Raw genomic sequence first — 110,733 nt, 5'->3', positions numbered from 1 at the left:
TAAAATCGCCCTTTACTTTATATACTAATAACTCTATATATACGTAATATATATAGCTAGAAATTTAATTAATTAGTCTATTAATTAAGGGCTATTTAATAATATAATTTTTATTTATATATATTGCGTACGTATAGAGTTATTAGTATATAAAGCTTAGGGCGATTTAGTAGTTTTTTAGAAAAAAAGCCCCTTTTTTTGCCTTTTTCAGGCTAAAAACTGTAGGGTAGACGCTGTTAATGCAATAGAGTATAAGCTGCAGCTAATAGCTCTTCACGCCTCACGTAATTTAACTTGTTAGAACTTCTACTAAGACTGCAATAAACTTCTCCTTTTAAGCCTCTTCTAACATTAAGCTTATTAGAGAGGATTTTTTCGTTTTATATAAGCTAATAAAGGTGTTATCTTTCTGTAATCATAGGATTTACGTATTAATAGCATATTTCCAGTCTTTATAAATATAGCTATATATTACAACCTGTTAGGTATAATATATTAGAATAACCCTACTTAGGATCTTAGCAGCTAACGTAAGATATATATAAGTAGTAATATAAGTATAACTAGGAACTATTAGAGAAAGAAGAACTATAGTATAAGTTATATAACCTTAAGAGTAATATAGATATAGGATAAGAATAGATATATTAAATATATCTACTATTTTAGCTATTTATAGGATATATTAGATAGTATAAATATCTTATATAGTTACTATAGAAGATATTATATAGAACTTATATATAGTATAACCTTAAGCTTAGCTTATAGTTAGATTTCTATAGCTCTTTAGTAATTAATTTAGTATTTATCTTTAGGATACTTTTAGTTTATTTTTATTATAAATTACTTATTAAACTTAAAACTAATTACTTTAGTCTCTCAAAACTTAATCTACTATAGCTTATAACTTTTAATTTAAATTATAACTTAGTATACTATTATAATATATTAATCCTTAGTTTCTATTAATAAACTTTACTATTAAAAAGCTAACTATAATATTTTAATTACTTTTATTTAGTAAATTAACTATTAATTCCTATTAATAGTAATAAATAATAATATCTTTTTATACTTTTATTAAGTTATTTATTTTTAAACTTTTATTTATTTCTAGAGGATAAACTACTTAGAACTTAGTTTAAGAACTAAGAGATTAGAAAATAAAGGATAATTTAAATAGTAAGGATAATACTAAAAAACTTAAATATTAGTTTAATAAAACTAATAATAACTTTAAAGTAATATATAAAATATTTAATTAGAATATTATAGTTTTTAATAAATTTTAGGAATAAGCTTATAAGAACTAAAACTTAGAAAAAGAAATTACTACTCTCTAAGCTATTATTAATATTATTTTAGTTTTAGTTAAAAAATAAGAATAACTTAAACTTAACTCCCTTACTACTTTTAATAAGATTTTAAAATAATTTAAAGGATATTTAGTTTAGATATAAACTTATTAAGTTTTTTATATAAATACTTTTTAAAATAAAACTAAATAAGTAGTATATATAGCTACTTTCTTTAGAAAATAAGCTTTAGTTTAGTTTAAACCTCTTTAATAAGAATAGTTTAATAACTTTATTAAGAAATATAACTAAGAAATTAAAAATATCTTCTTTAGTTTTATAAGATATATTAAAACCTTTTAATTACTTTTCTTAGAACTAAATAAAAAAAGATAAACTAAGTATAATTTAGCTTATTTTAAATAAATTAAGTTTATTTCTCTTTATATAGCTAAATTCTAAAGAATTACTTCTTAACTTAATATAACTAATAAAAATAAAGTTTTTACTTTCTATTAAGGACTTAAGGATAATATTAAAAATAAAATAGCTAAAGTTAATAAACTTCTTAGTTTTAGGGATTATATTAAATATATTATTAAGATTAATAACTAACTTTTTAAATACTATAAAGAAAAAAGAGAAAGAAAATTAAACCTTAATATAGGATATAAGTATTAATAGTAATTTTAATATAAGTTTAATAACTAATAGAATAATAATAAACTATATAATAACTAGAATAATACTTACTAAAATATTATTTATAGATAATATAGTAAATTTATAGACTTTAATATAATAATTAAACTTAATAATAAGAAACTTTAGAACCTTAAGTATTATAATTATAATAAATAAAGATATATTACTAAAGATTATAAATAACTTAAGAAGCTCTTCTAGAGATTAATAGTAAAATAACTTTAATAAGTTAATATAATTATAAAAGCTTTATATATATCTTAATTATAAACTAAATACTATAATAATAAATATTAAATTTACTTTAAAAATAAAGATATATTAAAATACTATTTAAAAGATAATAACCTTAAATAATTTAAATATAATATAACTATCCTTAATACTTACTTTAAAATTTTAGCTATAATATATTCTAATAATAATAGAATTATTAAAAAACTAACTAAACTATTTAATAAAAAGCTATAAATCTAATAATTAGAGCTAATTACTTTATATATAACTTCTTAATAATTCTATTATAAAGAATAATAAATCTAAAAAGAAATAGAAATAATTTAATAAGAAGATACTAAATAAGTATAATTATATTAATAAGAAGAGTTAGAAGAAGAATTAGAATATTAATATAACTTATTAATAAAATAATAACTTTTTAGTATAACTAATAATTAGATTTTTAGAGAAAGTAAAAGTTCACTTTATAACTTAAATAAACTTTATAATATTACTTAATAATATATTTAAATAGAGATTACTTATAATTTTACTTTTAATATAGATAACTTTAGTTTTAGAGAAGAATCTAATAACTAAGAAGATAAAATTAAGTAATTCTTAAAGTATTAAGAGATTAATATATTTTAAGATAAATAATAATACTATTTTTATAATATCTTAGTAAACTAATAAAACTAAGATTATACTTTTTAGCTATATATAAAAAATTATCTTATTTTATAAAATAATTATTAATAATATTAAACCTTCTTTTAGCTTTAATATTTCTATAATAAGTATAAAGAATATATAAGAAATAAATATAACTATTAATTCTACTCTAGAAAACTTAATAATAAACCTATTAAGAATATTTATATTATATATATTATAATTAAATAAACTATAATAGTTTTTAATAGAAGGATTACTACTTTTTAACTAAGTTTATAGTTCCTTATAAAATATTAATATAATAATAATATAAAATAGGATAAATATTAGTATAATAAATATTAAATCTACTACTAAAATAAAATTTATATATAGAGAATTATAAAAAATAAACTAAAACTTTTATAAGTTAGAATCTATAAGAATAGCTTTATTAAGATAGTATAAAAAGGAAAATAAATTACTTATTTAAAATAATTAGAGTAGTTAAAAAATTAAACTTACTTATTAATAATAAATTATAATAAATAATAAAGAAAAGATCTATTTATTAGATATTATAAAGATATAAAAAGAACTTAGAACTTAAAGTTACTATTAATAAATAAATAATACTTATACTAATTAATAATAGAGCTAAAGTAAATTTTATTACCTCTTAAGTTATTAATAAACTAAAAGTATAATAAAGAGGAAAAAAATAACTATATTTCTTATATATAGTAGAGAGAGAAGAATTTAAGTATAAAAGAGGTACTATTTATAATAAGATTATACCCCTTAAAATAAATTACTTAAATTAAAAAGAAAAAATCTAATTTAATATTATTAATATAAAGATATATAATATAATACTAAGATTACTCTAGCTATAAATAAATAACTTATAAATAGATTAAAATAAAAACTAACTTTAGTAAGATTATAATAGTTTAGTTACTAAGTAGCTTTATAGAAAGTAAGCTTTAAATAAACTAATATAATAAGAAATAGTAAAATAGTATATTTACTACTTTAAAGTAAAAGAAGTTATATTATAATAATTAATAATAGAGGATCTTAAGAATAATTTATTTCTATTTATTTTAAAAAAATATAGAATTTATAAAACACTTTTTATAGTTAAATTAGAAACTAAACTACTTAAATATATAAACTTTAATTATAAAATCCCTCTTAAAAAAGGAAAAAAATTATAATTTAATAAAATCTATAGTTTTAATTTAATAGAAATAGAAATTTTAAATAAATACTTTAAAGAAAATCTTAAAAAAAGATATATTAAACTTTTAATATTATTAATAAAAAGCTTAATCTTATTTATACTAAAGAAAAATAGAAAATTATAACTATATATTAATTATTATATACTTAATAAAATAATAATTAAGAATTACTACTTATTATTACTTATTAATAAAATAAAGAAACTTCTCTATAAAACTAATTAGTTTATAGTTTTTAACTTTAAAAAAGCTTATAATTTAATTAGAATAAAATAAAAAGAAGAATAAAAAATAGTTTTTAAGATTTAAAAAAGATATTTTAAATACTTTATTATACTTTTTAATCTTATTAACACTCTTATAATATTCTAAAATATAATTAATTTAGTTTTATATAAATATATTAATATTTATATAGTTATCTATTTAGATAATATTTTTATATTCTTATTAATACTAAAGAAATATAAAGAGGATATTTATTATATTTTATAAACTTTTTAGGAAACTAAGCTTTTAGTAGAATTTAAAAAAAGTAAATTCTATATTTAGAAAGTAGAATATCTTAGATTTACTATTACTCTTAGAGAAGTTTAAATATTAAAGAATAAGATTAAAGCTATTAAAGAATAGCTAGAACTTAAAAACTTTAAAGAAGTTTAAAGATTCCTAAGTTTTATTAACTTTTACTAAAAATTTATTAAAAGTTATAATAAGATTAATATAGTTTTTACTAACTTTAGCTATAAAAATACCCCTTTTATATAAGAAAAACTTTAATAAATAGTTTTTTAGAAAATTAAAAATCTTATTAGTAGTAAACTAATTTTAATAATATTAAACTTTATTAAATAGTTTAAAATAGAATTAAACTTCTTAAACTATACTTTTAAAGTATAGTTATTATAATAAGATTTAAAAAAAAAACTATATTTATATACTTTTTTCTCTTAAAAACTCTATAAATTTAAGCTTAACTATTAAATCTATAATAAAGAACTTATAATAATAATTAAAGCTTTTAAGGAATAAAGACTTAAACTCTTAAGAATAGTTTATAAAGTATTTATATACTTAAACTATAAGAACTTCTTATATTTTATTATTTTTAAAGTATTAAATAAATAATAAGTTAAATAATTAGAATTCCTTTCTAAGTTTAACTTTTAAATTATTTATTAAAAAGGATTAAATAATAATAGAACTAATACTTTTAGCTAATAACTAAACTATAACGTTTTAATACTTAAAGAAACTTAAGTAATTCTTAAAAGAAATAATAATAGAGACTTAATACTAATAACTAAATTCTTAATAATAGCTAAATAATTTAAGATTAGTTTATTTAGTAAATTAAATAATAAAATAATTATAGAGTTTTATATTTAACTTATATATAGTTATTAAAGAATTATAAAAACCTAGAAATAACTATAATAATAATATAGAGAAAAAGTTATTAGAGAATATATAGTAAAAGTAATTAAGAACTATAAAGTTTACTTTAAAAGTAAACCTATTTAATATTAACTTTATAGTATACTAAAACTTTTATTTATACTATAAATTACTTAGTAATCTATATTACTTAACTTTATTATTAAGTTATTAAAGTCTTAAGAACCTCTTATAAGAGTATACTTTAATAGTATTTTTATTATTATAAACTAATTTATAAAGTATACCTACTTTATCTTATATAAAGAATTAAGTAATACTAAAGAATATACTTATTTATTTCTTAAATATATTATTACTAATTATAAAATACTTAAAGAAATTATATTAAATAGAGATAAAATATTTATTTTTAAATTTTAAAAATTAATTATATTATAACTTAGTATTAAATAAGTAATATTTACTATATTTTACTTATAAACTAATAAATAAATAAAATAAATTAATTAAATCTTTAAAATATATCTTTATATTTATATTAATTATAACTAAAATAATTAGGTTATATTACTATTAATAGCTTAGTTTACTTATAATAATATAATTAGAGAAAGTATTAAAGAATCCCCTTTTTATCTTAACTATAAATTTAAATTTATTATTTATAGAGAATTATAACTAAATTTAGTAATAATTAAAGCTATTACTTCTATATAATAAATTAAGGATATCTAAGAAAATATATATAAATAACTTAAATTTATATAATAAAGGATAATAAAATTTAGTAATAAATAAAAGATTAAAGGACTAATTTTAAAAGAGGGAGATAGTACTTACTTTATATAGCGAAATATTAAAATAAAATAACTAAATAATAAACTTAACTATAAGAAACTTAAACTTTTTAAAATTTTATAAGTAATTTTACTAATTAACTATAAATTTAGATTCTTAGAAATTATAAAGTATTACTTAGTATTCTATATCTTACTTTTTAAACTAATATTATATAGATTATAGATTAATAATATTATTATTATAGAAAATAATATATTAGAATATAAAGTTAAATAAATTATTAATTATTTTAAGAAATTAAAAGGATATTAATATTTTATTAAATAGAAAGAATATAGATATAAAGATAATATATAGGAACTAGCTAAAAATATCACTAATATAATAAAAGAACTTATAATTTATTAGTAATAATATTAAGAATAAAAAGCTATATTAATATTTATTATATTAGCTTAAAAGAATATTAAGTATAAGTAAATTAGATATTTATATTACTTTATTAAACTACTTATTAAAGTAGATTAACTATAATAAAAGAAACTATTTATTTATTTAAAGATATTAGAAGCTAATTAAAAACTACTTCTTAAGGATATTTTTAGAGAACTTTATTTCTTAATAATTAGAATAAAGTTAAGTAACTTAAATTTAGCTAATAAAGAAAGAGATAGAACTATATTAAAATAAACTATATCTTAATTTTTAATAAAATCTATAAGAAGATAGTTAGAACTAATAGAAAAAGGATATACTTTTTCTTATTAATATTACTTTATTTCTACCTCCTCTTATTCTATTTACTCTAGCTCCTCTATACTATTAATATTATAATATACTATATATATTATTTTCTTAAACTATATTTTTTTCTATTTATAAAGATACTTAATTTTAGTATTTAAAATATAATACTCCTTTTTAGTTTATTCTAAAGTATTCTTAAGTTTTAAGTATTAATCCTTAATATACTAGAGTTATTATATAGAAAGATCTTAGAAGTTATAGTAGGATTTATTATTATAGATATATTTAGTATAATAAGAAGAATTTAAAAGAGAAACCTTATATAATAAAAAACTATAATATTTATAAAATAAGTAAATAGATATAATAATAGAATACTAAAGAATAATAGAAAATAAAGAATTCTTTTTAATTATTTTTTTAGTAAGATAATATAACGATTTATCTTATAATATATCTTCTGCTTTATATAGCTCCCTTAGTAAGCCTTATTAAAAAAGCAAGTTATATAACTAGTATAAGCTTTATAAGCTTATAATTTAAAAAAACTTAAGAGGATAACTTCCTCTTAAATAATATATACCTTTTTATAAACTTTTTAGTCTCCTCTAACTACTAACTCTTAATAGTTATAAGCTTAACTTATTAGAACTTTAATTTTACTTCTTTATTACTATTAAAATATCTTATAGAGTAAGTAAAACTCTCTCTTCTTTTTCTATACTTCTACTTATATATAACTACTTATTATACTTTATAAAATATCTTATTTATCTAGAAAAGTTTCTAAAATAAACTTTTATTTTAAAAGTAATTAAGTTAAGTTAAAGATTTATAAAAACTAACTAGTTTAGTTTAACTATTTTAAAGTTATATATATTATATATAATATTTAGGATTTAGTTAATCCTAATAAGCTTAATATATTTATTTTTAGAAATATTAATAGAATAAATATCTCTTTTTTTAAAGATTATATTACTTAGTTTAATAAAGAGAAATAAAATATTTATAATAAAGATCTTAAGAAATAGGAAGTAGATAAAACTTAAAAAAAAAAATAAGTAAAAGTAGCTAATTCTTAATAATAATAAGAAGTTAGTAAAAAAGAAGTTTTATAAGTTTTTATTACTTTTATATTTATATAAGCTTTTATACTTCTATATTCTCTTATACTTCTATATTCTTTTATATTTATATATTCTTAACTTCTTCTTAAGTTAATTAAGCTATTACTTATTATAATTAAAGATCCCCTCTTTTAAGTTAGATATAAAATATTTATTAAGTAATAATTTATTTTAAAAGCTAATATTTAAAATAACTAGAAAATTAAAAATTAGCTCTTAAGATATATTTAGAACTAACTTTTTATAAGTATTAATAAAAAACTTATAAGTATTATTAAGCTTTAGATCTTAAATAAATTTAATAAGAATTATATTTTATTTAAACTTATTCTAAGATATAAAGTACTACTTTTACTTAAGTTATATACTTTAAATACTTCTAAGTTAAGTAATAGTATAAATCTTATTTTAGTATTTATATACTTATAAAAACCTATAAGCTAAACTACTTTAGATAATAAGAGTAATAAATTATTTTCTCTTTAAATAGTAGTTAAATTACTTAAGGGTAAGCTTATAAAGAGTAACTTAACTACTTAAACTATAATAAAGAAGAATTACTTTAATATCCTTTATAAAGCTACTTATTTAAATATTAGTTTAAAAGACTTCTATAACTAATAGATTAATTATTACTACTAAATATTAATTTATAGGATTTTAGATATCTAAGAAGCCCTTATAGTTAAGCACTTCTTATAAGTTATTAAGGTTTAAATTACTCCTAATTAAGTATAATAAATAATCTAAGATTTTATTACTTATAAGGAATTATCTTAACTTTTTCTTAAACTAAAAGATTATAATAAAATCCTTATAAGAATTATCTAATTAAACTTTTATTAGAAGAAACTTAAAATTAATAAGGTATTTATAATAATTAGTAGTAGATCTAATAACTTATAAGTATTAAACTTAACTTTAAGAGGATCTAAATCTAAAAAATTAAAGTTTAAAGATAAGAAGTTTTAGGAGTTTAAAGATACTTTTAAAAAAGTTAAGGAATACTTATATTAGGAATTTATTAGTAAAAAATAATCTTTATAATATACTTAGTCTCTTAAAGATTATATAAGAATTAAATTTATATTAATTAGTAAAATATCTTACTAGCTAGCTCTAAAAGTTATTATAGAAATTTAGAATAATATTAAGATTAAGGTATTCTTAAAGAAATAGAAACTAATCTATAATAATTTTATAAATAAAAGATAGCTTAAGCTAAAAAATATTATAAGAGTAAAAAGATATACTACTAAAAATATATTATATTTTAATAACTTAGTTACTATTATAGTTATACTACTATATATAGACTTATTTATTCCTAAGATACTTAGAGAGGGATTTAGATCTATTTTTAATATAAATAGAGAAAATAATAGCTTTTTATAGCTCTCTATAGTTTATAATACTATAGCTTTAAACTATATTATTAATAATATAAACTATTTATAAGATTATAAACTACTTAAAAAACCTAAAAAAGTTACTATAAGAAATTAAGTTTTAATAGTTTATAGAATAAGTATAAAGGTTTTTTATAAAGCTCTTTATAAACTTAGTAGAAAATAAATAGAAGATCTTACTCTTAAGAATATTTTCTATATTAAGGGTTTTAAAACTAATATTATCTTAAAATCCTCTCTTAAAAGTACTAATATTTAATTAAATAGATATACTAATAAGATCTACTATAGAGAAGCTAAAACTTTACTTTAAACGCTTATATATATTAATAATATCTTATTTTTTAAATATAAACTTATTTTTAATTACTTTACTTTATTTTTATTATAAATCTATTTTAATATAAACTACTTAAGAGTTATAAATATTATTTAACTAATAGCTATAACTTCTTAAGAGTAACCTTTTTATAATTTTAAACTTATAAAGAAAGATAATATTTATTTTTAGTACTTATAAACTAAATATTTTAAATAGAAAGTTCTTAAATATTTAGTTTAAAATACTTAGAAAGTAAGGATTAAGAAACTAATTTATCTAAAATATAAAGATTATTCTATAGCTTATTTATAATAAGTTATTTTATAAAGATTATCTAAATCTAAAAGTAAATATCCTTATTAATATATCTCTTAAGATCTATTTAACTACTTAGAAGCTTATTTAGGAGCTTTATAACTTCTTATAATTAAGAATAAATATATAAGAAAGCTTTTTAAGTTTTACCTTAGAAATAAAACTTACTATAAAGTCTTCTAAATACTATAAACCTTTAAGAATTAAGTTTTTAAATAGAAAGAACTCTTTATATATAAAATAAAATAAGATATTAATAGATCTATTATTATAATCTAAAAAATAACTAAATACTAATAATAAACTTAAGAAAATAATATTAATATTAAGCTTCCCCCTTTTTATATAAAAAAACTAATTAATAGGGGAGAGAAAATAAGAAAAGAAGTAATTATATAAAGTATATAAATACTAAACTTAATAGGACTTCTACTTAAGCTATAAAATAAATTAATACTTATAGGTATCTTCCTATATAATATAAGTCCTTATATATTAATAAACTAAAAGTCTTTTAATAAAGTTAAAGAGGAATAGTTTAAGAGATATCTTAATATATAAATACTAGTTTATAATATATTATAAAACTTTAAAATTTAATTTTACTAAAAAGAGATATATACTTATAGTTATAAAGTATATATTTTTAAAAAAGAAAGAGAAAGAGAGATAGAGAGAAGAGAGTTTAAAATAGTTTTATATAGCTATATTAAATATTTTATAAAGTATATACTTAATATATATAATCTCTATAGAATTTAAATTTTAATACTTAAGAGAGTAATTATTTTATAAAATATTACTTTTAATAAAAATAAGTTCTTTTTAAAGAAAGATACTAAAGAAAGATTAAAACTAATAGTTATAAAAACTATAGTTAAAAAGATAGAGGAATTACTTTTAACCTCTAATATATTTATAAACTTTAATATTCTAAATAAGAATAATCTTATAATTAATAAAGGAATTATAATATAATAATTACTATAAAATATAGAAAATAAGAAGATTATACCTAAAATAGCTTAATATAGCTTTTTTACTCCTAAGTAGTCCTTAAAACTTATTAGTTAGATATTTAAGAATAACCTTCCTAAATAAACTTTAAAACTTTTAAATAATAGAGGTTTTAAGAGTAATATTACTATTAATATTTTAAAATCTTAAGAAAATCTAAAATTAACTAATAGAATAAAGTTCTTATTAAAAAATATAAGAAACTTTAAACTAATAGATATAAATAGTTTTTATAAGAATTTACTTCTTTTTAAAGATTAGTTTAACTTTAGAGATATATAAAAAGAAACCTCTAAGCTAAAGAAAAAGCGTTTATATATAAAGAAAACTTATACTTAGACTTATTTTTATAAAGAGAGTAGTTTTTAAAGTAAACTTAAAAGTATTTTTATAACTTATATTAATAATATTATTAATATAGAAAATAAAAACTTAATATCTAATAAATAAGAATAAAATAACTTCTTTATATCCTTTATACTAAAAAAATAGAAAGTTATTAAGGAAAATAAAAAATTTTACTATATATTTTATAAGATAATAAAAACTAAATTAACTAAACCTTTAAGAGATAATATTTATAAAGAATTAGTTTTAAAACCTCTTCTTAATCCTTTATTATAATCTAATAAGATATATTATATTTAGTTATTATTATTTCTAAGGATTTAAAAAAAGATTAAAAAACTTTTTAAGTAGATCTAAAAGTTATTTATTACTATATACTATAAAGAGCTTAAGAAAATTATTAACTTTAAGATATAGAGGATTTTAAACTACTTAAGAGTATATTTAAAATTTCTCTTTTTAAAATAGGTTTTTACTTATAAACTAAATATAAATAGATATCTTATAAATATAAAAACTTAGATTATTATAAGAGAGGATTTTTAACTAAAAGATCTTAAGAGTATTTATATTATAATACTTATTTTTTAAACTTTTTAAGTTATAATAGTAATTACTATATAATTTAACTATAAAGTATATTAATATAATATTATTAATATGTTTTTAAATATAAAAATACTAAAAAGAGGAGATTTAGTTATTTATAAGATACTTTAAAGTATTAAGGAACTTATAAAACACTTAGATTCTCTTATTAGATATATTATTAAGCTAAATAAAGCTTTATATAAGTTTTAAGATATATTACTCTTATAGTATAAAGAATTTAGCTCTACTTTTAAGAGATTTAGTTTATAAAGTTTAAAAAAGGATTTCTATTTCTTTTAAAACTTTAACTAAAAGGTTATAGTTATATTTTATATTAATAATTTTCTTATTTTATTTTATAAAGATAATAAGGATAAAACTTATAAAGTTATTAATAAAATTAAAAAAGAATATAAGATTAAAGAATAAAGAGATATTAAATAATACTTAAGAGTAAAAGTTATAAAGAATTAAAAAGCTTAAAAAATCTTTTTAGTTTATAATTTATATATTAAGAAAGTTACTTAGAAGTTTAATTTATAAAATATTACTTACTTATTAACCTCTCTATTTTAAATAGAACTTAAGAAAAATAAAGGATAAATAATACTATAAGAAGTTAAGACTTTTTAAGAAATAGTTAGATTAATACTCTATATAGCTATATTTATAAAAGTAGATATTATATTTATAGTAATACTTTTATCTTAATTCCTTATAAATCTATTTTAAAAATATTTAGCTACTATAAAATATATTATATAATACCTATATAGGACTTAATATTTTATAATTTACTTTAATATTTTAAGGGGTAAGTTTATAAGTACTTAGATCTTACTTATAGCTATAGATATTTTATTTATAGATAATAAAGTAATATATTAATCTTTATAAAAATACTTTATAATACTATTTAAAGGATTAATCTAATAAAAAGTAACTAAATAAATAATAGTTATAATATTAACTACTAAAGTAAAACTCTTAAACTTAATAAAAATAGTAAAAAAGATAGTAGCTTTCTAAAAGTTATTTAAAGATATTAAACTTAAGCTTAGTAATATATAGAATATTTACTATAATAATTAGTAAATAATTAGACTTATTATAAGTAATAGAGAGAGAATAAGTACTTACTTAAGGTATATTAATATCTATAATATATAGTTAAAATAGAAGTATTAAAAAAGAAACTTTTAAATAACTTATATATTAATAAATAAGATATCTATAAATAGATTTATAAAAAATCTCTTATAAGTAAAGTTTAAATATTTTTACTTACTTTTAAATCTTATAGATATAATATATATAATTATAATATATTTATAAGAATTATAAAGTAAAATAAGGTTTCTCTTATTATATATAAAACTTAAAAGAAAACTACTTATAAAACCTAAAGAATCTCTTATAAAATTAAAAACTTTATAAAACTTTAAGTAAAATAAGTTATCTACTAAATATTAAAACTATTATAAAAACTAATATATTTAAGAGCTTAATATAAGTTATTAAACTTATAAATAGTATAGAAAAGATCTATATTAGAGAACTATTTAATATTAAAGAAATTCTCTAAGTTTTTAACTATAGTAGCTTATTTATAAGTAGAAATCTTACTATTTCTTAATAATACTTTAATCTTATTATAAATATCTAAAAAGTCTCTCTTAGAATAATTATAATAATTAAAAATAGATTATAATATATAAGTAAACTAATAATAAACTACTTCTTTTAAATAAATATAAGCTAAAGTAATACTTTAAATAGAAGTAATAGAATTTTTATTTTAAGAAATAAATAAGATAGTTTTAGTTTATAAAGTAATTAAAGTTAAAAGGTATAATTTAAAAAGAAAATTATTAATAATAATAGAGATTAAAGTATAAATAAGTTTATAAAAAGTATAGATCTTCTAAAGAGTAGTAAAGAAAGTTATATTAAATAAACTAATATAAAGCTTTTTAATAATAAGTTTATAAGAAATAAGCTATTCTTAAGGATATTTAATAGAAATAACTTATTAAGTTAAAATAATAGCTAGAGAAATATTTATAAGATAATTATTACTTTTTAAAATATATTTATTTTTATAAGTTTATTAATAGATTTAAGATAATAACTTAAGAGTAATATTATTATTTTTAGAAGAATTAATCTAATAGATTTAACTTAGCTAAAAATTATAATATTTATAAGACTAAATAGTATAAAAAATAGCTATAAAAAGAGGAGTAATATAATAAAGAACTAAAAAAGTAAGTAATTTAAAAAACACTTTACTTAGAAGCTTTTATTTAATTTTAAATAGAGTAGAACTTTAAAGTTTTTAAGAATAAATACTCTTATAAGAAGTAAATCTCTTTTAAGTTTTCTTTATTTAAGGAGTTTTCTTTTTCTCCTCTTTAATAACTTTATAATACTTCTAAGTAGTAGCTATTTCTTAAGTAATAAACTAATTATAAACCTTAGAAGTTTTATAGTACTAAGAAGTAAGATAGCTATTTTTATATTTATTCTATATAGATCTCTAAGTATTATAAGCTTTAAAAAAACGCTATATATTTATAAGTAAAATAAAAAACTTATAAAATAAAAACTTATACTTTAAGCTTTTTTAACTTTAATAGTAATATAAGTAACCTTTATTTTATAAATAGTAGTATTTAGTTTATTAACTTCTATAGTAATTTTAAGAAGGATAATTATATATTTACTATAATAGCTCTTAAAATATAAGTTATAATAACTAAAATTTAAAGAATAATAATAATATATATAATTATTATTATAACTATTACTTATAATATACCTAAAGTATTTTACTTTATTTAGTTTATTAATTTTATAGTTATAGCTATTTTTTCCCTCTTAAGTAAATATAATACTTAAGAATAATTAATTTATAAGTATATAAAAAAGGAAAGTTAAACTTACTTTTTTATTTCTAAAATAAAAGAAATATATTATTATTATTATTTTAGTAATTTTAAAGCTTAGAAGGAGTATATAAAGCTAGTTCTAGAGATAAATTAATAAATAATCTTATAAAAAGAAAAAAAGAAGTATACTTTTTATAAACTTAAGCTTTTTTTAATAATATTATTTTTATAAAGAATAACTACTTTATCTTTATTAAAAAAGAAGTACTTTAGAATATATTTATACTTATAAAAAAGAGGGAAGTTAATACTTAAACCCTTATAACACTAAAGATCTAAGATAGTTTATAAGTTTTTATAAGAGATCTAATTAAAATTAAACTTACTATTAATAATAAGAATAGCTTTAAGAATAAGATCTTTAGTTAAAAACTTTTTAAAAGTAGAACTCTTAAGAATAAACTTCTTAAGAATTAGATCTTTAAAAATAGGATTCTTATTAGTAAGTTCTTAATAAATAAGCTTATTAGTAATATAAGTATAACTATTAATAAGATTATTAAAAATAGTTTTAAGAGGGTATTTATAAAGATAGTTATAAATATAAACCTCTTAAAGTAAATCTCTATAAGTTTTATTATAAGTATTAAGAGCTATAAAGAAGCTTATTAGTAATAATAATAAAAAGGAAAAATAAAATACTTATTAAGCTTATTAAGTAATTTATAAATATTATTAGTAACTTAAATAGCTTATTCTCTTATTATTATAGCTTACTTAGCTTATATCTAAAGATAATATATATATATAGTATTATAAAATAATATAATAGTAATAGCTTATAAAATAGAAAATAACTCTTAAGTAGATTTAGAAAAGATATATAATCCTTAAGAAAAGTTATTATAATATTATAAATAGAAAATAAGATTTTATAAAAATATAAAAAGTTATATAAAAGAAAGAAAAGTTTTATATATACCTTAAGAAAAATCTTCTATTTTATTTACTTTTTAGTTAGTTAACTACTTTTATTTATAAATATAAAGTATATAAGTTAGTATATTTTATATATTTATAAAGCTAACTAAATATATTATAAATTAAGGATATTTATTAAGGTTTTTTTAATAATACTATAAAGAGTAAGCTTTTAAGCTATTCTTTCTTAAGAGGGGGCTTCTAATTTTATATATATAATTAATCTTTATATAATATTTTTAGTTTATAAATATTTTTATATATATATAAAGTACTTTTAGCTATTCTTATAGCTAAGGGGGTATATAATAATTTATCTCATAATATATTTTCTACTTTATATAGTCCCCTTAGTAAGTTTTACTAAAAGAGTAGGTTATATAACTAGTATAAACCTCATAAGTTTATAATTTAAGGACGCTTAAGAGGATAACTTCCTCCTAAGTAATATACACCTTTTTATAAACTCTTTAGTCTCCTCTAACTACTAGCTCTTAGTAGATAACTATTAAGTAATAATATAGCTTTTTATTTTTAGATATAACTTAATATAGTATTAATATTATAAGTAAAATAGGAAGTATAATTAATAGATCCCTAACTTAAGACTAATAACTTACTTATATTAAGTTTTAAGAATAAAACTTTTAAAGAGGGGACTTAATATTATAACTTATTAAGTATAATATATTAGAATAACCTTACTTAAGATCTTAATAGCTAATATAAAATATATATAAATAGTAATATAGATATAACTAAGAACTATTAGAGAAAGAAGAACTATAGTATAAGTTATATAACTTTAGAGGTAATATAGATATAAAATAAAAATAGATATATTAAATATATCTATTATCTTAACTATTTATAGGATATATTAAATAGTATAGATATCTTATATAGTTACTATAGAAGATACTATATAAAACTTATATATAGTATAACCTTAAACTTAGTTTATAGTTAAACTTCTATAGTTTTTTAGTAATTAACTTAGTATTTATCTTTAGAATACTCTTAGCTTACTTTTATTATAAATTACTTATTAAACTTAAGACTAATTACTTTAGTTTCTAAAGACTTAATTTACTATAGCTTACGACCTTTAACTTAGACTATAACCTAGTGTACTGTTAGAACGTATTAATCCCTAGCTTTTATTAGTAGACCCTACTGTTAGAAAGCTAACTATAACACTATGGTCATTAATTCACTCTAGGTAGCGTCTTCTTCACTCTCACATAAGATATTGCGCGGAATTGGGAAAGAAATTGTAGGCTTTCGGTGCATGTGCGTCTTAGCGAAGTTGTCCAAAGCTGCAGTTATCGTTTCAGATCCCAAGAGAGGAGTTCAATGAGGAAAAAGCAGCAGGATGTATCCGTAATTTCCAGGGACTGGCCTGTTAATGTATCCGGCTCGCTTAGTGTAAACTTTCTCTTTGCCTATTAGGCGATGGAAGGTAAGGGCAACCAATTGGAACAGACAAAAATCTCAGGGATGCCCTTGACCTCGTATGCCCGGGCTGTTCCGCACTCAATACTGCGGAACAGCCCGGGCAGGGAGGAGCTGAGGCAGTTGTAAGACGAATGTGAACTCCATGCCTAATTTCAAAATGTTGCTCATTGACATGCAAGACGGTTACTCGCCTCGCGCAACAATAGTGCAGCTGAGCTTCGGACTGAACCCAGCCCTATCTATAGGGGGGAGTTGGCTTGTTACAGAAATAATAAGGAGAATGAACGGATCATTGATGACTACTACGTAGCGAACGAAGTCGATCTTGATGGGGAAAACCCCTCTTGTACGTGAATCCGTTAGGCGGGGGGCAAAAAGCTGGACGCTTTAGGATCCGTAAGACATGATCATAGAACAATATCCGAGGGTCCTTGCAACGTGCTTCTAAGCGCATCGAGCAGATATCCTTTTGCGACCTGTGTTACTGCACACAATCGTCCATCCAGGTGTGACTGATCGAATGTTACTTCCATTACTAGTACTTTCTGAGGACTTTGAGTTAGGCTCCAGGCTGGGGAGCATACTCGACAGTGACGGATAGGCAGCTCTTAGAACTATTCTTTCAGGCCTCTTTGCAAATAAGGAGACAGAGGGGGCAGCTCATACAGGTGACACACACTAAGCTACACCTCGGAAGCTACTTGAGTGTCTACAAAAATGTGCAGTGAGTGACAGAACATCCATTTTCCTTCAATTAGATCAGTCTTACACGTCCGCTAAACTTTCGCAGCGCAAGGCTTAGCTCTCATATACTAAGCTGAACAAGCCCTGTATTTCAATGCGTGATACACTTGGAATAGTCCTTATTTGCCGGGCAAGATTTGACATGGTGGCCTCCTCCCGTGCCCGGCGTGCCTGGCTGCACAGGCTGTCCCTTTTGCCTGGTAACTGGGTAATGGCCCCAAGTGTAGTTCCACTTCTCAACGCGAGATGCGTGGAAGGCCTTCCGGTCGTTGATTGCCTCCACGTTAGCGGCGTGTTGTTTCGGGTCTCTTCGTGGAGCTAGGGGTAGGACTCGTCGACGTCTCAGGGGCGGTGGATTGACTTCGTTGTTTGGGCCAGGATAGCTCGCGACATCGGGGTAGTTGGCGGTGTCAGGATAGCTCACGGCATCGGGATGATTCGCGGCGTCGGGGTAGTTCGCACCGTTGGGATAGTTCGCACCGTTGGGATAGTTCGCGACTTCGGGGGTAGGGTTGTGATATGGCAGAGGATCGATGGTATAAGGAGCATCGAAGTTATCAGGAGCTTCGGGGGCCTCGGGAATATTGGGCTCCTGCTCCTGCTGCGGCTTTGTCGTTACAGCTACGGCCGGGACCTTTCCGGTCATCCCTTTTGAGGGTGCTGGAGGTGCTCCTGCTGTGACCAGCCTTGCCTCGTCCCGCAAGCGGGCTACTGGCGCCGCTATAGTCGGACCAACGATGATCAGGAAGAAGATATTCGAGACAAGCATCTTGATGAAGGGGTTCTTGTGTTATCTCTTGAGGCTCTTCGTACCAGTTTCAAAGAACGTGGAAGGCTGATGATCACCCCAGTTATTCTGCAAGCTGCTTAGAAGATGCTTAAAATATTCAACACAGATGCTGTCGGTCTGTTAGCCCTTCGGCGCTCTGCGGCGGTCACTCAACTGCTATTTACCTCTTTGCAATCAGCCCGCATAGCCAGCCAAAGGCTAGAAGGTCAAGCACAAAGCCCACGACCCATGCTCTTTGGGTTTCTCTTCAATGCTATTTTGTTTTTGTGCTATTCCCACCTACATACCATGTGATTGGCTTTGTCTTCAGCAAAGACATAAGGATCATTCCCCGAAATGGATCGATGTCGAGAGTTATGTCTACGCATGCCAAATTCGCCAGAAATGGAGAAGAAGATGCCATCCGAATTTCTATCCACGCAGACGAAGCTTTACGCGTATCCCGCCTGAACACAAGCTAGCGATGCCTGGCTCATGATTTCCATTGCCGGCAGTTCATCTCAGGCGCGCCCGTGATCACTCACTACATTAGACGTTGGAGTTGCCTGCCCTGGCAGTGCGCGCGGCCGTCTCCGTGAGATAGTGTGCCCCGACAAACTGTTAGATCAAAACTACCATCTTTTAACCCCTCATAGGGCGAGTAAGGCGGAACGGAATGCAAGGTAAGAAGACTTGGCTAGCTTACTGATGATTGATAATATCTCGAAAGGCAAAATTGGAGTGCGGATTTAGAGTTGCGGACAAAGGGACCAAGAAATCCTCGAGAACCACGATATTTAAGCTTTGGTCTCAGTAAGCACCGTTCAGGGCCAAACTCTGTATACCCAAGGCCTTCAGCCGTTGACTTTGGAAATCGATGCTTTCTGCTATAGGATGTATTATAGTAGCGAGCAGAATGGATTGCATGTTGTTTATCAACCAAGGAAGTATACGTCAACAGTACGAATTGACTTCCAATGTGCTCTGCGGGCACCAATAGTCAGTTGCGTCCATGGTTCACCAAAACCTCTCAAATCTCGGAATTATTGCCCTGACCTCGCTCTCGGACTACTCTTCCATGATCAGCTGCACGAACAAGAGGAGGAGCGGTCGTATTACTCGGATGTCGGCAGATATATTCGTCGTCATCGCGGGATTCAAAATCACCCGATTGACGAAGCCCGCGGGGTTGTGCTTCTTTAGCAGCTCATCAATGGAGGCAATTATGCCTGAATGTGGAAGTCGTTTCCACTTCAACACCATTCTGATGAGTACACGGAGTAATCCGTGTACTCTCGCTGAAAGGCAAAAGGAGTAGGTTGCGAAAGGGCATATGCAAAGTTCTTTAGAAGCGAGGGAGGCTTTTTTTGATGGAAGTTCCGCTCGTACGGAAATCATGCTTGGTACACCTCGTGGCCAAGAAGTTCACGTTCAATTCTGGCAGATGAACGGAATCGCCGTGAGACACCCCCCGACGTCCCGACCTCTTGAGCGAACGATATGCAGCAGTTTTCGGAGCCCCCACATCCTTTTACGGCGCCTGATACACAGGCTTAGAGATAGCCCTCACATTTTCTCGAGAGCTTGGCTACTTCTTGTTTTCGGCCTATTCTATTCTCTCGGGCGCCCTCGAGCCCTCTCGCCAGTGCTCATTCCTCACTGAATACCTTAGGAGTTCTGTACTATAGATACCCAGAGCGGACCCCTCCTTGCTGTACCTGACGGTTTTCAAAGCTCCTGTGCCTAGGTCGCTTACAAAGAATATTTAGGCTTCAAGCTTAGAGCATAATTTGAGCCGGACTTTCACGTTGTCATGGATTCTTCTGTGTTCATCGCGACACGATGGTGGTGATGCACGAGTTGATGTGAACGATGGACAATGGAGTTTTGAAAAACCCCGCCTCCTTCGGCGCGAACAACAGTTCCGTCACCGAAGATTGCCCGGGTCCGGAGCGGAGCGATCCAGGGTGTCCAGTCGCGTCAACACAGGGGTTGAGCGCGATGCGAACCGCGCCCTTCTTCTACTCGTATGCAGCCCAGCTCCCCCAGAGCAGAGTATAGAAAGGTTCATGAGAAGAAGTTTATGAAGAAGTTTCCCTCGCGCAAGGAGGGACTCAAGAGGCATCACTGTTTGTGCAGCACATTAAAACAGCGCATAGCCTGAGAGAAGCGAAGAAGCTGCTGAGGCGTCCGTGGTGGACGCCGAGGTGGACGCAGGAACATAGGCGTTCTGGGTCGTAAGGTTGACTGCATGTGCGGGTCTAAGTCGCTACATCATGCTCTTCAAAGTTCTTCAGGTCTGTCCTGCACTAGGGCAAGTCAAATGTTTGGCATGGCCCCTGCCTCGACGCGTCCATGGCGCTGCGGCTGGGCCCAATGTATTGGCCTTTTGCAGAGCCACGATGGAGACGAGGGGCATCGTCACCTTCCTGTGGTCGGTGATCGCATCTTGGGATAGGTTATCCTCTAATTCAAAGCTGAAGATCATTGGTGTATCAGATCCTGTTGACGGGACCTCAGACGCTGTGCCTGAATACCGCTACAGTACAGAGAAGATCCACCAGACTCGCTTTCTTCAATATGCTTGTATTGACGGAGACCCTCGGAACCGTGGAGCAAGATGAGACGGTACTGGCAATCATTGGAATCGAGTCCGACAATATACAGGTTACGGGGTGAAGGCTCCTTTCTGAGAGTCTCTCGAACGGGGCTAACCAAAGTAGGGGACGAGGACGAGGTTTGCAAGCAGGTGATGCGAGGGAGGCCGGCCATCATGACCATTTTCAGGCCCAACGGTATTCTCTTTCATATTCTCGTTCATTAGGTCAAGACTCCGATCACTTCATCGCTCGAAAGCGTGGGTTGAGTGTCCAGACATGCCGCAAATTACTGTATTGTGGAGCTCGGGCCGATAGATAGCATAGATAGCACTCCCTCAGTGGCAGTGGGTGTGAACCGGTCCAGGCTCTCAAAGTAGTAAACATTCCATCAATGGGTCAACACAACTGGAAGAAAACCATGACAAATTCTTTCGTGTTGGATGAGATGTACGGCTGTCTTGGGGGCAGGCGAACGCGAGGTTGGCCACACTCTCGCGTAAAACAGCATATGTTTCGACAAACGTCCAGCGTAGCGCTTAGCTTCCACGGGCGGCCGCCACTAACACGGGTCTATGGACGGCAGGATGCTGTAGTTGATACAAATGAGGGGAAAGCCCATCTCAAACAACGCGTGATGTGGGCGCGACTCCGGGCATCTTATAGTCTTCAGTTGTCTGGAAAGATCTTTGGTATTCGCGTGCCACCTTGCGCGAGAAGAGGTGTCGTTAAAAGATGCTCTTTCTGCGGATGGGTCCGCAAATGCTCCGCGCGTTGGCCTGGGCAGCCTACAGGACGCATTGTCTGTTGTCAGATTATTTCCAGCGTGGTAAGCTAGGTTGGAGGCCCCCACGACACCCTTGATGGTGGGCCGATGTCGGTGGAGGTAGTCTTGTATGCAGTCGTTTCCTGTTGGGGCAAGAATTTCCTGGGGCGAGGTTGACACGGGAAATGGGACAGTCTTGGGTTGTTTGGCATTCAAAACCACTTGAAGGATTGGTGCTGTGACTCCTTTCATTTGAATAGTCGCATCGGTCTTGTTGGTGGACCGTCTCCGTTGCTCGGTGGCCATCATCTCCGGCGATGGGTACGGGTTGGCCTCAAAGCTGAAGGCTGCATGTTATGTAGCCTGAAGCAAAGTCGCAAAAGGCCTTGCGATGGGATCCGGGGCACCGTGGCGCCACTTTGAAAGACTGCTTTGACTTCGGGTTGGCAAGCTGCCAACCTCTTGGCATCGCCAGCTTGGATCATTGTGGGTTGACGATCCGCGCATCGTCGCGTGGCACTGCCGTGGTCTGGCTCCCAATACGGTCCGCGCTGGAACCTGCAATCAAGCTGTCGGGAATTGGGTCCCGAGACACTGTCAAGTCCCCGGGTAGCGCTCCTGCTGGATCGGCAATCGCGCTTCATGGAAAGGCCTTTTCCATCGTAGGTCCAGCGGCAACTTGATTGACTTCGAAAGCCCGCTTGCGCTTGGCCCAGTGATCTGGATTAGTGCTCTCTCGCCGGTGGGAGGAGGCGTCTAGATCGACAAGGGACGCTGACGTGACGGCTAAACGGCATGACTCCCTTCTTCTGGTTCCAGTACGCATGACTTCCGAGACATCGCCACGATCTAAGGTGAAGACAGGGCATGAGAATATCCTCAAAAGGCTGAGAGACGCTTTCTGTAAGGCACCGACGCCGGTGCATGAACCTTGCTCCGACTGCCGCCCGACTAGAATGGTATGCAGGGCTCACGAGACATCCGTGGATGGTCTTGCGGCACAGCACAGCAAGCGCGTATGAAGGGCTGAAATCGGGTGAGGTTTCGATCAAGCCCGGTTTTCGGCCTTATTGGCATGTTGGCGCCGTGGCATGCGGAACTATTCGGAGTCAGTACGGCTGTCGAATGGGTTTTCCATTATCAATGCCAAAAGCTGCGACGTTGTCCTTGAGTCCATGATGTCCACGATTCTCTGGTAGCAGTGACTTCGTATGCAGATATGTACTTGGCGCCAGTGTAACGCTGCTCGGCACGCGGAAGACACTCGTAGAAAAGCGGTCTTCGTGGGGGCCTTTCCTGGGTCTGGGGATCGGGATGGATGAACGATTGAGATTCGAGATGGAATCACAGAGAGGCGAGGTGGAAGTGGCGGATGGTGTCGGCCAGTCAGCGAGCCTGATGATCTGATAAGATTGCTAAAAGCGGGGCCGAATCAGATAAAAATTTTGCATCAGCGCCATTGGAACGGCCCCACCGCCTAAAGTGACACTAAAGGCGATGGACCAACCAATGGCCGCCGTTGGGGGACCTCCTTCCCTGCAAGAGTGGGTGGGGTGCGTTCACCACTGATCGCTCCTTCCAGTTTTCCAGTTCGATCCTTCCTTCCCGATGTTCTGCTTGTTCTGGGAAGGCAGCTTCCATTTTCCAAATGGCAAGCACGACCTGCCCCCCCCTCACCTGCCAATTGGCAGTCGCCATGAACTGTGGCCTCTCGTGCCCGGCCAAGTTCACGTCGCATTTCCCTCCTCCACTAAACCCTGGTCAACCTTCAAGTCAAGCTTTTTTCTGTCTTTATTTGGTGCCTCGGCTGGGGTACTTTCGGACTCCGGATCCTCGCAAAGACCCGCAACTCGAAAGAACTTCTGTCCAGCAAGCTCCGCCGTTGAGGGCGATGGCTCCGTCCGGTCGGCCGCCTCTGCTAGGGACATCTTGAGCGAGGCTTGACGATTTCGAGACTACTCGAATGGCTTCGGCTGCGTCAGGAATGCAAACATCTTGCGACCAGAGGGCGTCAACACCTGGTCATCCTCCGTCTCTCGCCACAGAATCATCGTCCATAGCTTAAGGCTGGGAAAGGGTAGCCAAGGCCACATGAACCGGCGATCCCCTGAGCTCGAATCAGGCCAGCTTCTTACAGCAATCCACTCGCCAACGCCCGAGACAAGTGGCAGCGAGCTCTTTTCTGACCAATCTGACATGTGAGGCCACGGATCGATGCCACCAACGAGTGACCCGACACTGGTAACCGAGCTGCAGCTAGGGCTTCTTTCGGCGCATCGGCTCCTAACGGCAGGCTTCCACCCTTCACGCATCTGCACGCACGATTCACCATTGCAACGCCAAGCAACTAGAACCTCTTTCCACTCTTCAGCTGTCCATCCGAAGCATCCTCCAAGAATCTCATGCTCTCGGAGGGCTTCCTTGTACATCGACTGCCGCCTGCGACATGTCTCTCCACTCCGTCGGAACGCGCCCAACGACCTGGACCGGTCAAGTCCATCTCCCTTGACTTGATTTCGTAATGCTGCGGCCGTCCGTACCAGAAGACAATGAATGGCACCACTGCAGCCCGAGTCGTCAGAGTGGAACACCGGCGTGGTCTGGCTTGCTTACCACAACCCAGAACCGTCCGTCTGCCACCGCTGATCCTAGCCATCCCGTGGACCCTTCCCCACCACCCAAAACCGCCAGACGGTTCTTTTGCGCGGGCGAGAGCTGGACATCCAGGCACACGAGCCTGTTGGTGCTAGTCCTGGGCGTGGTGGAGGTGTGGGTGGCTCTCGCCTCTGCCTTAGCGTTGACATCCGTCAAGATCAACCTTCAACATCGCATCGCCGAGCCGATGTCCTTGCATGGGCTTGCCGGAGGGTCCCGTACCATGCTGTATATAAACAGCTTGCCGCGCTGCCCTCCATCGGGCAGCCTGTGTCTCTCTCAGCTGCATCCCTTCCCACGACAGCAAGAAACGGGGCTCCTTGTTGCTCTACTGCGCCGCTGAGCCTGGTCCTCGCACATTTTACCATCAAACGAAGCCGGCTTCCGATTAGACAACCAATCGATTAGACAACACAGCGATAATGGGCTTGTTCTCCAAGAAGGCTCCCGCCGAGGAGCAGGTGGCCGTTGAGCCAGCCGAGCCCCTGCCGGCCGGCGATGAAAAGTCGCTGAGAAACACAGCCGAGAAGTCCAGCGAGGAGGACCTCGTGGGCAAAGATGTTCAAGCTGGTGTTGCCAAGGTTGAGGGTATGACGGCCGTCTGGACGAAGCGTGACCTGATCATTGCCTACGTCTTGTGAGTAGCTCGAGTGGAGGCTCTTGGTAACCTATTACTAACAATCCATTCAGCATCTGGCTCTTCTACGTCGTCACCGCCATCCAGGAAGTTTCCATCCGTGTGTTGACGCCTTTCGTCACCAGCAGCTTCTCGCTGCACTCTCTGACAGCAGCAACGAGCATCATGTCAACTCTGATCGCTGGCCTCATCAAGCTGCCCTTGGCCAAGATTCTCGACACCTGGGGCCGTCCTCAAGGTCTCTCCTTGATGCTTGTATGCTGGATGCTCGGTTTCATCATGATGGCGGCATGCAACAATGTCCAGACTTATGCCGCCGCACAGGTCTTCTACTCCACAGGGTAAGATACCATCTTTCCATCAGCCGAATCAGCGGCTAACTTGCACATCACAGAGCCCAGGGCCTCAGCTACTGCATCACCATTTTCATCGCCGATACCTCAACGCTGAAGAGCAGAGCCCTTATGCTGTCATTTGCCACGTCGCCTTACATCTTCCTGACTTGGGCCGCTGGGCCGATTACCGAGAGTCTTCTCAAGGAGGGCGGTATTGGCTGGCGCTGGGGTCTGGGCATCTGGTCCATCGTTGCACCCGTCGTGATTTGCCCTCTGGTCGGTCTCTTTCTCTGGAACCAACGCAAGGCTATCAAGCAGGGCGTCATTCAGGACCGCGGCGCCATCAAAAACATCTCTCTTGCCAAAGTCAAGGCGTTCCTCATTGAGGTGGATGCTTTGGGCATCCTCATTCTTGCTACCGGCATGGCTCTTTTCCTCCTGCCATTCAGCTTGTACTCCTACCAGGCCGACGGCTGGCGCTCCCCCATGATCATCTCTTTCATCATCATCGGTTTCCTCCTGATCATTCTCTTTGCTGTCTATGAGAAGTTCTGGGCCCCAGTCACCTTCATTCCTTTCTCCCTGCTGATGGACCGAACCGTCTTCTTCGGCGGATTGATGTTTGTCTTCCTGTTCTTCAACTCGGCTGTTTGGGGTTCTTACTTCACCTCCATGCTTATGGTCGTCTGGAACACCTCTGTCTCACAGTCTACCTACATCGGCAACATCTACCGCACCGGATCCTGCGGTTTCTCCCTGATCATTTCTGGCTTGATCTACAAGACCGGTCGTTTCAAGCCATTCGCTCTCTTCTTCTGCATCCCTCTTATGATGCTTGGTGTTGGCCTCATGATCTATTTCCGTCAGCCGGACAAGGACATTGGATACGTTATCATGACCCAGATCTGTAAGTTGCCCGTTGCGTCGCAAGCATCTTATCTTACTAACTTATTCAGTTGTTGCTTTTGCGGGTGGCCCTTCCGTCATTTGCGGAGAGATGGCCATGCTTTCTCCCTCCGACCATCAGCATGTGGCAGTCATCTTCGCCGTTCTCGATCTGTTTGGCAGCATTGGCTCCACGGTTGGATACACCGTCGCATCAGCCATTTGGACCGGAACCTTCAAGAAGAATATTGCGAAGTACACGCCCGCAGGAACTCCTGTTGACCAGATCTACGGAGATATCTACTCGCAGCTCGGCTATCCTGTCGGATCTCCTGAGCGCATCGGAATCCAGCGTGCTTACGGCGACTCGCAGCGCATCATGCTCATCACCAGTGTGTGCCTGTTGGTTGGTGCACTTGGCTCCGTCGCCATGTGGAGAGACATCAACGTCAAGAAGGTGAAGCAGGTGCGCGGAAACGTTGTTTAAGTGGAATGGTGCGGCATATGATACCCCTTTTGTATGGCGGAAGCCGTTCGCATCACGAAGAAAACAAGTCCCTAAGTTGAGACTACATATCTCAACGGACTTCCATACTATATATCTTATTTAATTGATGGGATGTGGATGACAGTTTACCGAACATTACTCTAGTGCTCGCTTGTCCCGTTGTCTTCGCCTATGATGTCTCCCTGACAGAAATCTTCCACAATGAGGGCAGTCGACGATTCCTTTGGAAGATCGGCCGCGTGGGCTGCATTCATCCAGCGAGCCGGTGCTACCGGGGTATCACTTCCGGCCACGCGGCGACTGGCTTGGCGAACAAGGGGCTGGCACATGGCGACAGCGTGAGGATCCAAGTTGATCAAAGGCGTTCTGCCTGTCCTTCACGTCTACGTCGTTACCTCAACGGATGATATAGAATTCTCGCATGGCGCAAAGACACTTTTCCAATGCCGTCACTTTTCGAGCGAGAGGGACAATTTCGGCACGAACGTCGACCATCTTTACCCCAAACAGGACCAATGCTACCCAGGCCCTATTTCACCGTCTTGGCACGCGCTCAATCCCCCGCGATTACCAGCATCCAGCGCATGCAATTCTGCAAGAGAAAGAATTTCCTCCATTGACATGGCGAATTGGGAGTGGATCGATTACGCCTTCATTATTGATATGTAGTTGCACACAAGAACAGCACGGCTTTGGAGTAGGCTATGCCATTCCAGCCCATGAACCCGGCCGAATGGCGGCTCACCGAGGGCAAGATAACGAGGGTATTGCCACGGTATTAATATGAGACTTCCATTCTCCTTCTCCACCGTCTTTGGCTTGATTATCAGCGGCGGCTTGTCTACTCTCTCCCGTTAACCCATTCCCGGAGTTGGTCCTCACCTCTCACACGATGCGTACTTCCCTCTCCATCCTCGCTCTCACGAGCAGCCTCGCCCTCACCAACGCAGCCCGCGCCTACTCGGAATGGCTCGCCTCCTCCTTCATCGACCGCCAAACCCCCATCGACGCAGGCTACGGCCCCGCCGTCCTCTGGGAAGGCATCGCCCGCGCGGGCGCCCACATCTCCCCGACCTCGCCCCTTCTCAAAGCCGCCGAGGCCAAGGTCTCGTCGCTCGTCAGCGCGGACGGTACGCTCGACGGCTGGGACCCGGAGTGGTACTCCCTCGACGACATCCGGATTGGCAACAACCTGCTGTACTTCTACCAGCGCTCCGGCGACGCGAAGCTCAAGACCGCGGCGGACGGGCTGCGGCAGCAGTTGAACCGCTGGCCGCGCACTCCGAGCGGCGGGTTCTGGCACCGCGCGCCCATCTACGAGGACCAGATGTGGCTGGACGGGATATACATGGCGGACACGTTCTACGCGACGTACGTCAGCCTGTTTGAGAGGGAGAATGTCACCGCGTGGGAGGAGATTGCGCTGCAGTTCGACCTGATTGAGGAGCACTGCCGCAACCACACGAGCAACCTCCTCGTGCACGGGTACGACGAGGCGAAGGATGCCGTGTGGGCGGATCCCGTCACCGGCGCGAGCCCGCTGGTGTGGAACCGCGCGGTGGGATGGTACTTCATGGCGCTCATCGACACGCTGCAGGTGTACCCGACCAGTCTACCCGGGTATGCGCGGCTGCTGGGGTACTTGGTGACGTTAGCGGACGGGCTGGAACGCAGCCAGGACGCCGGGGGCGGGTGGTGGTTGATCATGAACGAGGGGTACGAGACACGTAAGGGGAATTACATTGAGGCGAGCGCGACGGCCATGTTTGCGTATGGGCTGTTGCGCGGCGTGAGGGACGGGTTGCTGGAGGAGAGGTATAAAGCGGTCGGGCTGAAGGCGTATGAGTTGTTGGTGGATGAGTTCGTGAGGGAGGACGGGAACGGGACGATTAGTTTCTTGGGGACGGTGCAGGTTGGGAGTCTGAACTCGAATGCGAGCTTTGAGGTAAGTTATTCGCTTTTCGCTTCTGTGCCTGACTTGGCTGTTGGGAATGTTGCTAATGAGTGTTCGCGCAGTACTACACGAGTATCCCGCTCGTCGAGAATGATGCTAGAGGGTCTGGGGCGTTTTTGTTTGCTGCTATCGAGGAGGAGCTTCTCTAGGCCAGACGCGAGGTCCGACTGCTGAATGACGCCAGTGTGTCTTCGAATAAGGCGTAGCTAGAGAACCTGCTCTGAGTAATGGACAGCATGTGAGCTTGTATTATATTCTGTAGATATCTAGAAGAATTACAGAATCACTTTGGACCATATTGGCTTCATGCAGCAGCTTCAGAGACAACAACATAATAATGCAAGTCTTTAGTGAGGCCCACAACTCACCAACGTGCAAAATAATTCATCCGCAACTGAGTTCATCCCAAATCTTATCCTTCGGACTCCGCATCATCTTTTAAACGATCTTAGTCATTCCCGTTGATCCTTTTTCGAACGTTCTCGGTCGCGAGTTATCGACATTGTTTCGTGGGTCAAACCACCCCGCTACGGGATCAGAGGGGGGCGGCGGATGATGTCATCCCGACATGATCCTCACTTGCTCCTTTTCGTCCCGAAAGGGAGCAAGACACGGTTCTCCACGCGGCGGCTAGGACATCAGCATGATTCACATCGCTACGTCATTCAGGCACGTTCTAGAACTTTGAATTGAGGCGTTTTATTTCTGTTTAGTGGGCGCGCGTGGAAAAACGCACAAGTCCCTGCAGCATTGGATCTGAAGCATTTCTGTCCTTATCGATACCCATTCCAACGTCAACAACCTAATAATTATCGTGTCGCACCTAACAAGAGACACTGCCTTGTTTAACGTCGCACGATCTACCACGCATACGGTTTAGCAAAACTTTAAACATACACCTAATGGCGTCGCACGCGGAAGAGCGCGCAACGCAACCAACGGCGCCGCCGGCAGCGAACCCCGCAATGACGGCGCAGGAGCCCGGGCCCTCGAAGAACCCCGCTGCACCCACCGAGAGCTCTGCCTCCGAGACGGAAAGCAGCTCCCAAGACTTGAGGAACCAGGTCGCGGCGCAGCAGCAACAGCAGGGAGTTCGTCGTCGGGAGGGGCGGCAGCGGCAGGTGTACGAGTACCAGCAGGGAGAAGACGGGTCCACCGCGCAGCAGGTTGCGCCGCAGAACGGGCAGCAGGTGCAGGGCAAAGGCAAGGGGGCGCCTTCGGTGCGGCTTGATATGGATCTTGATGTCGATATTGAGCTGAAGGCTAAGATCCAGGGCGATTTGACATTATCGATACTGTGAGTGCTGGATCCGTTGAGATGAGGTGAGTTGACACTGACGACGTCGTAGGGGAGGAAACCAGGAGAAGAAGAAATGAGTGGATGGATGAGAATGGGTTACGATGGTATGAGATTAATGTAATCATGTATTTGTATGAGTTGCATGTGCAAGTGTCATTGTGGTAAGGCGACGCTTAGCAAAGGGCACTGTATATAATGAGAAGGGCAGGTTGAAAGTCACCAAATTGAACACACAACATCGGTCGCTGCGTTGCACATGATTCTTCATATAAAAATGAGATTGACTCTCATTACACCAACGCAACTGCCCTCATTCCTGATGCAGATCCTTCCTCATAACCCCCTTCAAACTGTCCTCCGAAATCGTAATATACTTCTCCGGCGCCACGCTATCCTCAAACGGCACCCTCAACCACTCGTCCGCCTGCACGATCTTGCCCTCCCGCAGCTTCAGATCGATCACGCCCGAGTACTGAAACGGCAGCCCCGTCGCCTTGCGCCGCCCGAGGTCGTTGACGAAGACGCCCTTGTTGACCGTCCGGAAGCTGCAGTACCCGTTGCCCCGGTCGTCGAGCTGCGCCCAGTAGACGGGGTACTGCGGGTCGAGCCACACCGCGAAGTCGTCGTGCGCGCCGTTCCAGTGCTTATGGTGCCGCTCGAGGAAGGCGAAGGGCACGTGGATCTGCGCGCCGTGGTCGGTCATGACGGAGTCGGGCGCGAAGAGGGCGAGGAGCGGGGCTGGGTCGCGCGAGGCCCAGGCGCGGCAGTATATCTCGGGGAGGTTTTTGAGGTCGGTCATTTTGAGATGGGGGAGGTTTGGCACGTGAGATTGGTGGTTTGGCGTCGAGTTTGTGGTGTCTTGGGCAGTAGGTTTTTGACTTGAAGGCTGCAGAGCTGAGAACCGCAGTCACCAGGAGTCGTTCATCTTGCAGCTGCATCCATCCTTTAAGTTCACGTTGATGATTGTGTAATAGCTCGGATGGGTGTTTGGGGAAGATCCGGCATCCAGTGGTGAGTGAAACCGGAGATGTGGATCAGATGAAGGTGCGGTTGCGGTGTTGCGACTATGCACTGTCCCGGGTTAACGAAACGGGTCTTCCGGGGTGTCTCGGGGGCCGGAATGGTGGCTGGGGGATCTCGGCCGGAGGACGGGGATTTGAAGAGCGAGTGTGGCACCGAGTCGCGGCATGTTGGGTGTAGGTCATTGATCCCCGACGCGCACGATGCGAGCTGGGACCGAGAATCCTGTATCAAACCGGTTTGTAAGCGGATTCACGCCCGAAACTCCGAGATTCGTTGTGTAGATATGAGAACGTGCCAGGGGCACGGCTTATCTTGCCGTGCTACAAGCACAAGTTCCCTGTTCGCAAGGTTGCGTACATCGGACGACACGAGGCACTTACCTCATCACTAACGACAACTTCAATCGTATTTCCATAGAGTGAATGGCCTCTTGAGCGAACCGGATCTTTGGGTCGTATATGAGAGTAAACGCTACCAGACACTAAAAACGATTGATATAGATACTTCCCGTTGCGTTGCTGGTGCCTTGCTATTCATCAAAATCTACTATTGCATCATTCTAAACTTCGGAAATGCCGGCAGTGAGGGAAGCTACAAGGCGCAGCTACGAGGTATTTACCCCAGAATTCCCAGCCCAACACTAGTAGGCGTAGAAAGACTGACTGTTTGAAGGATGCCATCAATCTGTTGAACTCGACGCAGTCAGGTCACAAGGCCCTGGAAGAAAGGCGGCGTCATGGTCAGAAGCTAGATGGAGGCGCATTGAAGCAGATGAAGTACTGGCTTGGATGCCTTGGCTATACTGTGATCATCCCAGAGCCCCGTCAATGAATCCTGACTGACTATCGAGCCTCGCGATCTGAACCGCATGAACATCGTCCACGTCGCAGGGACCAAAGGTAAAGGGACTACGTGCGCATACACGAATTCCATACTTCAAAGCTTCCACAACGAGTCAAGCGTACCACGAAAGATTGGTCTATACACATCTCCGCATCTCGTATCAGTACGAGAGCGAATAAGACTCGACTCAAAGCCTATCTCAGAGGAGCTCTTCACTCAATACTTTTTCGAAGTATGGGATGCTCTATCTGCAAAACAGGAACTGGGTTATGAAGAAAAGCCGACTTACTTCCGATTCTTGACTCTTATGTCATTCCACGTCTTCATGCAGGAGAAAGTTGACGCAGCCATCTACGAGGTCGGGGTTGGCGGTGAGCTTGACTCGACAAATATCATCGATCAGCCGGTTGCAGTTGCCATCACGACGCTGGGTATAGACCACGTCCAGACTCTCGGTACCGCGATTGAGCAAATCGCATGGCACAAGGCGGGGATAATGAAAAGGGGGTGCCCTGCTTTCACCGTAGGTCAAGACGCTGCAGCGATGAAGGTTTTGAGTGACAGAGCAACCGAGAAAGGGGCAAACCTGATGAAGATCAACCCGGTACCGGCCCTTGGAGAGATCAGCATTTACCCAGACGAATCTTTCCAAAAGAGGAACGCCTCCCTTGCTATTCACCTGGCAGGGGCCATTCTTCAGAGATGGGGAGCACCTATTTCATGGGGCCTTGATTATCTCCCAAGCCAGGTTAAACGTGGATTGGAGACCATGGTATGGAGAGGCAGATGCGAAAGAAAGATTACGGGAAATATTCGCTGGCATCTAGATGGGGCTCATAATGAGCAAAGCCTCCAAGTCGCTTGTCGGTGGTTTGACACGGCCACCCGGAACTCGTGAGTTGCACTGTTCCTCTTTCCATCTGCTGCCAATTTTAATCATTTGCTGTAGGAATCTTCCGTGTGCACTGATTTTCAACCAACAGTCCACGAGAGACGCCCATGCTTTGCTGAAAGTGGTGCACGAGAGCCTGTATAAGGCCAACAAGTCTAAGTTTCGATATGTTGTGTTTTGCACCAACGTCACTTTCAAAACCCGACAGTCCAAATCTGGTACGTGACCCCGTTTAATACTTCTTTGGTCTTTGCCGCCGACACTGATGATGAAGATCTCACCAACTTCAACGTCAACCCCGCAGAGCTCAAAACTCTCCAGGCGCAGAAGGAGATGGCAGAAACATGGAGACGCCTCGATCCTGTTGCTAGGGTGCTTGTGGTTCCTACCGTTGAGGATTCTACCGACTTCATACAGAACATTGGCGGCGGGGGTCCAGAGACTAACGTCTTGGTTACTGGGAGCTTTTACCTTGTCGGAGGTTTACTGTCATTGCTTGAGGACACTGTCTCTTGAGACGACATTCTGAAACCCATACTCCCAAGATATTCGAAGAAACATATGTGCTTGATTGGACAATATACAGAGCAGTCGCCCAAGTATGTACAGCTAGAAGAACCCTGACCCAAGAAACCCAGTCTACATCCAGCGAGCCAGTGCCCTCCCTATATACCATGTACCCAATACATAACCGAACCTAGCAGATGCGTTCTGCTACCTCATGAAGCGAGCTGATTAACAGCCAGAAGTCTTGACATTGGTCTCGGAGCAGACATTGGGGTCGTTAGGCGCATCCCCAGGCTCGCCGCCGCCAGTCACACCCTTGGAGTTCTTGCACACGGTCGCACCGCCCAGAATGCAGGCTCCGTTGACAGTCGCCTTGTCGCCCAGGTTTCCGTTGACGTGGACGATGGTCTTGGCCCCGTCGACGTAGATGTTGGTGAAGGTCGACGTGCGCGCCGTCTGCTCCTTGCAGTTGCCGCAGGAGCGGTACAGCTGGCCGATGTTCTGCGCGTAGAAGTCGATGACCTCGACCTCGCCGCCGCCGTTGTGCTGGAAGACCTTGTCCGAGCCGCCGCGCGCGCCGCCGCCGCGGACCGTCGACTTGCCGCCCGTCTGTCGGAAGGTGGCTGCGTCTTCGCAGACCTTGTCCCACCAGCTGCAGGATCATGTCAGTCTAACAGGTCAGGAGGATGGGGGTGTATATCGTGGGTTACTTACACGTTCTCGAGCGTGCAGCTGCCAACACACTGGACACCTTCACCGGCACCGCCTCCGATGATGGCATTGCTCAAGGTCGCGCCGTCCTCGAGGATGAAAGCGGCGTCGTTGCGGTTTCCTTCGCCGCCGGTGCAGGTACTCGGGACGCGGTCGTACAGCTTCATGCCTCCGTCAAAAGCGCCGGTGATCTTCTTGACTGCGGAGAGGTTCTCGGTGCCGGCGGGTGTGGGGAAGGTCTTTTGGAGTCCGCCGCCACCGCCGCTGCTGCCGCCACCACCTCCCGGAGTTGTGCCGTTGTTCGCCGAAGATCCGCCTCCCCCAAGGTAGGCGCCGCCGCCTCCGGAGCTCGAACCGCCGCCGCCGCTGCTGCCGCCTGACTTGCTGCCACCAGAACCAGACCCAGATCCAGATCCAGATCCAGAGCCAGAGCCGGAGCCGCTGCCTTTGTCCTTGTTCTTATCCTTGCTCTTGTCTTTGCTCTTATCTTTGCTCTTGTCCTTGCTCTTGTCCTTCGTCTTGTCCTTGGACTTATCCTTGGACTTATCCGTGGAGGGGTCGGCTTTGGAGCCGACGTCGCTGCCGTCGTCCTCGCAAGAGCCGTTGTTGCCCGGGCCGCCGCCGCCGGGCCCGGCGAAGCGGACCTCGACCTTGGCCTGCTGGGGCGCCATCACGGCACGGGCAAGGTGTCCGACGCCGCCGATGTGTCTGCGGGCCGGCCGCTCGGCGTCACGACCACCAGGGTTGATGGGGTTCGCAGCACCCAGTGCGGCAAGGGTGAAAAGGACCAGCCTGGAAGCCATTGTGAAGTTTGTGTTGAATGGCGGTAACGTGTGGTTATTGGAACTGGTAACTTGAGGTTGGTGAAAGAAAGGGGGGGGAAGTTGTGAAAAGGAGAAAGGAAAAAGGTGTTGAAGGTTGAATGAAAGAAACTGTTTGGCGATGAGGCCTGCCGAAAAGAAACATGATGAGATGGAGGGTGATGAAGCAGGCTTATATATAACCATGATTTCTTGTAGTCTACTGAGATTAGAGTAGTGCTATCCGTTCATCGCATCTGAGAGTCCCCTGCAAGAGGTGAACTTCGGACTTCCCATCTACGAAACCCCCAGCGGCATCCCACCGAACGCGGGTTAGTATATCGATGACTGCCCAGCCTCTCCACTATCTGGTGTATATGATGGATCAACGGCCTGCGAAATTGGCCTCGCTACAATCTGTGGGATATCCACCGCCGACATGTGTTCCAGCGTCAGATTCATTGGCCCACGGGGAAACAAGACTTCTCCGTGGGCATGGTAGCAACTACTCTAAACCCAATTGCGAGTGTCACGCTGGGCTAATCCGCGTTCGACGGTGGGACTGCCCCAAAGAAGCACCTCCAGTCGCTCATATGGGGCAGTCTGGTATATGTTGGTCCTCCCCAGGATGACAGCTCGAGCGGGAGCGCCATCCGACGACATGGACCAAAAGGCCCACGCAGTTCATCCCACCTGCCGGAGGGGCATAAGATGATTTTCATATAAGGGATGCCGTGCGGCTTCTGCACATCATAAGTCAAACCAGCTAATGGCCTGGGCACGACATACTTTTCGAGTCGTACGCTCTTGGCAGTCCCTCAATCTCTATCGGTGCAATGACCGTACTGGCGGGTTTTCTGGAAGGGGGAAAAGAAAAAAGCTTGGAGCAGCCCGTTCATCTACTCGGGAATTCGGGACAGGGTTGTTGTTGGTTCTCGGATCCCGGAGTTCTCGGGTCGCACGGGGTTGGGGGCTGACCGTGCGGCGCTCTCGCCGTTCTTTTCGCTACAGACGAGGCGGGCGGCGTGGAGATGATGGATCTTGATGGATCCGGGGCTCCGGACTGGAGACTTCTACAGGCGGCCTTCGTCCTGTCTCCGTCCGACTAAAAGACACCTTATTTTAAGCTAAAAGTGAACAAGAAATAAGTCTGGTTCAACGACAGGTGGGAGGATTGTTGATATCTCTGTCGAAAGTTGCGGTTAACTCCCGTGAACTCTGAGCAAGGAGATTTTGAGTCCTGTTTGTTTGGCCCCTATTAGAGTTTTCGGGCAGCCAAAAGTCTGACTCTCAAACCATCAGTTGACCGATGCTCATCATCTCAGGGGGTGCGCACCGCAACGCTGACTGATCTTCATAAAGTTCAGTGCCAAGAATTGCTGTGCACGCCAAGAATCGTCTGTCTTCATGCAGCCGCCTCAGGATTGACTCGCGAAGGCGTTCAATTACTACGAGACGCTCCTCGCACCAAGAGCGCACATGTCTTGACAACGATTCAGACCCCAAGGTTTGGCGCCAAAGATGCTGTCAAATCTCTTCATACGAACGTCGCTTGGCCTTTCGTGACAGCTGCCACAGACTTCAGACTAGAACGGCAACTTGACGTGCTGGGTCTGTTGTTTCGACGTTTCCTGGGCGAAAGCCATGCGGGCAGCATGTTTGAGATAAAGCTATAGTTATTTTTTAACTTTCATAATGGACTTTTCACACACAAGGCAGTGCTGGATGTGGAGCACAGAGACCCATCGGGCATCAGACCGAAAGTCGACGATGAGGCAACTCTTCGCTTCGGAAGCCGAAGGCACCGTATTCCATAGTATCCCACGCATATGATAGCAGTACATTCTATGAGCGTGCGCCGAAAGCCTATGTCTGTACCTGAAGCTTAGGTCTCGAGCCAAGAGAAACTCATCAGAGTTTGACGATCAGGACTCGAGACTGCCGGCGGTCAACGCTTTGAATAAAACATATTTCGAATAACATTAATTGAGCAAGTATTAAGTAAGATTGAGACGAGTCCCGAGCTCTTTCGTTTTCGTTCGCGACATGTGGTATCCAATGAAAACATGCTGTAACTTCGTACGGGTATCGCAGCTGTGTCGACCAAAACTCCATACTTCGGACCCATTATACCATCTCACCGGCTGAAGAACGACGATTTGCCCTATCATGATGCGATGTCACCGCCTTACGGGGAACACCAACTCCACGGCCGTCCCTGCTAGTGCTGTACCGGGTCCTAACCGTCTTGTCGGTACCGTAGGGCTTTCCTTCCCGTCCTTTGCCCCAGCCTGCCTTACGGGTGGCGACCAGACCGTCGCCGAAAGAGTCGAGATCGTATTCGAGGGGCATCTTGCGGTGGAGAGGAATATGGTTGAAACGCCAGTCCCAGATCGAGGCATACACCATTCGGTATGACGAGAAACCGAACATCGTACCGATCAAGCCGCCGGCCAAGATGTCGTACCAGTTGTGGGACTGGTCGACGGTCAAGGAGCCTCCCACAAGTGTGGCGCCGAGGATGGGGGCGTAGGTAAGGATCAGCTTCCACATGGATGGGTGGTAGTTGGACCACACCTTGAGCTTGGCGTTGAGGTAGAGGTACAGATAGACCATGCCGGCAAACATGGATGTTGTGTGGCCCGATGGAAATGATTCCAATGCGTTGGAAAGGGAACCTCCCATCTCGGCGGTGCAAATGTCGTAGGTATACATGATACCGCCATAGCCTGTGCCGTCGAGACCAGTCGCATTGCCACCTGGTTGGGAGGCTTTGCTGATGTCGGGTTTGCAAACCTCGAGGAAATTGGGGCGGAGACCACCAATCAACCATTTAATCATGACCTGGAACACGGCCGATCCCAGTTGAGCATAGAGCACACCGATGATACCGTTGTTGATGTCCCAGAACGAGCGAATGCGAATCTGGCAGAGGAGTATGACCAGTATTGGGACGCCGACGCCAAGCGCAGTTGCAGCATGGCTGGGGATATATTGCGGAATGGCAGGGTAGGCGAACTGAGGATACACCACTTCGCCGTCTTCGAAAGTGACAGGGAACAGCCGGTGCGCAGGCGGATGGGCTCGAAATACCTGCATTTCACATGTTAGCCGTCATTGGAGATGTTGGGGTCGCGTGCGGTACTGACACCTAAAGCGATGGCGCCCATAGCTATCATCGTCAAGATATCGAGCCACGTCACTTTGAGCCATAGCATGAAAGGAGGTCGGTGAGCCATAGAATACGGCTCACCGCGGTGCCAGCGCTCGTTGATCTTGGTCTCGTCACTGCTTCGGCGGCGATGGGTGGGAAGAGGGGTCTCAGGGTCGTGTCGCCGACGACCAAACAAGTTGAAGCCCGCCATCTTGTTGGATATGGAGATCCTCGGGCAGTCAATCAGAATCGCTGACGCACCTGGCGACGTTCGGGGGAGAGTGCTGCAGGCAGCTACTAGGAAGTGAGAATGCGCAGGTCGACAGAGTGGTTTGGGATACCGATAGGAGCATACAGCGAGAAGGCAGACACAGATGATAAAGGCCGAAGCCTTTGATCATGTCCTCATTCCCAGGCCGTCGCCCAAGTCTTGGCAATCACAGTCATCCTGCTCATTCTGCCTAGGTAAGGTCGTACCTGACGACAAGAGACAGTCGCGACAGCACGCGCTGTGCCAAGTGTTGGTGCTGTGACGTCAGTCACGATCGGCCGGTGCAACTGTCGACAGGCACGCAACGCTTGTCTCTGCTCGCTTACGGGATGCCAAGAAATGCCCTTGACGAGGTGAAGCCACTGGAGGCCAGCAAAAAAAGCTTGGCTGATGCGATTCGGTTCAGCCACATCATTCAATGGCGCATGCTCTGCCTTGAATTTGTGTTTATTGCTATACGGAATGGAACTGTAGCCGTTCATAATTACTTAGTGGGTGACCTTGGGATTGGTGAGTATGTTGCGCTGTTACTCTACTGAGCGGACCTTGCTTGTTCGAGGTCAAACTTAGAGCGTGGCCATCGCTGGACATTGCCACGGTTCCAAAGTCCTTATGCCCGGCCATATAGTCCTTTCCTGCATCGGTTATTTGATGATGGCGGGCGTGCAGGTGCACCTACCCGATGCCCCGTCATCCTCCCGGTGCCGGCTCCGGAATAAGTGGATCATCTCCGATCAACCAGGCGCACTGCCGGTGACTCCAACTCGACCACTTATGCCTACATCCAACGCCTGATTTGTTCTGCAATCAACACAGCTCTCTCTTCCCAAACCAATCCAGCCTGCACAGCTTTCGTGCCTGGGTAATCGATGGTCATAGTCACAGTTTTTACGGACGAGAGACTCTCCATGAAAGCAAGTTGAGTATATACGGTTGAATATGTACACTGAAGTATTGAATTGAATATCCATGAAGCTTGAACTTCTTTCCCTTATCTCTTGCATCACTGAGACTACCGTATTGGCCAGAGCCTCACCAAAACCCGCCCCTATCGCCAACCGCTCAAGGAGCGTACGTCTTGAGCAAGCTGTTGTAGTACTTGTATCCCGTGCCGCTGGGAGGCTCGAAGGAATAGATGTAGTCGCCCCACCAAGGGCCGGCAGACCACCAAAGGGCGCCTGCTTCGTCAGTCTCGTATTCATGAGGGTTCGAAAGAAGCCAGACTCACCAGTCCACACGTCGCTGTTAGCCTTGAGGTAATCCAGCATGCCCTTCACAGCAGTCTGGCACTGCGTGTTCGCGCCACCAGCAAACTCTCCCAGGATACCAATCTTTCCGTTCTGTCTCAGCCAGGTCGTCGCCGCAGTGACCCTTTCAACCCCAATCGTAGTCGACACACAAGCATCCGACGTCCCAGAGCTATCCGAATCAAGGTACTGATGCATCTCGTACACGATCTTATTCTGCGGATCCGTCAACGCCTTCATGTTATCGTTGACAGTCGTCCACGACCACGCCCCGGACCACTGGTTCCCCTCGACAAAGATGTACTGCGTCGCCCCCGCGGCGCGGATGCCGTTGATCGCCGCCTGGTTGAGGTTGAGCACCAGCGTCTGGTCCATCGTGTTGTACTCGTTGTTCGTGTCAAAGATCACGTGGTCGTTGCCCTTGAACTGCGTCGCGAAGTTCTTCCACCACGTCTGGAAGCCCGCCGTGTCGGTGATGATGGCGTCGTTGAAGCGCCCGTAGTTGTGCGGGTCCAGCACCGCCCAGCCCCCGCTGGAGGTGATGTGGTTGATCACGGCGGTGAAGTTCGCGAGGTAGGCGGTGTTGAAGGCGCCGGTCAGGCCGGATGGGGTCAGGCGCTCCATCTTGAACTGCACGCGGAAGGTGTTGTAGCCCTGCCCGCGGAGGGTCTACTCGCTTTGTCAGTATATGGAAGTGGCTGGTCTGAAAGTTGGGGACTGCTTACGGTAATGGTGGCAGGGTCAGGGAAGATGAACTCCTTGCCCCATGTGCCGGGCAGCGTCTTCTCGCCAAACTCGCCGCCGGCCTCGTTGGTGCCGAACCACCTCCAACTGCCGGCACCGGGGGCCGCAGTGGAAGTGGGCTTGACGGAGGTAGCCAGGGTCGTCGAGGCCGGCGGGTTGCTAGAGCCGGAGCCGGGAAGGCACTGGCTGTACCACTGGTTGGAGACGGTGCAGGTGTACCCGGAGACGCAGGTGGTTGCGCCGGTCCAGCCAGAGCCGCCGCACTGGGCGTAGGCGCCGGCTTGCGCGGCTGCTCCGCTGACAAGAGCGCCAAGGGCGATGATGGACCTCATATTGGGCTTGGTTTCGTGGTTGGAACTTGAGGGATGCAGAGAGGGCAATGTCTCGGCAGCTAGCCTTGGCTATGGTTGTTTATATATATCTGGGGTACGTCGCCAAGATCCCCCTTCCCCTCTGGCCGCGCAGTCTCATGGAACCCTCCATTCCGTGGCGCCATTCCTATTCTACCATCATCCTCTCTGAAGCCCCGTGGGGTCGCAGATGCCTTCCGGTTGGCCGCCGGTTCGGCAAGAACCGTCCCAATATGAACGTCCCAGGGGTATGTACTCCATCCTGTCGGCTGTTGAAGCCGTTGAACCACGGTCACGATCAGGGATCACCCCCCGGTAGAATTTCTCTTTCGAGTCCCGGGATATCTGGAGCCGCACTTGTCGTTGCTGGCGTGGATGAGCGAGCAGGCAACATCGGACCGGTTCGCTGGGATTAGCCCATGTGCCGGGGCCGGCAAGCAGGTGACCGCTGGCGAATGCGACCAATGGGCGGGGAGGTCATTTCCGAGAGCGGTCGAACGGGGCAGCTTTTGGGGTGAAGAACTTTAACAGGGCGTTTTTAAGGATGTTGGTGCGTGCCGGAGTGTGAGCCTCCGAGGTTGCATCGGGCCATCGGACGGCACGTCGGGGGACACATGACTACGACTCGAGCATCACTCGGTACCGAAGATTTTTTGATTGGGCTTTGTTGGCGTTTCCACCAGTTACGTGTATGGGCGAAATGAAATCGCAGTGTTGTCAAGAAGGGCAATTTTCGGCATCAAGGGCCTTTGGTTCCTGGCGCGATTCTGGTCGGATGGAGCATGAGTGAGCAGAGGCGAGGTGAATGTCACGAGACTCACTCAAAGACCACAGTCTGAACCGCTTGGACTGAGATGATTTGGCTTCACGGTGACTCGACGTTGAAAATGCAAGCCATCGGAGACTTCATTTCTTGGCGCCTGGGGCTGCAGTTGATGGGCGCGTCTGGTGCTACCACCCTGAAAGCAGATGCCGGAAACAGTCTCCCCGAGGTGCAGCAAAGCAGAATTTGAGGCTGTGAGCGTTGGACCTGGTTAACGTCTTCAAAGCGTGGCGACCTGGATCATGTAGGCTGCTGTGGCGGGGTGTCTGGGTAGTCGCTCGTAGTCACGCCTTTCAACGTTTGGCAATAGGTCAATCGACAAGTTGCGGATATTTGAAGACCATAATAAAGATGTCGTATGGTTCTGCCAGTGACTCACTGTCTACCATGTAGTCGAACGAGTCCGACATGAAGGCTCCACTCGACGAATGACTTTAAGTTCAAAAGGCCCGCACAGTTGTCGAGCCAAAAGAATGCAGGTGATATTCCCCGTAACTGGAGATATGAGCCTCATGCCACACAATCAGTCGCATTCTTGTCCTGATGCCTGCCAGCTGTCGCCAGTAATAGTTCAAATACACACCGTAATCAAGTCCCGTGGGCCTGTATTCTACAAGTCGTCTCTATCCAGCCCGCGCTTGTAAGCTGATAACGCCCGCTCGCGACACCCCTTGTGCTCTACCATCTGCTCAGGGTAACCGGCCTTCTTCGCCTGCGCTCCAGCGCCGCGACCGTACGGATCGTGGATAGCCTTTCCTTTGACCCCCTTGAGCTCAGGCACCCACTTCCGGATATAGTCGCCGTTAGGGTCAAACTTCTCGCTCTGTAGTAGTGGGTTGAAGATGCGGAAGTACGGCTGCGGGTCGACGCCCACGCTCGCGGAGAAGCCCCAGCCGCCGTTGTTCGAGGCAAAGTCGCCGTCAATCAGGTTCTCCATGAAGTGGCGCTCGCCCATGCGCCAGTCGATGAGGAGGTCTTTCGCGAGGAAGCAGGCGACGATCATGCGACATCGGTTATGCATCCAGCCCATCTCGTGCATCTGGCGCATCGCGGCGTCGACGATGGGGAAGCCCGTCTTGCCATCGCACCATGCCTTGAAGTCATCCATGTCGTAAGACCACTCGATGTTTGCGTACTCGGGCTTGAAGGGCTTGTTCATGCTGGAGGCAGCCGGTCAGCGATCATGACGTCTCTGTTCAAAGGGAGGATACTCAACGTACCACACGAAGGGCCAGTTCACCAGGACGTGCTTGTAAAAGTCTCGCCACGCCACTTCGCTGATCCACACTCGAATGCCCTCGTTGCCGGCGTCCAGCTTCTTGGTCTTGTTCCGGTCTCGCGCGTAGCGCACACACGTCCTCGAGCTGATGGTTCCACTGGCCAGGTGCACTGAGAGAGTCGAGGTCCCGGCGTCATAGGGGATGTTGCGCTTGTTGTGATACTGGCCAACCTTTTCCTCACAGAACTTCTCCAGACGGCTCCGTGCCTCGTGCTCCCCGGGCGGGAAGAAGGCTCTAAACCGTTTCTTGTCATCGTCTTTCAAGGTCCTGCCCTCCACCTCTTCCGGGATCTCCGTGTCGAACAGCTCCCCAAACTTCTTTCGCGCGCTAGCTGGGTTCTTCGCGGGGGGGTCGTAGAGCTCTAAAAGGTCCAAGTTCTCGTGGACGTGGCGCACCCAGGCGCGGAACCAGGGAGAGTAAACGGCGTACTGTTTGCCGGATCCGCTCGTCAACTGCCCTGGCGGGACTACGCACGTATCGTGCAAGACCTCGTATGAGAGGCCCTTGTCCGCAAACATGCGGACCATCTTTGCCTCCCGTCTGAGCTCGTCCACTTCGTACTCCATGTTGGCAAACAAGTGGCTGGCTCCCCATTGGCCCATAAGCTCGGCGATTCTGTCGGGGATTCTCTTTCTCTTTTCAACGGTCTCGACGTAGAGTGGGATGTCGAGTTTGGCAAGGTCCTCCCTCAGGACATGCAGGGTCCTCAGCATGAAGTCGACGCGGATAGGGGCTGTGAGGTGAGCCTCGAAGTCTTGCGGGCTGATGATGTACATAGCGATCAGCGGGACCCCGGTCTCCTTCGCTTTCTCGCTGGCAAGAGACAGTGATCGGTTGTCCGTCGTGCGGAGATCCATCTTGAACCAATGTACCACGGCATCTTTTGGCTTGACGGCTTTGCGCGCCTTGGACGTCTCCTCGAGGGCGGCGGTCAGCTCCTCGATAGGCCGTGGGATCTCGTCGTTGATGTAGGCGCGGGCCCGGTCGTTGCTCATCTCGTGAGGATAGAACTTTCGAAGAACGATTCCATGCTTCTCGGCGTCCTTGTGGAAAGGATGCGGCTGGCGTAACGGGTCGGAAGATGCGCTGCCGTTCTGCTCCGTCTTTGTCCTCTTGCGACCCGAGTCGCTGGGCTCGGCCGTAGCCGCGGACTTGCGCTTCTGTTTGGGCGGCATTGTCGTGAACAAATGCCTGTATCTGGTAGTAACACAGGTAGCCAATGGTGTAGAGTAAAGGCGAGAAGTAATAGAAGCAGAAAATGCAGTGGTTGTCAGACGCGTGTTGCTGGGCAGCAAGACGCGACAGAGGAGCATGGAGGTGGAATGACGAGAGACAACCAGTGGGTGAAACGCGATCAATTCTACCTAAGGTCAGGCAAGTGTGTTCGTTACATTGCAATAAACTTCCCTGAGCTCGCTGGGAGCTCCACGAGAGGGCGATGCCATTAAGCTGGGGAAGAGCTTGCGATCGGCCGATGTCTTGTGCGTCATCATGTTCCTGAAATCGGCACATCTGGACGTGCATCTGCGCTCCCGTCGAGCTTTAGCGTCCCGAGACCCTGGACTAGTGGGGCTTTGGGACCAGATTCCGATCTTTTAGCGGGGCATCGTCGGAAACAGCGCTGTGACTGGTTCGGCAGAGGGCGTCTGGGGGGCTGCTCGGTGAGGGATCTCAGATTCTCGGTAAGGTCCGGTCTGGGTGACAAGAAGCCAGTGGGTCCCGGTCAACCTCGGTGAACATCACGTGCTGATAAGCCGCGCTGACGTCTGTGAGCACCCCCGATAAGCTTCTTTCGCGGCGAAGCAGGCGCCGACGATGTGTTGCTGCTTCCATTCATCTCATCTTTGCCCATTTTCAACTTTAACGACAACGAACATCCTCCTTACTTGACAACTCACCTCAACGCCTCAACCTTACGATCGACGCAAACATGGACCCGGGCCGCAGAGCTATGATTAACTCTGGGCGCAGATCCCCCAGTCGCAGAGACCGCGAACGCGAAAGAAGCATCACCTCCCCCCGGCGCGACTCCAACAACCGCATCTCAAAGCCCTCCAACCCTCCCCCGTCTTCGAGGTCACGTCAAAACAACAACAACAACAACAACAACAACAACCACACGAGCTCGAGCTACATGACCCAGGACGAGCAGTCCCGCCAGTTTGTAGCCGACGAAGACAAGTTCGTCTTGAAACAGGCCAAGAAGAAGGCAGACATTCGGGTTCGGGAAGGCCGTGCCAAGCCCATTGATCTCCTCGCATTCAATCTGCGCTTTATCGATACCGATCGCGACGTATTCGACGACGACGATGCCGACCTGCATCTCAGCGTCCCCTCCCCAGAGAACGTCTTGCAGGGCCTCGACGAATCACAGCTGAAAGAGCTGGATTCTGACATCACGTCCTACCACACCCTCGAGACCAACGGCCGTAACCGCGAATATTGGAAGTCGTTGCAAACAATCTGTGCAGACAGGCGGCAGAAACTGAAACCCCAGGGCCCAGACGCTCGGGTCGTCAGCACAGTGTCAGACGACGTCGACAAGATCCTGCGCCCCAAGACCTACGAGCAGCTTGAGGCCCTCGAGGCCCAGATCAAGGCCAAGCTTCGCTCCAACGACGACATCGATGTCGACTACTGGGAGCAGCTTCTGCGCAGCCTGCTTGTCTGGAAGGCCAAGGCGAAGCTCAGGAAGGTGTGCGAAGCAATCAGCGAGAGCAAGGCCGACATGCTCAAGCTGCAGGATCCTGACAAGGCAAAGGCTCTGGGGCAGCAGGCCCTGCAAGCCGAGTCTATTTCCGGACCTGCAGCAGTCAGGAACATGTCATCTGAGCCTGTTAGGGCCGAAACAAAGGCAGTGTCTGTTTCATCAGGACTCCAGGGTGGCGCGCCACCAGGAACGGCTCGCTTTGCGCAGACCGGCAACGAAGACTTCTCCCAGGCTACCAAGGCTCTCTATGACCGCGAGGTCGCCCGTGGCATCGGCGAAGACGAAGAGATTTTCACGGCCGAGGAGACTGTGCCGAGTGGCTCGAAGCCCCAGTGGGCAGACAAGCACCGGCCGAGAAAGCCCAAGTACTTCAACCGTGTTCAGATGGGCTACGAATGGAACAAGTACAACCAGACTCACTACGACCACGACAACCCGCCGCCCAAGGTCGTTCAGGGCTACAAGTTCAACATCTTCTACCCTGAGCTGATCGACAAGACCAAGGCACCCACCTTCAAGATTATTCGAGAACACGGCCGGAAAAGGGGAGAGTCCTTTGCAGCTGCAGGGGAGGAGGACACGTGCCTCATCCGTTTCATTGCGGGACCTCCGTACGAAGACATTGCATTCCGAATCGTGGACAGAGAGTGGGATTACAGTGCAAAGAAGGATCGCGGCTTCAAGAGCTCTTTCGACAAGGTGAGTGTTGTGGCGTTCCCTACACTGTCTACACGTGGTGTCCCAGGCGCCCTTTCACTCGTGGCGGAGTCGTCTTGCATATGCGAGAGAGCCACAAGGGGGGATGAGAAAGGGGAGAAGGGGGAGGGGATGCTGCCAAAGAGCGCCCGCAGGACGGCGTTTCTTTTTCCAACTCCTCTTCTTTCCCTTCTGGCCCCCAACCTCCATGCAGTTGGAGGAACCGACCCTCCTTGAGCGTCCTCCTCCAATGTCGGGAGGCGCGAGGAGCGACAGTTTTCCGCCAGACCGCCATCTCCGCCCAGTGTCAACACCACCACAACAACACCATACCAGCCGCGACTATCTGACGCGCGCCTCTTTGCGCCCCTGTCACCATTCCATTATTTCATCACATTGCAACCCCATCCACCCCATTCTTGGCCTGAGCTAATCTTATCCTCCCTACAGGGCATCTTGCAGCTTCACTTTCAATTCAAGAAGGTAAGGGACAGGTCCCACTCCATTTGCGATTGTCATGTACTAACAGGCTTCGCGCAGATCTTCTATCGGAAGTAGACGCCCTCAAACGCGGGCTTCTGCTCCTGCCATCAGGCCGCATATCAGATATCATCAGAATCATCCGGGCTGGTGCTCTGGAAAAGCGTTTGGACCGGGGCTCTTGGCCGGCCGGAAGGAAAGAGATCTATCTGGCATCAGGAGAAAACATCCGCCTCACCTTTCACGTATCCGTTGGCGCTCCCACTCTCGCTGGTACCATGTACTCCCGCCGCACGCGCTGCCTTACATACTCACGCCGACGACCGCGACTGACCGCTGCGGGCCGACCTCTGGAAAACACACAATGACGCACAAACGTCCAGGCGACCATAGCTCTCGCCTTCAACTAATCAATTATCTGCTTCTCACCTCCTCGTGTTACCTCCGGAACTGGGGCATCATGCTGCCCCGGTCAAGCTTGCTGTGCCCGTCTCCTGGCCTGACTGCTGGGCCTCCCCAAGATACTAAGTGCTGACATCCTGGACGACCTGATAGAATCTGAAGCACGCTGATATGGGGCATACCCGGTCTGAAGTCGGAGTACAATGGCTGCAGCAGTTGCTGATCTCCACACCATCGCAGATGAATCCACCGTCACCCTGCCACGCCTGCCCCCTCATCAGAGTTAGTGGCTCAACCCCTTCACCGACTAGTGGAAGGGCTGAGGTTGGGGTATCATGAAGAACAGCATGGCCAACATGGCGTTGGCTACACGTCCGTAAGTGCCTGCAACGATCGGTCAACCCTGTGATGCACAATGTGAAGGCAAGAAAACTCGAAACAAATCTCACAGCACGAGCGGCGGCATCTCGGCCCACGCGGGATTGGCGTCCACGGCTTCATATCGTCTGTTCTAAATCTGTTTCGATTCCGCTCTCCCCGCGGACTTCTAGAATGTGTGAATGATCTACAGGATGCGGGTCAGTGTCAGAGGAGCGATCTTGCGGTCGCCTTGCAACCCCTTCTGGGCTGGCACGCTCACCATTGTGAGGCATCGCCCATGGCACAATGGCAGTGATTGGCCGTCTCGCCAAAGACCATGCACGCTTCCGAAGGGGAAATGCTGCCTTCCGGCCTACTGCCCTTCTCCTGGATGCTCACATTTGGCTGGCTAGTTGGCTGGCCTCACTCCAGTTTTGGCAATGACATGCATCGTCTGGTCAAACTGTACCGGTGTACAATGCTCTTGTCATCTTCTGGTAGCTACTCACATCGGCCTAGGGTGGATGTGTGCAACAATCTCTCTGACGGCCCTCGCCTGGTGTTAGCCAGAGCCAGAGCCCGCGGCATGTCAGTAACTTGCCGTTGGTCTTTCGCGGCATTCTCCACTCGCATCCAAGTTGCGTGCGAAGGCCAAATGCTCTGCCCGCCGTGTGCATCATTGTGGTCACTGGAGTAGACCTCCGCTCCTGCTATCAAATTTGGCGTTGCACGCAGACACCCTGGATCATGGGTCGATAAGCTAACGAATGGGCTTACACTTGGTGGCGTTGTTAGCCCCAACGGCCGGAGGAGACCCTCGCGGGAGAGTATATGGAGAGAGGAGAAAAGACAAAGAAGGAATGAAGTGCCCAGAAGAGCTCTGCCAGGCATGTCTCTGCTAGCCAGGAGATACCTAACCTTGACATGGCTGCCATGGCAGGCAGGGCAGGCGGCGAGACTCGCCCAGCTCCCCAGACGTAGCCGAGCCTCTCCAACCGGCACCAGGCTCCAGCAGCCAAAGAATAATGAAGTTCGACCATCCCTGCTCGATGTCACTAACAACAAGAAGTCGCAGAAGCGGCAGCGACAGCAGCAGCCACAACCAAGCCCCGATTCTCCGTTTGTATCAGTCACAGAGACGCAGATTGGCTGCGGCGGATCAGTGCAGCTCGCAGACCTTGATGGGGCCTCTCGTCTAGTTGACACACATACAGCCATACGCACACTACACGCAGGCAAAAGGGAGCAAGCAGACATGAGCAGCAAGAAGAGCACACACTACATCAACATCGACGCACACAAGCATACAGGCACCACACACATAGACACACACACATGGCCGCGGCAACGGGAAGGGACGCTAATCCAGACCAAGCCATGAGCTGGCAGGCGGGCTGCTATCCCCCCGATATCCACATGGCTGTTGGATGCTGGCACCCCTGTCCAACCCCTGTTCTTATTCCTCCACGCCCCCCTCTACTTCGGTACCTCTATCGTGTACCTAGCTTTGTCCTTGTACCTGGTCGACATTGCCAAAAGAGCGACCTACATTCGTCTGCACAACACGACCGTGGGCATTTGGACGAACATCTCCCTCTAGGCTCAGTTTTATCAAGAAGGGTCAGCGACCCATGTCGAGGCCCTCTCTCATCAACTGTCAATGCCTACACCTCCAAGACCAACATCACTAGTCTCATAGCATTAATACCTCTCGTCGTCTCCCTCTACATCGGCACCGCAACCTCGACAGCATTCTTTATCTGATATCATACCTCAGCACATCGTTGCGTGCCCTCGTCATTGTTATTAGACACCTCGACCTCGCTCCTTCACCAGTACAACAACGACCTGTTTCTGCAACGTCTTCTACCCTTCCGTCCACTCCTTGAAACTTCATCGCGGCAAACAACCCTTCTCGTTTCAGTTCATCGCTCTCACCGTCTCTGCAATGACGGCGACGAACGCTCCCACCGCGCAGATGGAAGCCATGTCCGTTCATGAGGGCCTCAACCACCCCGGCCAGTCTCCAGAGCCTCTGTCTATCAGGACAGACATCGCTGGGAATTATTACCCCATGATTCCCAAGCCCACAATCAACGGTCCTCCACAATCATACTACCCCCAACCGCAGCTCTCAGCCCTCAACCAGCACTTTCACTCACCAGCCATGAGCCAACCTACGATGTGGGCTTCTCCTCGTTCCTCCGTGGACGACTTTGACAACTACTCCTACCGCGCTCCGGCTCCTACATCCAACTACCAGGCCGCCTCTCTCTCGCCGCGCACCTGGCCCGACTCCGTGCAGACGCCTCCTCCTCAGTACGAGGTTCCCTTCCACCACCAGGAGCAATATGACGGCCTCCCCAACGGCCACATGGGCATGTCCCCTGAGGCACTTCGCGACTCCTCCCTCAACATTGCCGTTGACTACGGGAACAACAGCTGCTTCCAACAGACCCTCACAGGACCCCACGACATCACACCGATGAAGTACGGCTCACCTCCCCCGATGACCACGACCTGCGCTCCCTTTGTTGCGTCCCCGGCTTCCCTCCAGGACCAGTTCAAGACAGAAAACCACCCAAGCATGAGTCCGAGCCCAACGCCTTCGGTCTCGGGTCAAAGAACCCAAGCTGCGAGAACCCCTCCCAACAGCGGCTGCGGCGATGTTGACAGCGACGCAAAGTTGAACGAAAAGCGCGAGACCAACGAGCCCTATGCCCAGCTTATCTGGAAGGCTCTCAAGTCCCAGCCCGATCGCTGCATGACTCTTCAACAGCTCTACCAGTGGTTCCTCAAGAACACCGACAAGCCAGAGAAGGCCGGCGGCGACGGCTGGCACAACAGCATTCGGCACAACCTCAGCATGAACTTTGTAAGTTCTCTCCTTCTCTCTCATCTGCATGCAGGGGTGTTCTCCAAGTAGCGCTGCATCAAGGCCCACCTTATCGATCCTTTGCAAAAAAGGACCACTGCATAGACTAACACGTCATCCAGGCCTTTGAGAGAATGGAAGAGCTGCCCACGCACGAACTCACCGGCTCCTCAAGCGAACGCATCCCTTCAAAGTGGCATCTCAAGCCCGACTTTGAAAACGGCGTCAGGCCAACCACGCACTACCGCGAGCACCCCCGCAACCCCAACGGCGGTGCTAGGCGCCGCAACACCGACCCCAATCGCCGCCGCGTCGCCAGGACCGCCACCTACCACTCCTCCCCGGAATTCCCAGACCGCACGATGCCCGGCCGCGCCCTCTCAGGACGCCGCGGTGGCCGCGCGACGACCAGCGCCCGCGCCGCCGCCAGGGACCTCCGCATCAACACCAGGCTCGCAGAGCACGCTCAGGGCCCCTGGGTTCCCGGTCACAGCTTCGCCGCCGCGCAGATTGAGATTGTGAACCAACAGGCGGAAGAGAAGAGACGGCGCAACCGCGACGCCTCGGCCCGGTTCCACATGCACGCCGCTGAGCGCGAGGCCGAGCTGGCAGCGCAGCAGCAACACCAACACCACCAGCACCAGTACCAGCAACACCAGCCGCCTTACAACTTCGCAGCCGCGCACTACGCCATGAACAACATCGCCGGCGTCTACCAGCACCCCCAACACGCCGCCGCCCCGCAGCACTCTTCCCAGCCCCAGCAGCAGTCCCAGCCGGGGCAGAGCGACAGCGTCCTCTACGGCTGGGGAGGCAGCAACGCCAACCAGGGGATGTGAGCGAGCACTTACCTCCCCTCGTTGCTTCTTCCAACATGCATGAGCTCGCCGCGCGATGTGAAGCAGGGTCCTTTGGCCCGTCACTGCTTCTACTGCTGCGTTCGTCTCCCTCATTCATGGTTTCTTTTTCCTTCTTGATGTCACCGCGGCGGTTGGGACCCTGCGGACTGCTACCACTTCCTCTTTGGGCGGCGTTTGGGGGACAACAGGGGTGTTTGGGTTGGGTGGGTGTTGCTTTTTTTTTTCATGTATGGGTGTGTGTGTGTGTTTCCCTCTTCTCTCTCCATGGGGGGCGGGCATGGGTATCTTTCTGGACAAATCACAATCACAAATCTCGTCTTCACATTTTCTCCTCCTGCGGCACGGACGAGGACAGACGTTGAGAGAGATGGCGGTCTGGGATGAGTGTGTGTGTGTGGGAAGATGCGGACGGCGCAGCCGATCCCGGATCGGCCGTACCCTCCGCTGGCAACTTTCTAAGAAACGAGTATGTCTGCTTTCTGCTCGTTCTGTATCGTTTGTGCCACGACGAACAGCGTACGTCGGTCCTGGTTGTCGGGTTGCAGCTCCCAGTCGACGTTCCATTCGTCAGACCTACCTACCTACCATCCATCCATTCAACCCAGTCCACACACACATCCTCTCTCCTTCTTCTGCCCTGCTGCCCTGAGGAAAAGAAAAGGGCGAACGAACACCTCCCGCCAAGATCGGACCCGGAGCGTTTGGGGGGAAGGGGGAAGAAGATGGAGGGGGGGCGTGTGGTTGGCGCCTCGCACTTCCTTTCTCCACACAGCCATGTACAGGAGGGGGAGGGGGAGGGGAGGGGGGTACAGTGTCCGCGTTTTGACACCTGCAGGGATTGGCGGGTGTGGTGTCTGTCTGTCCTCGAGAGAGAGAGCAGAGAGCAGAGCAGATGGAGCTGTTGGGACTAACAAGGCAATGTTGATCGCACATACAAGTGTGCCATTCCATGCTAGAACGCGAGAAGAGAGGAGAGAGATGGGAGGGGAGGGGAGAGAGGGATGAGGGAAGGGGTGGCGAAAAAACACAACCGGTACTTGCTTTTCTGATCTTGGTTTTCTGTTTCTTTTCACTTTTCTCTGCGAATCTGCGATGATGCAAAAAAGATGACGAGATGATGGTGGTCTTTCTTCTTTTTCCGATCTTTTTTTTTCTCCTTCCACACACACACCCGCAAAAAGATTCTGTGTTTCACGACTTGGCTTTTTCTGTTTTTTCTTCCGTGGGGGGGCATCAGTCGAACAAAAAAAACAACATACACACATCACCATCCATAGAGCGCGTGCAGCCGCTGCTGCAGAAATACCCCCTCCCATCTCCTCTTCTCATGTTATCCTTTTTGGTTCGGTTCGGTCTGTTCTGCTTTTTCAAATGTTTCATAGTCCATCACAGCCTCCACGACGTCTGTACTGATATGGGATGAGAGGCACGTCTGTATTTTTTCCGAAAAAGAATCTAATGAATGACCAAAAATGATCTGCTACCAATGCTTGATGAAACTTGCCTGTAAATGTCAATCGCGCGTGGGTGACGCAGTCAACTCCTGCCTGCCTGCCCCATGCCTATAGTGCGCCGTTCATGTTAGTCACACCCATCGTAGCAGTCTCCTCACCGCGTTGCAAGGACCACGATGGTACAAACGGTAAAACCATGGCTACCTGGGCGTTGACGTCTGGTGATGGATGTGCCAGCGGGCAGCGGGCGCGCATCTTCGCCGGTTCTAGCCCATACGATATCTGCTGTTGCATCACCTCTCATGGTGCCCTCCAAGGCCAGGTCCCCGATCCTGTTCTCTTCGTGCCATTCAAACCCTAGATGGACCCAGTATAATTTACCGACAGAACGGAACCGAAGGATTTGGCAAAGAGCCCTAGAGGCCAGAGGAGGCCTTAGTGCTATCGTGACGGCCGCAAGTCGAGTGCCCCCCGGCACGGGTGTTGGCGTACGTACGGTTGGGGGGCGTGGGCTGGAAGTATCAGCAGGGCAGGGCAGGGCAAGGGCTCCTGTACAGGGCAGAGGAGGTGATCAGAACCACCAGTTGGTGTCGTGGGCTGCTGGTTAGGCTTTGCCAGATCCGATACCCGCCACACGGGTTGATGGGGCTTTGGGAGCACTCGGAGGGTGAGTGATCTGGGAGGATGAGAGCCGGGGTAGAGAAGACGGGGTGGACCAGGGGAGGAGGCAGGAACAAAGAGCAACGGGTGGTGAGGTACAGACACGCCTGTCATCTCCCACGGGCAGCGTGGGAGGGGGTGGGGAGCTGCATCGGGGTGTGGGTGTACAAGATGCTGGAGGACTTGGAGGATCGGCAAGGGACAATAGGAACATACATGAATGACCTTGGTCAGTCCGCGACGCCTTCGGCTGGCGGTGTCAATGTGTATGAGAAAGACCGTCCGTTGGAGGTTGAGATGAGACCAGCCCAACCGAGGGTAGGTAATCTTGCAGGAGGGGACGCATGAGGCACTCGACCAGTCGGTGAGATATCGACCAGACCACTGGTTCTCGCCTCAGGTCCCCGAGTTCGGGCTCTACGCCGCAGGGCTGGAGAGAATTGGAAAGGATTTCCTATCGAAAGAGGCAAGGACGTCGACAGTGGGGCCCAGATCAGAGGGGGTAGGAGTCCAGAGGAAGCTTTTCTCGATGTTCCGAGCGAATTGCTGCTCCCTCGTGGCCTGCCAGGGTCTTGGCATGCCTCCTTGGGAGCTGAGACCCAAAACCATGTATGCGGGGCGGCCTGGTGGTGACAAGATTTGAGATTGCGCAGAATGGAGATGAACCTTCGCGACGAGTGCCGGGGTCTTTGCTGGAGGTGGCACAGACATTGAGGGCAGTGGAGGATGAACAACATTGCGCGTGAGGAAGCTTGCCGCCCAGTAGCCGTATCGTCTATTCGCACTCCGTTGAGACGTACACCCCAGCTGCGAGGTGAAGGTACCTTGACGTGAGAAGCGATGGGAGCATTTGAGTGCTTACGAGCTGAAAGTCAAGACGAGGATCCGCTGGGGTTGAGTGAAGGACGAGGAAGAGGATCGTCTGATGGCGAAGTTACAAAGCCTGGGCAGCGAGGCTGGGCGACAGGGAGCCGGTAAGTCAGAGAGGATATCCGAGCGGTGAATGAGGTCCACCTGCACCAACAGACACCTCCTCGGGTCGAGTATCAGCGTCAGATGTGCAGCTTTCTTTTTCCTGGCGCATCGAGTATGTAGGCCGTTTGAGTGCGGGGAGTCTTCGACAAGCTCGCAAGTGTTCCTTTGACGTGGAAGCGGCACCAACTGCAAGCCATGTCTCTCTGCAGTCGGGTGCGTGCGGTTGGGTCTGATGGAGCGAAAGGTAGGATTGCAAACAGCATCCCGTGACCCAGATCCGACTTCCGCGAGGACCGCAGATGACCTTGCCGGGAATTTTTGCCATGCAGGCATGGAGAACCATCATTGCACTTCCGTGGTTGGAGACACCTCCCTTGCTCATCGCCCATTCAGGGTGATGAGGCGCCCCATATTCTCTCCAACCTACGTAGTCTGCCATTGGGTGCCAGACTGTCGGGACAGACCAGGGAGGGTCATCTTTCTCCTGGCATTGCGTATCCCAACTTAGCTCGCAGCCCGTTGGCGTTGGGCGGAGGTTGCGGTAGTAGTAGGCCAAGTAGGTGGGGGCTAGCCAGGTCGCCAGGCTCCTACGTGCGCTTGAGGTTGGAGGCGCGCCGTCCCCCCTGGCTTTCAGAGTCCGAGGAAGGCCCAACAATGTGAGTTGTGGGAGGAATCTAGCTTCAAACAGGCGATAGATGCGACTGCCCTTCCGCATCGGTGCTCATATACCGACACAAGGACTAGCTCAGACGGGCGCCGCAAGTCTCTGTAGGCGGCACTGTTGGACAGTTACCGACATCTCAGTGCGCGATTCTTGGTACGGTAATGCAGAGAACTGTTTCTGATGCCAACCTGGTCCTGACCCGAGTCCGGGTTTGACCCGGGTTTGGCCAAGAGTCACGGCGGTAAGTGGGATAGTCAGTAAACGCGAGGGGCACAGCACAGATGCAGAGCGTCTGTGAGTACATCCGTACGTATGCTATCTGTCCCCAGCCTTGTCGTACCCGCGGGCTTTCGCTGAGCCAAGAGGCCGCGTATGTTACGAGAACTTGCCGCTGAGTGGTGTGCCGGATGAGATCCTGGCCTCCGGAGGGGATGCGAGGCTGTGATTGGACCTGGCGATGACAAAGGAGAGCGGAACCCGCACAGTCAGGGATCTCCAAGTCCGAGGAGGCTGCAGTACCCAGGCTGTATCGCCAGCGGGGAAGGTACATGGCACAGTGGCACAAACGAGTGTCTGCGATGGTGCGGCTGGGAGCGGTTGGCAAGAAAATGAAGCTCGAGATTGGCCATCATTTGGGACGAGGAGGGCGGGCGTGGGTAGCTTGCTCGATTTGGCCGGGGTTGATGGAGGTCCCATCTTTGGTACGGATACCATCTTGTACAACGCGATATGCCGCAGATATGTCGTAACTGACAATTGTCAATTGGTCTGTCTGTCGGCAACATAGTGGTGGGAAGCGCGCAAGTCGTGCGGGCTGCGTTCGTTTGTTGATGGCTGTTATGACAGCCGACTCCTCACAAGTCAGTTCGGGCGCATCAGCACTCGACGTCGAAAAAGACTTGATCTCGCACTTGTTGGGGGTCCTTTTCCCTTCCCTCCTGGCGCCGTGCGGAGCCGGGCCCGTACGCCGATGGCGTCCCACTCTTGCGGCAGGGGCCCCTGTCTGACGGCCCCGGCCGTCCTCTCAGAGCCTGGCAATGACGCTGAAGCCAATCTACTCTCAGCCGTATTGGTGACTCCGAGGCCCCTTCTCTCTTCTCCTCCTCTTTGAATGAAACCCTCTTGGCCTTCGGCTTGCGCGTGCCTCTATCCGCTGTTGCACTGCTCTCAGCGCTGGCTGTCAACCCTCGTCCGGTCCGCCTTCTGCAATCGCTCAGTTCAGCGCATCGTGTGTTTTGGGCCTTTAGACTTCGATCGTACAGCTGGCCGTTGACGTATTTTCCGAAGCCGTTGGAGCGAGAAAACTAGCCTAGCCTAGGGCCAACGGTGCAAGATCCCTCGACTCGATCCCGCTTGCAGGGGAGCTCTCCTCTTAGTCAGGCATCTGCCAGCGACCACCCTTGTTGGTGCCTTGGAGGCTCCGAGTCCTCGCGGAACCTGCTCAAAGCAACAAATGAGGCAGTGGTCTCGACGAGGCAGTGGCCCAAAAAAAGCCTCGACGCCCATAGGTTCCAGAAAAGACAGATTACTGATCAGAGGAAGCTCATGGGCTGATCAAGGGCACCAAAGGAGCACATTTCAAACGGCAACCCCAGCCAAAGGCGTTTTTCTGTCATTCTCATTCGCGGAAGCTCCACTTAAAAGCGTTTTCCTAATCGGGAAGGATATATGCGGCAGAGATTGCGGTGTTGGCATTGACACTTTGACAGCGGCCGTAGAGCAGTCATGTCAAGGCAGAGTGTGCCACCCAACTCACCTTTGCCCGGAGTAGCTCTAACGGCCGCTGCTACTCTGTTCTGTGCGCCTTGGATTGTTCATCGAACAATATGTAGCAGCCCAACAGGGGTTTAGCCTCCTTTCTGACGGCGCCTGCGCCTGTTGGAAGCTGGCATGTCATTGCCGTGAGAATACAGGCCCAACGAGCGTTCGTTCCTTGGTCCAAATGCAGGATGCCATATTCAGACATCAAGTTGGAGACAGCCACACCATTCAGTAGACATGGCGGTCAGCAATTTGGCCTACGGCTGTGCCCTCGTCACATCAGATGTGCCTTCGCTGCTTCTCGATGGCGATAATTTGTGATATAATTTGGATCGCTGGTTATCGAGATTTTCTCTGTCGTTGGGGGCCGTGTCTTCACCGTCTCCCCATATCCGTATGGACAAATGCCAGTACAGGTTGGTTGCACAACGCTCGGCACTGTCTGGACTGGGCGTGGCTGGTGTCCGTCAGCCGTGCCCAACGCCTTTTGCTCTCTGTATCCTTCCTCTCCCGTGTTGATGGGAGGTAATTGGACAACTTGCTGTAGACAATACGACTTCGACGTTGCCAGCCGTTAATCGCCTTCTCAAGCCGACCCAGGCCGCATATCCTGTCAGGCGGAACGCAACCCCCTGAAAGTCACGATGATCACGGTTGTGAGCTCAAAGCACGATATATACGAACCCGTGTACTTTCCATCGTTATGCCTAATCGTGTAGCACGGCATGGGATCGAGGGACGACGTAGGTAAGCCACAGTCGGGTCTCGTATCGTCGATGAATGTATGCATCATTAATACCGAATCCAGAGGGAGGTTGCTCACACCGTTTGATCAGACAACAAATCTCTCCGTCGAATTAGCCACCAATACCTTGATTGCGATGTCTCGAAGCCGGTGGCCGACCAAGAATGCATCACCACAGGCCAGGAAGTCGGATGGGGGCAGTGCTCGGCGCACCCATAGATGTATTCGCTCCGCCCGGCATTGTGACAAAATGACGAGACGTCATTGTGAGAATTGAGAGATTCGAGAAGATACCCACGAGCCCAGGACCCAATACATTGCAGATGATGGAGGGGCCGATGGTCATCCACCGTTTGCAATAGAAGACTTGAGGCGCGAGCATACGACTGGGCTCGGTTACCGACAATGCGCGAACGCAGAGCCCATGCAGAAGAACCTCAGAAAGCCGATGGCATCGGTCCTTGATGTTGGCAGAAGTCTGAGAGCTTTTCGCTATTGCTGTTGCCTTTCCCTCGCCGACAAGCACGCAATGGGACACGTCCTGAACAGCCTCTCAATCATGCCTTATTTGAAACATTCTCTAACTTTCGCGGTCAGATTGCAAAGACAGCATCTCACTGCCCTGCCGAACTTCTGGTAGCTAAGGGGTTGCTGGACCATCCTATGACTTGATACTGGTCCTTTCATGCATGCTCTATCGCGTATGGAACGCCATCTCTCGCCCGTTTGCGCCGCAGGCAATGGGAATGCATCCGCTGGCCCGAGAAAGATTGATGTTTCGTTGCCAATTGTTTCCTAAGATCAGGTGCGGGCTGAGCTGGACAGCTTTCTTCGTTAGAGCAGCTATCCACCTGCGGAAAGGGTGTTCTGTGACATGTATGCATGCCGGTGTCGTGCAGGGTAGACAAGACAAGACGACGCCGAAAGTCAACGGGATGACATCCGGTGCAGAATGAAGTCGACATCATCACCGTATTTGAAAGACCGGAGTGGCTTGGCCCGCCGGCTGTATCCTTTTCTGCGTATGCAATGTTGCGTTGTCAAGGCTTTAGATGACAATGTACGGACCGGATTGCTCCCCGTTGCATCGGGATGCGAGTCATTTCTGTTTCCAGCGCAATGCTGCATGGTTCCATCGCGGGCCGGCACCTGGAAACGAGGCGGGATGCGGGTTGTGCATTTAACTTCTTCTCCGGTCAAAATTCTGGCCGATGACACGCCGTAGATCCTTGGGCGTATCCTACGTCGTCTGCAAAAGCAATGTGTGCTGCAGGCGACGAAGACGACGAATAGACGCGAGTTTCAACGCTGCGCGGTGCTGATAGACGAGACAAACGAGCGCTTCTTTGCCGTGCGAGACACTGTCTCCGAGGTCCCTCCAAATGGGTCGTCCCGTAAGAACACGACAGGGAACACGGGTTTTCCGAGCGAGATCTGATAGTACCAGTCGCCATCTTGATGCAGATGTAGGAATTGCGTGACAAAGCTAGAGTTTGACAGGTGTACGTGGAGCGCTCGCGTCCAGAGGTCCTCGAACTTCCGCAAGGCGATCAAGGAACTATGTCGCATCTGGAGTTGTGATGACCGTCCATTTCTTCGCAGAATATGTCTCAAAGGTTCCTAGGCAGCAACGAGCTTTTCCTATAAAGGCGTAGTTGCGGAAGACCGTAGGAAGGCTCGCGAATCGGCGACATCGCATCGAGTTACGGCATGCTTCCGCCATTGCGGTGACGCGAAGCCGATGAGTGATTTTGAATTCGAAGTATTGGTCTAGTCCCTCGGACTTCTGAAACCGCTGGACAGACACATCGTTATCCAGCTTCTCCATGCCGCTGCGAGATAGTAGCTACTGTCATCCCTCCAGCTTTCGGTAACACTGCATAATGCACAGCCAAGTGCGATTCGAGAAGTGGAAGCCCCAGAAAGGTAAGTAGCTGCTTCGTGTTCAACGTCGGGGGTTCGGACAACAGCATCCAGTGTCGGACAAGCGGGGTGTCAACGTGAAGAGCGTGTCGGGCCGTTAGGAGAAACCCCTGGTGAAGAATGTTGCTGTAGTGCTTCCAGACATCTTGCACTACATGAAGACGACCCTTTAGTATCGGCCAAATCGGGTTAATTTGGGTAAGAGCCGCATCTGAGACCGCATCATGGAGCGGTCGATGTCGGTTTCATGCCGGTGATTTCATGCGCGGCCCGTCCGGTTCGGTTCCGGACCCCTTTGATCCTTGGATCTGCGATGTCTGCGTGACCGACCTCCAGGTTCGGGAAGTCGCGTCTCTGGGGTATCTGGGGGAGTACAAGGAAGAAGCTTGCTGCACAATGAGCAGACTGATACTGTGGCTCTCGGTCTTTGTATTCGCCGTCACGCATGTCGGCCGAGAAAAGGCTGAACAGAAGGAGTATGTTACGCTTGTATTGAGAAAACAGTGGTTCGATTTTGGGTATCTGCAATTCGAGTCGATCAGAACTTTCGCTTCTTCCGTGCTGGTCCTGCGGCGGCCTTCCGCTGTAGCTCCTGCTGCAGCTCGTCTCGCTTCCTATTTGCTCTCTCCTGCGAGGTTTCTCGAGTCCTCGCCTGCGGCTTGGATTCGGTCCGATCACGACCTCTATCTTCTGCCTCGGTAGCAGAAGTCTCAGGGTCCTTTGACGCAGGAGCTCTGCCGCCGATGCGACCAAGCCCAGGCTTTTTCAGTGGCTCGGGGGACTTTGAGCGATTCGCGGACCCGCCGATACGACCGAGTACCCCTTTCTTTGGTGAATCGGTATCCTTGGAAGGTTCGGGGGTATTTGAACGTCGCTTTACACCGCCGATCCGTCCGAGTCCAACCTTGGTAGGTTTCGTGTCCTCTGGCTCGGGTTGACGAGGTGGAGAAGAGGGTTCTGCCACTGATGCGGTAGCATCGTCATCAGACTCTGTTTCGGTTTCCGAGCCATCTGGCTTGGGCTCTTCAGGGGCGGGCGGTGGTGAAGGGGTGGGTTGTTGCTTCCTCCCAATGGTTCCTAGGCGAACGGGGTGTCTCTTTGGGTCTTGTGGAGGCACGGGTACACTGTCTGGTATCTGCGAGGTATCCTCATCTTCAGTGCTGTCATCATCGTTTGCCACGTTTGTCGCACGAACGGACCGGTTGCGGTTGGACATGAGATGTGGCGGTGTTGACTGAACCTGGAAATCATCATCATCAACTGGGTCTCTTCCAGTCTCTTTGTCGTCACGTCGAGAATCGTCGGGTTCGGGAGAGTTCCTCTTCTGGCGCTGGCTGGAGTTCGGTCCTACAATTGGGAAAGTCGACGACTCGTTCTTGGTCCACCAGTCATCCAATGATGGGTCCAATGAGGCATCTTGATGTTGGTACTCGAGACCATTTGAACCGAAGACGTGCCGGATCAGGTTGGCGATGTCGGCGTCGTCACCGTCAAGCTGAGCCTTCCAGTCATCGTGGCTGAATGGTGCCAGTCCTTTGACCTTTTCCTCGGCCATCTTCCTCGTTGGCTTCTGCTTGGCCGACAGAACGGTGAACACGTTCTCTAGGCGGGTTCCAGTAGCCTCGAGCTTGTCGAGAAGTTTCATTATGACAGTGTCCTTCTGCTTCATGATTGCGAGGAGCGAGTCAACCTGACGGGTCTTGGCGGAGTTGACCTGGGTCAACGGTATGGTCAACTCGGTTGCAAGCGTCGACTGGGGACACTTTTGCAGGTACATGGGCCAGACCAAAGGCTTCATGTTGTCCAACTCGCATGAAATGTGCATGGTCAAGCCGCCTTCCCCAGCATCTTTCTGGGGGGCGGTTGACAAGTTCAGAGTCGCCTTGTCATGGTCTGGATGGGTGGGGTCAAAGACGGATCTGATTTTGGACAAGAACGCCCGCATGTTCCTGGTGCTCTCCGTGGGATCGATCGTGGTCGAATTGGCGAGGCTGCGCATCAAGATGCCTCTGCGGTCCAGTGATTCGACCCAGATATTGGCCAAGTCGGTTACATGGACGGTGTATTCCGCGGTGGAGAAGGCCGTTGAGACTAGGAGGTTGGGCAGGCCAGCTGCCGGAGGCAGTGGTCTCCATACCGGTGGTGTTGCCATGGTGCCGCCGCCGGTCTGACGGGCCGAAGGAGGGGCTGTGTATGGGTGGTACGCTGGGAATAGACCGAGCGAAGCTTCTGAGGGAATGTCTTTGGAGCAGCGTTGGGTTTCCTGAAGGGGGTCGATGCAGACGAAAGCAGTCAAGGGGGATGAAAGCGATCTATTGCAGCGAGTTGAAGCGTGAACGAGGCTGACGGTACGACTCTGCGGTGTCGTGTGTGACGAATAGGTGCTATTCTGGGCCGTTTCAAAGATTGTAGCTCAAGGAAAGGTGTGGGATGTTGTGTTCAAAAACCAGACGGGCTGGGCGATATAGGTGAGATGAAGTTGGGAAAATGTGGCCAGTAGACCATGTGGCACTCTTTCCCGCCTCGTGGAATCGCGTTGGGGACGGTGATGACACGCGGGCGACTGTTATGGCAGAGAATTTTCCCAGTGTAAGGTGACTGAAGGTTGGCAAGTGCCTAAAATGCGAGTCGGGGAGGTATCACGAAGCGCTTGGCGCGATGTTGTTGCACGTCGAGATACCGCTTCAGGCAGCCACGTACAGTAGGAGGCAGGAGGGCACTGTGCCAGGCGAAAAAGAAAAGAGGGCACGGGTGTGGGCGACATTATTGGCACTGTGAAAAGTCGCGACTGAGGGCTACAATTGGTGAAATCTTGGCTCTGAGGCAGACAAGTGGGGCTTTTGGTCAGCTCATACGGCTGTTCGTACTGTGCCGTCCGCACCTGCGGTGCTCAACGGATGTCTGTAGAGCGTCTCAAGTGCATTACACACGCGCAGTGTAGAGAATCTTGCACCACGCCTCGCGCAGTACGGAAATATTCCGTGCTGCATTTTACCTATCCCACTGCCTCACGTTCAATTAAGCTGTGAGCCATGATCTGACGTGTCTCACAAACCAGTGAACTGTGAGGGGCGGCGCGAGGCGCGGGATGGTCGGTCACCTGACATATCTGGCGCTGATAGTTGAGATAGAGTTCTGAACACAAGCCAGGTTGCCCATTCTTGTCATAAACAATTGAGTTTCGCATTCAGCCGGTGATCATTCAGCCTCCGTCTGCCTCAGCTGATAGTTATTCAGCAACTTCATGTGAATACTGCTTGACTGCATCGTAAAGCTTGTAATGCGTTACTGCTCACCTCAGTGAAGGCCGTCAAGGCCCTCGGAAAGGGTGGCCCAAGCTCCTCGTCTTGGGGGCTAAGTAGGTACGTACCGCCGAGATCCTTATTCAAGTCCAGGCTAGAGCTCTTGGGTAGGGCAGATTTGAAAGAAGGAGCAGGAGCCCTCCAGCTCAGCATTTGTTGGCAAAGTCTAAGCCGCCGAAGCCATCAATTATCGCAATAACTGGTATCGATATTGCACGCCGTCATCCACTCGCCACCTCGAGAACCACAGCCAACATCGAAAAGTGAGACAAACCGTTGCAAAGCTACCACCTGGCCGACGGGCTAGGCCCTGCCAGTCACCCGCCCAAGCCCCTGGAAATCCGCTGCTTCAGGCCTTATGCTGGCTCCCATTGGCTGGAAGCTGGACCGCCATACCTCTGGATGCGTTGATGCGCCACTTTCCCCCCCTCCTCGCACTTCCAACTGCACTCCCAGCACAGGTCTCCATGCTTCGCATGAGAGGCCCTCGACCTGCCAAGATCTCTCTTAGGCCTATTAACTTCATTTGGCATCTTGCAATACCACCCCACCCCCGCCAAACAAGCTTGTTTCTCGATTCTCGCCAACGACGTCCGGCTCCCTGACTGGCTGGCCGCTGGAGATGACTGTCACCATGCTTGCCAGGCACAGACAGCAGGGTGTCCCCCATGGCCCATGACGTCCATAATGAGGAGATTTCGACTTACTCCTTCCTGCTCGGTTCGACAAACCGGTGGCGATATGCCATGCCCCTTGGCGACTACCCATTGGACATGTTCCCCAGCGTGCCACGCAGCATCCTCGCCTCTCCCTTCCTTGGCCGTCAAGGTTAACCTTATGCCCAGCGCAGCAGCGGCAAGCAGTCGGGAAACAGCCACAGCGAAATGGTGGCGCCGCCCACGTTCGATGGGATGATCAACATGGGAAGCTACGGTGACGGAACCCGTGGCCCGCCGCTGCTACCCCAAACATCGGCGCCTGCTGGTCATGCCCAGCGGGCCTGTCATTCCAGGGACATGAACCTTTCTTGACGACGATTCGCTGTTGGGGAAACTGGTTTGGCGGGATACCTGGGGCGACAGCCACATCTCGGATGTATAAACACGACCTATGCTGGAAATCCCACTCCCTCCTTCTGTCGATCCCATCTGGCCGTCTCTATCTCTTTTCTTCGCATTGCCAGTCTTCGCATCTCGAAACTGGGCAACATCATGGGAAATAAGCCCAGCAGCCCGTTGGCAACCTGCCTCGACAAGGTCTGCGACGGCCGATCCTCCTGTGTTGGATACCCAAACGACCCTCTCTACCAGATCAACTGGGTGAAGCCGTACAACCTGGACATCCCTGTCAAGCCCATCGCCGTCACCAAGCCCTCCACCAAGGAGGATGTCGCAGGTTTCGTCAAGTGTGCCGCAGACAACAATGTCAAGGTACAGCCAAAGTCAGGCGGGCATTCATACGCGTGAGTTGGCATACCCGTCGCTGTCTGGCTTCTCTCTGACACGTTCGTCGCAGCAACTTTGGCCTGGGTGGCACTGACGGCGCTCTCGTCATCGACCTTGCCAACATGCAACACTTTTCCATGGACACAGATACCTGGCAAGCGACCATCGGCGGAGGCCACAGGCTGCACGACGTGACCGAGAAGCTGCACGACAACGGCAAGCGTGCAATGTCCCACGGCACATGTCCCGGCGTGGGCATCGGCGGCCATGCAACAATCGTAAGAGACCCCCGCAGATGTCTGTCTGGCTGCATCAGGTGGCCATCAGTCTCACCTTTGCATCTGCGCTGTGCTAATGCAATATGCAACAACAGGGCGGCCTTGGTCCTAGTTCACGAATGTGGGGAAGCTGCCTCGACCACGTTCTCGAGGTTGAAGTCGTCACCGCAGACGGCAAGATCCAGCGCGCAAGCGAGACCCAGAACTCGGATCTGTTCTTCGCTCTCAAGGGCGCCGGCGCCGGCTTCGGCGTCATCACCGAGTTCGTCGTCAAGACCCATCCCGAGCCCGGCGATGTCGTACAATACTCCTACGCCATCACCTTCACCCGCCACCGCGACCTCGCCCCGATTTTCAAGCAATGGCAGGACCTCATCACCGACCCAGAGTTGGATCGCCGCTTCAGTAGCGAGTTTGTCATGCAGGAACTCGGAGTCATCATTTCGGCAACCTTTTACGGCACCGAGGAGGAATTCAAGAAGACGGGCATCCCCGACCGCATTCCAGCTGGGAAGGTCTCTGTTGTAGTGAATGACTGGCTTGGGGACGTTGCGCAAAAGGCCCAGGACGCAGCTCTTTGGCTTAGCGAGGTTCAGTCGCCATTTACGGCGAAGAGCTTGGCCTTTACTCGCGACGACCTTCTTCCCGAGGCGGGCATCCAGGACCTCATGAACTACATTGACGGCGCCGACCGCGGCACCCTGATCTGGTTCCTCATCTTTGACGTCACGGGCGGCGCCATCAACGACATTGCCATGAATGCGACTGCCTATCGCCATCGCGACAAGATCATGTTCTGCCAAGGCTACGGCGTCGGCCTGCCGACGCTCAGCCAAAAGACCAAGGACTTCATGTCAGGCATCGCGTCGACGATCCGAAAGGCAAGCCCGAATGACCTGAGCACGTATGCAGGCTACGTCGACCCGACGCTGGAGGACGCGCAAGAGAAGTACTGGGGTTCCAATCTGCCTGCTCTCCAACGCATCAAGGCCGCGTGGGACCCCAAGGACCTCTTTTCAAATCCCCAGAGCGTGCGGCCCGACGCCAACGCGAAGGATGTCGCGCCTGCGAACAATTCTGAACCCTCATCACCCTAGGAAGAAAGCGGGAGTTTTCGGCGCACAGTTGATTTTTCGGGGCTTGCATTTTCGGTTTTCCTTATATGGGTCATTGGCATTTTGGTAGTCTTTACGTGATACGCATTCAAGCCCGTTCAGTCGATCTGCGACGGCTTCCTTCTCTTCTCGGATACCCGTATCTTCCTCAATGCAGGCATCATTATATCCTTTCAAATTAAATATTCGTGTGGTTTTACGCGTATGATTGCGTTAAAGCGCAGGCATCAATGCGCTTTTGTCCATGGGTCCGTCGGTCAACAACTCCCAGGCACCCGTGGCCACTATCCTGGTCGTCGTCCAGCGGCGCAGGGCTGAGACATGTCAAACCAACAAACACCAACCTCATATCAACGCACTCTCACCGCGTCCCAAAATCGCTTCCAAAACTCACCATCCTCAATCGAGACACCTATAAACGACTCCAATCTTCAAAGATGCCAACCATAGTAAACGGCTACCTCGCCCCCGACCGGCGCTACACCGCCCGAGCGCCTCATCCGCGCCCTCCACCCCCTCCTCCACCCCTCCATCCTCACCCTCCGCGACGTCGTCTGGGCCGCTTACATCATCTACATATCGCGCGTCACATACTTCACCCTGCGGAGCATCGCGTACATTCTCTTCGACGCCGAGGGACGGCGGCGGTGGACGGAGCCGCGGCCGGAGTGGGGACCGCCGCCGGAGGGGTGGACGATGGGGTGGGGGCTGATGGGGAGGTTGTTGAGAGGATTGGTGTGGAGGAGGGTTATGGCTTGGGGGGAGGAGGTGTTTGCGTGGGGGTGCGTTGTGGTTGTGGGTGTGTTTTGTGTGGAGGAGGGGGGGAGGTGGTGGAGGGGGAGATAGGTTGTGGGTTAGGAGGAGTTGGATGAGGGTTGTGATGGGAGTTTGGAACGGTGATTTGCCTTTGCCCTAAAATGAATATCCCGGTCGTTTGGTTCAAAGATTACGTTGATGGGTCCTTGGTCTTGAAGAACATTCTTTCGGCTTTTCCTCGATTGAAGACTCACGTTCATCACCTGCTCGACGTATCGAGTCGCTCCCCATCGCCAAACCACAACGCCCTTGACGATCAGCATATCAATTCTTTCGAACAGCTAGAAAGTTATTCTAAAATACATTGTTTTCTACAGCATGATACCGGAAACCAACTAGAACAAGGCCGAGGCTGCGGCCGAAGCACAGCGAGCAGACCTGGCCGGCGAAGCCCTTCATCCCGCGCTCCCAATACCTCACCCACAACCGCATTTGCATTCGCCTTCGTGAGATTCTCATCATCGCGTTACTGGTGTTTATGATGTGGTGTCAACTCGAAGCCGCCGTCCACTTCTAGGTAGTCGGCAAAGCAGGCGCGGCAGGGTGGATTTCCGCTATGATGAGGGCGACGGCGACGGAATGGACGCCCGTGTTTTGGTGGACGTTTTAGTTGGAGCTTTTTCGATTACTTCCATGACTGTAGAGAGTGTGCTTGGATGGGCGGCCGGGTTGTTGTTACTCAGGAGGTTGATAGGGGGTGAAGGGGGGCTGAGGATGTATAGGGGAGAGGGGAGGTGATAAGGTATGAGGACAGGAGAGCGATATAAGAGTGTCTAAGGGATTGATAAAGCGGTTTTAAGGAGTAGTTGAAGGTCGTTGATGGAGTTTTTCAGTTTCATCACGGATATTTAATTTTTCGACGAATACTTTTGACAACATTATTGCGGGCTCGTCTAAACTGATTTCCGACCAAGAATAATTTGACATAATCGTCAAGCTTACGACATAGCACCAACCAGATAGTCTAAATCATCTTTTCACATGGCCGGAAGCATGCTAAAAGCGAAGAAGATTGATTCTCACAGATGAACAAAACAACGCCCTGCCGCGTCGGGTGACAGCTCGAACCCCAGGGTCGAGGGAGACAAGGCATGGGAACAATTCAAACGGCGATAGCGAGTAACAATCTAAGGCTCCCTCCGCAATCCGCCGTTCTGAATGAGCTTATTCTCGACCAGCTCACCTTCGATCCATACCGGGCTCTTATACTTGCAGCGGAGTCTGAATGGATGCTTGGGAACGGGGAGCACATCATGCACCGTCTCTCATCATCGTTCCTGTTCTCGTCCACGTATTCAGATGCAATACATAGAAGTGATCAGATCTTTGAAATCAGGTTTACTGATGTGAGGCCAGCACCAGGTCGTGGCCCTCCTCTTGTGATTCGATCCCTGCCGCTTGCTGTCTTTGATGAACTCGCGATGAGGATTCCAACAAATTGTTTTGTCTTCGCTTTCAACTCGACTGACGATATCATCTTATATATTTTATATATCTAAGTTAAATAGGATTATGTAGGTGAGTCTGCCCGAATTGGTGGTGATCAGTTCCGAGTTCACGGTCGAGTTCGAACTCCTCTGATTGCCCCGAGAAGAGGGGGAGAAAATGATTATGCGCCGTATCCTATAAGCATACACCAACGCTCGATATATTTGCACGAAGACACATGGAGGGTATGAATGGGGGTGGAAGGCCAGATAACGAGTCTTTCGGAGTAATGAATCCGCAACTTGGCTTTCACGAGCACATTGCTCTTCAACCCACACTGTGACCGAGAGACTGAGCTCCTGTAAATCTGTCGGTCATTGCAAGACCGTTTCATCTCACATTTAAGGCTCTTACACATTGTCGTCTCCCTCCGAGGACTAGCCTTCACGTGTGGAGCTGTTGGCCGGCGCAGGTCCGTCGCAGCCCCACTACGATCCGGGGGGAATTTGCCGCTGCGACGGGACTTGCCAGAGCTTCACTGCAATCCTTTCCCCGCCCAAGGGAGTGTGCCAAAAGTGTGCTAAACTGGAGCTGTCGTTACGTTCCGTGCAGTCAATAACCCTCAGCCTAGGCGCTGTTACAAGGGCTCTAACACACTGGCCAGGAGCATCTTTGCAGTGTGCAGGTTCTCACTGATGACTGAAGTGCAGGCGTCTTGGATAGGTCCTTTTACGCTGACGACCGTACAGATGCAAAGTTGAGAGCATGAGTATGTAAAGATGTGAAAAGGGCACAGCGCCTGACAGCGAAAAGCCAGTATGTGCCTACTAGTGTGTGAACCTACGGTGTTGTGTGTCCTGTGTGGTATAAGCCTGATGACATAGCTGCAAGTAGAAGCCTAGATGTGCCCTGTGAGATTCTGATAAGAGATGGTTGTTTGGGCGAAACTGCATGCTTGGGGTGGGATGAGGTTGGCTCTGCGATGAGGTTGGTTCTACGATGACGGTTCAGGATGGGGTCTGAGGACAGGCGGCGGAGCGATGGGGCCTGAATGGTTCGTCAGTTCGTTGCCATTTACAGCTTTCTCTGTCCTAAATCTTGATTGGGCCGAGTTGCCGTTGCGTTCAAAGCATTAATTACCGTCCCGAGGATATCGTTGATGAGCCTCAGGCGTGTAATAACTGCGGTCGGGTGTGTTACAGGCGCCAAATGTGTATTTTGGCGCCGTTTTTGACGCCCAATCACATTATCCAACGGAGGCAAGTTTGAGCAAATCAGATGCTGCGTAGGCTCCGTTTGCTTACCTACGCAGAAAACTGAGGACAACTGGAGCAGAAGACGGCGCTAAAATACACATTTGTGGGTCATACTTATGGAAACTGTGAACCTTCACTGCAATCTATTCCCCTCCCGAGGGGACGAGTTTGAAGGTGGGGAGCGCTCAGTCGGTGCAGCCTCTCGCTGAAAACTTCTGCCCAAAATCTGCCTTGTCTCGCAGTCTGCCTACCTAGTAAATCATTTTTCCACTTTGATATTCTCGATTCATTGTAATTCGCTCTCCCTTTGAGAGGATAAGTTTGGGTAGCTGAAAGGAAACCTATAGAGATCGAAGCTGGGCGAACTACTAGAGAAATCAAGAGGACATGCCCGTCCCAGGGCATGAGCATGAGCCTGAGGTGTGAAGTACCCTTATACTGTGGCTGGCAGCCAATGCCTCGGGCTGCCTCAGAGGGAAGATGACTAGATTAGAAAATGCGGTCTCCATCAGTTTGGTTGTTTTCCGACTCTCTTGCTTGCTCTCACAATGCAATTAGTTCCTCTTTAAAGGGGACGGGCTTGCAAGACGCGGACCTAAGGTATCGGCCGTCAGTCACCGGTATGGTACCGTTTCCACCTTCGGTCGCTGACGGAAGTGCCAGGCCCGCAGACTGTTCTTCGTTCTTCAGCTGTAGCCTGATCAGCCAAAGCGCATGCATCACGAAGACTTCATTTATGATACTCACAATTTCATCAAATTTACAGATAATTGTGATGTAATCACCACCTACGCCAGACAACGCTCATACGGCGCCTCATTTTAGCAAGTAGATTTGACTCCTGAACACGTAAGCACTATTAGAGTAGTAGCTAAAATGGCGTTGCGTTCAATAAGAGTCGCTCAGTTCACTGCGTTGGAGGGCGTTCAGAGCTTATGAATAGGGTGCTGGGCCTTCTTGGATAATCCAACCACGAACTTTATTGCAGAGTTGGAGAAGCCGCCCTTTTCACTCACCAAATTCGTTCGCCTCAAGACAATAGTGGCATCATCGAATCTTGTGAAATCCACGTGATCGATGCTGCCTCATGAACATCTTTGTAGCAGACAATGACGCACAATTTTAGTTGTTTTGAAGATGTAGGGGAATGTTGGTGACATTTCATTGAACTAGGGGACTCGGTGGCCGTCTCCGACCCGTGCGACTTCTAGCCAAGACCTTCCTTCTGCACTACAATCTTTTCCCCTCCCGAGGGGATGCAATCGGCGCAGTCGGTGTCTTCCGTACTCGCAACAACAAACCTACCAGACATTGAAGGTGCATGATTAATTGAAAAAAAAATTCAGGACCGGTTGTCATGAATGTTGCGGAAGGAGAAAGGGAAATCGAGACACGAGTTACGGCGCGGCCGCTATGTTGGAATCTACGCAAGCGATCGGGATGAAAAATGGAAATTCAGGCTCACTCAGCCTTGGATAACTCGAAATGAGCGGGACTCTTAAATCCGCGGACACCCTGTGTGAATGGGCGGTGTTGGGATTGCATGAGATGTCCAAACGGCCGGGGCTGGAGTCTGATCTGGCGATTACTTGCCGAAAGGCTTGAAGGGAAGCGTGTCGATGAGAGATGCTGACTGAACCGGGAAAGGTCTCGCAACATGAGTTGACTAATGCGCAATATCATTGTAAGGCAGATCATAGTAATGCCACATTTCACTGCAATTAGGGTCTCTGCGAAGAAGAAGGTTCGTTGGGTTGGGGAACGACTAAAAAGCTGGTCATGAGGCTCTGCTTGTGCATGTGCTATGCCCCGTCAGAGTCATACGGCAGTCAACAACGTGCGCCTCCAGGCGGCGACCTGCGGAAGGAACGTTGGGAGGGAAGAAGGGTACTATGGTACCTCTACACTGCAATTCATTCCCTCACCAAGAGGGAAGGCAGAGCTCTCGATCGGTGCAGTCGGTGCTGGCTTCCGGCCAAAAAGTGAGCTCGAGGACCCCAAGCTCCCGCCTGAGCCAAAGGCTCTCCAGCCTTTAGAAGAAAGTGAGGGAATTCAGTAATCAAGGTCAGTGAGACCTCACACTGTGGCAATAACGATTGAAGCATTAAGCTACTAACAAACTGCAAGACTGAGAGCTTCCAGAGGGGAATGAGCCGGAGGGTGTGGAGCTCTCTGTCGGTGCAGCCGGTGCCTCGCGGGTGCCTCAGCGGGTTCTACACTACTGCTAACGGCGGGGGCGGCCGGTTCACTGTATTTTCTTGCCCGGGTGAACTGGACGGAGCTCTCGGTGAGCGCAATCGCCAGCAGCAAACTTACAAGAAATCGAGGCTGAACAAACACTTCGTGAAATAAACAGGAAATGAGTTTCGTAACTATTGGTCGCTGCATCCCGGTCACTGCCTATGCGATGATAGTAATCTGTAGAACGATTGTTGGACTCTTAAAAACCCCAGACTTTGTGACTTGTGTCAGCTTTGGGTAGCTTTAGAGCTTAACTAATTATGGCCTGTCTACGAATGAGGAGAGTGGCCGGGGGGTTCGGGCGAAATGGACGGCTTACAAGTACCATATAGGCAGTAAGGGGGCGAGGTTGCCTGGATTGGAGTTTGTTTCCCGCCCGAATGCCTGTTCGAGGGCGTGATGATGGCTTCCAATATGCCTGGGCTTGTCCCCGCAGTAGTAGGTCTACCTGTTTGGCCCCCAAATCATGGCTTTTTTTTTCACTGCGATTTATTCCCCTCCCGAGGGGATGAGCCTGAGAGTGTGGAGCTCTTGGTCAGTGCAGCCCGTGAGATTCTGAAAGCTGGGTGCGAAATTGCTTATCTAAGCTCACGGGCTTTAGCACCGCGTGTACTCATCGTTTGTCATTTCACTGCAATCTGTTCTCCTTACTAGGTATGGAGGGAGATGTTGGCCCGAGAGGGAGGTGGGGCTCTTCGTCGGTGCAGCCGGTGCTACCTGAAGTTTCGGGTGGAAGAAACCTCTGATTCCATTGATGCAAAACTTGGTTCGGAGTGAACACAGGAACAGCATCTGAAGGGGTCAGCATTTCAGTGGAATTTACTCCTCTCCCAAGGGGATGAGGGGGAGCTTGAGGTGCGCGGCTCTTGGCTGGCAAAGTCTGTGCCTCTCTCCCCGATAACCGACCGAAAAGATACGAGTGGTTGAAATGAAACGAACTGTTGAAGACATGAACCAGCAGTTGCTATAAAGTTGTGGAAAAGAGAAAGGAAAGTAATGCAATGAGATTTTAATTGCGGCCACGACTTTGTCATCTAAGAAACCAGGTGGGTGTTTGGGCGAAAGAGCGTGTCCAAATCCCTAGAGCGGAGAGTGATCTATCCATGACTCATTGCGGTTGACAACTTAGGGGTTATTATGAGGAGTTTTAGCATTGGCATATCCTCATCCTCAACCACCGAAGATTTGAAAAGGTCCTTGTTCACTGCAATTTCTTCTGCCCCCGAGGGCAGTCTGACCGTGTGGAGCATTCGGTCGGTGCAGCCGGTGTCCTCCCGCCGAATGTGAAAGTGAGCGCGACGACCCCACCTTCCCGGCTGAGCCGTGCACGTCCCATCAGCAATCTTATCTCCACGTGACGCTCGCTTCTGTGAATTTTGGTAGGGTTTGGTGACCCCACGGGCGAAAAAACAATCTCAGTAGAGGGAAAATTTCCAGCTGCAGCACGACTCCAATTCGACCCGACGCCCATCCATCCTTTCACGAGCCACCCGTTGTTGAACTCGACACCCCCCAACCGACACAATGGCCAAACTCTCGTAAGTCGACACTGCTGCTCTCGAACCACCGACTCTGCATTTTTCGGCGCCGTCGTTTTCCCCCGGGGAAGCGGCGTGAGGTACTCGGCGATCCAGGCGGGCGGACGAAGCAACGATACGACATGCAACCACTACGCAGGGAAAGAGGAGGGCATCACCGACTTTGGGTCTCGATTGGCAGGGCAAACGTGGAGGAAAATTTTTCAGGGACTCGACTGCGACGGAATCACGAATGCGACATCTGAACTTGGAGACAAATATATCCTGCGATCCGCCCGCCGACCGCCGAGACCGAATGCCGCGAATGTCGAAGGAGGACTCAACCGACCTTGAACGCAGGAATGCTGACTGGAGTTCTACAGCCGTGGTGCCCCTGGTGGCAAGCTTAAGATGACCCTCGGTCTTCCCGTGTACGAACTCCCACCTCCCACGCGTCCTGTTCTGTCTTGAAGATGGCGGGGCGCGCGTCCGGAGAACGAAAGACTGACTTGGTGCACAGCGGTGCCGTCATGAACTGCGCGGACAACTCGGGTGCTCGCAACCTGTACATCATCTCCGTCAAGGGTATCGGTGCCCGCCTCAACAGACTGCCTGCCGGTGGTGTCGGTGACATGGTCATGGCCACCGTCAAGAAGGGCAAGCCTGAGCTCCGCAAGAAGGTCCACCCCGCCGTCATCGTCCGCCAGTCCAAGCCCTGGAAGCGCTTCGACGGTGTCTTCCTGTACTTCGAGGACAACGCTGGTGTCGTAAGTACTCCCGTCTACTGCTGCGGCAGTGCTGGCGGAAGACACGAACACGGCTAACAACGCCATCACAGATCGTCAACCCCAAGGGTGAGATGAAGGGCTCTGCCATCACCGGCCCCGTCGGAAAGGAGGCGGCCGAGCTTTGGCCCGTAAGTCACGTCCCCATGCACCCGTCAAGGTCACAACCCCGCTGACATGTGTCTCAACAGCGTATTGCCTCCAACTCCGGTGTCGTTATGTAAGGGAAGTTTTTTCAAGCATAAAAAAGGGCGAAAAGGACGACGTTATGGCTACGGATTAGGTCAACCGGTGCGAACCACCATGGGAAAACAAATGATTTTTACCCACCCCTGCCTTTTTGTTCCCCCTCCCGTCGCGGCGTACACCACACATACCACTCCCGACTATGGGGAAGATTAGGTCAATGAATGAAGAAAGAGGGTTGATGGGCCTGGTTTTTCTATTTTTGTTTCCTCGCTGGGCTCTGCATTTCGGCTGTGGCGTGTACAGGGAAAGAAATTCATACCAGGCATTTCGCATACAGGAGAGATACAAAAATCCGATTCTTTGCGCACGTTACATATGCTTTCTCATGTTGACTGAGTGTGAGGAGACGTGGAGTTTGGCGCCGGGTAGCCTTGGCGTGATCCCTCCGGGGGAGGTTAAAAACGCAGTGAAAAAAGACATGCAAGCGCCCCTCCAACATGTAGGTCAGGTGTCGTCTTATCCTGTCACGCCACCATGTCATGCAGCTCCAGCCTCGTCGAAAGCACACAATTGGATGTCATGAACAGGCCAGCAGCATTGGTACATGCTTGATTGACGCTCGAGGGGAGTTCGCAACCGTAAATCTAGTCTAACAGGGTGCCTCCGAGGGCGTCGTACTAAGGCAGCGTTGAGGTGGTGGCTGAACTGCGACCAAATGCTCTAATCAGAGCTTTTACTCTTGAGATCGCACGATAATCTAAGATGTCCGACCGGGAAATAGCCATGCGTTTCTGAACGAGCAAAGCCTGCAGAGGTGATCAAAATGCAGTGAAATTGTCCTGATTGGCCTCACGTAACTGTCTTGGCGTTGATGCAAGTGCACCTACACCTAGGTAGGGCTGATTTCAACAACCCAAGAGTTGAACCAGCCAGTCAGATGAGTGAGATCAGCCCCCTCCCTTGGAAGACCCTTTGCAGGCTTATATTCGGTCCTCGTACGGCTTCGCGACTGTCATGAGCAGCTCTGCTGTCGCTTATGGGCTAGGATTGCGGGCCGCCTGCCTGCAGCTGTTCCGACGGTTCCCCGGCCCCGGTTCGGCGTCCTCCGAGAAGCCGGCACGCTCACGGCTTCCGCCAAAAGCCACCCGATGAGATACATTTACTCTTGGTTCACAGGAGCTTCTCATAAGATAATGGATTGGGTTTAATTGCATTAATGTATCCTACAGAGCCGGCCTCTGCAACTTGATCAGCAAGTTAGTCGATATCCTCTCTTGTGGCTTCGCTCTCGCGGATCTCTTGTTCAAATAGGACACTTCTCAGCATCATGTGCTATGAACCAAGCGCAATTTCGTTGTCTGTAGCAGTGGCTTAGATGTCCAATCGTACACTTGCCCCAAACCGACTAAGGTAGACGCCGGTTGAGGCGCGAGCTTGTCTTCTCAATAGGTGATGCCGACATGCATGTGTGCCTAACATTCGAATACGTCCCTGATGTTCAAGCCAGATGATGGACACGAGAATCACATCCCTTGCGTATTCTCTGTCGTAATAATTGCTGTATTAACCCAGTGGTATCTGGGTCACAATGGATGGATAGACTTCGCAACGAGCAAGTAGTTCGATACAATCTTGGTGAGAGAAGCTTCTCAACCACTGACCACTCGAAGTATTTATACCTCTTCGATCTAAGGTCCCCGTCATGCATGCGCTTGCGAGCTCACGAAAACGGACAAAAGGAAGAGTAAGCTTGGCTGCAATTTCTCAATGATGTTGATTGGAAGTGAAACGGAGCATTCTCGATGTTCTAACCCAGCTCGACATATTAGAGACATCCAAAAGCCTAGTCTCCCAAGTGCGAGGGGCCGTGGTAAACAAGCCAACCATTCATCTTTGCTTGTTGCGGTCAACCAACTGAATACCTAGCAGACGACAGTGTAGAGAAACATCAATACTTGGGCCAGGTGAGCACGACATCCATTGGTACGAAGCAGCGCATATGCCATGGATACTGAAACCTAAATGTATCATTCGCACACGTCTTTCGACTCCATTTGCCTTGGGGGGTTGGAAATAAATCTATGAGATGGGTAGATATAAATACCTTTTGACAGGGCGCCGTTTCTGACGCCCCTTCCAGCTGAACATTATGTGTCTGCTATGCCCTGGGTTCCTGAACCTAGCTTAAGCGTGCTCATTAGACTTGAAAGAGCGTTGTTGATGGACGGGATCGTATCAGCAAAGGAATCTCATGCCTGGCACCAGTCTGGGGTAAGTGTACATATATAGTGCGTCTCCAAAGGCTTGCTTAATTTCCTCAAGCAATAACGCTGAGGGTACAATCTAGTGAACATTTAAATCATCCGGAAAGAACGTAATTCTACAATTACCAACTCCTAGGTCTGGTTTTGAGGACATATGGAATACAAGACGAGGAAGGTACCGTTGAATAGGATGTACACCCAACCGACGAGAAGACCGAGAAGCGACGCCGAAGAGGCACATCATTTGGTGATCGTGGTGATGCTTGGACGAGCTAATTATGGCTTGGTAGTGTATTTCTTGTATACCTGTTCATGTCAAAAGTCGCACCGAGCACTGCATTGGTTTGCGTCCTGCGTTGCTCTTCCAAGTGAACATTGACATGTATCACAATTATGGCGCGAGGCTGATTCTCATCTCAATAAGTTCCAACAGCTCGTCAAGGCTTGAGCCTAGACTGGTTACCAACTCCGTTGTGAATGCTTCCACGTTGCCCAGTGTCTTCGCCCCGGCTGAGGGCTCATGGTTGCGTCCCTGTGGGCGTATAAAGCAATTCTGCGTCAGCCATTTCAAGAATTCCACAAAGGAACAATGCAATTGGCTGATCCGGGGCCTTTTCAGAAATATAAACGCCACTGTTTCTTTCTCTATTTCAGTTATCGACGGAGAGTGACCCCAAAGTAGGGTCAACTCTGACCGAAGTCAGGGCCCTTCCCTCACCACCGTCTCTGTCGATCTATTCGTACCACAAAAGGATCCAATGAGAACCTGCGAGGTTCGAACATCTCTTGGAGACGACGCAATCTGATGCGTAGCTCATCCTGAGACTCAACGGGGTCTCTGAGAAGAGAGACGTCAACGACAATGCGCTCCCCGGTGTGGGCGTCTTTGAATGGTTCTCTCAAAGCAAAGCAGATCAACAGCTGCCGAGTACTAGGTATAAGCAGCATGAAGCTTCATGTTAATACGACAGGCAATGGGACCAATCAGGAATCAGACAAACTTGCCATGACCTCATTGCGACATACGTCGTGGTGAACTGGAGTTGGGCTCCCTTCACCAGCCTGCCCCAATGACGCAACTCACATGCGGCTCATTCTTCATCTTCCTTCATTTCCTTGTGTATTCTCTTATCTATTCGTCGTCCGCCGTCATTCACAAGACGCACTACTTCTATGGGCTGAGCTTGGCCAGCTCCCTTCCTGTGGCCCGGCGCACTTCATCACGGTGCGCGTCTTGCGTGTAGTGTACAAGTCGCATAACGCTTCCGCTAGATAAAGCTCAAATTTGTCGTGACGCCCGGAGATAGGTTACCAGCTCATCGACAATTCTTTTATAGGGAAGCATGCCTGTGGCCGCGGCCCGGGCTGCGAAGACGGGTCGTTGACCCAGACTGGGCCTCTACCGTCGACGCTCGCCATGATACCTCATGGTGCGAGTATCAACAGCGCATTTCGTTAGCTGTCACTGATTTCCGATTCAAAGTGGTGATCTTGCACAAAATCCTAAGTAGAGCCAAGTGCCTGGATTGCCTCGGAGACACTTGTTCACGAAGAACCGCATGATCTCTGCGCGTCGCGTGGCGGGGCTCTCCAACATGGATGCATGGAATCATCCGCCGCCGTCCTCTGCTGCTGTGTATTTATAAAACATACATCATAGTTAGTTTTGGACACTGTCAGCATGATTCTTGCGGAAGGGCGTGCTTCGTAGGTCTAGTTATGGCGCACTACGGACATAGCATGTCTTCGGAGGACGCGGAGTTCCAAGCCTAATATTGCTCAGTTGACACCAATCCTGCCGAGATATGGTTATATAAGCAAGAAACGCTCCAGACGCATCACTCATGGGTTCTTCCCGCCTGACCTGTAGTGTTGTAGGACACGAACGGCGACAACCACCCGGGTTTCCGCGTGGATCTTGCCGGAGCTTCTATATAAGCCTCCAACATCCGACGCAATGCAACATTTCAAAGGAGACAATGTGCCTCGGCATTGATAACGCGGTAAGTGACGCACGAATTTGTGCCGCCTCATTGCGATGGGAGAGACCTATGGAGAGGGTCCTTCTACCTCGCCACTATCTACCCAACGACAGCGTCGGTCCGCGGCAGTTCTATCCCCAAGTCATTCCATGGCGAATAATCAGACAAAAGGTGACTTCACTACGTATGCGCCGCCGAAGCCATCATCTGCATCCCAGGGGGTGCATGCTCAGACGTCTGTACACCTTCGCAGATCTGGAAATCCCAGATATCACAATCAAGTGATTGTCGCTGTATCAGCCTTCATGAGCATGACGGCTCATTCTTATACCAGAATTATTCATCCACGGGAGTAAGTTTCCTAGCAAACCCTCGTTTGAAAAGGGTATAAAATGAGCCCTCTGGCTGGGGATGCGGTCTTCTCCGCACGCCAATGGTAGCGGGCCGTCGTTCGATTGAAGGATTACGAAGAGTTGCATAAGTGTTGCAGTGCTTCATCCAAGACCAAGAAATCATGTCAGGGCTTTGGCTGCGGACAGTCGTGACCCTCCCTCCAGGTGCCGCTGTCTCCTGCGTATCCGCACTCGATAATACGAAGACGAACCGCGATCGTGGGCGTAATGGTCATATACACCTATCCAATCAAGGAAGAGGGACATCATTATGCCTCATAAAGAGTGATGTAGTCTTTGAGGCGTCGTGTTCCCCGTCCGAAGAACAGGCAGAGTGCATTGCCTGGTAGGGAGTGTAAGCATCCGGCCATCCATGAGACTTTATACCTACCCTTACACACATCGCCGAGCCTACCTATCTCCGTGAAGTTCACGACAACATGGTGACCTACACCCGAGAGTAATTTCCCGTCCACATCGATGTGCTACGGCACGACGACAACCATCCGGTTTCTAGTCGGACTCGCCATTGCTGCTATAAAAGCTTGCTGAACCCATCACACTGCCAGTTCTGTAAGAATGTAAGAAGGCCATGACTTCCTGAATCGTTTCTGGGGTGACCCGTAAGAGGAGTTCCTCGTCAGGGCGTTTCCTGTCTCGGTGAGGTCAGAGACGTCTACGAAGGTACCTCTCTACTTCTACGTCGCCGCGCCTTGCCCTGAGCATATCGCCGGCCTGTGTTCGGACTGTCTTCTGCTTATGTATCAATGAATAATCACATGACGAGTGGGCATGAGATGGAAACGACATATCAACCATCGTCGATATGGCGAAGTGCGTTCCTAGGTGGAGGTACGTTCAAGAACCAATAACCTAGAAGAAATCACCAGTCGTATTGCTACATGGATATTTCATTCATCGAATGAAGAGAATTTATACTCAATCAATTACTTGGAATCGGCGTGATCCGGCAGAGTCCTCACTCAGAGGTATAAAGCACCCCTTCGTGGCCGATGATGTTTATCACACCACCAGCGAATGCAATCTACCATGTTCCAAATGGTTAGTTGGACACCGCAGTATGTCCCCCACAACCAAAAGACCCCAAGAAAACGAGGCTAGCTACTACAAGGCCTCCGACGGTACACATCCGCCACGCCCCCGAGCGCCGTCGTCTCCCCCGTATTCGCTCCAAGAGACTATCTCAGTTCAGCTTCACTCACAGCAAAAAGCTCGCTCGCCCAAGTCTTCTTCACAAACGCCGTGAGCACCATGACCGGTCTGTCACCAGAGCATACCGTGCCAACAACAATTGGAAATTGGAGGCATGATGCATTATTGCCGTGGCTTTGCGAACATCTGGCCCGGCTGCGAGGCTTTATATTCCCCACGGCACACGTCACGCGCCTACCTCCTTGAATTTCGCACTTATTAACTCGTATATAAGAAGCACATGAAGTCCGTAAGCTAAGCTAAACCAGGACAAAAAGTGCGCGACGGTCATCACATCCGCACGCCGAATCAGCGGAATGCCGGCCATGGCTTCATCCAGCAGCTCAAGGCCATGCACGCACGATCCTTGCCCCAAGACGCCATCCATGTAGGCAGGGACCAAAAGTCACAAGCTCAGTGATGATTGAAAGGCGAATAACATCTGGTCGGATGCCGGAGAGCGCCGCCCACAAGGTTGGGGTCGTCCAAGAACATGGGCGCCGGCGCCTCGGTGTTCGGCAGGCTCAACACGATGCGACACTGTCCATTCTAAATGTGTTGAACCAGACCAATGACTAGGACGAGTATCGGTGATCGTCAACATCAGTGTTGCCCATCACGTGCTTTATATTCAGCCCGCAAGAGATGGAGGTCAAGTCTCCACAACCACCACGGCTCAGGGCTTGCAGACGTCACGAGAGCTTCAAGGTCATCTTCGACGACCATACAGATCTACAGGTATTAAAGGCCAGCACCGAGCTTTGGAGTGGTACCTCGGCAATACAGAATCGCGTAATCTCCTACTCCGTTGTCCTCTTTGATGCCAAGAGCAGACGACCTGGCCCTCTTCATCTGTGTGATTTCAATCTCGAACTCAAGTCACAGCACCATCAAGATCACTGATCCAACGAATAACGACAAGAAGGCATTTGAATAACACTATGGAAGAAACCCGAAACGACGGCACGCGTGACGTGACGTGACGTGACCTCCTCCCAAGTGTGGGGACACCGACCATGTCCGCAATGCAAAACTAAAAAAATAAAAAATAAAATTCCGATCACTTTTTTTCTCGTCCCTCTTTTCCAACGCGACAGTAAGAAAAGTCGGATGCCCTCGCTTTCCCATGCTTCTGATAAGGAAATAGACGCTGTCCACCCCTGCCCTCCGTCGTCGCTATACACACACAAATACACTAGTGACGAAAGGCTGATTAAATCGATGGTTTTGTGGTGATTGATGCAGGTACCGTGTTTTTGTTGCAAAAAGGCCCGCCCGACCCACACGCCCCATCCGGATGCGATGAAAAGTCGTCAGGCGAATGGGTATATAAAAAATGCTGATTCTCGAGGAAGGAATAGGAAAGGGGCGGGAAATGTAGGAAATGATGCTCTTAAAAGCAAATGCTGTTGATGTATGCGCGGCATTTGTTGCCGTTGCCCTTCTCGGGTGTTCGTCGTCGTCGTCTTTGCGACGGTGTCATGTATTTCGTTGTATTCGTTTACTGCTGCTGGCCGTGATGCGGCGGCATGGGCAGGATGCCGGCGTGGTGCTGGAACTGCATTTGCTTTTGCTGCGCGACTTGGGCCTGGGCAGCCTGCGCGGCTTCCGCGGCCGCGGCGGCGGCCTTTTTGGCTGCCAAGGTGGCCTTTCTCTTGTTGACGGCCCCCTGCATACTTCCGTTGAGCCAGCGTTCTGGAATACTATTAGCCATTGCGACACATTGACATCGTGGTGTGTACTCACTCTTCATGGATGCCGACATCTTCTCCGACTTGGTCATGGTGGAGTAGTCCTTCTCTTCGCCGCCGGCCTGGCTTGGCGGAGCGGACGACTTGGCCGAGGCGGGGGCAGATACCGGCGCAGGTCGGGGAGTCGACACGTTGTACTCGCTCACGTCTGTAGAAGTCTGGCGGGGTGTGGATGCGCCCTTGACAGTCCACTTGTCTTTGCCAATGTGCTTAAAAGACATGATGAGCTGCGGAGTGTCGGGCGTGGTTGGGGTCTGGAAGTCGTGCATGTGCTCGAGAATAGTCTCCGACGCGGTCTTCTTGGGCGCCAGCTCGGGCGCGCTCTGCTTCCTGTTAAGGCGAATTCTAGGGCGCTTCTGCGGTTGAACCACTTCCTCAGCTTCCTCGTCGACATCGGCCTCCTCTTTCCAGTTGCGCGGTCGCTTGTTTTGGCGCAGACCGTAGGTGGATCCGTCGTCTGAAATGGTAGCATTGGAGGACGACGATGTCGGGCGGGACTCGTCCGTAGTCTCTGGAATAGGCACATGGCCGTTGGACTTTCTCTTGCGGCCTCGCTTGGGCGTAACTTCCTCGACCACCGGCTCGGGCTCCTCAACGACGGGCTTTGGCTTGGGTTGACGGCCACGCTTGCGCTTGGGAGGATCTTGCGTCTCGGGCTCGGGAGGCGGCGGCGCGATGGCTTCTTGCTCCGGCACAGGCGTGCTGGGTTCGGACTCGACAACGACTGCCCTCTTGCCTCTAGGACCTCTCTTACGACCGGGCTTCGCTGGTGAAATTGTCTGGGGTTCAGGCTCGGGCTCGGGCTCTTCTTGGAATGAGCTGGAATACTTGTCGGCGGCGGCAGCCCTGCCTCTTCTCTTCGGGCCGGGTTTGTTCCCTCCAGGAGTTGCTGAGCGGTCATCCTGTAACACGCCGTCGAACAACTTTGGTGGGTTGCGGGTTCGCTTGCCGGAGACAATGACACCGTCGCCTTCGGCAGCCTTTGCACTAGCTTGGGGCTGGCTTCTGAGTTGCCTGCCCTCTCCGCCGCCGTCTCTTTGAGCGTCTGGGTCTTGGTTTCCAACCTTGTTGGGATGAGGGTCGTACTCAAATCCAAATGCGGAGGCCATGACACGGTCTTGCCAACGCTGCTCGAGGACACCTGCGTCCTTCTCTTTAATGCCCGCTCTGTAGCCCTGCACATCAAAGTCCTTTTCGATGTATGACTCCACCTTGGAAAAGGCGTCCAGGTCGGCAGTCTTCTTTTCGAAGGCGGCATCTTGAATCGCACGACGTTGCGCGTTTTCTTGGTCGTCGACAACCTTGGTGCATTCCTTGTACTCCTCTTGCCAAGCGTAGAGGTTGTAATTGACTTGGTCCAAGAGGTCCCACAATTCCTCATAAGACAGCTTCTTCGTGTCCTTGAGAAACTCGATGTACTCGGCAGGGTCGCGCACTTTCTTGAATGGGTATTGCTTCCTGAGTCGCTGCCTGGGTCCAGCAAGAGCTGGCGTGTTGGAGCCGGTGGCGGCCGTCGAGGGCAAAGCTGGCGATCCCTGACGGGGAGTAAGCGCAGGTGTGGGGGCTTCCGAGTTGTACCTGGATTCCTGGGATAGTTGAGGACCTTGGCCGTCGGGCTGATGCTCGTCTTCATGGTCAGCATCGCGATTGGTCTCTTCGGCATCGACATCGGCATCTGCAGTAGCATCATAGTCTGCGTCGCCATCAGCGTGCTGGGCATCGACTTGCTCTGCGCTCTCATCCGCGTCGGCGTCACCATTGGCATCTGGTCCATCAGCGTTGGACGTTGGCGCAGAGGCTTCGACGGTCACCGGGTAAATTGAGTGAGTCACGTATTCGCCTTCAATGTATGGTGTTAGGTAGGACCATGGGTAGCGGGGCTTCTTGAACTCCGGCTCCTTGATCTCAGGCTCTTCGGGGACATCCTCGGGACTTGGGGCGACGTCGGGCTCGTCAGCTGGGGCATCCTCTTGCGGTTCAGTTGCCTCGGCCGCCTCTTCGGTGGCCTCCTGCTCGGGGGCGTCGACCTCCATCTCGTCATGAATTGGCACATCCTCAACTGGCTGGGCAGCGAAAGACTCGGAAACCTTGACTTCAGGCTCGGCTGCAGGTTCCGGGGTTTGAGGCTTCTCCTGCGGAACATCATCGACAGCGTCGACATGGCCGTTGACAATTTCGCCATTAACGGTAGGCTCATTAGCAGGCTCAGAAATTGGCTCTGGGGACTGTTCAATGACGGCAGCATCGTTGATGGTGACGACGGGATTGGTGGTCGTTTCGGAATTGTCAGCAACAACGGCAGGTGCGGAGTTTTCCTGGGGGCCGAGAACCAGCTGTGGCCCGGCAGCCGCCTCATCCGCTTCCGGCTCGACCGCCGTGTGAGGAGCGGTGGCTGTTGGCCGGACGGGAGAGCTGGCTTCTCTCTTTGGGTAGAATGAAAAATCTTCGGCAGGCTCGTCGCGGCGTGTAGAAGTCGACTGCGGCTCTTGGGCCGGGCTTGTGTTGTTAAAAATGGAGACATGGTTGACTCGGATAGGTTGAGGGTGAGCAATTATCGGGCCCGAGTCCATCTCCTCAGTAAATGAGACGGCAGAGTGATTCGGCGTCTGTACAGGCTGCGGCTCATCTTGGTTGAGAATGTGCTGCTCGACTGGGGGAGCGATGTGGCGAGGCTCCTGAGTTTTCCGCTGAATTGGTGAGGAAGGATCGTGGTTCTCGGGCAACGAGATGCGGCCGGAGGTGTCATTCTCATCCTCATCGTGGTCCGAATGATCATCGGAGCTCACAAGATCGGATGAGTCGCCGACGACCTCGATAGTGTCCTTGACGATGTCCTCGTCTGACTGGTGTGAGTAAAAAGACTGAGGCTCGACGACAGTCTTCCGGGCCGGGGTCCGGCGGCGAGCGGCGGGCAGACTGGCGACGGAAAAATCTCTGGAGGTGGCGCGACGCTTTTGAGAAGCCGGGGTGAAGTACTCATCGTCGGCGACCTCACTGTCAGCTCGTTTCTTGCGAGTGGCAGTTCTCGGTGCCGGATGTCCAATCTCGGGCAGCTCGTCCTCAAAGTCTGCAGCCGAGTAGTCGATCTTTGTCCGTTTCCGCAAAGTGTGAGGACCCTTACGATAGGCCTCATCCTCTTCATCGCCATTGCCGTCATATCCGCTGGTGCGAGATCTCTTTCTAAGAGCCTTGCCTGGGCCAGCAGGGCCGGTACTTGGTGAGGAGCGAACGCTTGAGAAGGGATTGTTCATCGGAATGGGCTTGGCACCCCGACGATTGGGAGGTGCTGTCTGAGGAGTGCGAGAAGTGACTGCGGGAGGAGAGCGCGTCATTGTGGTGGAAGGAGAATCGCCGGCGGCGCTGGTGTCTGATTGAAAACTTGAATTTGGCAGTGTCTTTCTCCGATTCGGGCGTCCGCCACGAGGTCGCTGCTCCATGTTCTTGTGAAGGGAGAAGGGTTGATGATGGAGTGACGGGGGTGGGTAGAATCAAAATAAGACGGGGAATTAAGTTGCAGGCGGAGAAAGGGTGGGTGTAGGCGAAATGGTCAGAGCAAGCCGACAGGACGCTGGGGAATGGCAAGAAACCATTCACGGAGACGAGCAGAAGTCTCGCAATGTCCCGATGGTGTCGGTGATAAGTCTGAGGGCGATTTGCCGGTGGTGTAAGGGCCGGCAGCGGTGGTGAAAAATATGGTAAACCAGGATTGATGTGCAAGTGGTGATGTGGTTTGACTGACGGGCCCTTGCTGCTTGATTTGGCTGGACCGACTGGCTGGCTGGCTGGGTTGTTGGCACGGGTGAGGAGCGGTACCTTGCTGACGGCGGAGAGTCAGTGGTCGGGCGAGGTACCTCGTTGAGTTGTAGTGGTAGTGGTGGTGGCCAGGCGAGGCAGGAGTGCTAACAGCGACAGGAGTGAGCTGTGCGTACCTTAAGGTCAGGTTGTGTGTGCCTGGGCCTTGCTGCTATTGCTGTTGCTGGTCTTAGGCAGGTGGTTTGAGCCAGTAAATGGTAATAAGGGTCGAATAATTCGGGCCCTGAAAGCTCTGCGTCCGCGTCGCTGAGCTAAAAATGAGTGCCTCTCAAGTAAAGATGCTGAGACGCAGAATCCGGCGATTGTGTTTTTGAGAAGGCGACGAGATTGCAGATGGGGGATATCAGGGACGCCAAAGTGAAGAATATGGCTGACCCCCTTCTTGTTGATGCGATGCTTTTGCCGGCTGAGGTGCGCTGCTCTCACGCCAGAGAGTTCTACCAGGCAAAGGTACATAGGCCTTGTACCTTACCTTAACACGGCATGGAAGGTACGGCAGCCTTCTGAGGTGAGGCGGCCTGCTCTTTCTCAGTCGGGACTGGGACTGGGACTCAGTCTCTGTCAGTCAGTCATTCACTTGCAAAAATCCAAATTTGCCAGCAGCCCCGACCCTGGCTGCAACTGGCGCCACCGTCTGCCACTCCCTTTGACAGTGCTCTGCTGGGGAAAGGAGTGCCCGCGGCTGGCTGGGGATGGGGTAAGCTGCCTCATTGGGTGATGCGATCCCGAGCAAGCCACGGCTGGGCCATGCGAAAAACGGTACATGCGCGGTACGTATCTTTTCTCCTCCTGACACCTCACTGTCCTCGTGCTCACTGCTGATGACGATGGTGGACACTGGTCTCTTAGAATGAGTAGCTGGTTTAATGATACAGACTTTCATATGTCTCTCTCTCTCTCTCATTAAGCAGCGACACAACAAGCTGGTTTAGTAATCATACATCAACAGGTCGGAGGTGAGGATGGTCTTCACATTGAATCATCATATCCCGCTGGGCAGAGAGAGTTATCATGCTCAGTGAGCAGGGCATCTTCCAGCACCATCGCATCTCCTCAGGCGGCATCAGCGCTGTAAGATAATAACTCTTAGCGCCTTCGTCCACTAAGGTATGACTTGCACCCAGCAGGCAGCGTGTTTGTCGAGGCAGGACCCGCCGGACGCGCTTTTCATCCTGGGCAGGGGCCCTGGGCCAATAAGCTCTCGCCAAACGACTTTATGCCACATACGGACTAGCGCATCCGCATGTCCTGTCCCTGATGATGCACGTCTCCAGCTGCCAGATGGACGTGCCTGGCTGGGCGTCGGTCGGGTCCAGCGTCCACCTCAGTCTCCTCACTCCAACGAACCAGCGAATTGGCCTTGATACCAGTCAATAGCAACGCCATATTCAGCTCATTCAGCTGCTAAGAGTCTCGGAGTTTTTTCTAGTCAAAGATCAATTGCCTTGAGCTGTTGTTTCAAGCTTTTCACCTTTCATACGGCCCCTGACTCAGCTTCCCGAGCATCCATCCATCCCTTGGACGAGCTCCCCGACCTGCCCTTTCCGGGCCAGGGCCAGGGCCTTCCACTGCCTTACACAGCACCGCCAATCGTCTTACCTGCCTGCGGTAGTGTACCAGATAGCTTGTGACGTCTGCCCCGCAACATCACCTCTCCATCAACAACAACACCAACAGCCACCACTACCACCACCAACATGCCTCCCAAGAAGACCAAGGCTGCCGCTGGCGGCGACGACATCGACGATCTCTTCGAGGGCATCGGCGGTGAGGCTCCCGCTCCCAAGAAGTCCCTCGAGAAGAAGCCCAAGCCCACCACCGCTGCCTCCAAGGCCATGGCCGACCAGGACATCCTCGCCGAGCTCGAAAAGGACCTCGAGCAGCCTTCCCGCCCGCACACGCCCCGTATTAAGGAGACGGCTGCCAAGGGCCCTCCTCGACGCTCTGCCACCCCGACCATTGACGACAAGGCTGCTGCCCCTCGCAAGTCCACCGACAGCGCCCGCTCTCTGCGCGCGAGCTTCACCCCCAGCGCTACGAGCTCTGATCTCCAAGAGACGGAGAAGACGACTGCATCTTCCTCTGCTGCTGCCACCGCCGCTCCCGCTGCCGGTGGTGGCTGGTGGGGAAGTGTCTTCTCTACTGCCTCTGCCGCCATGAAGCAGGCCGAAGCCGCTGTCAAGGAGATTCAGAAGAACGAAGAGGCCAAGAAGTGGGCTGAACAGGTGCGCGGAAACGTTGGCGGCCTCAGGGCATTGGGTAAGTATTGAAGCATCATTGCATGTGTAGAGGCGTTCTCGATCGGCCTGGTCCATTTTACTGACAACGTATGCACAGGTGACAACCTTCGCCAGCAGGCCATGCCGACGTTTACAAACATCCTCCACACCCTCGCGCCCCCGATCAGCTCCCACGAACGTCTGCTCATCCACATCACCCACGACATGGTCGGGTACCCCTCCCTCGACCCCTTGATCTACGGCACCTTCTCTCGCGTCATGTCCCAGGTCGAGGGCGGCGAGCTCATGGTCATCCAGCGCGGCCAGGAGAACACCAGCAGGAGATACTCCAACGACGGCGGCGCCGGCTGGCGAGATGGTCCCTGGTGGAGGCAGGCCGATTCCCCGCGTGACCTCGGTATGATCAAGGGTCTCACTGAGGGCACCAAGCTCTGCCGCGCCGGCGCTGAGGGCTACGCCAACGAGTACTTTGGAGCCCACGGCGGTCTGGAGCAGGCCAGGATTCGTGCCACCGAGCCTCTGAGCGAGGAGAACCCGGTGCGCAGCTCCGACCTGTTCCTTGCCATCCAGGCTGTTGGCACGACCTCAGACTCTGCCCTCTTCGCGCGAACTGCGGCTGTTGAGAAGGAGAAGGAGGCGTCTGCTGTGGCTGATGTGGACGAGGCGGATGAGATGGTCTGCTTTGCGGTCTTCTGCCTGGACCCTGTCCACGAGATTGAGTACTCGGCCATCAGCCAGTCTATCCCCGCAAGGTGGATCCAGTGGTTGGATGCGTCTAACCCGTTGACGCCCGCCAGCGGCGAGGACGGCCAGGCGTCTTTGAACCAGTCGATTCCTGACGAAATCCGTGAGATTGTCGAGGGCGGCGGTGTCGACCCCCGCGAGTGGGTTGCCGAGTGGATCGAGGAGCTTCTTGGCCTTGCGGTCGGCGTTGTTGCCCAGAGATACGTCGCCAGGAGAATGGGCGTTGGTGAGGGCGGCATTGGCAAGGGCAAGAGGCGCATGGATGAGCTCGTTGAGGATGGCGGCGGCGAGGCTGCCCGTGCCGGACTGATTTGAGTTGGAGGTTGAGAGCCAGAGTGTATGATTTTGTTTGCTTGGGAGTTCGGGTATACCTGTTTTCCTATCCATCAGCCCAACCGGCATTCTGTTTGCTGGTCACAAACTAGAAGCGAAGTTCTACTATTGGGGAACGGTGGCATATATATGCCTCTTCCCAGGACACATTGTCGGGGTTTGGATTTTGAATATCACGGATGTTATCGAGACGACGTATTTCACGATATCTTTAATGGCTTCAAGGGTTTTCCTCCAATTGTCTGGTCTCACCCGGAGATGAACTTGTGATTTGTGTCATCGTTGAGAAGGCGTGTTCGAACTTGGCCTGTCGATATTAATTATCTGATCTGCCCTGCATGATCCCTCCTGAAGATCGTGGTGCAAATCATGTGGCTAGAGTTTCATGGATACCCCAGCTCCGACTAACACGGTTTGACGTGGCCAAGTGCTGCCAGCTGGGGCAGCCATCCTGCCGCCCTTCCCTTCCGTTCACAGCGAAGACCCTTCCCGGTCTTACATAATCAGAATCTACCCACCGTAAAATCAATCCCGAAGAAAATTTCCACCCATTTGCTCCTTCTCGTCCATCGCAACCACCAACAACTTTTGGCATCGCGCATCTCGCGCAGCTCAAGTGAGCATCAACGAGCACAGGCATTAATGTTTATTGCCTGCGGCTCACTGCTATACATGAACACGTCTTTCCATCGCGCATGGGAACACAAACACACATACACAAAACAGCAGCGTCATACCAGTCACTCGCGCCTACACCAGGGCACCGCTACGAGTCCTCGCTTTTGCGAGGGTCTTCTACCCGCGCCGCGTTTTGCGGAGCAGATTTGAAGAGGACGGGGATTTTGCGGGCGGCAGGGACGTCGTCTCGACCTACGGGGCCAGCTTCGGTTGGTCTCTTGGGAAAGGGGTGTCGTTCTTGTCGTCTGGTTGAAACCGCTGCCAGAACAAAGGACCATCATAGTCCATGCCCATCTTGTTTCCTACATGGGCGAGGCTCCAGGCGTACCGACATATCATGCGTGAAGTGATTGCGTGTTTGGTGATGAGTGTCTTCTTTTTATGATCATGTCCTTGATATCGAATGCGAGGGAAGCGCCGTTCGGCAAGATGATGCCGTCCAATCTTTGACGGACCCAGTTCGACGCAGGCGCCGCTGATTCGTCGCGCGCGCCGGCCCCGACTTCCCGCCTGGCTGGCGCTGAAATGTCACCACCGAACTTGCCTTGACGTCACTTGGCAGTCAGCCCAAAAACCGCACCTCTCATGAACCAAACACATACACTCACCTTACCCTCCACGTTTCTGCAGTACGTAGCTTGATTAGCAGCTAGCGTGTGTTCCCTGCCAAGGAAAATAGATGGCTTCCATCCTTCTCGACGTCGTCGTACATCGCGCAACCTTTGCATGTGCTCGTGGTGTTTCTGTTCTGTGTCTTGAAATACAACTTGACCCCAAGAGGACGCTGCTCGTCTGATTCCAATCTCCCATCCACGATACCAAATCACAATAACAAAACATCCAAAATGCCGCCCTCAAAGTTCTCCCACCTCCCCCTCAGCACCTCGGGCCCCATCCCCTGCGCCGTCACCGGCGCCGCCCTGCTCAACACGCCCTACCTCAACAAGGGAACCGCCTTCCCGCACGACGAGCGCCGCGAGTTCAACCTCACCGGCCTGCTCCCGCAGAGCATCCACACGCTGGACCAGCAGCTCAAGCGCGCCTACGAGCAGTACGCCAGCCGCCACGACGACCTCGCCAAGAACACCTTCCTCACCTCCCTCAAGGAGCAGAACGAGGTGCTGTACTACCGCCTGCTGCAGGAGCACCTCCCCGAGATGTTCAGCATCGTGTACACGCCGACTGAAGGCGACGCGATCCAGAACTTCTCGCGGCTGTTTCGGCGGCCGGATGGGTGCTTTTTGAACGTGAATGATGTGGACAGGGTGTATCATGACCTGGCGCAGTGGGGGAGGCCGGAAGACATAGACTACATCGTCGTCACTGGTAACTCCTGACCCGAGACTCGCAAGGGGGGTGTGTTTGCTAACGAAGACGGCAGACGGCGAGGAGATACTCGGGATCGGCGACCAGGGCGTCGGCGGCGTGCTCATCTCCGTCGCCAAGCTCGTCCTCACGACGCTCTGCGCCGGCATCCACCCCAACCGCACGCTGCCCGTCGTGCTGGACTGCGGCACCGACAACCAGGAGCTGCTCGACGACGAGCTGTACCTCGGCCTGCGCCAGAAGCGGGTGCGCGGGCACAAGTACGACCGCTTCGTGGACGAGTTCGTCAAGGCGGCGCGGAGGCTGTATCCGAGGGCGTATATCCACTTTGAGGATTTCGGGTTGACGAATGGTGTGTCTTTGCTTCCTCCTCTTTCTTTCCCTCTGAGATTTGGCTAACGATGTGAACAGCAAGACGCATCTTGGACCAGTACCGCCCGCATATCCCCTGCTTTAACGACGACGTGCAGGGGACCGGCTGCGTCACCCTCGCGGCCATCATGGCGGCGCTGCACGTCAGCAAGCAGAAGCTCTCCGACCTGAAGCTGGTCATCTTCGGGGCCGGCTCGGCGGGCGTGGGCATCGCGGACCAGGTGCGGGATGCGATTGCCGCGGAGGGGGGCATCAGCAAGGAGGACGCCGCCAAGCAGATCTGGTAGGCCTCCTTTCATGCTTTCGTCATTACGGGATCAATACTGACCAAGTTCCAGGCTGATTGACAAGCCCGGGCTCCTAATCACCTCGAGCGAGCTCTCCTCCGCGCAGAAGGGCTTCGCGCGCGACGCAGCCGAGTGGGACGACGCCTCCGCCGACCTTCTGTCTGTCATCAAGAAGGTCAAACCCAATGTCCTCATCGGCACGTCCACCAAGCCCAAAGCCTTCACCGAAGAAATCGTCCGTGCCATGGCCGCCGGCGTCGAGCGCCCCGTCATCCTCCCCCTCTCCAACCCCACCCGCCTCCACGAGGCCGTGCCTGAGGACATCCTCAACTGGACCGACGGCAAAGCCCTCGTCGCCACAGGATCCCCCTTCAAGCCCGTCAAAGGCCCCTGGGGCCCCGACGGGAAAGAGATCGAGATCGAGGTCGCGGAGTGCAACAACAGCGTCGTGTTCCCCGGCATCGGGCTCGGCGCGGTGCTGTCCCGCGCGCGGCTGGTCACGGACAAGATGCTCGTGGCGGCGGTGGAGGGCGTGGCGGCGCTGAGTCCCGCGCTGGAGGACCAGACGGCGCCGCTGCTCCCGGGGGTGGAGGTAGTGAGAGATGTGAGTGTGCGGGTGGCAAGGAACGTGATCAAGGCGGCGGTGGCGGAGGGGGTGGCTACGGAGGAGGGGATCCCCGAGGAGGACGGGGAGTTGGACGAGTGGGTGAGGGAGCAGATGTGGACGGCGGAGTATAGGCCGTTGAAGCTTGTGGGCATGGAGGGGGCGAGCAGGGAGGCGAAGGGGGAGATGGGTGTTGCGGGGAGTTTTAGCAAGCCTGGGAGTTGGTAGATGGGTAGACGGTTGGAAGGGGAGTCTGGTTCTTTGGATGTCTAATCTACTATTTCATGAGACGTTTAGATTTTGTAATCTAATGGTTGGTTAGACTGGATACTAAGTCCACAACTGTGCTTTACGTGGGATTCAAGTGCAAAAGCTGCAAGTGACCAACAGGCATAGTAAGGTCAACAGTCTTCATTCACTTACTCAAACAGACAAATATAACGATAGAAAAGGACAAGTCAAGATAGTGATGGGTTATCAAAGCTATACAAATGTTGCTGATGTAAGATTGGAATTGCACTAATTAAATGACATAATAAGAGGGTAGCTATTTCAATTCTATAAGAAATCGTTAAATAATAACGACAGCATCTATGATAATAAATGAAATATTTCCATATTTTATAACTTAAGATTATCCAAATTTATATACAAAAAAAAAAAAAAAAAAACAGGTAAGCAACATTTTAAGTCTCTTGAATAAATTCTATTTTTTAATACTATAGATATAAATACATACGAATAGCATTAGAAGGATGCTCCAAGCCATTATGCGTGCAATTAACTACGGAAGCGTATCACTTATTTCAGGAAACATCAAAGGACATTTCAAACTACAAAACGTAAACGGATGTCCTGATCAGGTCAAAACAAGGAGTGTAAGCGTGAGGTCAGTATATGCTACTACAGGCTCCTTCTACGTCATAGTATCGGCTTCCTTTCACTCATTTGCCATCTTGGGCAACGATAATCACTCTGGTTTTCTTCTTTGACGTAGAATCCATACAAATACGCATTAAATTCTCTCACTTCTGAAATACATCTTTCGTCAGATAATTACCGCTCAGCTGAAATAACCACGCAATTTCTACCACACCAAACACCCAATCAGCCAAAAAAAAAAAAACCGAAAAAAGTCCAAAATGTCTCAAATCATGCCCCCAATCCCACGCATCTTCTTCACCTACATCGAGCCTCTCCTCTGCCTCTTCGGCGCCCTCCAGCCCCTTCTCAGCCCCTCATCCATCACCGCGCCGCTGACCTCCAGCCCGCGCGAGCCCACTCCCACAGAGACCCTCTGGGCGCTGCAGAACGCTGTGCTGCTGTTCGGGTTCGCCCTGCTCACCTGGGTGATCATGCTGCACAGCAATGACAGGAAGGTCGTCAGGGGGTACGTGCTGGTGAGCGCGCTGATGGACTTTCCGCACTGGGGGGCGCTGGCGGTGGCGTTAGGCAGGGAGGGGGTGTTGTGGGAGGTTGGGAAGTGGAGGGGGGAGATGAGGATGTTGGCTTTTGTGCCGTTGGGTACGTTTTTGGTCAAGGTTGGGTATTTGGGGCGGTTGTTTGGGAGGGATCGTGTGGTGAGGAGGTAGGGTTGAGGTGGTGGATGGCATTGAGATTCGAAGCCTCTTTTGAGATTTGGAAAGGTGACGTTGGACTGCAATACATGTATCAGTGAAATGAAAACTACTACTGACACTGAATGATTCAAAGGCGCAAAGGCCACCGGAGCCTTCTTTCTCATGACATAATGCCATGGTAACATCAAAACGATGAAGATCAATTTCACATACACAAAAATCCAAGCAAGCATATTTAACTGATTTGATTCTTTCTATACTTCTACAGCCTACTGCTGCGAGACATCCACCTTACTCCACCAAAACTCAGACTCCTTCCTCGCCCAGGTATCATCATGCAACCTCGCCGGCACGCCCGCCGCACCCCCAATCAGCTCCTTGTTCTCCTCCCCAAACACCATCGCCTTCGACGTACCCTCCGCACTATACCGCTCCCATGCAGGCCTCTCCGGCGCAGACCCCCGCACCGCGTTCGGATCCCCCGTCGCGATGAAGCTCGTGATGTACGCGTTGTACGTCAGGCACAGCTCCTTCTGCGCCGCCGAGATGCCCGTGCGGTTCGGCTCGCACGTCTCGTAGTACATGTTCTCGCCGTGCCGCGCGCGGTCCAGCAGCGAGCTCTCGAGCCCCCACTGGTAGAGGTACACCGGCTCGTTGGTGGCCTTGCTCGCGAGCTCTGCTGTTTGGCGCACGGGGGCGACGTAGGCGTACTGCCCGTACGCGACCTCGAGCCGGCGGTACTGCGCGCCGGTGCCCTCGAGCTGCTCCTTGTACGGCGAGTCCGCGACGGTGAGGGGGTCCGGGTAGAGCGCGTCGATGGTGGCGACGTCGTCGGCGGAAAGGAGGGGCAGCAGGTCGGCGAAGAAGGAGGTGAACTCGTCGGAGCGGGCGACCTTTTTGCTGATGTAGATGGAGCCCTCGTTGCGGTTGAAGCCGGTCATGATGGGGACCTTGCGCCACTTGTTCAGGCGCCAGGACTCCATGGGCGCGCGGGGGATGATGTCGCCGTCGACGACGGGCTGGAATGCCCAGCGGAGGGAGGGGTTGTACTTGTCGAAGACGGCGATCTGGGCGGCCTGGACGGTCTCGGTGGGGGCGGCGCGGAGGAAGGCGAAGGTGTCGGCGGAGGAGAGGCCGGGCGGGCAGGCGCAGGCGGCGAGGAAGTCGGCGAACTGGGCCTCGTGGATGGGGGCGCTGTAGGGACGGACGGCGCGGGAGGTGGGCGCGCCGGATTCGAGGATGACTTTGTGGAAGAGGGGGGCGGATTGGCCTTCGTCGTGCATGAGGATGTGGCCGATCTGCCGGGAAAGGGGTGTCAGTTTTGGGGGAGTTGGGGGAGAGACAAGAAGCTTACGGAGTGTGCTCCGGCGGAGATACCAAAGAGGGTGACGTTATTGGGGTCACCTCCAAAGGCGGCGATGTTGTCGCGCACCCATTCGAGGAGGAGGAGCTGGTCCTTGAGGCCGAGGTTCAGTGCGCCCTGCTCGTAGCTCATCGTCGAGGGGAGGAAGCCGAGGGCGCCGATGCGGTAGTTGAAGGACACGGCGACCAGGTCCTGGCCGGAGTTGGCGAGGAACGAGGGCGTGTTGTGCATCATGGCGGTGCCGCGGTTGAAGGCGCCGCCGTGGATGTACACGCCGACGGGGAGCAGGTCCTTCTTGCCTGCGCCCTGGGGCCGGAAGACGTTGGCCGTGAGGCAGTCCTCGCTGTACTCGAACTTGGGGCCGCCGGGGAAGAGCTGCTTGCCCGGGGCGACGGCGCCGAACTTGGAGGCGTCGATCGTCGCCGTGGACGGTTCCACCTTCACCGGGGGCCGGAACCGGCGGTCGCCGGTCGGCGGCTGCGCGTACGGGATGCCGCGGAAGGCCTCGACCGGCCGCGGGATGGCTTCCGTCACGACGGTGCCGACCACCGTGCCCTGCGCGATGGTCACCGAGGGGCGGTCCTCAACCTTGGAGCCCATCTTGGGAATGTGTGTGTATGTGTATGTCTTGGATGGGTGTCTTGGTTGGGGCAAGGGTGAGAGGTGAGTGGTGAACCGGGGGCTTGGTAGAGCTTGGGGTGGGTGTGGTTGATGATTAGTTCAGGTATCGGCGGATGGGTGTACCGGATCGCCGTTGCAGCAGCTATCGCACGGCAGACAGGCCCTCCGAATCGAGTTGACTAGCATTGTTAAATGAGTAGGGAAAGCCGCGACGTTTGGTAGAGAGAAGCCATGTTTTCCCGCGGGGATCGGGCGGCCGAGCGATATCGGCTCAAGACGTGCGCTTTCGGGCCCAGATCTGTCGTCCGAAGCACTCTCTGATCTTCGGGCTTATCATGTTTATCAGAGCCGGTCGGCAAGACCCCGACCTCCTCTCGACTCATGCGCCCCCCGGCCGTGTTCCCCGCGATAGCCAGACCAGCCATTGGCAGACCCAGGACTGCGGATAAAGTAGCCCGTTATGGGGTTTCGTGGGCATGGGTCCGGTTCCTGATAAGATGCTTGTTTGGTTTACTCAACTGGCAGAGTAGGACTGACAGTTCCCCGGGCTATCTGCACTATCTGGGAGAGGGCTCGTCTATCAACTGCACCCCGGAGACCAGGCCTCGTGAGCCTGCGGGGGGTCGAGATAATGGCCAATTGGCAACGGGGCATTAAAACATCATGTCCTCTCCCCTCCCCGTGAAGCCACGGAGTTTGAGTCGTCAACTTCAACGCCTCTTGTTGTTCCTGTTGCTAGACACATCGGTCCTTTGAGACAGACAACAACAGCAAAGATGGCGGACAACACGCACGTCGTCGACAAGGACATCAAGGCCGCCGAGGACGGCCTCGAGCCGACCAAGTCGCTGACCGCCGGCGAGGTCCAGCACCTCGACGCCTCCGCCGAGTTCCTCTACCAGAACAACATCACCGAGGAGTACCTCGCCGAGCTCGTCAACGACAAGGAGAAGAACCGCAAGCTCGTCCGCAAGATCGACCTCATCGTCCTGCCCCTGCTCGCCGGCACCTACGTGCTGCAGTACATCGACAAGCAGGCGCTCTCGTACGCCGCCGTCTTCGACCTCTTCACCAGCACCAGCGTCACGCAGACGCAGTACTCGTGGTTCGCGAGCATCTTCTACCTGGCGTACTTGGTTGCTGAGTACCCATGGGTCTACCTCGCGCAGAAGACGCAGATGGGCAAGGTCGTGGCCGGGTGCGTGCTCTCGTGGGGCTCCGTGTTGATGATCACGGCCGCGTGCTCCAACTTCCCCGGCCTGGCGGCGTGTAGATTCTTCCTGGGAGTCTTTGAGGCCCCGATTACCACCTGCTTCATGATGATGGTTTCCATGTGGTAAGTCACCTCCGTCTCACCTGAGCTCAGAGCACACCAAGCTAACACGTAACTCAAGGTACGTCCGATCGGAACAACCCTTCCGCGCAGGCATCTTCTACTGCTGCAACGGCGTCGGCTCCATGCTAGGCGGCATCCTCAGCTACGGCATCGGCCAGATCGACTCCTTCCCCGTCTGGAAGGCCGTCTTCCTCATCTGCGGCGGCATCACCGTCCTCTGGGGCATCCTGCTGCTCTTCTGCCTGCCCGACAGCATCCTCACCGCCAAGCGCTTCTCGCTCGAGGAGCGCGCCCTGCTCGTCGGCCGCGCGCGCCTCGCCCGCACCGGCGTGCTCAACAAGACGGTCCAGTGGTACCAGATCAAGGAGGCCGTGCTCGACCCGCAGGTCTGGCTGCTGACGCTCTTCGTGCTGCTCAACGAGGTCATCAACGGCGGCGTCGCCAACTTTGGCAAGCTCATCATCAAGGGGCTCGTCTCGGACCCGCTGCTCACGACCGCGCTCGGCATCCCGCAGGGCGCGTTCCAGGTCTTCTGGATCCTGTCCGGCGCGTACACGGCCACGAAGCTGAAGAACCAGCGCACCACGGTGATGGCGCTGTGGCTGATCCCGACCATCCTGGGTTGCGTCATGATCTGGAAGCTGGACAGGGCGCACTACAAGGTCGGCGTGCTGTTCGGGTACTACCTTGTCGGCTCGTTCGTCGCGTCGCTGGTGCTCGCGCTGCAGATGCCGGCGACGAATTTGGGTGGCTACACGAAGCGCATTACGGCCTCGGCCATCGTCTTCACGGCGTACTGCGTCGGAAACGTTATTGGGCCCCATGCTTTCCTGGCCAAGGAGGCGCCGCTGTACCCGACGGGGTGCAAGGTCATTCTCGCGTGCTCGGTTGCGCAGATGTGCATCGCCATCTCGTTGCGGGTGATGTTGATGCGTAGGAACAAGCAGAGGGACGAGGCGGCTGCTGCGGCTGCGGTGACGCCTGACGCTCAGCATGAGGATGAGGGTGTTGATTTGACTGATATGGAGAACCCCAACTTCCGTTATGTGTTGTAGATGGCGGCGGTGATGGTAGAGATCGGGTAGATGAGCTGTTTAGAGTTATGATCATGTTGTTTGAAGTTAGCGTCACAGCGATCAATGATTACACGCATTACATGCGCTTCACTTTTGCGATGACTTTGCATATCTGTAGTTAAGTCTGGCTCAGTGGTTGAGGTGAGAAGCACCCAGCTGCCTCCTCCCTCAGGAAGCTGTGGACTGGGGTTTGGAAAACGTCAAGATTCGAATGGCAGCAGGCGGGTGAACATTCACCAACACAGCCCTGCAACATTTCAAAAGCAAAGAAGATGGCGAACTCGAGGTGAGAAATAGGCATCGTATTGAAGCAATTAGTGCCTAGACATGTGAGACCCGTATCTGTACTATGGCGAACACCTTAACCGCCACGGCTTTTTCAAGGCCTCATACTTTGATCTGCGGCATGGAGGCTATCGAGGTAGCCCCAGAATCCTCGGCCATAGGAGACCATCGAGGGTGGCACGAGAATCCTTCGCTAGCCGGGAACGAGGAATTGGGTACGGGGGAGGAGCTTCGCAGTCGAGGGGCGGTAGACGAGGACGAGGACGAGGACGAGAGTCACTGGACGGGAGAGGCTTGTTCTTGTTTGTCTCGAACGCGGAAAATCTCATTGTGTTGGGTAGTCGTGAACCATTCCTATGCCATTTTCCTCTCCTCAGAGAGCCGGACGCCTCGAATTGGCGATTTTTTGTCCCATGCAACCAACTCTAGATCCATGTAGACCGACCGAACCGAACGACTAGACCTTTTGAGAGAAAAGAGTCAGTCACCGTGTCCGAGTCGGGCTTCGCTTTTTGGACGCCAATAAAATCCCTCGAGAGCCTTTTGCAAAGCCCCGTCCACAACGTACCATTTCCTTTCCTCCCCCGAGGACGAAGCCTCAGCATTTATCGCTGGGCGGACCAGACGGCCTTGACGAGGCCATCGCGCTGGGCAAGGCGGTTGAAAGCGTCGTCGCTCTCACCCATGGCACGGACGAAACCGCAGAGGGCGTAGACGTGGTTCTCGCCGGGGACAGCGCGGCCGTTCTCGTCAACCTTGGCGACGGAGATCTGGACGGAGGCGTGGTCCTTGGCCTTGATGATGCGGTTGGTGGCGCTGCACTTGCGCGGAACGTAGCTGGAGGAGCAAACATGTTAGCAAATCCGTTCCTCTGTGCCTATTCACCCTCCATCGCATTGCGATCCCTGGCCTTCCTCCCAATTCTCAATCGTGAAGCAGAGGTCCGAGAGGGGAACCGAGAGAGATTCCACGCAAAAAAAATGCCGCCTTCTTCTGCTCTCATTTCCCTCTCGAACTCCTTTCCTCCAGAACGAGAATTCGGCTGCCGGCGCGCGGGTGCATCGTGACGTGGCGTCTCGAGGACGGGTGGTTTGGTGTTCGCTTACAGATCGACGATCTCGCCCTTGTCGTTCTCCATTGCTGCGGTTGGCGTTCGGGGGGTTGTCTAGAGAAGTTGTTGGTGATTTTGCGTTACGCGGAAGTGGTCGTCGGGAAGAGACTGAGGCGTGGTGGGGGTGACTTCTTAATTTTGCCAAAAAACTGTGTGGGCGCCTCCTGCCAAAAAGTCCGGTGGGTTGCGCCTGCCGAGCCGGCGGCAGGGCTGCGGTCACGTGTCGCTTGAGTCAGGTGACTGCGCGGCAATGACGCGGGTGTCGACGGCGCTTGTGACGCTTGGGCCTCCACCCCGCTACAGCGCTGGTACGTGCTCCGCTGAGGTGAGGTTTGGTCCCGTTAAGTGGTGTTAGTGGTGTCGCGCGTAGTGTGTTTTGCTTCTTGAAGGAGGGCGTGAATGACAACTCGAAGCGCCATTGCCACCACCAATACATCTGAGACACTACGGGCGACTTCGATGTCTACGCACGCCTTGCAGTCACTACGATAGTCTCCTGCAGACCCCCACCAAACACCCTGCTGCGGCTTGTGTTGAAACCATGCGCCCGGCGCATCACCCTGGGCTTGCCGAGATTCACGATGGGGTCTCCGTTCGGGACCATTCCTCATGACCCCTACAGCCTCTCATCCTCTTCGCCAGGACTTCCGTCTCTCGACCAGATCAAATCAAAGAACCCTTCACGACCTCCACTACGAAGCGGTAGCGCGGCGATGCCCATTCCCGACAATGCAGGCCATAGCTTCAGTAGCGTATCCAGCTTCCTCCGCCACGAGCACTCCACGATCGATCTGACGACTCCGTCTAAACCCCCGATCGAAAACTCTGGCATGCCCCCGCCACCGTTACCCGAAGAGGAGGAGCCAGTTGTTGTGTGCCTCGCGACGGTGTCGAAACCGAAGCGGAAGAGAGGTGTCAAGGTGTTGGAGAAGAAGCCAGGCCAACCGCCTCCAAAACCAGCCAAGGCTGGGAAGGCCGCCAAGGAGAAGGAGGAAACCGAGGCCGACCAACCGTGGAAGAAGTACTTGAAGGACGCTGCTGAAAAAGAAGAGAAGAAAGCCAAGTCTACAAAGGCCAAACCTGCGGCCAAAGCTAGAACGACGAGGAAGAAGAAGGAGGAAACTGTCAGTCGCCACTTTGCCAAACCGAAAGACGAGGACCAGGACCAGGAGGAGGAGGCCGAGGCGCCTAAGCCGCCAAAGAAGACCAAGAAAGATGCGGAGGAGCCTTTGGATTTGGAGGCGGCCATGTGCCGTCGCAAAGATTGGACACCACCACCTGCCGATACTGCTGCTAGCTCAAATCAACAGGTCGTGGATTTGCTCTCGTCAACCGATAAGACCTCAAGTCTTGTCGCCTCAAAAGAGACTTTCGATAATCTTTTCAAGAACTATGCGCACCCGGAGGAGGAGCCGGCACGGCCCTCCGTCGAGCCACCCGACAATGAGCGTCAGGTCTTAGGGAAGAGGAAGTTGATCGAGACTGTATCTATCAACGAAACGGCCAAGACGGGCCCATCCGAGAGAGCGGCCCCGAAGGCCAAGGCACCCAGGAAGAAGCCTCGAACTATCACTGAGCTAGCCACAGCCGCTTATAAGGTTCCAGAAGCTACTGAGCAGCAGGAACTGTCTGCACTTGCACCAGAGAGCAACGCCGTCGAAGCAGAGGAGGCAAAGGGCAAGGGAAAGAAGAGGGCATCTAAGGCCAAGAAGCCGAAAAAGATGCCACCGCCAGAACCTGTCCTCCTTTCACCGACCGCAGCTTTGAGACAGGCCGCAAACCAGGACTATGTCTTTGGCACCTCGAGCCAGCTGGCTCGGGAACACTCGCCAACGTTCCTACGAGACCTCCAATCAGCTCTCCAAGCCTCAAACTCGCGAGGAAAGGAGGACGACCCCTTCGTCACGCCCATCAACAGTGACGCGGTAGAGCCAGAACCGCGACAGAAGCTATGGGGTGTCGGTGCAAGAGACGAAGATGGACGAGTCTTGGACCTCGAAGTCATCAACTTGGCAGACACGCCACAGGGAAACGAAGGCACATCTGAAGGGCCCAATCCATTTGGATACGTGGCCGCGGACAAGCAGGCGCCACCACTACCGAATCACTTCCCATCAGATGACTCGTTTCCTGATATTGACGATCTTCTCGGAAAAGCGATTGCGGGGGAGCTGCCTAGCATCCAAGAGGAGGCACCAAACTTCCAACCCGCGGCAGCTCAACCCGCCCCGAAGGAACCAAGCCCTGCGCCCGAACATGAAGCCGCGTGCCCAGCCGAAAAGGACATCTCCGAGGATGACATTGACCTGCCGCCGCCGCGGTTGCCGTCAGTGACTGGCAGAGGAACACGACAGCCTGCTGCCAAAGCCAAACCTGTCCAAGAACCCAGCAAACCCAAATTCGACCTATACACTGACGTCCAGCTCGCACGTGAAATCTCCTCGTACGGGTTCAAGCCAGTCAAAAGACGCACGGCTATGCTTGCTCTATTGGACCAGTGCTGGGAAAGTAAGCAGCGACCAGCTCTTTCTTCCCTCCCCACGAACCATCCGATGATCTCAACGATATCTGAGTCACAGACAGCTGCCAAGGTGCAGAGGGCTGCAGCTGCTGTGTCACCCAAACGCCCGCGGGGCCGTCCGAGAAAGAACAGTGACGTTGCGCCAGCGTCCCAGGAGGTGTCACCTAGACGTGGGCCGGGACGGCCCAGGAAGACCCCCAGCATCGAACTCCTGTCGTCGCCCAAACGCCCGCGGGGTCGCCCGAGAAAGAGTAGCATCGAGATCCCGTCCAGTGAGCCGCCGCCGTCAGCTCAGCCTCCGCCGCCATCTCCCAAACGGCGTCCCGGACGGCCGAGGAAAACCGCTGAGCCGACACGAACCACCGGCGGCACGATAAGCAGCAAGGGTAAATCCAAGGCAGCTGCAGATACCCCAGATGTAGCCTCGCCGGCGGCGTCACGCGCGAGGAAGCTTGCGTCGCAGAACATTATCGAGATTCCTGATTCGGCCTCTGAAGGGTCACTGTCGCCGTCGCCCTACTCATCTCCGGAACCAATGTTCTCGTCACCGCCGCCGGTGGATGCTTCCTTATCAATCACGGAAGATACGGAGATGTCGCTCGCTGCGTCGCCAAAGAGCCAGGAGTCTGCGGCTCTGTTTGAGTGCATCACCGAAGCCGTGACGACGGCACCCCCAACCACGGACCCGAAGAAGCCCACCTTTCATGAGATGATGTTGATGTATGACCCTATTGTGCTGGAGGACCTTGCCACTTGGCTGAACACAGGTCAGCTGTCCAGAGTTGGCTACGACGGCGAGGTCTCCGCGGTTGAAGTGAAGCAATGGTGTGAGTCCAAGAGTGTTTGCTGTCTTTGGCGCGAGAGCTTGCGAGGAGGCGAGAGGAAGAGATATTGATTTGGAGTTGAGGCAAGGATACCCTCTGCATGTTTATGCATTCATCACGGCGTAACTTGGGTAGGCACAGGCACAGCTTTGGAGAGGCCTAGCATTCACTTGACATGCGCAATACCAAACTTTTATACGTTGATATATTGATCTCAGTGCCTCTCGACTCAAACTATTCATCAAGCTTTGAAAATAAGAGGTCCGGATGTCGATCGTTGCTCGCCGCACGGCATTCCTCAACCGGCGCAGGGCGCGGTCACAGGGCGCTCACCGAACCTCGGCAAAACATCAAACAACCCCGCTGCGATGATCTAGTCCGCAACACACCTCATGACTTTGAGCTAGCCGGACAGGCTATTTCCCGGGGATCTTCTAATGTCTACATTCATATTTTCACGGTGCATTCGCGCGCGGTCAAAATCATCAATACTCTCAATCCGATTCACGATTTCGCGCTCAATTGCGACCGGAAGCTCGAATCGAAGGCCGACGAGTCCGAAAACGCCACCACTCACAACAGCCACATTTCATTTCGAAGGGGCGACGGGCATAGCAATCATGTCACAAAAGCGGGCATCCTCTTCATCAAAGGAGAAGAAGGAAGTCCAGGCGCCGCGGCCCAGCTCAAGGTAACGCCGCATCCCTCGCAAACCGATCCAACAGGCGCGCGCTAACCGGGCACCAGCATCCTCCTCCTCTCGCCGACGAACCAGGTCCTGCTGCTCCACCGGGTGAAGACGTCCACTTCGTTCGCCTCCGCGCACGTCTTTCCCGGCGGGAACCTGGACGCGTTCCACGACGGGGAGGTGCCTGCGCCCGAGGCGCGGGGGAGGCATGAGGACGGGCCGGCGTATCGGCTTGGTGCGATCCGGGAGTGTTTTGAGGAGACGGGGATTCTGCTTGCGACGAGGAAGGGCGCGGCGGTGGGGGATGAGTCTGCGCTGGTGAACTTATCGTCTGCGGATAGGGACGTTGCGAGGAAGCGGATTCATGGGAATGAGGTGAGGTTTGGGGAGTGGGTTGAGAGTGTCGGGGGTGTTCCGGACGTTGGTATGTGGTCCTGTTTCCTGTCAATTCATCTCACATCGACAAATCCTGCAAGGCTGTGGCCTGCAACCTCTTAACTGGAAGCATCATCGTCATGCTGAAGTATACGCTGGCAATGCGCCAGTGTAGCATCGCCATCTTTGACTGGCAAATGGATGATGCAACAGCTCACTGACAAGCGCAACAGATCGCTTGATGCCCTTCACGAGATGGGTCACCCCAACCAACGTTCCCAAACGCTTCACAACGCAGATGTACATCTACATGCTCCCGCACTCAGCCTCAACAGGCGCCGAGGCCGCGGAGCACGAGATCATCGTCCCGACGCCGGACGGGGGCGTGGAGCACACGGCCGCCAAGTTCGACGACGCCTCCGTATGGCTCTCCCGCGCCGACAAGGGCGAGATCATCCTCTTTCCGCCGCAGTATTACCTCCTCTTCCTCGTCGCGCAGTTCTGCAAGGGCTCGTCAAGCGGGGCCGGTGTCGAGCACTTCGCGGCGCAGCGGGAGCAGCTGAAGGAGTTCCTGAAGCGGATTCCAACGGCCGAGTCGCAGGCAGCGAGGAAGCAACCCACGTCGGAGATCCCCTGGGCGGACAAGGTCATGAGCCCGCATAACCTGTTCATCCGCGAGGAGGACAACCGCGTCGTGCTCGGGATCGATTAGCCGGGGCCGGAGCTCAAGGGCTCGGGGCGCGGGGGCGACTGGGAGAGGGTCGTGCTGGTCAAGTTCACGCGCGAGGGCCCGCGGAAGGTCGAAGTTCGGGGGCGGGAGGAGGTCTTGAGGGAGGAGAAGGAGGAGAAGAGGGCGAGGGAGGAGTCGGAGAAGTCGAAGATCTGAGCTGACGGGCTTCGGACGCGTGCTAATCGGTTGTTGTTCCTGTCTTGCAGACGTTAGAGATTCAACAGACAAAGATGAATAGATGGAGGTTCTCCTCAAGAGATGTAGTCTCTCGAAAGTGCAATCTTGCTGACAGCCTGGAGAAACCAACGATACTGTCAGCAGTTCCAGCCTAGCCCAGCCCTACGCATCGACACCGCCCCCAACACACAGTTGCCGTTCGCCTTTCCACGTTTTTCTCTTCTCTCCTCCTGAATTAAAGACCTGAAAACCGAACGATCGGAAGGATGAGATGTGACCGACAGTAAATAGGAACCGAATGTGCAAAAAAAGGCGAACTGCCTCCTGCACAGTACTATTCAAAAGCGACCTTGCTTTCCGGGTATGACTCGTGGTCCTCCCCCCTCACACCCACCACCAAAAGGACTGCACTTTCACAGCAAACTAAGCTCCTCGAACTTCGAGGAGCTTCAGGATCTGGGGTGTCCGCTCAACCCTGAAAGATGCGGCTGTGCGGCTCTGCTCTGGGACTGGTGGGCCGTGGCTATAGAGACGAAAGGCGAAGAGGAGGAGGCCTAGGGATTCTGGGAAGGTCACAGAGAAAGTGTGCGCTGGACTCACATCTTGTTGGAGCGGCCTCTTCAGAAGCAGCCACGCAGCAGCTAACCGGACATGGATGCAGACGTCTCCGTGGCCGCGTCCTGGGCCGGCCTTGGGTGGTGTTGGTGGTGTACGGATGTAGAGTGTGATTCCACACCAATCCACCCCGGGCGGCCACTCACTTCTTCTTTCTCTCATCACCCAACCCACTTCCTCCACTCGTCAAATCTCCCATCCCTCCACACCGTTCGTTCTGCTTGCCCTTCTCGGCTTCGATCCCGTTCCCGCAGCCGATGAACCATTGGCCTTAGATATGGCGAGTCGTGATGATCTGACACTGAAAGCCACCCGCGCGGGGTTTGGTTGGTTAGACGAATCTGATGGGCGCTATCCACGAGGTTATTTCGGGCGAAGTTTTGATGTTTCCTGGCTATCTTGAAGCAACAACCCCCTCTGGGTCGAAGTTGTTGTTGAAGTTGCTAAGTTGTTGGTTTGCCATTGTGTTGTTTGATGGATGCAGAGTACTGGCTACTTACCTCACTGCTGCTTTCCTTATATAAGGCAAGGTTCCTGTAACCTTGGTGGCCGAGGCTGCTATGGCAGAGGAAAAGTTATCGTACCTTGTTTACCTCGTCTTCGTCTCTCTCGAGACCTCTGTGTCTTCCAGTACTGAGTATAGTACTTCTGTGTTCACACCTTGGGTTATATCTATTAGGGTTGCTTGGTCCTTTTCCATATCTGTACCTTGCTGTATATTGTACCTTGGCAACAACCCCCTCTATTCCCCCCACGTGTCAGAAACCTTTCGCATAAGAGCACTTCTTTCTCGTTTCCTGACTGGCGTGGCTTGAGGCTCTTCTCACCGTTAGGGGAGGGCGCCCATGGGTTGAACAGTGTCTTTGACGCCGGTGTACATGACTCTCTTTATCCCTGATCCTCGTCCGGAAGACTTCACCACGTCGACACAATTTGCAGCCCGTCCCGCATCACCACGTACGTGGCATCGGACTTGAGTGTTATCCCGACTCAAATATAGTCTCGTGGACAGTTTATCAGACCATGATGACGCCTCCTGCCGACGGGAGACGGTGTGCGGCGCTCTCTCGACATGAACAGCTCCAATTTTGACATCCGTGCCTATCTTGAAGCCAATCTCCCGTCCCTGGAACCCCTCATCTGATGACAATTGATGACCAATCCAGCCGGTGCATTTATCCCCGTGGGGGACTATCTCATGGAGCTCGGGTTGGGACGCAATAGCTTTGGCGGTGAAGCCTCGTCGCTATTCTCGCGACGGCCACGACGAGGACGACGTCACGGACGGAAACACGGCCCCGAGCATGACCGAAAGAAGCGAATCAAGGTTACTTTACAGGGAGAGAACACTCGGGTACCCATACCGATCATTTTTCTTCAGCAAAGTGCAAAAATGACGAATGCTCGAAACCGGAAACAATCACCTGCCGAAGGAACTCAACGGGGACCGATGCCACGCCAGGGTCACCGTTTCGATGCTCTAGGGGATACCGACACCGTAACTCCTACCCTGTAAGGCTATCGCCGACCACCTCAAGTACAATGTGCCAATGCTGCAAGACTTGTGGCGGACGGAGTATCTCCTATGTGTGTAGACATCGCGGAGCGGGGAAGCTGCAATGTTATATCACACGTGGTCCTGATTGGAGGGCTTGTTTGACCTCGATGCATCTATATGGGCCCATGGGGTTGCTTCATGCAAGAGCAGCATGTACTATGTATTCGACATCTTTGGCTAAAACGGTCGCCAGCCAGGATCCCTGGGATGGATGTGGGCCATGTTCCTATGTATGATGGGTATACGAACCCGAGGACTGAACAAAATTCACAGTGACGAGAGCCTGATTATCAGAGACAGTCTACATTAGACAGCTTAAGCGCCATTGTCGTGGACGTGCCGTCCCATGCCGTCCCATACCGTCCCGAGTGCCATCCCGCGCATCGTGGCCACATCCGGGAGGCAGGGGTGAGCAGACGACGGACAACGGATGGGTGTCGGAAATCAGACGGAAGGCGACAAGCAAAAGAAGAAGGTTGACACCGAGGTGATAGCGGAGTGCCACCTCACATGCCAACAAAGGGGATTTCCACCCAGAGCCTCAATAATTGGAGACTCGAGCTCTGTCATCGTCTGTGGTTGGGTAGATTCTCATGGCAGATGATATGGGATCCCTGAACGGTCGGAAGGGAGTATCGGCTTCCAAGGGTGTTGGGCTAGAGTATGCGGTCGGATTGCTGTGAAGGGGGACCCTAACTCTAGCGCATGCCAGCTGACCCCACGAGCGAGGATACTATCTCATGGATGGGTGAAGATGGGAGCAGTAGCCGAGAGGGACAACAAGATGTTCACTAATATGCATCGGCAGATGTTGTTTACATCCTCTGGGCAGAAATTATAAATACCCCGGAATAGTAACCATGAGAAAATGGAGCTTTCGACACATGCACCATCGAAGCTGGGCTTCTGCGAACACATATTGCAAAACAATCACGATAAAAACTTTACTTGAGAAGAAAATTCTTATCATTACTACCCCTTTAAACATTCATCATGAGGTGGGTCGCTCTAACAGGAGTGATGAGTAAAACGGACTAACCGAGTTGTAGTTCACCTAACCCAGTCCTCGACATCTTCATCAACGACACCGACAATGTCCCTGACAGACTTCAGGGTGGCGGTCAAAAGTGAACATACGTTCGCTGGTAGTCAACATACTGTATCTCCGCATCTCTCCTGTGAGACGGATGGCGCATTGAATGCGCCTGGGAGTGTTTTTAAGATTTGGGGGAGACACAGAGGGCTTGTTTGATACCCTACTTTGAAGGTTGGATATCTTCAAGTAATACTGTTGATTGCTTCTGGACAAGTGTCTTTTTATCATAGTATTGTCTCCTTTAGCTGGAAAGCTAGGGCTGGATTCAGGACACAAAGACTAGCTGCTGGTTTGCACTTGGATGAGTTGCAATGCTCACAGCATTAACTCGGATACGCTCTTTCAATCGCTGTGCTAAGAGCACACAGCTTCAACAATACATTGAAATGCAAAGTATCTTTGTATGAATACTTAAGCTGTGTTCTCTGTGTGAGAGAAATATACGTTTGACCCAACCTCTGCAAATTTGAAGCTTTAGCTGACAAGCTAGCTGTGGCGAGTGCATGTACGATAGAAGCGAGCTCACAGATCATTGGTAAGGCTTATGCAGAACGACCCTCCTGAGGCTCTGCAGGAATCAAGGCGTGTAGTGTAGTATAAAATATGCACGTTTCTGCCAATTGCTCAACCCCTGATCCTCGTCGGACCTGTACGTCAAACCTGTACGCGATCATCTGCCCCATCGTCCGGCCGTAGCTTCTGTACTCTTCCAATCGCTTGGTTCATCTTGATGCCGCTGTTGTTACGTGGCTTGCGGCATGTTGGTATTTACGACATGTCGTGGTCTAGGATGATTCGTATCATGCCATCCTGACGTTTCTTCGGTCAACTAGTTACACCTGAACGCCTGGAAAGCGTTACCCAAAACGGTAATGGGAGGTACAAAGACTTCAAACGTACAGCAACTACCCAACCCACGAATCTTGGCGTGTTAAGCTGAAGCTTTGACTTGGAGTTCGCTGCTTGTTTCCCCGCGTCGAGCCGCCAAGCTCGGGTCTGCTACCCGTGCCATGCTTGGCAATTGATGCTATCCACAAAACCAAACTCGCATCTAGCAACAACACGGCACAAACCCTCCTCAATGCTGGAAGCGACCTCGGGGATCAATCGCGAGCTCCCGAATAACAGTATTTCGCGAACAACTCCCGAGACGAAGATCACTACGCCACATTGCGGGACTCTCGATCACACACATTGATCAACACGCATTGCCGCAAATCACTGAAGAAATGACGAGCTCCCTCGCGAGCTTCAGCTACATGTACATCACCACACCACCCCGTCAGCTCCTCTCGAGCATCACTCAACCTGTAATCTCACGCAGAACGCAGAGATGGGCATGGTTGTACCCTAGACCGGCGGGCTACCTCCATGATACGCACATGTGCTGGAAACTATTGTCTGCATCCCCCCGACAAGCGAGTCGCTCGCACACCGCATCCCTCAATGCGAGCAACCTTGCCTCTACTTTCACTGCAAAATCTGAGCGGTGCCACGAAGTCTTTATGCAGTCTCATATGCAAGAGAGGCATGGATGTGGGGGTGATTGGGCGTTGGTGAGGGGCGTATGTATGTTGCGCTGTTGGCTGCAAAGCCTGCATGTAAATTGACCAGGGAGAAAGACCGGGGAGAAAGTCCTCATCGAGAGAGCGAGAGGGGTGGTTTCTACACACCTTCGTCTGGCAGAAGTCAAAACGAAACGGTTTAATTTCTGGCCCATCCTTTCTCGATGAAGAATCCCGGGAGGGGGGGCGTGTCATAGAGCCTGAACTTTGAATGTCGTTGGACGAGCCCGCCGTGCGCGCGCGTCGTCGTCGGCCCCGCTGAGAGACGAAAAACGGCACGGGGTGAATCGTCCGTCACGGCGACTGGACGAAGCCCGACCGAGTCGCGAGGATGACCGCAGGCAGAGCCTCATGTTTGGGGTGGGATTTGCGTCCGGTTGGTCGGCTTCGTTGTTTTGGCCTTCGGGTTGTCGTGGATTGTGCCGGGTCTCATGAGGTTTGGCCCGCTTTGGGGGTGGTGGCCGCTCGGCTCGCCTCTGGGTCTGATAATGGATCTCCGGCGTGGTATTGGGTACGGATACGGGGTCGGGATTTTGCTGTGAAAGTGGGAATGGTGTCAGTTGCGTTCCGATGGAGCAGGTGACCAGCGGGGAGCTGCGCGGGATGGAGCGAGGAACGTGGCAGGGTACGATATCCGAGAGAAAGTTTCTGATCATGGAAGTTTTGGGTATAAATACCCCCTCAACCTCATATTGAGATTATGAAAAGGTAACTGAAAGTTGAAGAAGCCCGTCGCCGATTAATCGCATGTCAAGCATTCTTCGCCCTCTACATCTATCGATTTTGCTTGTCTCAGACCTCGTGTCATCAGCTGTCACTATGAACAAGAACACTTACTATGACGTCTTCGTAAATGGGTAAGTAAAGGTTCCTTGCCAAATATCGCCTCGGCGTCTGACCATGCTATAGCAGTGGCGAAGCGAACATGCTTGACATCTATCTCAA

At 48.9% G+C, this 110,733-nt stretch overlaps 23 protein-coding genes across 23 annotated transcripts; 14 read left to right on the top strand and 9 right to left on the bottom strand.

Moving 5' to 3' along the window:
- Positions 1-25,490: 25,490 nt before the first annotated feature.
- Positions 25,491-27,412, top strand: MFS2-0 (MFS siderochrome iron transporter 1; the record flags this gene model as incomplete). Its single annotated transcript, XM_036642367.1, has 4 exons — positions 25,491-25,705; positions 25,759-26,046; positions 26,100-26,947; positions 26,997-27,412. 4 exons carry the CDS (start codon positions 25,491-25,493, stop codon positions 27,410-27,412), a joined length of 1,767 nt encoding a protein of 588 aa, XP_036491814.1.
- A 913-nt stretch (positions 27,413-28,325) lies between these two features.
- On the top strand, positions 28,326-29,536 carry yteR-0 (Unsaturated rhamnogalacturonyl hydrolase YteR; the record flags this gene model as incomplete). Its single annotated transcript, XM_036642366.1, has 2 exons — positions 28,326-29,378; positions 29,450-29,536. The coding sequence occupies 2 exons, from the start codon at positions 28,326-28,328 to the stop codon at positions 29,534-29,536; spliced, it is 1,140 nt and encodes a 379-aa protein (XP_036491817.1).
- An 816-nt stretch (positions 29,537-30,352) lies between these two features.
- On the top strand, positions 30,353-30,764 carry CGCS363_v010516 (uncharacterized protein; the record flags this gene model as incomplete). The annotated part of the gene is made up of 2 exons (XM_036642365.1): positions 30,353-30,684; positions 30,737-30,764. The coding sequence occupies 2 exons, from the start codon at positions 30,353-30,355 to the stop codon at positions 30,762-30,764; spliced, it is 360 nt and encodes a 119-aa protein (XP_036491818.1).
- Positions 30,765-30,997: 233 nt separating this feature from the next.
- Positions 30,998-31,486, bottom strand: CGCS363_v010515 (uncharacterized protein; the record flags this gene model as incomplete). Its single annotated transcript, XM_036642364.1, has 1 exon — positions 30,998-31,486. One exon carries the CDS (start codon positions 31,484-31,486, stop codon positions 30,998-31,000), a length of 489 nt encoding a protein of 162 aa, XP_036491815.1.
- A 796-nt stretch (positions 31,487-32,282) lies between these two features.
- Positions 32,283-33,961, top strand: met-6 (Folylpolyglutamate synthase; the record flags this gene model as incomplete). The annotated part of the gene is made up of 5 exons (XM_036642363.1): positions 32,283-32,321; positions 32,383-32,514; positions 32,561-33,325; positions 33,537-33,663; positions 33,720-33,961. The coding sequence occupies 5 exons, from the start codon at positions 32,283-32,285 to the stop codon at positions 33,959-33,961; spliced, it is 1,305 nt and encodes a 434-aa protein (XP_036491816.1).
- A 219-nt stretch (positions 33,962-34,180) lies between these two features.
- On the bottom strand, positions 34,181-35,466 carry plyD-0 (putative pectate lyase D; the record flags this gene model as incomplete). The annotated part of the gene is made up of 2 exons (XM_036642362.1): positions 34,181-34,604; positions 34,667-35,466. The coding sequence occupies 2 exons, from the start codon at positions 35,464-35,466 to the stop codon at positions 34,181-34,183; spliced, it is 1,224 nt and encodes a 407-aa protein (XP_036491821.1).
- Positions 35,467-37,590: 2,124 nt separating this feature from the next.
- On the bottom strand, positions 37,591-38,828 carry CGCS363_v010512 (PA-phosphatase related-family protein; the record flags this gene model as incomplete). The annotated part of the gene is made up of 2 exons (XM_036642361.1): positions 37,591-38,556; positions 38,613-38,828. 2 exons carry the CDS (start codon positions 38,826-38,828, stop codon positions 37,591-37,593), a joined length of 1,182 nt encoding a protein of 393 aa, XP_036491822.1.
- Positions 38,829-39,950: 1,122 nt separating this feature from the next.
- Positions 39,951-41,211, bottom strand: gh5-1-0 (Endoglucanase gh5-1; the record flags this gene model as incomplete). The annotated part of the gene is made up of 3 exons (XM_036642360.1): positions 39,951-40,066; positions 40,117-40,804; positions 40,861-41,211. 3 exons carry the CDS (start codon positions 41,209-41,211, stop codon positions 39,951-39,953), a joined length of 1,155 nt encoding a protein of 384 aa, XP_036491819.1.
- A 1,451-nt stretch (positions 41,212-42,662) lies between these two features.
- Positions 42,663-44,507, bottom strand: phr (Deoxyribodipyrimidine photo-lyase; the record flags this gene model as incomplete). The annotated part of the gene is made up of 2 exons (XM_036642359.1): positions 42,663-43,212; positions 43,273-44,507. The coding sequence occupies 2 exons, from the start codon at positions 44,505-44,507 to the stop codon at positions 42,663-42,665; spliced, it is 1,785 nt and encodes a 594-aa protein (XP_036491820.1).
- A 755-nt stretch (positions 44,508-45,262) lies between these two features.
- On the top strand, positions 45,263-47,296 carry CGCS363_v010509 (Uncharacterized protein; the record flags this gene model as incomplete). The annotated part of the gene is made up of 3 exons (XM_036642358.1): positions 45,263-46,741; positions 47,189-47,221; positions 47,279-47,296. The coding sequence occupies 3 exons, from the start codon at positions 45,263-45,265 to the stop codon at positions 47,294-47,296; spliced, it is 1,530 nt and encodes a 509-aa protein (XP_036492486.1).
- Positions 47,297-49,928: 2,632 nt separating this feature from the next.
- On the top strand, positions 49,929-51,694 carry FOXO3 (Forkhead box protein O3; the record flags this gene model as incomplete). The annotated part of the gene is made up of 2 exons (XM_036642357.1): positions 49,929-50,855; positions 50,978-51,694. The coding sequence occupies 2 exons, from the start codon at positions 49,929-49,931 to the stop codon at positions 51,692-51,694; spliced, it is 1,644 nt and encodes a 547-aa protein (XP_036492485.1).
- Positions 51,695-60,435: 8,741 nt separating this feature from the next.
- On the bottom strand, positions 60,436-62,049 carry CGCS363_v010507 (uncharacterized protein; the record flags this gene model as incomplete). Its single annotated transcript, XM_036642356.1, has 1 exon — positions 60,436-62,049. The coding sequence occupies one exon, from the start codon at positions 62,047-62,049 to the stop codon at positions 60,436-60,438; it is 1,614 nt and encodes a 537-aa protein (XP_036491697.1).
- A 2,361-nt stretch (positions 62,050-64,410) lies between these two features.
- sorD-0 (FAD-linked oxidoreductase sorD) lies at positions 64,411-66,019 on the top strand (the record flags this gene model as incomplete). Its single annotated transcript, XM_036642355.1, has 3 exons — positions 64,411-64,661; positions 64,715-64,922; positions 65,018-66,019. 3 exons carry the CDS (start codon positions 64,411-64,413, stop codon positions 66,017-66,019), a joined length of 1,461 nt encoding a protein of 486 aa, XP_036491695.1.
- Positions 66,020-66,474: 455 nt separating this feature from the next.
- Positions 66,475-66,909, top strand: CGCS363_v010505 (uncharacterized protein; the record flags this gene model as incomplete). Its single annotated transcript, XM_036642354.1, has 1 exon — positions 66,475-66,909. One exon carries the CDS (start codon positions 66,475-66,477, stop codon positions 66,907-66,909), a length of 435 nt encoding a protein of 144 aa, XP_036491698.1.
- Positions 66,910-73,302: 6,393 nt separating this feature from the next.
- On the top strand, positions 73,303-74,304 carry RPL23B (60S ribosomal protein L23-B; the record flags this gene model as incomplete). The annotated part of the gene is made up of 5 exons (XM_036642353.1): positions 73,303-73,316; positions 73,679-73,726; positions 73,816-74,062; positions 74,134-74,211; positions 74,272-74,304. The coding sequence occupies 5 exons, from the start codon at positions 73,303-73,305 to the stop codon at positions 74,302-74,304; spliced, it is 420 nt and encodes a 139-aa protein (XP_036491650.1).
- Positions 74,305-81,620: 7,316 nt separating this feature from the next.
- On the bottom strand, positions 81,621-85,202 carry CGCS363_v010503 (uncharacterized protein; the record flags this gene model as incomplete). The annotated part of the gene is made up of 2 exons (XM_036642352.1): positions 81,621-81,814; positions 81,866-85,202. 2 exons carry the CDS (start codon positions 85,200-85,202, stop codon positions 81,621-81,623), a joined length of 3,531 nt encoding a protein of 1,176 aa, XP_036491636.1.
- A 2,178-nt stretch (positions 85,203-87,380) lies between these two features.
- Positions 87,381-88,982, top strand: CGCS363_v010502 (Maintenance of telomere capping protein 1; the record flags this gene model as incomplete). The annotated part of the gene is made up of 2 exons (XM_036642351.1): positions 87,381-87,942; positions 88,021-88,982. The coding sequence occupies 2 exons, from the start codon at positions 87,381-87,383 to the stop codon at positions 88,980-88,982; spliced, it is 1,524 nt and encodes a 507-aa protein (XP_036492078.1).
- A 1,541-nt stretch (positions 88,983-90,523) lies between these two features.
- On the top strand, positions 90,524-92,495 carry CGCS363_v010501 (NAD-dependent malic enzyme; the record flags this gene model as incomplete). Its single annotated transcript, XM_036642350.1, has 4 exons — positions 90,524-91,004; positions 91,060-91,356; positions 91,416-91,659; positions 91,715-92,495. The coding sequence occupies 4 exons, from the start codon at positions 90,524-90,526 to the stop codon at positions 92,493-92,495; spliced, it is 1,803 nt and encodes a 600-aa protein (XP_036491693.1).
- Positions 92,496-93,421: 926 nt separating this feature from the next.
- Positions 93,422-93,859, top strand: CGCS363_v010500 (uncharacterized protein; the record flags this gene model as incomplete). The annotated part of the gene is made up of 1 exon (XM_036642349.1): positions 93,422-93,859. The coding sequence occupies one exon, from the start codon at positions 93,422-93,424 to the stop codon at positions 93,857-93,859; it is 438 nt and encodes a 145-aa protein (XP_036491637.1).
- Positions 93,860-94,116: 257 nt separating this feature from the next.
- Positions 94,117-95,810, bottom strand: LIP1-0 (Lipase 1; the record flags this gene model as incomplete). The annotated part of the gene is made up of 2 exons (XM_036642348.1): positions 94,117-95,145; positions 95,202-95,810. The coding sequence occupies 2 exons, from the start codon at positions 95,808-95,810 to the stop codon at positions 94,117-94,119; spliced, it is 1,638 nt and encodes a 545-aa protein (XP_036491747.1).
- A 797-nt stretch (positions 95,811-96,607) lies between these two features.
- CGCS363_v010498 (putative transporter) lies at positions 96,608-98,222 on the top strand (the record flags this gene model as incomplete). Its single annotated transcript, XM_036642347.1, has 2 exons — positions 96,608-97,167; positions 97,226-98,222. 2 exons carry the CDS (start codon positions 96,608-96,610, stop codon positions 98,220-98,222), a joined length of 1,557 nt encoding a protein of 518 aa, XP_036491746.1.
- A 911-nt stretch (positions 98,223-99,133) lies between these two features.
- crp-7 (40S ribosomal protein S21) lies at positions 99,134-99,666 on the bottom strand (the record flags this gene model as incomplete). The annotated part of the gene is made up of 2 exons (XM_036642346.1): positions 99,134-99,365; positions 99,635-99,666. 2 exons carry the CDS (start codon positions 99,664-99,666, stop codon positions 99,134-99,136), a joined length of 264 nt encoding a protein of 87 aa, XP_036491756.1.
- Positions 99,667-100,220: 554 nt separating this feature from the next.
- SLX4 (Structure-specific endonuclease subunit SLX4) lies at positions 100,221-103,055 on the top strand (the record flags this gene model as incomplete). Its single annotated transcript, XM_036642345.1, has 1 exon — positions 100,221-103,055. The coding sequence occupies one exon, from the start codon at positions 100,221-100,223 to the stop codon at positions 103,053-103,055; it is 2,835 nt and encodes a 944-aa protein (XP_036491755.1).
- Positions 103,056-110,733: the final 7,678 nt, after the last annotated feature.

Source organism: Colletotrichum siamense (genome assembly GCF_013390195.1).
Source record: "Colletotrichum siamense strain Cg363 chromosome Unknown KSG_Cg363_contig07, whole genome shotgun sequence".
NCBI classification, from domain to species: Eukaryota; Fungi; Ascomycota; class Sordariomycetes; order Glomerellales; family Glomerellaceae; genus Colletotrichum; species Colletotrichum siamense.
The sequence above is the reverse complement of the archived record's forward strand: the minus strand, read 5'-3'. Positions and strand labels throughout refer to the sequence as shown.